At 44.8% G+C, this 144,179-nt stretch overlaps 1 protein-coding gene across 1 annotated transcript; it reads left to right on the top strand.

Annotated features, from left to right (window-relative positions):
• The first annotated feature begins 25,121 nt into the window (after positions 1–25,121).
• On the top strand, positions 25,122–118,250 carry LOC111840254 (NACHT, LRR and PYD domains-containing protein 3-like). The gene is made up of 12 exons (XM_072711727.1): positions 25,122–25,390; positions 25,728–25,788; positions 26,261–26,531; positions 27,173–27,262; positions 28,297–30,004; positions 52,859–53,032; positions 53,404–53,577; positions 56,604–56,777; positions 98,132–98,305; positions 98,420–98,466; positions 117,060–117,251; positions 117,688–118,250. The coding sequence occupies exons 2-12, from the start codon at positions 25,765–25,767 to the stop codon at positions 118,248–118,250; spliced, it is 3,591 nt and encodes a 1,196-aa protein (XP_072567828.1). The 5' UTR covers positions 25,122–25,390; positions 25,728–25,764.
• Positions 118,251–144,179: the final 25,929 nt, after the last annotated feature.

Here is a 144,179-nt window from a genome sequence, read left to right as displayed (position 1 = left end):
ATCTGAATATTATTGATCCTCTTTGGGGTGTTTTGGAGGAGCGAGTCAGGAAACGTCTTCATCCACCAGCATCACGTAGTGACCTGGCCACTGATCTGCAAGACAAATGGCTCAAAATCTCTCTGGCCACTGTGCAGGACTTGTATCTGTCATTCCCAAGACAAACTGATGCTGTACTGGCCGCAGAATGAGGTCCTACACCATACTAATAAATTATTGTGGTCTTAGATTTAGTTATTCAGACAAATGGACAGACACATTGCCTTTGGATTGGAACTGCTCCTGTGTTAGTGCAGTTTAAATAATAAATACATTTAAAAAAAAATCTTTTTTCCCTGCTCTTCCAAAATTGCACCAGACCGTGAACCCAAAACCGAGGTTTGCACTGAAATATAATTCCATTGCACAATTTTTGCTCCACTACTTTCCCCCACACTGCAACTTCAAAGTTATTGCCGGTGCTTGTAGACAAACAATCAGCACGATAATCATCTGGTTCCTGAAAAAAAGTCCTGGTTCTGGAAAAAAGATCCTGTCCTGGGAAAGTTCCTAAAATGTAGAGGTACACAATGTATCGGTTCATGGGTCAATTACAGCTTGGCCCACTGGGTCTGGGCACAGGGGCCCCAGGGCCTTAGGGGGGCCCCGAGCGAAGTCCCCCACCATGTGAAGGCAGTCCATGGGCATTTTTAGATGTAGATGTCCGGCGAAGAGACGGTTTTCCATTGTAAAGTATGTGAGCTGTATCTGACCTATAGCCCTGCTGTCATGGTCCTGCTTACTAGCACAGCCAAAAGACTGACCAAACCTATCTGGGTGTGTCAGCACTATCTGATTGGTGGAAATGCACAGACAAGAAAGATCCAGTGTTCTACATTAACATACATGGATTATCTGAAGGAATAAAGGGTATATTCTATATATATTTCATTATTAGTAGCATTGCACATCACGATGTATGTATACAGTCCCGAAAACTCGGAACTTAAAAATTTCCAACCTCTTACTTATAAAAGTAATATAGAACAACTGAATGAAATGGATTCATGATGGAAATTTATGCAAGCTAATGCAAATTCTGCTAGCATTTGATGCTAACATAACAGCGATTCACACAGGGCGCTTTCATATTGCAGGAACATTTTTTTAGGAACCAGAACTTTTTTCCGGTACCAGAACTGTTGTCATGTTCACAACACAGAAACTCCACCAGATTTTAATTCCTTGGAGTCGGTTCTGGAACCTCTTTTAAGTCTCATACTGGAGTTCCGTGACCCTGAATAGGACAAGCGGTTACAGAAGATGGACGGATGGATGAATATTCTGGAGTAGGCACTTTTCACTGGAACACTGGGGTGGGGCTTATAGCAATAACTTGCTGATTGTTTGACCACAAGCACTGGAACTGACTTGGAAGTTATGTGGAAGTACTGGGAAAAGAGATACAAGCACCGGAGCAAAAACTGAGCAGATGGGATTATTTTTGTACCTCAATTACATTTAATGCATCAGTGAAAACATTTTTGCTTGTGTCTCCATATTTCTGCATTTGAAAAGTGGATCAATAACAAATGTACTTTTCTGAAATAACTCCAGTGGCATTTTTTATTCTGTGGAAAACGAAAGATCAATCTTCTGGCCAGATTCAGTAAAATAACACGGGCCATATAAATAAAAGACTGTATGTATTTTGATTGTGATCATTTCCCCATTAACTAACAAATACCAAGATGTTCATTCTTCATTGTTTTTGGGTGGTGGTGTAGTTTTGTATGAATTTATGAAGTTTAGCCTATAACTTTCTTTGTATCTCCCATTCTTATTTAGCATGATGGTCCCAGTTCCTGTTCTTTGCTGTGAAAGCGGCACATGAAAGTGGCCACGAGCTACAAAAGTCCCTGGTAGAGACAGCCGGGGAACTTGTAACCAGGAACCATGTTGCAGAACTTTGGTGTGAAAGCACCCACAGACAGAGTGCAAATTAGACTCTGAAGCTCTGTTCCCTGTTTGTGAAGGCAGTCAGCAATCATTTTCAGATAAAATTCTCTGGTACTCTGGACAGCCCAGAGGGAAGAAGTGACATAACGTATATGGCAGAGGGGAGGCCTTGAAAGGTTTGTGCCCTGGGGCCCGTGATTTAATCTGCCAATGTACTGGTTAAATTACCAATACTGCTGGCTGATATTAAAGCTTTATCAGTATTCAAAGTTAGCAGCACCAAAGCTAAAGAAACAACTACTAAAATAATGGAGATGATTGCATTGGAGCAATTTTCCATAGTGGAGGACGGAGGACTTTGTCAGCCCATTCAGCAATTAAAAGAGGCACCAACCCATCACATGTTTATAATTCAGTAGTAAATCTGGCCTGTAGGTCGACCTTTCATATTCCACACAATAATAAGTGATGTAACATCATTCCAATAATCTGCACCGACAAGCTCTGCAAGTTTCTCAGACAGCCGACGCCCTGGGCTTGCTGTAACGAACATTCACCATGACGTCAAAGCTGACAGCAAGGAAGTGCTACAAGGGTTTCATACAACTGAGAGTCAGAGATTCAACTACAAGTAGGTACATGCCGGATGGGGGGGTGTCCTGCCATTTAGCCTGAATGACTGAACTGAAAGTGCCTCCCTTTTGAGGTCCTGACTGCTCATTTCCAATCACCAAATTAAAAATCACCCGCACATTGAATTTTGTTGATAGCATTGAAGAAGTGAAGTTAATATTTGATACTTTAACATCAAAGCCATTATTTAATTTCAGATCCATTGTGAGTATTTTTCATGCTGTTTCTATTAATTTAAATACAGGTATAAAAATAAAGGTATGAGACCTGCCATTTCTACTGTATTCTACTGATCTTTTACTCTCACACATAAGCCCACACATTATCAAAATCTGCCTTACAATGAATTGTATTTTTAAATTAGACAAAGACCTCTGGTGAACAAATCTATGTTGCTCTAACTGTCTTGCTGGGGGTAAAAAACACAAAATAATACTTTAGTCTTTGGGGTTGAAGTTCGCTGGTTTTATAGGCCTACCTGAATTGGACATTTTTGTTCAAAATACACTGGGGGCTGCGTGAGCTACAAGTTAGAATTTATTTTTATAATTATATTACACAGCTGATAGGTTTGCATTTTATAGTCAGGCACGTAGCTAAGTAGTCAAAATATGGGCTTGAACGCCGAACCTGCTAAGAAATTTGCCGATCAGACACCAGCTGCAACATTAAATCACCGGCGCCGCCGCTCTATATAAGTGTGTTACACATGCTTATTTTATTAATAATTGTATCTGTTAAATATAATCTTACCTTGCAATCGGTCTTTGACAGTTGACGTCACACTCGCTATAGTCGCAGTGTATTGTGGGTCTAATCGCCATTTTGAAGGTATATAACTCAAGAGCAAGCGTTTGCGTCCGCCATTCTCCTTTGTAAGATGGGATACTCGTGTTGTGTGAAAGGCTGTCATACGAAATCACATGGCAGAAAGGTGGACCACAAGATAAGACTGTTCCGGATTCCCACTTGGAAAAGAGAATATGGACGGCAGGTAGAGGAGGTAACAAAGAGGCGTCGGATGGCCTGGGTCGCAGCGGTGAGACGCAAGGAGATCACGTTCAACAAGATATCTCCGTTCATGCGTGTTTGCTCTCTGCATTTTCATAAAGGCAAGTAAGATGTTTCTTGTTTGAGTTATATTGCTGGATATGCATTTTTTTGTACTCTAAAGTTGCTATTTTCACATTGGTTAACCTACGCTAGCAAGCTAGCCTCACTACGGAGGGTAGCAGAAACGGGTTAATCTGTTCGTGTTAAACTAGTGTTACAGATTGAATGCTTTTTAAAGTAAACGGCAAACTGTGATGTCTATCAATGTATGTATGTGTATATTCGCGTGCATGGATTTTTCCTGTTTTTGGCATATATAGACATACGTTTTATATTTGGGACGTGTTCGTTTAAGAACGTGTTCATTTAAAAACTTACAATTTGCTTGCAGGACAACCAGCTTATGAAATGATGGAGACTGACCCTGACTGGGCACCATCCCTACATCTGGGGCATACATATGTTCCACCCACAGACATTGCACGCTTTGAAAGACAAAGTAGACGTGAGCAGCAACGGAAAGAGATACTGCAAGCAGCAGAGATGGGGGTCGACAAGGATGCAGAACTTGGAGAGCTGCAGAGTGAGGATGGCACACCGGAGCCTGGTGGTGAAAGCAGCCAGCAACAGACTGAGGATGGGACACCTGACACTGGAGAAGATGGTGGTCAGCTCTATGCTGAAGAGTGGACACATGAGGCAGTAGGAGAAAGTGATGAGCTCATCACTGAGGATGAGATACAGAACAGCAGTCATGACGTGGCACAGACTGAATGTGAATTGTGTGTGCTCAGGCGTGCAGAAATAAACCGCCTGTTGGAAGAAAACAGAGAGCTACGACGTGAACTCAATGAGTGCAGGATATCTGATGATTTCTTTGGAGAGGACGATGAAAAAGTAAAGTACTATACAGGTCTGCCAAACCTGGGAACCTTTATGGCATTATTCAGGTTTTTGGTACCTCTCATGCATGGTCAAAGGAAAATTCTCACCCCATTTCAAATGCTCCTGTTAACTTTCATGCGCCTTCGATTGGATCTGCCTCCACAACACCTAGCTCATCTGTTTCGGATTTCCCCAAAGACAGTGTACAGAACATTCAATGAAATGGTGTCATTTTTACATGCAAACTTGAGGCGTTCTATTGTATGGCCAGAGAGAGAGACACTGCGCAAAATTATGCCTCATGAGTTTGTGGAGGCCTTTGGACACAGAGTGGCAGTGATTATTGACTGTTTTGAGATTTTCACTGAGAGACCATCAAATCTGAAAGCATGTGCCCAAATGTTTTCCAGCTATAAGCACCACCACACTATGAAATACCTGATAGGTATTACTCCCAAGGGAGCCATTTGTTTTTTATCAAAAGGCTGGGGAGGTCGTACAAGTGATAAACATATAACGCTGAACAGTGGTTTTCTTGCTAATCTGTTGCCTGGGGACATTGTCTTGGCTGACAGAGGTTTTGACATACAGGAATGTGTGGGCATGTTGTGTGCAGAGTAGGGATGTGCGGATCGATCCTAAAGTATCGATATTTTCGATACTGGCATTGTATCAAACAGATAGATTCTCAAATAGAAATATCGATTCTATCTGTTTTTTTAACGTGTGATTTTAAGACATTTTAATAATGGTAGTACGCCGTATATTGTTTAAATATTTATTTAAATAGGAACGCAATGAGAACTACATTTTCCGCTGTGTCTCCGCTTGTCAATGCAGCGCTCGCTCACTCTGTCAAAGGCGAACACGCGCAGCGCGGGCTTAAAAAGGGAAGCGAGTGCGCGGTCATGACTGAAAGAAAAAGAAGCATGATCTGGAGTTATTTTACTCCAGTTAACAATGATGAAGCTTCATGTGACGTTTGTCAAAAAACAGTACGCCACTGTGGCAATACCACAAATATGATAAAGCATCTAAAAGTAAAACACCCTAAAGAGCACGACGAAGTACACCTGAGGCGAGCAGAGGAGGTAACAGAGACACGACCCCCATCTTCTTCTGGTTTGAGGCAGAGTTCTTTAGCAGAATCCTTTCAGAGAGGTGGACATTATCCAGGTATCAAGTGGTGATTGTTATTTGATTACAAAAAGTCAAGTAACATTTATTTATATACTTTATACAATGCAGATTATTTCATATGAATATATTTTATTTCATGGTAAGCAGAATAGTAAACTGCATATGAGTAACTTGTTAGGCTATAAAAGTGATTTGATTGAAGTGATTGATAAATATTTAAACTGGACATTTTAGTTTAAACTAGGATTTTTATTAAAACATTTAATCCTTTTTTTAGCCTCTCTATTTTTGTTACCTAGTGTCTTGTGGATATTCTCAATTGAGTAGTTTATATATTAATTATAATTTAAAACTTAAATTAGTTTAACTGTCAAGTAATACCTGGGACAGATTTACCAAATTCTTACTGCATGAAACACAGCTTTAAGAACATAATGTGTATATGTTATATTTCATAGATGCCTCTCAGAGAGCATTGGCTATCACAAGAAGCATAGGCGAGATGATTGTGAGAGACCTCCAGCCAATCTCAGTGGTAGAAGACAGAGGATTTATTGCACTTGTTTTATTGCACTTGATCCACGCTACCAAATCCCTAGCCGGAAAAAGCTAATGGAGGGTATAATAAACAACATGTATGAAAGCTGTAAACCAAAGTAATGGCAACATTACAAAATGAAAACAATGTATTACTCACAAAGGATATGTGGACCTCAAGGTCCACAGAGGCATATCTAACTGTGTCCTGTCATTTTATTAACAACTGGCAAATGCAGGAATTTGTGTTAGAAACCTGCCATTTCAGTGCACAGCACACAGCTGACAATATTAGTGCAGAGCTGAAAAGAATAGCTGAAGAATGGGGCATAACTCAAAAGGTGCTTGCAGCTGTCACAGACAATGGTGCGAATATGGTTTCTGCAGTGCACAAGGCTGGGTGGAAGCATTACCCATGTTTTGCCCATACATTAAACTTGGTGGTCAAAGATGCAATAAAAGTATCACCTGAGATCTTTCACCTGCTAGAAAAATGCAGAACCATTGTATCATTTTTCCACCACAGCACAAAAGCCACAGAGAAGCTTAAACAGATCCAAAAGCAACTGAAGGTGACTGAACATAAACTCATTATTTCAGTTGAAACCAGGTGGAATTCAGCTTTCTACATGTTGGAGAGGCTACAGGAACAAATGGATCCAGTTACAACAGCACTCTGTCTACTCGGGAAGAGTGAGCTGTGCTTTACAAATGAAGAGCAGTCTGTTATCCATCTGACCATTGAGGCCTTGAAACCTTTTGAGGAGGCAACATGTGAAGTATCAGCAGAAAAACACGTTTCCATCTCAAAAGTCATTCCACTAGTATCATTGCTTCTTAGAGCAACTGCTGCCAGTGAGCGTCAAGGTTGCTCTTTTGCCGCACAACTGGCACATCAATGTCAGCGCAGATTCCGTGGAGTTGAAGCCATAAACAGCCTCGCTGCCAGCACTTTTCTTGACATGAGGTTTAAGCACCTGGCATTTCGTGACAAAGATCATGTACCTGTAGAAGCCATGAAAAAGCGACTTATCTGAAATGCAGAAAGTCACCTTGCCCATATCTGACTTAGCTCCTGCACCACTAGAAGGTACCTCAAGATCTGTCCTATGCTCTGTGTCAGCACCTACAGCAAGCTGTGCCTCATCAGTGACTCCAATGGCCGCACATACTGCATCGGCTACATCTAAAGGAGGCATATGGGAGGATTTTGACTTCCAGGTTAAATCAGCACAACAACAATCAGGAACCAGTGATTCTATAATTGAAATGCGTCGCTATGCTGAGGAAAAAGTAGTTCCCCGAAACGAAGACCCACTAGCTTGGTGGAGAAATCATGAGCAAACCTTCCCAAATCTCAGCAAACTAGCAAAAAAATATCTTGAGATCTCTGCATCATCTGTTCCGTCTGAGAGAATTTTCTCAAAGGCAGGGGAGTTGATAAGTCAAAGAAGAAATAGGCTAAAGGGGAAAAATGTTAACATTCTCTTGTTCCTTCACAAAACCCTATAAACCAGTTTTTATGTTTTTTTCATGGATTACACAAATATCAGTATGCACAAATTAAGACTGTGACTTAAATGTAAGATTCAACCTGTTCCGCTGATTTGACATTTAAATTATTTGTGTTTGTAGCCTCAAAGACATCCCTGGTTTGATTTTCAGTGCATTCCAGTCCATTGACTGTTATCAGAGTTTTGTTTATTTTTTTATTATTTGTGAGATTTTTATTTTTTATTTGTCAAAAACAAAAGATTTCGATCAGTTAAAGGAAAACTGACTGAAGAGGGAAATGTCAGCATTCACTGTAATGGGAAGAAATGTAGAAACATTATGTAACACTGAAAAAGGTTTGTGTGATGTGTTACATTTTTTGTTATAGCCTACAGTGTCATCTATGTTCAATATCTTTTAATAAATGTAAAAGAAAAAAAACATGGCAACTGCAGTTTATTTTATATTAATGATGGTTATCAAAAAACAATACAATAATAATTACTCACATAAAAATATTCAATTGGAGTATCGGTATCGGTATCTATATCGACAAATGGATCCAGTTACAACAGCACTCTGTCTACTCGGGAAGAGTGAGCTGTGCTTTACAAATGAAGAGCAGTCTGTTATCCATCTGACCATTGAGGCCTTGAAACCTTTTGAGGAGGCAACATGTGAAGTATCAGCAGAAAAACACGTTTCCATCTCAAAAGTCATTCCACTAGTATCATTGCTTCTTAGAGCAACTGCTGCCAGTGAGCGTCAAGGTTGCTCTTTTGCCGCACAACTGGCACATCAATGTCAGCGCAGATTCCGTGGAGTTGAAGCCATAAACAGCCTCGCTGCCAGCACTTTTCTTGACATGAGGTTTAAGCACCTGGCATTTCGTGACAAAGATCATGTACCTGTAGAAGCCATGAAAAAGCGACTTATCTGAAATGCAGAAAGTCACCTTGCCCATATCTGACTTAGCTCCTGCACCACTAGAAGGTACCTCAAGATCTGTCCTATGCTTCCTTCACAAAACCCTATAAACCAGTTTTTATGTTTTTTTCATCTATGTTCAATATCTTTTAATAAATGTAAAAGAAAAAAAACATGGCAACTGCAGTTTATTTTATATTAATGATGGTTATCAAAAAACAATACAATAATAATTACTCACATAAAAATATTCAATTGGAGTATCGGTATCGGTATCTATATCGACTATACTTGTCTTAAAAGTACTTGGTATCGGATCGGAAAGAAAATAATTGGTATCGCCCATCCCTAGTGCAGACACGTGACTGACAAAGACCGATATGAAATGTCTTTATATTATTCCAGAATCTTAACCGTGTTTCTTGACAAAATGGAGACTCCAGCTTTAAAATACTTCCTACTTACAGCAGGAAATAATCACCTTCATACCAAACGCGGAAGCGGTCTAAGCAGAAATGGACACGGGCTCAGTGGCCCGGCGTATTATTTTTGGGGATATTAACCATGGTATGAAGGTAAAACAGTAGCAAAACTCGAGAGCTTGCTAATTTGAATGTGAGAACTTGTAAAATTAATATTTGTATTTGTAAGTTGAAATTTATACTCACAGCTCTGATGTGAAAAGCTGCATCTATCGATTTGCACACACAGACAATACTCAGAACACCTGTGTTTTGAATTCGAAGTTGCAGATTAATTAATAGTTACAAATGTGTAAAGTGTCATTCACATAAACAAAATAACAGGCACAATTGTGTACTACACATTTATCTTTGCGCTTTACTTCAGTTTCGCTGTACAACCACAAGTCGGCACTGACAACCTCTCAGATCTGGCAGTACAAATGTATCAGCTATTTTTTTAAAACGATTGGAAAATATTTTTATGAAATATCATTAGTTTTACTGGTTTTTTATATCAGTAAAAGCGCAGCAATGTCGTCACTACACAGAGCAGCTCGCGCCGTTTCGGTGGTGGTGGTGGTCGTCGTCATTGTCGATCGATCGCGATGGCTGAATCGAACAATCCGGGGGTAAGTTTTTATTTTTTTATATTTTTCTATACATTCAGTATTGTTAGTCAGAGACTTATATATAACTGCAAAGTTAAAATATATAAGTGCCTTCTCATGTATTTTTAGTTAATTAAATTGTTAAATAAATGTACATAGTACAATAATTGCCTAAATGTTTATTATGTTTATGAAAATGACAGTTTTTACAATGCATTAAACATGTTTTTCAAGATAACATGAATTTTGTTATTGCTTCGTGAAGGCTTTTGTAAATGTGAAGAGTAACTATTATGAAATAGTATACCTGAAACAGATTGTTCCTGAGGTAATGTACTCTATGCCTTAAGAGAGACTCCAGCTGGAATGCACTTAATCTAATGAACGCGGCAAAGGTAATATACAATTTCAGGGTAATGTAATACATAGTCTTACTCTCCAAGAACAGTCAGAAGTGAACCAGCAAAGCTTTAAAATAAAACAAGAAAAAGCTGTAAGGTCCTTTTTGGTTAAAGTCTTTCTCATGATGGTGGGTAAATCTAGGCTGGCTCTTCTGATCCTCATGACTTGTGCGCATATTAAAATGGGGCAGATGTTTGGAGGTGGAGACTCAATGACTTGACTTACCCTATGTTGTAAATTAAACACTATTAGAGTTAATAAAGATTAATACTTTAACTCAATTGTTCAAGTTGCTGCCAAAGCAAAACATTTGTGTACAACCACTGTCCACTATTGAATTAAGTAAATCCAACATGTTCTTTTTTTCAGTGTATATGGAGCCCATCAAGGGCTCATCATTAGCCCATGTGGGCTAACCCATGTGGGGTCACCATGGAAACTGCGGACAAAATTGACTGGGCCCCACTTGGGTTGCATCCCATGCGGACCCCACATGGATATGTTGGCTGGGATGTCTTGACTACATTGTGGAACTTCTCATCACATCCAACACTTTCGTCCATCATTTTAAACTAGGGATGCTCCTTTTGACCGTTTAACCGTTAACCGAAATAATTAATTTTGACCGAATATTACTATCAGTTAAACGGTTTAAAATGTTTTTATATATATTTTAATTATTAGTAGTAGTATGAAGTTTTGTGGCATCTCAGCTGAAGATCGCTTTTCACGTTCTAAATACACTGGGTTTGAATCGGCGACTGTGATTACAGGCACACAGGCTTAGCCCACTGAGCCATGAACACAGGTACGAGCTTTGCTGCTGAAAATGGAAACATTGGCGCAAAGCTTCAGCGGCAGAGACGTATCCGTGTGCTATATTGTAGCCAATCGGTGTAAACACTACCCAGACATGTGCTCTTGTTTTATTTCGGTTACAATGGGCGTATTCACATATTTCTTTATCCAATACTAACTGTCGGATTATCATGTTGTTATCATGCGAATAGCGCAATTTGCAAGTGGGAAGGCGATCAGAGCTGCTTCGAGACGCAGACGCTTAAGTCAGTCACTCTTGTTCTTTCTATTCGTATCACGAAGCTATAAAAATATATTTAGTTTCTACCTATATATATATTTGAAAAGTAGACCGTCCAAGGTTTCTGAGGGTGTTTTTTAAATGTGTATATGATAAAACCTCGCAGAGTTATTTAAATGGTTTGCCGAAATTTCTGTCAGATCCTGCCGGCGGGACCGCCGACCCCAGAGGAATTTAATATTCTAATCTAATCAGTTAACGGTTAATGTTCGGTTAACGAACGGCGGTTGTCGGTTGGGAAAATGAATCGAAATGAGCATCCCTATTTTAAACACTTTCACCTGAAAAAAAATCTAAACCGAAATACAAGGAATATGTGCTTTATTTTACATTAAGCCTTTTCCTTATAATGGGCGTCAATGGAGGGGAAAACGCTTAACGTAGTATAAAGTCCATATTCCTTGTATTTCGGTTTAGATTTCTTGTCAGGTGAAAGTGCTTATGACCAGATATATGTGTGAGAAATATAGTGATTTTTGGTGGCTGTCTTGGTACTTTAAGTTACATTAAGCCTTTTCCTTATAATGCGCGTCAATGGAGGGGAAAACGCTTAACGTAGTATAAAGTCCATATTCCTTGTATTTCGGTTTTGATTTTTTGTCAGGTGAAAGTCTTTATGACCAGATGTGTGTGTGTGAAATTTGGAAATTCATAGAAAGAGTCACCAGAGACATAAATGTCACTGCCGAGGTAAATAAGTCTCTTGACAGGGTTGACACACTACTGATGGCTGTGCCTAAGAAGTCATTAAATGCCTGGATCTTGGTCTTTATCCAGGACACCCACAATCCCAGACACTCAGACTCCATTGACTCTTCTAAGATCACAGCATCATCAGCAAAGTCAAGATCAGTAAATCTTTCTTCACCAAGCTGCCCCATGCATGAGCCCCACAGCTGCTGGACCCCACAACCCTGCCCCACACCCAGTCCATACAAGCATTGTACAGAGTAGGAGCAAGAACACACCCCTGGCAAATCCCAGAATCAACTAAGAAGAACGCGGAGGTTCTCCCTCCACTCTGCACAGCACTCACAGTACCAGTGTATAAGCCGGCCATGACGTCCAGCAACTTCAGGGGGATCCCGTGAAGTCTCAGGATGTCCCACAGGGCAACTTGATCAAACAATTCAAACACTTTATGAATATCGACAAAGGTTGCAAAGAACCTCTGGCGATAGTCATGCTTGCACTCAATGAGAACCCTCAGTGCAAGGACTCGGTCGATGGTTGAGTGGTTCATGCATCAGGCGAGGGCATGCACCACTTGGAAATTGAAACAACGTAGACAGTCCATTGAGTAACATAAACATGCCTCGATAGTTCTTTGTCCAGGGAAAAAGAAGCAGAATGTCATATAGGAGACTAGACTGAAGATTGTACATGAACTCCTTTTCTCCCCTTGTTGATAAGACTGAAAAAAAATACGAATGGTTGGTTTGAAGAAAGGTTCGTGGAGGAAAACCAGAAATACCGGCATTTAGCCGATATGATTCCTCGCTGTGACATTATAACGACTCCCAGATAGCTGCAAACTGAAATAAAATACATTTATAACTGCAACGCCAGTTATAAATGTTGCATCAGTGTTATTATAATTATGATTTTTTAATTTAGTTGTTATATTATTTTCAATTTGAAATACAATGTAGTTTTATCTTTAGTGTGGTGTTAGTTTTTATTTTAAACAGACATCTATTTAACGTTTTATATATTTTATTTTCAGTTTATGTTTTAGTCATTTTATTTCAAGGGATAGATGGAGAGTTATATGATTTTGCCAGCTACTACTAAGTGTTGTGCCATTGGCTAATTTTATGGTGATTATAGGCTAATAATACAGTACAAATGCTACTACTGCTAACACTATTACTGCTGCTGCTACTTCCTTTCTTTTTCTCTGCGTTCTGTAGCTCTCGCCCCTCAGTACAGTATTTATCCTCTGTCTCCTGTGGCCGCTTTCAGTTACAGTGGAGAGTGACCCATAGAATGTCCCACTGGAGGATCTGCAGTTGGATGCTATGGCCATCGCTCTGGCCCCTGTTCCAGTTCCTTGCTCATGATTTCCCAGCTGCAGGTTCCAGTTTCAGCCTCACATCTCCCGGACCTGGGGTGGCCACTGACATCATAAACGGTGTTGAAGAAGGTCAGGTAGGCTCTCCATATCCTGAAAGGGATGCCAAAGGCACAGACTGTCTTTATGCCACGCAGATCCCTTCCGGGCCGGCTCAGTGACCCCTGCCGGTTCACCACAGGACCACAAGGTGCCAGTGTTGCCAGATCCTGCTTCCCCAAATCCATCCACAGCGATAGTCTCCCAACTCGACCCAGGTCCAACCAGACCTTCCTCGTGGGCCAGACCCACAGCAGCTAGTGCTCTCCATTTCTTGTCCCAATGCCTGAGGCCCCATGGGCTGCCTGTAGGGCCCGCAGTTTCATATGTTCCTGAGTTTCTGTCCCACTTTCCCTCCAGATCTCAGGCCTTCCCTTTCCTCAGTACTGGTTCCTGTGTCTTTCCCTCAGTGGCATTCCCTTGGCCCGTCCTCCCTGGTGACCTGTCAGTGATCCATACTGCCCTAGTCCCCAAGTCCTTTTCCCAATGGTGTTTCTCATTCTGTTAAACGGTGTTTGGTGTCTTATGCTCCCTCTGTCTGACCTGATTCCCCTTTGGTTCAATGCTCTGTTGCCATCTTCCCTGGTCACTGGGTCTCATTGATATCTGATCTTGTGTGGTTTCTGGTCCCATTGGCTTTTTGTAAATGTCATGTTGCCCAGCACCATTTCTGCCCATTCCACCTGCTTGTCCTAGTCCTCTTGTTGTTTCACAGCCTAGTGCAGTCATCCCTTTCATCTCTTTTTGCTGGCTAATGATATAATCCCCATGGCAACAATAAAGACCTTTGCTAACAAAAACCATGGGTGGATATAACAATCCGTGAGGCAGTGAATGCATATAATGCGGTACTCACCACTGACGATATGAGCGCTTACAAAGCTGCTTCATATGGAGTTCGGAGTGCTGTAAAGGACGTGAAACACTGGTACTGGGAGCGCGCAGAGTCACACTTCCACCAAGGTGACACAGACTAAATGTGGCACAGACTGCACACAATCACAATAAATAACAATAAATGCACTGCGGCTGCAAGCGTTTTCCCACAAACCAAACACATTCTATTCCTGTTTTGAGGCTAATCAACAGCTAGCAACAGCTATTGCCTGTTAATGGAATGCGGTGACATCATCACCATCGCTGAGTCTGACGTGCACAGGACACTGCAGCGGGTCAACATCAAGAAAGCGCCTGGACTGGATCTCTGGGTGCCTGCTGTGCTGTGCTGACCAGCTGACCAGAGTCTTCAACTCTGTCTTCACCGAGTCTCTGGCTCAGTCTGTCCTCACATGCTTTTAAAGATCCACCAGCAGTAGTCCTACATTCCTGTCAACATCAATGGGACTGCAGTGGAGAGGGTGAGCAGCTTCACATATCTGGGGAAGGACTTTACATACAAAAGTCCTGTCTAAAATCCAAGGCAGCATCTTTACCACCTGAGGAATTTTCGGGTCTCTCCCATAGCCCTACGGACTTTTTACTCTGGTGCTGTGGAAAGTGTCTCGACTGAGAACATCACCTCCCGGTTTGGGATCAGATGTGTCCAGGATATTAACCCTCTTATTTTGCTCATTTCATGTTAATCAATTTTGTGTTCCTGGTCAAACATGACCGTTCCATTAAGACTCATCATAAAAACTGTAATAATACATATATTATCACTAATTATTCTGTTAGATTTTTTTTACCAACTTAATTTCTTGTGAACATGACATGTTTTGAACTTCTATTTGTAATTTTTGGCCTTTATGGCTCATTGATCTGACCTTATATATTTTGAATTTGAGTTCTAAAAAACATAATTTCTGGATTATTTTGACTACAAGACATAATCAGATAAAACATAGCATACTGTTTATCACAGACTACTTTGGTCAAAATTACCAAGGACATTTGTTATGAAACCATTTTTAATTTTTAAACAGTCACATAAACTACCACCTGTTGTGTTCCTGGTCAAATGTGACCGGGAATATTTTATTTGCGTACAAAGGAAATTATCCCAAAACTACACTTGACAATATTCCAAGATCAATGTCTTAATATGTTAAAGAACAAATATCAAGAACAATAACATTACAATGTTCATAATTCTATCAGATGTGTTTTTGCCTGATAACAGAAAAAAACTGAAAACTGATAACAAAACCAGGCTTCTAAACTTGGTGGAGTGAGTTAACTCAAATTTCACTGGTGTTTTTTTTCATGCACATGTGGGACAATATGTGCAGGTTGTTGCATGTCTCTTGCAAATATATGCATTGCATTTAAGGCATACAATGCTTGTTTTTACATCTCTTGGTGCACATAGACTGCACCTCTTCCTCTTGTCACCTCTCTTTCTTGCAGCAAGTGAACTTGCTTCTCGGCCTTGTATCTCTGTCACCAATGCTGCAGAGGCTGGTGTTCGAGGAAGGTGTTGGCGTTGTTGAATGTGGGGTGCCAGCATGGCTTTCCCCAACTCCTCCAGGAATAGCCTCCTCTTGAAAAATTTTCCCTGCTTCCATCCTGGATTCACCTCCATCCACACCACAAATGCATTATAAGCTGACACATCTAAGATGTTGAAAAATAACACCATGGGCCATCGTGCTGTCTTCCTCTGACAAGAGTATGTGCCAGTAACCTGCAAAAGTGTGAAAAGTAGATAAAATCTTGAGTACATACAAATAATCTCATGTTTTGTGTGATGCATCAAGGCATCGTTTAAACGGATCACATCTACAACATGTTTGCATCTTCAAATGGATAGAACTGACTCAGTGTTGTTCATAGATTTAATGTGTACTCCACCAAAACCAAGTCTTACTTTTATAGTGCAGTGCAAACAATCTGATGATAGAGATGAAGTACATGATAAATAAAAATCAACATACCTTATCAAGGTTATCCACTCCGCCTTTGTTCCTGTTGTAATCCAGGATGGCATTGGGTTTCTTGTCCTCCCTAGTGCTCACAGCTGCATCCCTGTGCAGAGTTGTCATCAGGAGCACATTTTTCCTTTTCTTTGGACAGTAGGACACAAGAGTGTGAGTGTCGGTGAAGGCAAATCTGGAAGAAAAACGATCCCTGTCCTGGGTAGCAAGTAAGGCGGGAGGCAGCTCAGGCTTGTTTCTTCTGATCGTTCCCAACATGGTCAATTTTTTTTGGAGCAGCTCCTGACCAAGAGCATAGGAGGTGAAGAAATTATCACATGTTATGTTGTGTCCCTTGAGACCTGCAGTCATCTCCAGGACCACACGCTTCCCTTGGTTCTTTTCAGGAACACCACCCGGAGGTTTCCCAGTATAAACCTGCATGTTCCAGGCATAACTTGTCCTGGCATCACATGCTGCCCATATCTTTATGCCATATTTAGACGGCTTGCTTGGCATATACTGTTTAAAAGGGCAGCGTCCCCTAAAAGCAACCAGACGCTCATCCACCGTGACATTTGGACTTGGGTTATAGATGAGTGGCAGGCGCTCCACCCACTTGTCCCAAACCTCTCTGATCGCTGCCAGTTTGTCTTGTTGACGACGGCATGGTCTTGTATCACGGTTGTCAAAGCGAATCACCCGTGACAACATGTGAAATTTCTGGAGTGACATGGTGGCCCGAAAAATTGCCCGACCAGACTCTGCATCCCATAAACTGCTGGTAGATTCATTTCTGGATCTGTACACACCAGTTAAAATCAAAATACCCATGTATGCCTTGATGTCTGTCTGGTTTACCTCCTTCCAATTGTCTTTGAAAATCCGTTTTCCCTCCAAGTTGGTCATGTTTATCACTATGGTTACGATGGACTCAGTCAGGAACAATTCAAAGCAGGATTGGATGTCATCAATTCGGGATATGGCATATCTTGTAGGTCCTGGGGCCATCCTGATGACATTTTCAGCTGAAAGCCTACCTTGATTCTCAGGTGGGGATGAAGACCAGGATAAGTTCCCATTCTTTGACTTCAATGTGGCAGCAGCCTCAGCATGACCATGCTCTTCATCACTGGATTCCTCCTCATCTGTTATTTCTTGGTCTGGGTTATATTCCGTGTCGTCTTCAGCTTCTGACACTACCTCCTCTAATCCATCCTCACTGTCAGTTTCCTGGCCTCTCTCCTCCTCACCAGTGTGGTAATCAAATATGTAATCAAGAGCCTCACTTACGGTATATCGACCTGCCATGGTGCTGCCACACAACGAACTGTGAGCAAGGCCTCAAAAAAGCATTATATACCAAATCTACGGGAAAAGTTCAATGTTATTGAAACACTGTTGCAACTTCCTGCGAGAACTGCTAACACAGGTGTTGTTCCCGTGGGAAAGAGTTTTTTTACTGTTGTCTCCCCCATTCTGCCCGTTTCTGACCGGTACACTAAGAGTATATAAAAGTTGAATAAAACACAAAACAATTTATGTAAAACAATACAATTTATTTTGTGTGTAGAAATCCTCTTCATGGACAAAGTCATGGAATCATAGGTCAGTCTGATCAAGTTAACAACATTTTTCAGAGATAAAACTTTTAAAACGGTCAAGTTTGACCGGAACACAGCAAGAGGGTTAAAGATGCACCAGATCGGATCTACAGTCTCTGCAGGTCATTTACTGTAGATGGAAGACCAGAGCCACCAGGATCCACTGAACTGTTCCACCCTCCTTTCACACTTTCATGTGCTCTGTCCCGCCCCATAACTACAAAAAATGAAGTTGCAACATCTTTAGAACTAACGACTTCTCTCTCCAAAGCCAGTATCACCGGGTTTTGTCTACGTTCCTGTTCAGTTCTCAAGGTAAGATGGACAATATTTTAGCAAAATGATTTTAGTTCCTTTTGTAGCAGTTTATGATTTTTAATTCCAGTGTGACATGCTAAAGACTCTAAAAATAATGTTAAAAAACAGATTCATAATGTTAAATGATTATAATCAGCCACATAAAAATGTCGCTGTCTTTTCGTGGGTATCTCAGTGTTCCTCTGTGAGCTGTTTTTGTTGTGACCAGTGTTACGCAAACAGGCAGGAAGCGAGGATTCAGGATATGAGGGTTTATTATGGGACGAACAAGGCAGACGGCAACGAACATTAATGACAGATCTCGGGAAACTAACTCAGATGCAGACTTAAATACACAGGACAAGCCGAAAATAACAGGCAACAGGTGATCACAATCGGGGATTACCACGAGGTAACGAGGGGGGCATGGCACACAGGAGGATCGGACGAACAGGTCATGACAGTTTTGTGCAGGAATTCTTGCTTATGCAGTACTTTGTTATATTAGTTACTGAATAAACCAATGTGATAATAGTAATAAACACAGGGTTTGTTTTGTTCGTGATGTACGTGTTACACATACTTCCTGCTCCTGTAGAACTTGCAGGACCTGTCTGACCAGCCTCAGCATAGAGTACAAAACAGAAACTTATCAATTTATTTTAAGAGTAATTGACTTCTAAAATAAAATTTTAAATTTAATTTTGCGTCATACATTTTGAATTTCCCTAACACAAACAGCCTCAAGTTTCACTTATACACTATAAATAATTCCACAGGTTAAACTTACAAAAATTAGCTACCTAAATGCCTTCAAAATATGAGTTGTTTCAAACTGATATTCTGAGTATAAAGAACAAAAAGATAAAAATATAAAGCAAATTTTCTCAACGCAGGTGACAACACAGCAATCCCAGGTGCTCAATTCGGATTCTCTGCTCAGATCTGATTTTTTTTGTTAGCCTGATTCACATTCATATTTTTAAAATGTGGCCAGTATCAGATTCCAGTGTGAACTGGTGACAGTCCTGAAGTGACCCACATGTGCAGCAGAACAATAACAGGCCGCGATCCCGTCGTGACAAAACCAAAGTGTTGCTGTATTTTTTTCCCTTTTTTCTTAGTTCATAAGCAGATTGATATTTTTACGTAAAGACAGTATTAATTAGCGCCGGATGGACTAGGACGATGCGTCGTTTTGGATAAAGGCGTCTGCTAAATAAATGATTAAAAATGGTATGAGAAATTGAGATCCAGGCTTTGACTTGACCATTCCAGAACTCTCCATGTCTTTCTTGTAAGCCATACCTTGGCACAAGCAGCCTCTGATATGATGAAGAATTCATAGTGGATTCTATGATGGTGAGCTGGCCAGGTTCTGCTGCAGCAAAGCAGCTCCAAAGCATGACATTTCCACTCTCATGCTTCACAGTTGGTATGAGGTTCTTTTGCGCAAAAGCTGTCTTTGGTTTACGCCAAACATGTCCTCTGTTACTAAGGCCAAATAATTCCATTTCAGATTCATCTGTCCAAAGCACATTATTCCAAAAGTCCCAGTCTTTGTCTAGGTGACAGCAAAGGTCTCCTCCTTGCACATCTCCCATGTAAATCAAACCTGTGCGTCTCTTGCTGATGGTAGATGCATGTACCTTGACATCGACTGTGGCAGGAGCTTCCTGTATGACCCATGATGACCTTTTAGGATTTTTGGAGATGTCTTTCAGCATCTTGCGGTCGGCTCTCCAGCTGAACTTGCTAGGACAGCCTGCCCTGACCATGCTGGTGGTTGTTTTAAATGTGAATTATTGTGTAAATTATTTTCTGGACAGTGGAATGGCTGATTCCAAACTCTGTTGAGATCTTTTTATATCCTTCCCAGACTCATATGCATCTACAAGCTTCTTTCTGAAGGTCTCAGAGAGCTCTATTGATCTCACCATGGTGATACCACTCATTTCAACAATCAAGAGTAAACCAAACTAAATGTCTGTGGTTTAAGTAAGACAGGCTCCAACAAAAAGCTCTCTAACAATGTTCTAATCATCTTCATCTGATTCAAGATTCAAGAACTTTATTGTCATTCCACACGTGTTTGCACATGTCGTGGAGCGAAATTAAGTACTCAGGTTATGGATAAGCCACAGAGCTAGTCACACACCCTTTTATATACACTCACCTAAAGGATTATTAGGAATACCTGTTCAATTTCTCATTAATGCAATTATCTAAAAAACCAATCACATGGCAGTTAATTCAATGCATTTAGGGGTGTGGTCCTGGTCAAGACAATCTCCTGAACTCCACACTGAATGTCAGAATGGGAAAGAAAGGTGATTTAAGCAATTTTGAGCGTGGCATGGTTGTTGGTGCCAGACGGGCCGGTCTGAGTATTTCACAATCTGCTCAGTTACTGGGATTTTCACGCACAACCATTTCTAGGGTTTACAAAGAATGGTGTGCAAAGGGAAAAACATCCAGTATGCGGCAGTCCTGTGGGCGAAAATGCCTTGTTGATGCTAGAGGTCAGAGGAGAATGGGCCGACTGATTCAAGCTGATAGAAGAGCAACTTTGACTGAAATAACCACTCGTTACAACCGAGGTATGCAGCAAAGCATTTGTGAAGCCACAACACGCACAACCTTGAGGCGGATGGGCTACAACAGTCTCTCATCTCCACTACAAATAGGAAAAAGAGGCTACAATTTGCACGAGCTCACCAAAATTGGACAGTTGAAGACTGGAAAAATGTCGCCTGGTTTGATGAGTCTCGATTTCTGTTGAGACATTCAAATGGTAGAGTCAGAATTTGGCGTAAACAGAATGAGAACATGGATCCATCATGCCTTGTTACCACTGTGCAGGCTGGTGGTGGTGGTGTAATGGTGTGGGGGATGTTTTCTTGGCACACTTTAGGCCCCTTAGTGCCAATTGGGCATCGTTTAAATGCCACGGCCTACCTCAGCATTGTTTCTGACCATGTCCATCCCTTTATGACCACCATGAACCCATCCTCTGATGGCTACTACCAGCAGGATAATGCACCATGTCACAAAGCTCGAATCATTTCAAATTGGTTTCTTGAACATGACAATGAGTTCACTGTACTAAAATGGCCCCCACAGTCACCAGATCTCAACCCAATAGAGCATCTTTTGGATGTGGTGGAACGGGAGCTTCGTGCCCTGGATGTGCATCCCACAAATCTCCATCAACTGCAAGATGCTATCCTATCAATATGGGCCAACATTTCTAAAGAATGCTTTCAGCACCTTGTTGAATCAATGCCACGTAGCATTAAGGCAGTTCTGAAGGCGAAAGGGGGTCAAACACCGTATTAGTATGGTGTTCCTAATAATCCTTTAGGTGAGTGTATAAAGATGAAAATTAAATATAAGGGTATTGGAGTATAAATGGATTACAAAATAGTAGTATGTACAGTGTCCAATACGCAGAAGCAGACATGGATGCAACATAAAACAGATCCAGGTAATTTACTATATAATAGTAATAACTTAGTTACTGTGTTATAATGAGCATTGCACATACTGTACGGACTTACTGCATGTGTTAAATATCACTACGGTTGGTGGAGATAATAATTAAAATACTATGTTATGGGGAACATTGCACATACTGTATGAGTGTATTGCACATGTTATATGTCCTTTTGGTCTGCTGGAGGGTTATAGTCTATTAGTCCTTTTTGTGATGGAGATGTGAATCACTGCAGAGACGGCGTCATCAGTGGATCTGTTCCTGCAATAGGCGTACTGATGTAGGTCCGCAACGATATCGATAGAGCTCTTAATGTGGGCCATAACCAGTCTCTCAAGGCACTTCATGACAATCGGAGTGAGAGCCCAGGGATGTTATCTGGACCTGCAGCCTTGCATGGGTTAATCTTCTGCAGGGTCCTACAGACCTCCGCTGTGCTCGTGCTGAGGAGCACTTCTCCAGGTGATGGAGGGAGCCTGGTGCTGGAGGAAGGGATGGTCTTGGGGTCCTCGAAGCGGGTGTAGAAGGTGTTTAGGACATCAGGAGGGAAGGATCTCTGGGGCACTGTGCCTCACTGGGTTTGTAGCCAAGGCACTTGATACCCCTCCACATGCTCCGCGGGTCACTGGAGGAAAAATGACTCTGTATCTTCTGGGCCATGCAGCCTTAATTTGTCCTCTTTATGCCTGCCGTCAGGTCCCTCCTGGCCGCTCTCAGGACATCTGTGTCACCGGACCTGAATGCCACATTCCTGGCTTGCAGCAAAGAACGAACCTCTGTGTTCAGCCCGGGTTTCTGGTTATTATAGATGGTGACCTTCTTTGTGGTGGTGACATCATGAACACAATTAGAGATGTCGCTGAGGACAGTCAGGGTATATTCCTCCAGGTCTACCTCTCCTCCACTTGTAGCTGCTTGTTTGAAGACCTGCCAATCTGTGCACTGGAAGCAGTCTTGCAGCATGGAGTCAGCGTCACACGGCCACACAGTCACAGTTCCCTGTAATGGTTTCCTGTGCTTGACCAGGGAACGATAGGCTGGAACCATCATGATGGAAATATGGTCGGAAAGGCCAAGATGGGGGCGGGGATGGATCTGTATGCACCCCGTTTGTTTGTGTAAACATGGTCCAAGATGTTATTTCCCCGTGTCGGTATGGTGACATGTTGGTAAAAGTTTGGCAGAGTAACTGTCAAATCTACAGGTACATGGTTGAGGTCGCCCGCTACCACATAGAATGCCTTTGGATGCTTGTGTTGGAGTGAGCTGATGATGTCATGAAGCTCGCTCAAAGCCTCGTTAGCGTTAGTGTCCGGCGGGATGCAAACCGCTGTGACGAATACTGCAGCGAGATTGCGAGGTAGACAATGTGGCCGGCATTTCACAGTGAGATGTTCAATCGACTCAGAGCAGTATTTGCTCACCATACTACAGTTAATGCACCAAGCATTGTTTATGTAAACACATAGTTCACCCCCGCGAGTCTTCCTCGACCGGTGAGTGCGATCCGCTCGGAAAAGTTGCAGTCCGTCAATCTGGAAAGCTGAGTCCGGCATGTTGTCTTTTAGCCATGTTTCCGTAAGGCAGATTACCGCACAGTTCCTCATCTCACGGGAAGCTCCCAGCCTCAGATGAATTAGATCCATCTTGTTATCAAGAGAATGGACGTTTGCCAAGAAGAGTGATGGGATCGGTGGTCTGCTAGCCTTTAGCTTAGCTAGCAGGCCACCCCATTTACCCCTCTTTTGTTTCCGAGCACACCGCTTCCGCTTAGCTCCTAGCCACTGCGCTCTGCCTCGCCAGTCCGATGTTCTCAGAAGCCGCAATCTGCCTAACATTTACATGACTACAGGGGGAACAGTCGTGGTATATCCAGCCCTGATATCCATGAGTTCGACTGAACTGTAACTCAGGCGCTTGTTTGCACAAGAAGCAGAAATACCAGTTAAATTGGGCTTAATTCTGAGAGCTGGAGAAGCCGCTGCACCATGATGTGCCGCCATATTGTTTGTACACAATATGGTGAATCTAATTCTAGGAATTTTAAATAGTGATGAATGTGACGGTGTCCTAATAATTTCCTCAATGGAAATTAGCAACTTAGTCAATTTTCTTTTCGTAAATAAGTGAATTTGCTTCTTGTTTTTGTATAGGTGATGCAATTATATCACCTTTATCTACACGTAGCGCCCCCATGCTGCGGTAACGGGCATGACTCCTAAACCCTATCCACTATCCCTTCGGGGCGCCCTGAGATTTTTTATTTTATTTACAGTAATTTACAAGTGGAGGTTTCAGATGTTGTTTTCTCCTCTATTTGGTATAAGCCTCTGCTGCTCTCATCTACCAAAAGTACTCCAAGTTTAAACAATCACCGTCTTCCAGGGTAAAATGGAAATACATACCTTTACTTTTAAACTGAGATTATCTCACAATAGAATAAATAACAATCGGCTAGGGAATCTTTCATTTAGGGCTTTACCAAAAATGTCATGTGATTTATTTTTTTTTTCATTTCTTTCTTGTATATAGAATTGGGTCTCTTTAGGAGAGATGATCAGGTTTTTCATGACAGAATGACATTTAGGGTGTGTTATGGCCCCAGACCAAGCAGACCCCAGTGAACTCATCAAAGTTTCATTTTTTCCAATTGGGGTCCGCACAGCCCCCAAACGGGGGGCTGAGGTGTGTAGTAAACAAGCATTTAAATTTTACCTCTTGTAGTAAACTAGAGCCAAATTGGTGGCTTAGTCTGTGATATCATCGGATTCTGTTCAAATTTAGTATGCTTAAATGGAGCTACAAACCCCTTTTGGGGTATGTGGATACCCTACAGGTGGCTAGGTTCAGGTGGCATGTTGTATGCTAATTATTACCGACAAGTTCCTTATTCATTTGTGTTCTCCTGAACAGATGGTTTTGTGTCTTTCATTGCTGATTGTTCCTCTTTTAGTCTTCTTTTTATGTGCATTGTCACTTTCTACGCCGCATCAAAGACAAACTCACAAGTGTCACACAGGATTCTGTCATGCTTGCATATTATTGATTGCACACATCCAAAGATGGGTGTGGTGAAGCAGTCTGAAGTCTTTGCACACAGTTCTGTTGCCGGGCAGAATTTTGCAGGCCACTGTGGCGTCTGAACATGGATTTTCAAAGGGGCATCAAAGCCAGAAAGAGGGACAATGACGTCCATGGCCATCGGTGAAAATCCTGCCCTGTCACCTGTGATCTATTAGGTTGCTTATGGTACAGGTTTATATTTGACACTGTGGGCACCATCACATGCCAAGTCTTCTGCTGGTTCTTAAGTGTGGCCATGAGTTATTCCAACCTTCGGCAGAAGTCAAAATATGAAATTTAGTAAAATAAATAAATGAACAAACAAACAGTACAACATGACTAGAAACAATGTAATGCTTAATTGGCTCAGATGAATAACTCACAAGAAGTAGAGTAACTGTTCTGCTGAATTTTACCTGTGAAAGTGATTAGAATTGGTTCTCTTGGGAAGTATAAGACTTGGACAAGGATGTTAAAAGAAGTAGTTATTAAAATGAGTTTCTAAACATTTCATAACACATTAAAAAAATATAACAGCATTTTAACCCATTCAGTAAATTACATGTTAAACTGCTCCACCAGAGAAACTAAAGTGTTGACTTATCATGAACAATAACTTCCATGACTTAGTGACGGCTCTGCTGAGTCTCAGTTCCTGTTGTGCGGTGTGACAGTGACAGACAGAAGTGGCCAGGATCTACAAAAGTGCCCGGTCCAGACAGCCCAAGAACCTGTAAACAAGGACCAGGTTCGGGAACTTCGGTGTGAAAGCGCCTAATAAGGTGAGTAATGAAACCAACAGGTGCAAACAATTCAAAGAAGGAGGTAATTCCAAACTGAGAACAGCTATGGGCCGCTGGGCTCTGGTCTGTGACAAATGCAGCTCTCCAGAGTATGTAGATGGAAAAGTGCTTTAAAGTCCTCAATTCAATGGCTACATGCTTTTTTTTTTAACTTAAGCACAGAGTAGAATATGGCCCACAGTTGTTAGTCCAAATGATCAGTGCACATCTTTACCTGTAATTAAAAACTGACTGGTTTCCTTTGGTTGAAAGATATTATAGCCTGTAAACTGAATTTTGAATATAAAGCTAACATTACTTCTGCTTTTGATTACAGAGTCGGTCTATACATGGGAACTATAATCATCTAAGCGATGGCTGACCATTCCAATGAGGAGGTATGGATGTAACATCTTGACATAAGATGCATGTCATTAGGGCTGTACTGTAAATACCAGACACTGAGAGACAGGAAAGCCTTAACATGAATAACTATTTTCAGAAAGCTCATCTCCGCAGTGCTCTTCCTCAGGCTACTTCCTTACCATACCACACTGCACCAAATGTTACAGATGTATTGTAACTGAACAGAATAACTTAGCAGACAAAAAGCTCACTCTCTGCAGTGCTCTTCCTCATGCTACTTCCTTACCTAACTAACCTGGTTAAATAAAGCTTTGATAATAATGCAGAGAGTAAAAACACACATGCTTCTTATAGTAATGAAAAAATCATAGTAGGTTTCTCCAGCAGACATATAAGACTGTGAGCAGGAAAACTGACTTCTGTTAGCGGAAAGTTCAGTGCATGTGTGTGAGTGACCATAAACAGGTCTGTGAGTCTCATGGACTCATCTCTGACATTCTGCAGACCCAGACCTCGCTCCCCGACCTCTTGGAGTACCTGGAGATGCTCAGTGATGAAGAGTTAAAGAAGTTTAAATGGAAACTGAGTCGCACAAAGTATAAAGAGTTAAAGCCCCTTCCCAGGGGTCAGGTGAAGGACTTGGATAGAACAGACCTCGCCGACATGATGATAAGTTCCTACAGTGAACGTGATGCTCTCAATGTCATGCTTGAAATCCTGACGAATATGAACCTGAATGATCTTGCTCAGAGACTGAATGAAGACCTGCAGGAGGGTAATCATATGTTTAACCTTGCTTGTTTTTTGTCTAAATTGTAACCTTTTTAATCTATTTTAAAAATGCAGGAAGTGAGCTAGGTAACATATTGGAGCAGAGTAAGAGTTTTTCTATACTGTTAGTATGGGGGGGGGGGGGGGGGGGGGGGTTAGGCAGCCAGTTGTCCACTGTAATCTGACTTTCTTTCTTTTATTTCTTTGTCTTCTCTTTTCTGTGTTTTTGAATTATTCTGCATAAATGATGCAGGAATGTATCCCAACATGCCCATGTAAAGCACTTTGGACTCGGTAGTGAAAGGCGCTATATAAAATACATTGACTTGAACCCTGTATATCAGGGCGGCCCGTAGCATAGGCAGTACAGGAAAATGCCAGGGGCACCATCCATTCCAAAGGGGTAGAAAGGGAAGGGGGAAAATTAAGATTTTGACTTTTACTATATTGATTTACTACTGTTTTACACTATTATCTCAAAATAGTAAAAAGCTTATTAAATAAGCAAACTTTATTAAATAAGGGATGTTTTTTGCTTTACCCGGAGCCCCCCTCCCCTCCGTATCACACACTGTAGGCGTCTTTATGTGACATTGATACCATTGATAGGTGTGTGACACTATTAATGGTATATAATTCAAACAGACACTATCAGTTCAGAAAGACCAAAGCCCTCCGGTGCCCAGGGAGGAAAAGGAGGGAGAGGAGAGGAGGAAGAACGGAAAAAAGACAGAGGTAATAATCACTAATCACAGTAATTACCGTGTTACTGTCTGTGGTCCGTGGAGCATAGTGTTACTAGCTTACCTTGGATAATTTGGCATTTGCTAATTTAAAAAATAGCTAGAATTAACGCCAGTTCCTCCCAACGTAAATTCATTAGGGAAAGTTGGAAATACTTTTCAGGTGTTTGGGATTGGGAATAACCTACAGCATCATTTTCAGAAATACACTTTATCTTTAAAGTGTCCTGCTGCATCTGCATGAACCGTCCACTGTGTCTGTCTCAGGATAGTAAACTGTAATAGTCAAATAAAATGCTTTTCTGTTCCCATCCCCCTTTTTAATTAATAGCTTAAAACCTTTGCATTTTTATTATTGATTGGTCTTATATGCATAGCAAACAGCATTATCATGTGAGCAACGTGCTCATTGAAGGAGGTTTTGTGCATGAATGCCAGCCAGCTGTAATTTCTCTTGCTGTTTACTTTGTGTTTAGAAAGTTACAATCTGGCTTAGGTGCTGTTATTGGCTGGATTTAATGCCACCCCAGCCAGGGCCGGTCAGTCCTATAGGCGACATAGGCGGCCGCCTAGGGCACCACCTTCATTTTGCCTCAAGCAGGGGGCGCCGTTGGTGATGCTCTCCTAGGGCTCCACATCAGCTAGGACCGGAACTGCTGTACAGATATCTGGGGCTTCAGGATAAATATGTAGGATGTGAAATTTAAAGCTTAATTTTAACACAATGAAATAGTAAAAAGTGTTTGTGTGTGTGTGTCGGGGGGGGATTAGGTATCCCAACAAAAATAACCTGTTATTTTACGGTGCGGGAACAATTTCACAGATTCCCACAAACATCTGTGAATGCAATAAAAAACTAAACATTCCAAATGTCCCATATTTTGTTTGGTAGCTTATGGTGAAGGTTAGGGCTGGGTAGGGGTTAAGGTCGTCATGTTGGGATTAATGTTGTGTGTTTTAATCCTCCTATCACACTGGTCAGGATCATGTTGAGAATTAGTGCATTTTCTTCTCTTATTTTTTCAGAGGAACTCATGCACAGAATCAAATGTACCCTGAAGCAGAACTGTGAGTGTGTATTTGAAGGGAAAGCTAAGGAAGGACAGCCAACACTTCTCAGTGAGATTTACACAGAACTCTATATAACTGAAGGTGGGACTGGAGGAGTCAATGATGAACATGAAGTGAGACAGATTGAAACAGCATCCAAGAAAAGGCGAACAGAAGATACTACAGTCAAGTGCAATGATATATTTAAACCCTTATATGGGCGTAAGACACCTATCAGAACTGTACTCACTAAAGGGGTGGCAGGTATCGGGAAAACAGTCTCTGTGCAGAAATTTATTCTCGACTGGGCAGAAGGAAAAACAAACCAGGACATTCACTTCATATTTGCTCTTCCTTTCCGGGACCTGAATTTGATTAAGGATGAATACAGTCTGATTGATCTGCTTCACCGCTTTGTCCCAGAACTGAAATCACTTGAATACACTGAGCTGTTTAGGTACAAAGTCTTGTTCATCTTTGATGGTCTGGATGAGTGTCGCCTTCCTCTAGATTTTGAGAAGAATGAGAGCTGGTCTGATGTAACAATGAAAATGTCATTGGATGTGCTGTTGACTAACCTCATTAAAGGGAATCTGCTCCCATTCACTCTCCTCTGGATAACCTCCCGGCCAGCAGCAACCAATCAGATACCTCCTAAGTGTGTCCACCGGGTGACAGAGATACAAGGGTTTAATGATGCCCAAAAGGAGGAGTATTTCCGGAGGAGATTTAGTGATGAGAACCTGACCAGCAGGATTATCACACATGTGAAATTATCAAGGAGCCTCTTCATCATGTGCCACATACCTGTGTTCTGCTGGATTTCAGCAACTGTCCTTGAGAAGCTTTTTAGTGAGAATGACAGGGAGGAAATTCCAAGGACTCTGACTGAAATGTACACACATTTCCTGATCTTTCAGACAAGTTTAAAAAAAGACAAGTATATGAAAAACTATGAAATCAAGCTTAATTTATACAGCAAGGAATTCCTTTTAAAACTTGGTAAACTGGCTTTTGACAACCTTGAGAAAGGCAATCTCATATTTTATAAACAAGATCTGACAGAGAATGACATTGATGTCACTGAAGCTTCAGTTTACTCTGGAGTGTGCACAGAAGTCTTTAAAGAGGAATATGGATTGTATCAGGATAAGGTGTACTGTTTTGTACATCTGAGCATCCAGGAATATCTCGCTGCTTTGTATGTGTTTCTGTCAAACTCATCAGCTGACTTGATGAAGACTGCAGTGGATCAGGCATTAAAGAGCAAGAATGGACACTTGGACCTCTACCTCCGCTTCCTCCTGGGCCTCTCAACAGACTCCAGTAAGACTCTGATACAAAGGCTACTGGGACAGACAAGAACCAGCTCACATAACATTGGGGAAACAGCCCAATACATCAAGGGGAAAATACAAGAGAATATATCTACAGAAAGGACCATCAACCTGTTCCACTGTCTGGTTGAACTGGGTGACAATTTTCTAGTAAATGATGTAGAAAGATACCTGAATTCAGGAAACCTTTCAGCAGAACGCCTCTCACCTGCACAGTTCTCATATCTGGCCTTTGTGATGCTGATGTCAGATGAGGAGCTGGATGTGTTTGATCTGAAGAAATACATCAGACGAGATAAAGAGCACTGGAGGCTGCTGCCTGTGGTCAAGAATTCCAGGACGGCTCTGTAAGTGACGGGGGGATGGGAAATCATGTCTGGTCTGGCAGTAATACATTAATATTGTATTAAATATATCTAATTTATTTCTCCTCTTGGATTAATAACTGGGGTGATTGTTTGATAATCTGGCCCACAGACTTTATAATGACTGAAGGTATTGATGTAGTAACAAACAAAAAAGTGACGTTTTCATTCCCCTCCAGTCTGCCTTCTGATCACAGGCACAGCATCCTAACCTGCTATAAAAACAGTGAGGGCTCTTTATCCACAGGGTGTATAAGTGGTATGTGAGTGTTATTGTCAGCAGGTGTGTTCATGTGATGGAGCCCAGAGCTGGGAGCTTCCATATGACAGCTGTCTCTGGCTGCTCACTGGCGGCCTCTGCTGGCCGCAGCTGCTCCTGGCTGAGGATGTGATGACACATCTGGTCTGGCAGTACTAGATTAACATTGTTTAAAAAATAAAATGAATATGTACAGTCAGTTTTATTTGTATAGTGTGTTTTCACAACATTACATTGTCTCAAAGCGCTTTACAGCATCCCTGCCCAAAGCCCCCAGTGAGTAGACAGAGGCAACAGTGGCAAGGAAAAGCTCCCTAGAAGGAAAAAGCTTTTGGAGGAACTCAGAGGGGGAGCCCATCGTCCAGGGGGCAGTAGTGGAAGTCAAATGAGCAAAATGATAAAGTCCTAATTTACATTATCCCAATCTTAACATTTCCGCCACAAAGCGGGGGGCAGGGAGGTGATGACAGGCAGAAGGGCAAGTAGGCTGGAAGGGCATCACAGACAGAAGGGCGAGCAGGCCGGAGGGACGTCACAGGCAGAAGGGTGAGCAGGCCGGAGGGACATCACAGGCAGAAGGGTGAACAGGCCAGAAGAGTGAGCAGGCCAGAAGGGCGAGCAGGCCGGAAGGGCGTCGCAGGCAGAAGGGTGAGCAGGCCGGAGGGACGTCACAGGCAGAAGGGTGAGCAGGCCAGAAGAGTGAGCAGGCCAGAAGGGCGAGCAGGCCGGAAGGGCGTCGCAGGCAGAAGGGCGAGCAGACCGGAAGGGTGTCACAGGTAGTGGAGATGTCGCAGGCAGCAGGGTAGGCAGGATATCTTGAAAATTTGGGGTCTCCAGGCAGCACAGCCCAGGAGGAGTAGGGGAAATAAAATGTGTAATTAGCCAAAGTAGGGGAAACTAGAGACAGTGCAAACAGTTAGGTGAGTGCAGTATGTAAGCTCCAGCAGATATGGCTATGGCAGAATAAGTAGGAGGGAGAGGCAGGTGGGAACGCAGGTATGGGGAGTCCCTGAAATGTCAGCACTCCAATTCCACAAGGGGGTGTGAAGCTAGAGTGACAGACTGACACGTCAGTTCATCCAAAGCCAATGGCACCAATCCCCACCCAGCTCTACACCTCACACTATAGGTCTAACTGGGAGTGAGGAGTTAGCTAGAGCTAGAACTAGAGTCCCTATAGGCTAAACTAAACAGGTGTGTTTTTAGCCTGGACTTGAATATTAAGAGTGAGCCTGAATCCCACACATCCGAAAAAAGACCATTCCACAGCTGAGGAGCTCTATAAGAGAAAGCTCTGCAGCCTGCCGTAGCTCTTTCTATTCTGGGTACTAACAGATATTCTGCTCCTTGAGATCGAAGAAAGTGAGGAAGGTTATTATTTGAAAAAGCTTCATAAAACTGGACAGAAATAATGTGCACATAGTCTTTGTTTCTTATTCAAAGCTTCTCTTTTAATCAGAAATTTGCTCTCCAAGATCAATAAGCAATTTACGCAACCAAACAGCTTCTTAGCTGGCATGGGCAGCAGAGATGTATTCTGCGTCCGTAGATGATAAAGCCACTGAGATTTGCTTCTTGCTGGACCAAGATATAGGACTATTCCCCAATTTGAACAAGTAACCACTTTTTCAAGATTTGCAACAACTGCTCTCTGCATATCAGATAAAATTGAAATCACCAGTTGCTGACAGTTTCAAACTCAAGTCCTTTGTCTGTTTGAGATACTTTATGACTCTCTTAATGGAATTCCAGTCTCTTTGGCGTGGATTACTTACATGTCTGCAAAGAAGCGACATGGCAGCTGCGATGTCTGGTCGTGTTGTGGTCGCAGTATAGAGAAGTGCCCCCACTGCTTGTCTGTACTGTTCATTAGTAGGCAGGAGATCTTCCTTTCCTTCCAACTTCATGTATGCTGTGTCCATAGGAGGACTTGCTCCTTTGGCTTCAGTCATGCCAAAGAAGAATTGTATCAATTTTGGATCTCTGATTCAGTAGGAAGCTACCATCCTCCTCGCGCTGTATTCCTAGGTAGTATGTCACATATCTAAGGACTTTCATCTCAAAGTGTTGGTTTTGTACTGTAGTTAACTTTGCAATCTCTTCATTTCTTTTGTGAGTAATGATTAAGTCATCCAAATAGAGTAATAGATTCATATATTCAGCATCTGTAGAGTACAAACATGGATCAGCTTTGCTTCATGTGATCCCTTCATCCTGCAGAACTTTATTCTTTTTTAAATTCCATGCTTGAACTGACTGCTTAAGTCCATTCAAGGATTTTTGCAGTTTACACACAAGACACTCTTCTCCATTTTTCACATACCCTCAGGCTGTGTCATGTACAGTGGTACCTCAGAACTGGAAAAGCAACTGAGAAAGACGACCAAGTTTCTCTGGAGGAGAGGGAGCGAATGAAACAGTTTGCTTCTCACCATCTCACTTCATCTCCCAACCAAAGTCACCTAACCGCTGACACCATCCAGGCTTTATGTCACTGCCATCTTTTGAGCAAGGTTGATGATGACCTGCCTTGTATTGGTCTTGTAGAATCCCTTTCCCTTTGTGTTGATGCGGTACTGGACATGTATACAGATGAAGGGGTGTTAGGCTGCCTCACCGTACCTACCTACAGCGAGGCAGAGCTACGGTGTCACCAGAAGGCTGATCTGGACATTGGGCAGGTGGTCAACTGGTTAGAGGCTGGGGACGAGGTGGTCCATGACCCCAGTACTGCTTCTTTAGAGCTCAAATTGCTGCTCAAAGAATGGAAACGGTTGGAGATGAGAAATAGTCTTCTTTACAGAACCCGACAATTCGAAAATGACATTTTCCACCAGTTTGTAGTTCCCAGGGGCCTCATGTATAAACGGTGCTTACGCACAAAAATGTTGCGCACACCCGTTTCCACGCTCAGGTCGAGATGTATAAAAACTAAACTTGGCGTACCGCCACGCACATTCTCACGGCAACCCCAGACAAGGCGTACGCAAGTTTCTGCTCGATTTGGCAAAATGGAGGCATCTACTGGCAAAAGAGTGCTACTGCAGTTTCACTGTGTCAGACTCACAATCATGACGCTGACTTTATCAAATACACTGACATTAATTGTATGTTGTTTACAAATGTACGGCAGCTGTTTTTTTTTATCAATTTGTAACAATAAAACGGTGCAGAAAATGACCGAACTATTACAACTACCATGGCAGCTCTTGCGTTATTGGAAGACATAGCTTATAATGATGATGATGACTGGCTTCTAAGTCGATTAAGATTTCCAAGAGCAATCCTTTTGGAGCTGTGTGCTAGACATTACAGTATTACAAAAGCAGACGATGAGGAATTATGCTATAGGCCACCTGTGCCTGTTACAAGTTCTGTCCACTCACGGGTTCTTAGTCACAGGTGCTTTTCAGCGAGAACTTGCGGACCGATCGGGTATTTACCATATTTCTCAGTCAATTCTGAGTCGCGCCATGCCGGCTGTATGGGACGGCATAATTCGCTTGTCACCCAGATATATAAAATTTCCTTACACTGTGGTTGAACAGGCAAATATTAAAGCGCAATTTGCAGCGATGTCCGGTTTTCCCAACGCAGTCGAAGCTATTGACTGCGCGCACATTGCTATAACCTTCAGTGAACGAATTTGCTTATGTAAATGGAAAGCACTTTCACTCTATTAATGTACTCTATTAATGTATTGGGGGCATCTCTTGTACTGTTGTCTGTAAGAATAAACAAACAGAATAAACGAAAGTAACACCGCATCTGCGCCCTACGCGTTATTCATAAACATGCAAGTAATTCAAACAAGTATGGTACGAGAAAAAATCACCCGCGATGACATCGGCGTCCCCCTCACCCGATAAAAGTGTGTCCCCAATCATCGCAGCAACTAGTTGCTCAAAGAGTATGAGACCGGGAATTCCGCTACCTCCACCTGTGCTGTTAAGACTCTTAAGGTGAGCGGCCGCTTGTTTTTCCCGCCGTCAATTTTAATGTCCTACCACTTCTTTTTAATTTCGGCCACCGTGCGAATTTCGGAACCAACACTTTAAGCTGACTCCGCCACGCTGTGCCACTCCGTAAACTTTCGTTTATTGCTGATGCCACTTATACCACCAAATAATATCACTTTTCTTTTCTCGATTTCTGTTAACATGACCTCCACATCGCACTCGCTGAAATACTTCTTTTTCCCTCGTGGTTTATCCATTGTTGTTTAAGAACAACATAGAACAAAGCGGGCGTTTATATAGATTTACATATGCAAATATACATAATTATGGGCGGGTCGGGGGGGGTGGCTGTGGGCTCGTTCACGTACGTAAAATTTCACGCTCATTCGGATTTATAAAGGGAATGTGCGTAAATCTGTGCTTACGCACAGTTTTATGCATCTGGATTTTTTATTGCTTACGCATATTCCTAGTTTTGTCCGTACGCCATGTTTTACTGCGAATTCTACGCACGTCATTATACATGAGGCCCCAGGTCCCTGAGGTTCGCCATTCTCAAATGCCTGCTCGAAGACATTGGGCATATGGGTCTGGAGAGAACTCTTGACTTGGTTAGGCCAAGGTTCTATTAGCCTAAGATGGCTGCAGACGTGGAGAACAAAATTAAGACCTGTGGGCGTTGCGTCCTGAGAAAAACACCACCTGAAAAGTCAGCACCCTTGATGAATATCCAAACACGCCCTATAGAATTAATATGTATGGATTATCTATCCTTAGAGCCTGATAGTATCAATACCAAAAACATCTTGGTTATAACGGATCATTTCTCCAAATATGCCGTTGCCATACCATCAAAGGATCAGAAGGCTGCAACAGTTGCAAAGTGCCTTTGGGAACAGTATTTGGTACATTATGGGTTTCCAGAGAGCTTACTTAGTGATCAGGGGTGGGATTTCGAGTCGCAGCTCATCAAGGAGCTCTGTGCTCTAGCTGATATTGCTAAGGTGCGCACTAGTCCTTACCAACCTAGGGGAAACCTGGTGGAACGGTTGATCCGGACTCTTCTCGGCATGTTAGGGACTTTAACTGATAAAAGGAAAAGCCACTGGCGCGATTATGTAAAGCACCAAACACACGCCTACAACTGCACCAAAAATTAGGTCACTGGATTCAGCCCGTATGAGCTGATGTTTGGGCGTCAGCCTAGACTTCCAGTGCACATTGCATTTGGGTTACCTGTTAGGAACGGCACTCATCATTCTCACTCCCAGTATGTGAGAAGACTGAAAGCACGGCTCGAAGCAAGCTACCAAATACCAAATCTCAGAAGGTTGCTGAGCGGAACAAACGTCGCTATGACAAGGCTGTAAAGGAGTCCACCCTGGAAGAGGGATATCAGGTGCTGGTGCGAAATTTGAGGTTGCAGAATAAACACAAGTTAGCCGATAGGTGGGAATCCTCTGTTTACAAAGTTCTGAAAAGGATGGGAAACCTACCTGTATATATGGTACAACCCATAAATGGGGATGGTCCCGTTCAAACTCTACACAGGGATCTGTTGCTTCCATATGGCAACCTGTGTGAAACTGAGGAAACTGATTTACTGTAGAGAAGCCAAAGACTCACCGACAAAGAACTAGGCGCAGTCAACATCAACGCTCAGAGGAACACTCTGACTCTGAGGACGATTTACCACTTTATGCCCTGTCAGAACACCCTCCAAAGTGGTTGGGGAAATTGGAGCAAGGCTTATGCACGACCAACCCCCTATAGGAGAGGGTGCAACCTCATTAGGTTTGACCACTGAAATTCCGACTGTCGCTGTTGCTAGTGACAGTGTACCTGCTTTAAGTGTTGATAGACCAGAGGATGAAGCTGTGGTTGAAGTCCAGTCAGGCACTAATCTAGATCATGCACCCACTCGCTTGGGGGTCGACAGTGAGAGGGAATCCGGAACGGTTGTGAGCTTGGAACCGGCTGACTCCACGTGTAGGCCTCAGCGATTGCGACGACCGCCAGGTTGTTTTCATTGTCCTGAGTTGGGGAGACCCTTGATCTCCTTTGCACAGTCTTTTAGAAAGGTTCAGTTCAGCCCTTGACACCATCGCTGATTTTGACCATTCCCCTGTCCAAGACGTGTAGGTGGGACTTAGGAAGTGCATGAAGAGACTCATGCGGGATAAAGGGGGGAGGGTGTAACCCCTGTGGGAAAAAAGGGGTACTAGACGGAGGTGTAGTGGTATGCTGGCGCCAACAGAGGGCGGCCAACAATTTATTGGGGTAGAGCGACAGGTACGTAAGTTACCTTCTCGCGCAATTTTCTTTTTCTTTCCTTTCAACGAGAGATGCACGCAGGGAGACATGCTCCTGGAAAGAGGGCCAGGTAACGCTTTACATTAACTGCACCTTCATAATGCTTTTATATTGCACTCATAAAATATTTGGTACACCTTCATAATGTATTAATTAAGTATTCATATAACATTCATAAACATCATGTATGCATACCTTTACATCCTAACATCCCTTAATAGTTGTAATATACATTATTAGCAAACATTATATAATAATAACAAACATTATAATTGTATAATCATGTAATGTTTGTTATTAATGTATATTAAAGCTGTTAAGGGATGTTAGGATGTCAAGGTATACTTGCATGCTGCTTATGAATGTTCTATGATTTCATTTTGAAGGTGCACTGAATGTTCTATGAATGCATTATGCATGCATTATGAAGGTGCACTTAATGTAAAGCGTTACCGAAAGATTTTATTAAAGCTATATACAAGCATAAAAAAACCCGGCAGTCCAGCTGGAATTGGGACAATTAGAGCTCTGGTGAGTAAGACACGTGTCGCTAGGTCACATTAGCCATATTAGGGAAAATAATGTAGATGAATGACGTTAACCTGTGATTCTCCCCATATCAAAAGCCAGTTGGAGTATGGAAACATCTGAAGTTTACGATGTATTTGGATGTAATTGCGTAATGATGATGACAGTTAAAGATGGCTAACCAAGCTGCTTGGCTATCACTGCACGTTAAAAAAAGATATGTTAAGATATTTAAATAAGGATATGTTGCTGAAAAAGGGACTGGAAGGAAACAATTTATATACATGCATGTTTATGAAAATATTAAGCTGTATCTGGATGTAAACTATTAATCTCATTATAATTGAATGCTTCTTTATTTTGGTCATAGAGATTGTAAGATGTGTGGAAATAGATGAGGTCTCATGTTAGAGCAGGAAATGGAATTCTTATTCTTTTACACTATTTGTGTAGACTGGTTTTTATTTTGGAACCACCTGCTGGAAGCTGAAAGAAGTAGATGGCGAGCCAAGCCCAGTGAGATTGAGGACTACCGCAGAATCCATCCTGAAGAGTTTGATCTACTCGATTTTTTCACCTGTCCAGGCTACAGATAAGATTCATTCTCTCCACCATTTCCTACGCATGTAGGAAGGGATAAAATTGTTTACGGCTAGTACACACCCGGACTGGGACAAGGCCCTGCGTTGGCTCACCTGCCTAAGTAAAGGACTGAACCAGGGAAAGGAATATTTTCTTTTAATTTCTTTTATCATTTTTCTAAGAGCTCTTCCTTTTCATATGCACAAAGTTATAAACTGTTGTTAAATACAAGGCAATAATAGTGTCTATTGTTCAACCCGTCAGCTCCCCTTCTTGAGTAGAGTTGTAGCACACCTCTCTTCGAACCTAGGTAGATGTGGTGACGCCTCCATCCATATAAGCGTGGGACCAGAGGTGCTACATGAGTAAAGAAGCTTCTGTCATTGGTCATGTGACTCATAGCTCCTAAGTCACACACCATGCCTGCAAAGATGAGGTGCCATCGTTCAACCAAAAAACATACTCAGTAACTGAAGTGACATCTGATTCTTCTTTCACACTCTTGGCCATGTGTGGTTTACCTTGCTTTGGCATTCGAGCTTTCCAGATTCTGCAATCTGCCTTTAAGTGACCTGGTTTCTTGCACACAAAACATTTACGTGTCTCTAGCTGCACATTGATATTTTTGTTTCTATTTTTCGTTTTTAAAGTAGACTCTGCACTGGAAGCACTTTCATTGTTCATGCTTTCTGTTTTGCGTTTGTACTCGAGTTTGCCTTTAACGTATTCCAGTGTCAGTTCATCATCTGGACGCGCATCAAGTGCCATGACTAGCGCTTCATAACTTTCAGGCAGACCACTAAGCAACAGTGCCGCAACGTGAAAGTCCTTTCTTTCCTCGCCATAACTCTCAGCCGTTCAACCATTTCTAAGGGATGCCTTATATAATCCTGCATATCCTGGTCTTTTATTAGCTTTGCCCTGGTATAGCTTTCTAATCAAGTACAGTTTATTGCAGAGGTTAACTCTTTCATGTACCTTTTGCAGTTCATCCCACATTTCCTTAGCAGTTGTACAGTTGCATATGCTCACAATTTGATCATCGTCAATGCAAAGGGAGATCGTGCTCTGCGCTTTCTGAAAATTTTCTATCCACTCATCTGTGGGTTGTGGGGGTCTGGCTTCATTTATACATTTCCACATACCTTCTCTTATTAGCAGCATCTTCATCTTGAATTTCCAAGACTGGTAATTCTGGTTTGTCAGGTTAGCAATTGCAAATTTTGTTGAAGCTACGTTACCGGCCATTTTACCGTCCTTCTGCCATAGTCCGTATTTGTCGCTGTATCACTTATTTACTGTATCAGATTTTTGCCTGGGCCCATAATCTACTGGAAAAAGCTTCATAAAACCGTACTGAAATAAAGTGGATGCAGTCTTTGCTTCTTATTCAAAGCTTCTCTTTTACTTAATATGGCTGCAACCTGCCATACCTTTTACAGCAATCAGTTTTTTTTTTATTAAACCAAGAGGATATTTGCATAGCACTTAACTTAAACAACCTTCACTACAATTAACATCGCCATCTACAGACGACTCAGTATACATTCAAACTTAATTAAGAATACTATGTACATACATATGTAGTTATTCTGTCCCTCGGGTTATTTCTGAGGTATGTTTCTTTTTTATAAGTTTGTTATAGGACTGGTCATAATCATTCGTTCTGTAATTAATTGTAGCAACGGGTCAGTAAATATGTTTATACCTTATCTTCTCTGGGAAAAGCCTGCCATCTAGTGGTTTAACAAAGAAGCGCCATGTAAGAGCTCAAGCAGGGGGTTTTCTCCCAGCGCTCGACAGGGAAGGTCCATTTCTCCGTATCTCTGTAAATTCCTGCATCTGTTGCTCTTAAAAAGGCATAATCTGTAAGTGTGGCAAAATGATTGATTGTTCTCACTTATTAGTACCTTGTTCAGTAAAGTAATGAGTTTCTTGTGTGTTTAGCGAGTTCTGTTACATTACTAGCATAAGCTAGCCAGTGCTTTATTTAGCTTGCTAGCATGAAACATATCAGCACGTGGTGTTAGCTGCGTTTCTTGACATGCTAGGCGGGTGTTATTGTCGATGCTGAGATTGGGTAGTGACTGTTTATATAAGGCAACAATATTGAATGTAATCTTAGTGTATTTGTATGGAAAGGGGATACACTGTATTCTGTTTCTGTTATTACAGTTTTACAAAAGAAAAAAGGATCAGTAAAGCTCTGAAGAATACGACACAGTCTCCCGAGTGTTCACTGAAGCCATTTAATGTTTAGCTCTCTGCATAAACCGGATAGAGAAATTCAGCTGAGGGCAGAAGAGTAGTTGTTGCGCTAAATACAAACTGTATTCCAACAGTTGTATAAGGCCAGCAGATTACTAAGGTATTCTGGTGCAAGGCCATTCAGTGTTTTTTAAGTTAATAGCAGTACTTATTTTGTAGTCAATCCGAGACTTTACTGGAAGCCAATGAAGGGAGCATAGAACAGGGCTAATTTGATCACATGTTTTAGTGTTTGTAAGAACTGTGGCTGCTGCATTCTGTACTAGCTGAAGTTTATGTAAGGATCCAGATGGGCAACCAGAAAGGAGGGCATTACAGTAGTCCTGTCTGGAAGTTATAAAGGCATGTATTAGTGTCTCTGCATCATGAAAGGAGAGCATCTTCTGAAGCTTGGCTGTGTTCTGTAGATGATAGAATGCAGTTCTAGTAATACTTTTTATGTGAGCATTGAAACAGAAATATGAATCAACCAGAACACCAAGATTTCTGAGCATTGTGTTAGGTTGGGAAGGAAAACCACCAATGTTGAGATGGTCAAACTTATCTCGAGCAGCCTTGGGACCAGTTAACAGTACTTCTGTTTTTTCTGTGTTTAACATGAGGAAATTATTTACCATCCAGCATCAGATATGTAGTAGCCAGTCTTCTAACCGAGAGAGCTGTGATGCATCATCTGGTTTAACAGATATATATAACTGTGTATCATCAGCATAACAATGAAACCCAACACCATGATCTCTAATAATGTTACCAAGAGGTAGCATATATAAACTGAACAGTAGGGAACCCAGCACTGATCCCTGTGGGACACCATACTTGACTTTGGTGATCTTGGAAAATTCATTGTTCAGATTCATTGTCGACAAACTGATAATGATCAGTTAAATAAGAGCTAAACCAAGAGAGAGCTGTCTCCTTAATGCCAACCACAGATTCTAGCCAGTCCCATGAGGATCCACAGGATCAAATGCTGCAGTTAAGTCTAGTAATACCAACAAAGATATACAGCCACAGTCAGAAGCCATAAGCAAATCATTCACTACTTTGACTGAAGCTGTTTCTGTGCTGTGGTTTGGTCTAAAGCCAGACTGATATAATTCATTAGCATTTTTTTTCTGTAGAAAAGAAGACAGCTGGCAAGCAACAGCTTTTTCCACGATCTTTGAAATGAATTGAAGATTTGAGATTGGTCTATAATTTCCCAAAACATTAGGCTCAAGATTTGGTTTCTTTTGGACGGGTCTAATAACAGCCATTTTAAAAGGTTTTGGAACATATCCAAGCTTAAGAAAGGAGTTTAACACATTTAACAGGGTAGTGCTAATCAGGGGTGCAATCTCCTTGAGGAATTTTGTAGAAATTGGGACTACAAAGCTGGCAGAGGATTTACAGGAGGAAGCTAAACTCAAAAGTTATGATTGTTTTATAGGAAGGAAAGATTCAAAGGTCACATTATCAGTATGCATAGGACTAGCAGGAGGCTGGCAGCTGTATGTAGCTACAGACGTGTGTTACATCCCGGTCTAGGGACGGGGCGTAAACAGCGATATGGTTCGGGAAACGGGGAACAGGGAGTCGGGAGGTAGAGGAGAAGGAGGTGAGGGAATAATCAACACCCAAGGCGATGATGATGGTAACACTGTATATTTGGGGAAAAGGTGAGCTTCAGGAGTGACACCGGCCAAAACAATAAACAAAATCCAGTGAATTAACTAACCGCGTACTGACGAACTTCCCTAACCCAAAACAAAAGTGAAACAAAAGACACACGCTATCCTAACCCTCGCTAATCATAAAACAGGGACAAAAACGCCATACACGCAGAAAACAAATGGCAGTCACTCCCTACAACCCTTATCCCCATACACACACACATACAAAAAAAGAACATATATATATATAACCAGGGCTTGTCCTTTAAGGTGCGCAATTGCGCGTGCATGCCATCACGCGCCTAAAATGGTGAAGAGCTGCGCAAAGAAATGCGCGCCTATCAATAAAAAAGAATTAAATTGTACGCGCCTCATAATTTGTCACATGACCAATCGACGCTCCACGGAATTATTCATGACAACAATGGCGTCGAAAAAAAGCATGGATAGCAAGGGTCATCCGTGTCAGAATGCAACGTTTTTGGGGAACGAATTAATTAATTGTAGCCTACCATTTCCACTACCTGACCCGCATGGTCTTTGTTTTACCCATAACCAAACCATAAATAAATAAAGATAAGTTACACACAAATTACCACCTGCCAATCACTTTTTCCGCGGGACTCTGGCATGAATAGGCACAGTGATCTGTGTCGTTATAATGGCGTCGACAAACGGTTGGTAAAAAAGGTGCAAATTCACCTTTCTGGCAATACTTTGGCTTTAGACCGAATGAAACAGGACAGCCACGAGATACGTCTGAAGTGGTGTGTAGGATTTGCGGTCAAGTTATCCGTGCAAAAGATGCGCAGACGTTCTGTTCGTTATGGTAAAACCATGAAAAAGGCATATTTGGTGTAGTTTATTTAATCTAATTTAATTAAAATTATTTTGATTTTTTTTCTGCTGTTTCTGTATGCCTCATTTATTAATGTAAACGAACTAGTTCGTGTAATTCGTTTGGAGTTCACTGTAATTTGTATTGTGATCGCTAACAACTTCCTTGTTATTTCCTCATAATAATAATAATAATAATAATAAAATAAGTAAAGATGCGGAAATTGAAAGCATGCATTTAATTTGGCTATATAGTGTGATTAAGTGTGTGTTTTTCGTGAGCTGGTTGCTGCTGCGGCGGGGGTGGGGCGGAGGATCGCGATGCCGGCTCAGCATCGTGATGTCTATCGGTCATCGGCGATGGACGATGGCATCGTCTATCGACCCAACCCTATTGTCCAACTCTTAATATTGAGCTATCCCCACTCCTAGTCCTAGTCCAACAGCAATATCCTTGGCTACTGTCATTACTCACCCTGTGGTCTAGTTGCAGATTCTATCCTGGAAGGCAACCTACTCAAAACTACTCAAGCACTTAAGAAATGGCATCTTCATAACTAGTTAGTATTAGCTGTATACATGTTAAGGATTGGCTGCTGCTGGGATTGACTGCTGATGTGTTCTTCATCCAAGAATTAAGTTTTCAGAGAAGACACTGGCTAATAAATGCAATTTCAGTGGAGAAACAGAATTTGGCTCATACAAATTATTGGATGCCATATCTAAGTTTTGGCCCATATAATCTTAATATTATGGTGCTCTTCCTCTCTGAGCCTTCTGCAGCAAGTGTTTTGCAAATTGAGGACAATCTCCAAAGTATTGATGCAAAAAAGACTGAATTCTGAATTGCAAATTTTATTCACCAATAAAAAGTGATTCACTTTAAATGGGTTTCTACAAAATATGTTAAAGCATTAAAACTAGGACAAAATTCTCAACTAATACTAGGACTACAAAAAACAGAAATATGTACAAATACAAGTACATTTTGACCCATTGCACCAAAGTCCAACCACATTTTAGGCGCACAAAAAAGGTAAAATTGTGCACCTAGCACTTTTAGGGTGCACAAAAAAAATTGTGCACCTAGCACTTTTTAGGTGCACAAATTTGTGTGCGCCTGCATTTTTCAAAGGACAAGCCCTGTATAACACAAGCAACCAAAACTAATCCGAAATCCTAAGAATAGTCGATAATCAGGCGATAGTCAAAACACGGGTAAATCAATCCAAGCCGAGTAACCAAAACCAAATCGAAAACCAAAAGCGCGAAAGTCATAAGCCAAAACGGGTCGTAACAGTAAATCCAAAAATACGATAGCAAAAGGCAAAGCAAATACAAATCACGAGCAAGGGGGGTGCAGGGGTCTTTTATACTCCGGGGCTGTAGAGGCGGGAAACGGGAACGAGGCAATGATAACCAGTAGATCCAGTTTTGGCACGGCTTGTGTAGCGAGATGGAAAATGCGGAACCGGCATCAGCAGCTTGACGGAATGGGATCTGATGGAGAGATGGACTGGACACACACACATGGACGTAACACGTACACTGAATGGTCTGTCTAATCTTAGTTATTTTACCATTAAAAATGTAATTAAGTCATCGCTCTTAGAAGCTTAAGAGGCTTGTGAGTTTAATGTTGAAGAATTCTGTGATAACCTAGACACAGATTCAAATAGAAATTTAAGATTATTTTTGTTCTCTTCAATGAGTCTGGACAGGTACACAGATCTCAGTCACTAGTGCTTGTTTGCACCTAGAGAGGCTCTTTCCAGGCAGATCTGAAAACATCTTGTTCAGTTGAGTGCCATTTGCACTCTAGCTTGCGTGATGCCTGTTTAAGTTCATGTGTATGATCAGAGTACCAGGGGGCAGGTTTCTTATCTCTATGCTTTATCTTCTTAAGTGGAACTACAAGATCTAGAGTGCTGTGAAGCATTTTCTCCATGTGCACAGTTATCTGTTCAAGTTAGGTGCTTCAGATGTAAGGTTGAAGAACTGTGGAAGTTGGTTGAGAAACGCTGTTGTAGTTAATGAGGCAACGGAACGTCTGATACTGTACTCAGGGGCTGGGGCCAAAGGGAGGCTTTACTGTATATCAAACGTTAACAAGTAATGATCTGGAAGCAGAGGATTCTGAGGTATAATAGATATGTGTTCTACCAGGACACCATGGCTAAGAATCACATGCAGGCTATGGTTACAGGCATGAGTAGGCCGACTACATTCTGACATACACTTACAGAGTCTAGGATAGCAGCAAACATTGTTGTTAAAGGATCACTGTCATTCTCCATGTGAATATTAAAATTGCTAACAATCACAGCTATGTCAGTAGTGACCACCAGCTTTGTTAAAAAAATCTGCAAACTCCTTAAGAAAATTACTGTACGAACCAGGCATTCTATACATAATAACAGTGATGATTGGAGGTTAGGGACCAGGCGGTCTGTACACAATAACAATGGTGATTGGAGGTTAGGGACCAGGCAGTCCATACACAATAACAATGGTGATTGGAGGTTGGGGACCAGGCGGTCTATACACAATAACAATGGTGATTGGTGGTGAAGAACTACAAAGAGATGATCCCGCAAGCCTAAGAAGAAGAATTCCAAATGTGCTAAAGCTATAAGCACTTTGCTCAGGCTCTCCTAGGTTAGACTGAAATATTGCAGCAGCACCAGCACCTTTGCCATCTGGTCGAGGGTTATGCTGTAATCAGCTGGAGTAGATTCATTTAGTGCCATGAATTAATTTGGTCTAAGCCAGGTCTCAGTTAGGCATAAGGACCAAGACTAAAATCAGTAATCATTTCATTTATTAGTAGCCCTTTAGGAGCCAGTGATCTTACATTCAAAAGGCCAAGGGGACTTCCGGTTTTGCAAACTATATAATAGGTCACATTTTTTGGGGCTCCTGCAAAGACTCCTTTAGAATCCTTTTTTAGGCACATTTCTTGTAATTGTCTTATGGATTTTTGATCTGAACGTCAACTTTTACTTCTGAATATCGAAAATGACAACAAAAAATATCGGGTAGTATTGCAAGGATCCAGTCCGAGGAACGCACTCTGCAAAACAGTGTGACTGAAATGGAGACCTCCCTTTCCACATATACCAACGACATGGTCACACTTCAAACCAAAGTGGCACAGTTGTCTGCTGATCTGGTCAGAGTGGACAATAAATGCGAAGATCTCGAGGCAAGATCACGGCGCAGCAATATTAGAATAACAGGAATTCCCGAGGACTCCCCAGACTCCTCCACCGCAGCGGCTATATCCGTTCTGCTAAAAGAGGCCCTCAAACTTGGAAAAAGAACCCCTGCTGCACCGCGCTCACCGCACATTCCAGCCGAAGCCGAAACCTGGTGAGCGCCCTCATCCCATAACCGCACGGCTGCATTATCACACGGACTGTGTGGACATCCTTCTGCGGGCCAGAACCCAGCAGCGGATTGCCTTCGGGGATATGACCATTTCCATCTTTCCTGACCTCACTGCCAAGATCGCCCACTCTCGAGCATCATTCAGTGATATCCATCGCCAGCTACGAGAGATACCGGGGATACGTTATGGACTGATTTACCCGGCGCACCTCCAGATCACATATAACGGAACTCAGATGGAGTTCAGATCTCCAGATGATGCCACCACATTCCTTAAGACACTGGTTAAGTAAACATGAATGGATCAGTAAAATCCGTAGTGTGTTCGTTGAAATGTGTTCTCCTAAATAACTTAGATAACCAGGTTCAGGTATCTTACCTGGTAGCTGTAATACTTCATTATTTATAGTTGGTGGAGTTTACGGATATCTTTCTAGACAGTTACTCATTCAGATTCTGTGTTGTTTTGTTATTCAGTGCCGTGCATTACGATGCTGTTAATCTTGCAGGACACCAAGTCTTTCTTTTTTCTTTTAGCATAATAGCCATAAGGACCCTCAGTTGGGACTTGACTCCTTTTGGAGTCCGCACTGGGCTCTCCATCATTTGGGGATGGGAGCGTTGTACTGTAAGTGCCAAGGTGGGAACGGGGTTGTTCGTCCCAATAGTCCCACCGGTTGGTGGCAGTTTTTGTTTCTTCCAATTGGTCACATTTTTTTTTGTTTTTACTTTCTTCATCCTTTTTACATGGGTGCGGTAGGGTCTGCTATTTCTGATCACATATTCCATGTTACACAACACTACAAACATAGTCATTAATGATAACCACTCAAGGCTGCCCCTTGGTGGCTCCTCACTGAGGCGTGTGAGCTGGAATATTAAAGGCATGGGAAGCCCAACTAAAAGATCCAAGATATTTACTCATTTGAAACAGCTTAAAGCTGATTTGGTATTTTTGCAAGAAACTCATATGCGTACCAGGGACCAGGTGAGATTAAAATGCTCCTGGTTATCTGAGGTGTTTCACTCAGATTTTAATTCTAAGGCGAGATGGGTGGCGATCCTGATTGGTAAATCAATTCAGTTTTCCATTAAAAAAGTTATATCTGATAGGAATGGCAGATATCTGATTGTCTCTGGGACACTGTTTCACAACCCTGTTTTATTAGTCAATATTTATGACCCAAATTTTGACAACCTTCATTTTATGAATACGGTGTTTGAGCTTCTTCCTTCACTGAATAATAACCTGCTTATATTTGGAGGGGACTTTAATTGTGTGATCAACCCTAATTTGGATCGCTCTAACCCGCTTACTCTGACCCCATCACTAATGTCAAGATCAGTTTCTGATTTTATGTCTAATAATGGCTGCATTGATCCCTGGAGATTTTATAACCTGCATGCTACGCAATATTCTTTTTCCTCACACAGGCATCAATCTTTCTCACGTATTGACTATTTCTTTACTGATGCCAAACTTATCTCCAAAGTATTTTCTGTGAATTATCACCCCATCATCATTTCTGATCATGCCCCTCTGTCTCTTGATATCCAATTTTCTTCCCAACCTTGATTCCTGGTTTCATGGAGGTTCAATTTGTTGCTTCAATCCGACAATGATTTCAATAAATTCATAGCTTCTGCAGTCGATGTCTTTATGATCACCAATCAGACTGAGGCAGAGTCGATGTCCCCCTCACTTCTATGGGAGTCTCTTAAAGCGTATTTAAGGGGACAAATAATTTCCTATTCTGCGTATCTCAGTAAAACTCAGAAAGCTAAAATACAAGAGCTTTCTACCAAAACTGGCAATCTGATCCACCAGCTTGCATCTTCCCCATCTCTCTCACCTAAGCTAGTTAAACGCCGTGTTGAGCTACAGACTGAGTTTGATCTCATCACAACCTCTGAGGTAGAGCACCTTCTTTTACGTTCTCCTTCCACGTATTATGAGCATGGCGATAAAGCAAGCCGTCTGTTAGCCCAACGTGCTAACGTGTATTGCAATGCCAACGTGCAGCTTCACGCTCAATCCCTCAGATCAAAGACTCACATGGTATTATGCTTAAGGACCCCCATGACATTAACTCCGCATTTTGTACCTTCTATTCTAATTTATACAAGTCAGAATTTCCGTCTGACACAACTGATATGCACTTTTTTTTGGACAGTCTTAACTTTCCTCTAATAGACCAAGATCTTGTCAGGGAATTGGATGCACCATTGACATTGCAGGAAATTGTACTTGCTATAAATAGCATGCAAAACAATACTGCTCCTGGCCCTGACGGTTTCCCAGTAGAATTTTCTTTTTAAATTTCAGGACAAATTAGCTCCCATATTACATTCAGTATATGAAGAATCACTACAGTGAGGCTCTCTTCCGTCAACTTTGAGACAATAAGTTTACTTCTAAAAAAGGATAAAGATCCAAGTCTTTGCAGTTCATACAGACCTCTCTCACTAATAAGTGTAGATGCTAAGATCCTTGCTAAAGCCTTGGCCCATAGCTTGGAAAAGATCCTTCCGAATGTTATCTCTGATGAGCAAACCGGATTTATTAAAGGACGTCAGCTTTTTTACAACATTCGCACCCTTTTTCATGTAATTTACTCCAAATCCTCATCAACAACCCCTGAAGTAATTATCTCAGTTGATGCTGAAAAAGCATTCAATAGAGTTGAATGGGATTACCTGTTTGCTGTATTGAGTAAATTTGAGCTAGGCAATGTATTTATTTATTGGATACGTCTTCTATATACATCTCCACAAGCTTCTATCTGTACTCTCCCTTATCTCCTTTATTGTTTGCGCTCGCAATAGAGCCCCTGCCTATTTTTTTGAGATCCCCCTCCACCTTTACTGGAATCTCACGCTTCGGCCTGGAGCTTAAGCTTTCCCTATACAGTATGCTGACGACTTATTATTGTACGTTTCAAACCCAAAATACTGCATATCTGCAATTCTGTCTGTCTTTCAAAGATTTGGGTCTTTTTCAGTTTATAAAGTGAATATTTCCAAGAGTGAATGCTTCCCTATCAATGAACCAGCTACACAAATCTCCCAGGCTGGCATCCCTTTCAAATTGAATCCCTCTGGTTTTAGGTATCTGGGGATTAATGTAACCAAAAAACAGACCTCTGTTTACTCTGCTAATTTCTCCCCTTTGGTGCCTAAAAGTCATTCAGATCTTCAGAGATGGGGTAGTCTACCTCTTTCTTTAATCGGTAGAATCAATGCAGTCAAAATGAATATTCTCCCGAAATCTCTCTTTCTGTTCCAATTTCTCCCTTTATTTTTACAAAAATGTTTTTTCAAGACAATAGATCAAACCATTTCCAGTTTCTTGTGGGCTGGCAGGGCACCCAGAATCAGCAGATCTGTTTTACGAGATGCAAATTCAATGGTGGACTTTCTCTGGCAAACCTTCAATTATATTATTGGGCAGCATATATTCATAAAACTTCATTCTGGATCAAGTCTGCCGATTTGCTATGGTGTAAATTAGAGTCAGGCACATTCCTGCACTACCTCATGTTTGATGGCACTCCTTGCTTCTTCTCTTCCAACCAACCCCTCTGGCTTTACAAATAACCTGGTCATATGCTCCTCTCTCAAAATCTGGTATCAGTTCAGGAACCATTTTATATTTACTTCAGCATCTACTGTAGCTCCTTTACTGAGGAATCATTTATTTCAGTCCTCATTCACTGATGCCATTTTTGCCACGTGGCATGATAAAGGTCTGAGATCTTTTAAAGATTTTTTATAAAGATTCCACTTTCCGAAACTTTACAGATTTATCTATTGAATTTGATCTCCCATCCTCTCACTTTTTTGCTACCTTCAGATTAGATCTTTGTTTTCGGCCTTCCTCTCCTCTCTTCCAGCTCAACCTTGGGAGGATTTTTTCAACATAGATCCCCACCAAAAGTCAATTATTTCAAAGGTTTACAATAAACTTATATCACTTGACACCTCTCCAATTATCAGAATCAAATCTGCGTGGGAGGCTGAATTGGACTTGGACCTGGATGATGACTGGTGGGATGCTGCGCTTAGTAAAATTCACACAAGTTCTACCTGTGCTTGTCTCACACTCATACAGTTTAAGGTTCTATTTAGAGTCCACTTCGCTAAAGAACGACTCGCACAAATTTATCTTAATGTAGCGTCCGAGGTTAAGGCGACTGTTGTGCCACTTTTTATATTAAATGATACTCCTGGAACTCTGGTAGCTCGGTCCGAGTGGCTCACCACACATCCTTTTAATAATCAAGAACACGTCCACAACACGTGGCTGCCAGTGGCGGATTGGCCATCTGGCAATTCTGGCAAATGCCAGAAGGGCCGGACCATTTTTTAAATGTGGGCCGGGCAGTTTTTTTTTTTTTTTTTTTTTAATATGTATTGTTTTTACATGCAGGCAGCTTTTATCTCTTGCAAGATGTGAATATTATGATGATGATGATGATGATGATAATAATAATAATAATAAATGTTAAGCATTTGGCCCAATCGGCGACAGCCGGCTGGTTTCGAGATGGGCCGACCCAATCCGACCCAATCAGAGGTTACGCGGACGTAATCAAAATCTGGCAAGAATGTCAAACAGTAAGTGCAACACAAGCTAATTGTCAGAGATGGACCGTAAAAAAAGGAAAGGCGGTGCCGAAAAGCTCAGAGAAAGCAAGAAAAAGGCTCTAAAATCAGACGCTGCCAAATGCATAAAATTAACTGAAATATTCTCCAAAGGTTTAAATTCGGCTGCTGCATCGGAGGACAGTAGCGCGGTAGAGGAGGTAAGAAGAAAACAGAAAATATACTTCTAAGTCATTATACTAAAATATACTAAGTAATTTTCACACCATTCACGCTACTTCTGACAGTTTTTGACAGTAACCTACACTGTGTTTAACAGTTGTAAGCTTAGCGTAGAACTCCCGTACATTTTAAAATGTCATTATCAGCAGATAACGTGGGATTTAGGGTATACAGACTGCTGTATGCTACTAGCAATATAGTCTAACATGCAAAAGAACCTATAGCCATTTGTAGTGAACTCTGAATACATAGCTAGTCTTTAAAGTAAAACATTAAATACATGCATAGGTTACAGTATGTAATTAATCCTTAGGTAGGGTGGAACATAGACTTCTATTACAGGCATTAGTGTAATATATCTATGCAATAGTTAGACAATGTATTAAAATTGCAGAGTTACAGAGTTAAAATGGATGAGAAGATGTAGAATCAGACAGACAATGTGTACAATGTCAACATAGAAACAAGGAGAAGCGAACATATAGACAGTGGCAATAAAGAACAACACTGCAGAGAATGACATATATAGTTATTTGTCAATAAAAGTATGCTGAAGTGTTGCTAGTGCTGCATGTCCATTTGTGTGTAAAGGTGTGTGTGTGTGTGTGTGTGTGATACACATTCACAGGTTTCTCCTATCATAAGTAATAGCAGACAAACAGCATAAACAGACAGCACACGGACTCTACAAGATTCACAGATTGTTTTTTATTTAGTTTTTACTGTATGTATAAATTTGTTATAAACGGGTTATTTTTGTTCCAGTCACATACATTACATGTTTAAATATCTATTACATATGGTACTGCTTATATTATTTCACCATCTATACACCAATATAAGTAGTGAATGTGCGTGTCCGTGGGTGGGGCTGTGTCAGTGTGGTAATGTGGGCTGGTGTGGCTACAGTGCCAGGGCTGAATTTTTGTCCCAGTCCGCCCCTGGTGGCTGCTGCCTTTTTGTTACAAAACTGCTTCCCCTCCTGGGGCAACTACCATCCACATTAGTTCCTACCTGTCACACTAACATCAATGACACCTGTGACAAATGTCATGCCTCTCCCTGCAACCTAACACATTTGTTCTACTCCTGCCCATCGCTGTGTAACCTATGGCAGAACTACTTTAACACCCTGTCTAACATATTTGCTAAGACTACAAATGTCTCCCCCCATATTGCCATATTCGGCTTCTCAGATAATCACTCGCAATATACCTCAAAGCAGTTAGATGTAATAGCTGTCTCTTCCCTGTTGGTGAAATGCCTCATTCTTCTTCATTGGAAGTCTGATAAACCTCCCTCTGCAACTCAGTGGCTCAAGGACACCATGTCCTCTCTAAAGCTAGAGAAGATTAAATATTCGGTCAGAGGTAACCCTGATGACTTCCACGAAAGGTGGCAGCCCTTCCTAATGTATGTCAATTCTGTGTCATTATCTCTTGCTTGAGCTCGCACTCCCCCCCTCCCCCGTTTTTATTTTATTTATTTATTCATGTGTATTTATTTACTTTATTCCCACGGATCTCTTTTTTTTATGCTTATTTACTTAAGTATTGAAACAATAAAAAAACAAAATCATTGTTACTGATATTGATGCTCTGTTTAAATCACTGCTTAATAAACTTAAAATTTTTTTAAAAAGTCCAAGTTTTAGCCTTGCATTACACCTATTATCTAATAACGGATACGGTTTAATTACTGTATTATTAAATTATTATGACATACGCTCTGGTAGAATAGACCTCCACGATTAAAAGTGCGGGGAACAGACACAGTCCCAATAAAATGAACCCTAGGTGCTGCTGCATTAGCTGCTGGGGATGTTCACATCTCCTCCTTTCAGTGATACGTGTCCAGTGTAGGGACACCTGGCAGAAAGGTGGCTAAGGACTGCACTGGAAGCACTGGTCTGACTGTTATGGGAGGTTCATGTCCATCTTCCTGTCCATGTGTTCCTATATATTCTGTGATTTTTGGCTGTAGTTTGTATTTAATGTTTTTACCTGCAGTTATGAGCTAAGATGCACTGACTCACAGTTAGTGATCATATAACTGCAGCAAATTGCCAGGATGCACAGAACACTCTGCAGACTATAATTAATTTTGAAATGTAAGCTGTCCTGCGAATTATATTGAAAATAAATGCCTATTGTAATGTTTTGTATTTAGCTAACGTGTTGGATGTGTATATGTCTGTGCCTTAAAGTGTTTTCTTTTCCAGGCTGAACAGCTGTGATCTCATAGATAAACACTGTGAAGTGTTGACTTCAGCTCTAAGATCAAACTCTTCACCCCTGAGAGTGCTGGACCTGAGTGACAATAACCTGAAGGATTCAGGAGTGAAGCAGCTCTCTGCTGGACTGGGGGATTCACACTGTAAACTGGGGATACTGAGGTCAGTATTACTGGGTATTCCACACTGTGAACTGGAGATACTGAGGTCCGTATTACTGGGTATTCCACACTGTACGCTGGAGATACTGAGCTCAGTATCACTGGGTATTCCACACTGTAAACTGGAGATACTGAGCTCAGTATTAGTGGGTATTCCACACTGTATGCTGGAGATGCTGAGGTCAGTATTACTGGGTATTCCACACTATAAAGAGGAGATAGTGAGCAAGGGAAAGGGAGGAGGGGGCCTGCCTTCTCTTAGACACTAAACTGTAATTCTTGACATATTTATTGGAGCAGTCACATTTATTTAATCCCTGTAATGGTGAGGTGATATTATTTACTGGAGAGTTTCTGTCTCTCTCTCTGCAGGCTGTCATGCTGTAGAGTCACAGAAGAAGGCTGTTCTTCCCTGGCTTCAGCTCTGAGGTCAAACCCCTCACATCTGAGAGAGCTGAATCTGAGCTACAATCACCCAGGAGACTCAGGAGTGAAACTGCTCTCTGCTGTACTGGAGGATCCCAGCTGTAAACTGGAGAAGCTGCAGTGAGTACAGAATATGCATTTTACAAAAAGAAAACCCACAATGCATTTCAGCAGTTACATAATAAACAAACAGAAACAGATTGATTTTTAGTCAATTAATTGTTTTCTAAAAATGCTTTATGTCATGGCCCCTATTCTACGGTGGCCCCTAGAGACAAAACACACACAAAAGAAAAAGCAGAAACAAAATGAAAATGCGCAGCAAATTAAAAAAACACACAAAAGAAAAAGCAGAAACAAAATGAAAATGCGCAGCAAATTAAAAAAACACACGCAAAAGAAAAAGCAGAAACAAAATGAAAATGCGCAGCAAATTAAAAAACACACACAAAAGAAAAAGCAGAAACAAAATGAAAATGCGCAGCAAATTAAAAAACACACGCAAAAGAAAAAGCAGAAACAAAATGAAAATGCGCAGCAAGTTAAAAAAACACACGCAAAAGAAAAAGCAGAAACAAAATGAAAATGCGCTGCAAGTTAAAAAAACACACGCAAAAGAAAAAGCAGAAACAAAATGAAAATGCGCTGCAAATTAAAAAACACACACAAAAGAAAAAGCAGAAACAAAATGAAAATGCGCAGCAAATTAAAAAAACACACGCAAAAGAAAAAGCAGAAACAAAATGAAAATGCGCAGCAAGTTAAAAAAACACACGCAAAAGAAAAAGCAGAAACAAAATGAAAATGCGCAGCAAGTAGACAATCCCAAACCGGAAGTGCTCCACCACGCTAGGGGGCGCGGTGAGCTCATGTGGCACAGTCGCTACACAGTAGTGATGGGAAGTTCGACTGAATTAACTGATTTGATTCTTTCGAGCTGTCCGTTGTAATGAATCGATTCTAAAATCGATTCTGTGATTCACTTTTTTTTCCGTCTTTTTTGCGCCTGACCGTATGAGTCAACGAATCATGGGATCGGATAATAAATCAAACGGTGTCTCAAGGTTACGTTATTTGACTGAAAGATGGGGCTGGTGTTAAACAAAAATGTTCAGCTTGACTATTCACAATAAAAAAAACAATATATAAAAAGCAGAAAGGGTGTCGATGCTGAATAAACACGCGTGTATATATAGTTCTTATTTTCTTGACTTTAGCCAAATTCATGTGCATGAGTATCAAGGACTACATCACAGTTAACAACTGCAATATTACCAATACAATCACACACACATACAATGAGCATGAGTAAACTTGCATACGTTGTTGTGTAAACGTCAAAGTTAATAAATATCTTTGGTTTTTGATGAAAGACATATGGTTTTATTATGCAGAAATGCAATAATTTACTGTTGTGAACGCCGCAATGGCTCTTGGGATCGGCTCGCAAACCATCCGTTTGAGTCGCCGACGGAGTGTCCGAGAGTCCGTTCGATGAACAAATCGAACTTACGGTTTTCGGACACTCGGTCGGTGACTAAAACGAATGGTTTGCGAACCGATCCCAAGAGCCCTCGCCGCCTCGCGGCATTTGCTGCGGAAATGCAGTTACGCTGTTGAAAGGAATAAAATTAACGCAGCTGTTCACAGGGCTGTCAACTTTGGTCAGCCGGTTGGCCAGAGATTTTCCATTTCAGACAAGTCCGCACACGCATTTACACCTTTGTGACAGTTTTATTCCCTTGTAAATGGTCTGTAGGGTTTGCAAACTACCCCAACGCTTTTGCTGCAGCTAATTTTAGGTTTATAATGTAATAATATAAATTTGCAGTAAGATTTCTTGCACGAGCGTGAGAATCCGAAAGCGTGAGTGTCACGCCAGATGCGTGAGAGTTGGCAGCCCTGTGTTCATTTATCACAACAGTAAATTATTGCATTTCTGCATAATAAAACCATATGTCTTTCATCAAAAACCAAAGATATTTATTAACTTTGACGTTTACACAACAACGTATGCAAGTTTACTCATGCTCATTGTATGTGTGTGTGATTGTATTGGTAATATTGCAGTTGTTAACTGTGATGTAGTCCTTGATACTCATGCACATGAATTTGGCTAAAGTCAAGAAAATAAGAACTATATATACACGCGTGTTTATTCAGCATCGACACCCTTTCTGCTTTTTATATATTGTTTTTTTTATTGTGAATAGTCAAGCTGAACATTTTTGTTTAACACCAGCCCCATCTTTCAGTCAAATAACGTAACCTTGAGACACCGTTTGATTTATTATCCGATCCCATGATTCGTTGACTCATACGGTCAGGCGCAAAAAAGACGGAAAAAAAAGTGAATCACAGAATCGATTTTAGAATCGATTTATTACAACGGACAGCTCGAAAGAATCAAATCAGTTAATTCAGTCGAACTTCCCATCACTACTGTGTAGCGACTGTGCCACATGAGCTCACCGCGCCCCCTAGCGTGGTGGAGCACTTCCGGTTTGGGATTGTCTACTTGCTGCGCATTTTCATTTTGTTTCTGCTTTTTCTTTTGCGTGTGTTTTTTTAACTTGCTGCGCATTTTCATTTTGTTTCTGCTTTTTCTTTTGCGTGTGTTTTTTTAACTTGCTGCGCATTTTCATTTTGTTTCTGCTTTTTCTTTTGCGTGTGTTTTTTAATTTGCTGCGCATTTTCATTTTGTTTCTGCTTTTTCTTTTGTGTGTGTTTTTTAATTTGCAGCGCATTTTCATTTTGTTTCTGCTTTTTCTTTTGCGTGTGTTTTTTTAACTTGCTGCGCATTTTCATTTTGTTTCTGCTTTTTCTTTTGCGTGTGTTTTTTTAACTTGCTGCGCATTTTCATTTTGTTTCTGCTTTTTCTTTTGCGTGTGTTTTTAAATTTGCTGCGCATTTTCATTTTGTTTCTGCTTTTTCTTTTGTGTGTGTTTTTTAATTTGCAGCGCATTTTCATTTTGTTTCTGCTTTTTCTTTTGCGTGTGTTTTTTTAATTTGCTGCGCATTTTCATTTTGTTTCTGCTTTTTCTTTTGTGTGTGTTTTGTCTCTAGGGGCCACCGTACTATTCTCCTCATTTGAATACAGTGCTGAAATGTAAAAAGTGAATTTAAATGTTAAAATTTTTTTAAAGGGTGGACCGGTGTGATCTCACAGAGAAATGCTGTGAGTCGCTGGCTTCAATTTTAAGATTGAACTCCTCACCTTTGAGAGAGCTGGACCTGAGTGACAATGACCTACTGGATTCAGGAGTTAAGCTACTCTCTGCTGGACTGAGGGATTCACACTGTAAACTGGAGATACTGAGGTCAGTACTACTGGGTATTCCACACTGTAAACTGGGGATAATGAGGTCAGTTTTACTAGGTATTCCATACTGCAAATTGGGGATTCTGAAATCAGTATTACAGGCTATTAGAGGTCAGTATTAGACCGCTGCCTGACCTCAGATCTGGGCTGAAACCATCAATTTATTTGTACTTTCACTTTCTAGTTGTTTCAGGCAGTGGGCAGTTTTATTGTAGTGTGGTATGAGTTTAAGGACATACAGTCAGCGATGGGTGACTGGACTGAAGCCTCAGTGAGGCAGACTTTATTAAAAATAAAAATAACAGCAGGAAGAGGGAAATTTGGGGGGCTGGTGGCAGTCAGCAGCGTCCTCATTCCGAGTCGGCGTCTCTGGGTGTGAGAGTCGGGAGACGTGAGGGAGACACTGCTGTCTGTTCCCAGGCGAGGTGGGAGGAGAGAAAACAGAGCAAAAAGAGAGGAAGGCAGGGTAAAGTGCAGGGATATCACGATATCAGATTTTCAGTGGCCAAAAGAATTCCCAGTAATGATATTACCATGATATCCATAGAAACTTTGTATAAAATTATTATAATTATGCTAAAACCAGTCAGATTTATATTTAAATTTGTTTATTGTGTGTTTTCTCTCTTTTTTGGCAAATGAGCTACATTCAAAATACAAGTGCAGTGAGGTGGAGAGTCTGTAACCATGACTGTGTAAAAGCACATGTAAAGAACAATTACCCCTCCTAGTGGATGATGGAGGGATAACCAGGGCTAAAGCCCCCTTTTGCTTACTCAGGGTATATACAGAAATCCAGAGGTTAAATTTAACACTTTTTAATACCTTTTTTAATACTTTCTCAATATTTTTTAAAACCCGCACGGCATTGAGTTGCAACCGTTTTTAAACAAGCTTCAAACTGATTTAAAAATGTATAATGTTACACAATTTTGGCCTGTACAACAGAATTTAAATAGGGAACATGGGTCAACAGAATAAATTTACTGACTGTGATTTTGAAAACATCTTGCATTTAACTTCTTCAGTCACAAATCCGTATCTTTATCCACTAGACTATTCATGGCAAGTGCCTTAATTGTTTGGCTTTTTCTTCAATGAGTTTGTCGATTTGCACCAGTTGACCAACTGCTCTCATCCATGCATTCCTGATTTATGAGTTGTGCATCGCATATGCGAAAAGAGAGCGCTGACTGTCATTATCATAAATTTATCACGCTGATTTAAACTCTTGGTGTGTAAACCTTGTAGTTGCCTGCAGGCATCTTACGTTAGCAAGATAATTTTGGTGATAATTAATGCAGCTAGCGAATTACTTACATAAAAACCTACTACTTGGGGTTGCAATAAGTTATCGTATTGACCAGTAAATGACAAGAAACATAAATAACACAATCAACAAAAATCTGCTGCCAAGTCAATCAGTACTTGTACTGATCGCTTGCTCCATTTTGATCGCGTTTCCCGAAGAGAACTCTATCGGCAATCTATGGCTCATCCTGCTAGTCCCGGATGTAGAGGGTTGAATTTCGGATCGTATTTTAAACCACTGAAATTGTGGCAGCGTATTTGAAACAGCGGAAATAACAGGACTGAATATTGTAAAGCAGAAATAAGAGGACTGAATGTTACTGCTTGAATAATAAAGATGCGAATAAAACACATGGAATATTTTCAACTGAATTTGTTGTTTTGAAATTTATTTTGAGGCGAAATTAAATTAACTGAATTCATGTGGTTGAATTATAAACATGCACTTTAAAATACGTATCTTTTGGAACTGAATTTTGGAAGCCGAATATTTTTGTACTGAATATTTAAGCAATGAAATTACGATTGAAATGTTTTCAGTCGAAATGTTCAATGTTTAAATGTATGCACATATTAAATTACAGTCCCCAAAAATTCAAAGCGTCATTAATGCAAAGCGTTTTTATTCGATAAGTGTAATTCAACGTGTTTTTTTCATCAACGACTTTTGTCATTAATTTACTTCCATAGTCCTTAAACGCTGGGTCCTCTAACCACTTACGTGCAAATTTGCACTTACCCATGATGATTATGACTTAGCTTTTCTGAGTGTAAGCAGCCAACATGTACTTCAGCGCGCAAACTGTTTAAGACGTCGCTCGACCACCGAATATGACGTCAGCATCACAGAGATCATCTATGAATGAAGGAATGAGCTAATCCACATTTAAAATAATTTGGGAGAAATTTAGCAGATAAACTTTAAAACACAAATGGACAATTTGTAGTTAAAAAAAAATCTAAAATTTAATAGGCCTAGCTCGTAAATTTGCGTGTAATACCTTTTAATACTTTTTAATGGCTTTAATTTTTGCTTATGTGATTTACTACCTTATAATACTTTTTAAAACCCCGCGGACACCATGTTACTGTTGATCGGCTCGTCCTGCAGACTGGGGTGTGTAACAGCCCAGTCTTTTACACAAAAACCGGTAGTGGCACCATTAATACTTATATTAACGATACCAGGTTCATTTTAAATGTTATTGTCACGCTCGCCGGGGAGGCGAGCAGGGAAGCAGACGAAAGCAGCCGGACTGACGGGCAAACGGGGTTTATTCAAGGCAGACTGACGGACGAAGCACAACACATGACAATACAATGCCGGATCTCGCAGACATGGGGAGACGCGGACTAATATACACAGGACTAGGTAAACGGAACAGGCAACAGGTGAGAACCATCAGGGCTGAACACGAGGTAATGAGGGGGGCGTGGCACACATCGGGATCGTACGGAGCGGGATATGACAGAACCCCCCCCCAAAGGCGCGCACACCGGGCGCGCCAGAGGAGAGGCGACGGACGAGACGAACCGGGAAAACAGGACCTGGAAAACAAAACAGAACATCAACCAAAACCAGGGAACAGAACGGAGACACAGAACAAGAACAGGGACGAGACGAAAGACAAGAGACGACACAGAACAGGGAAGGCGGACAGACAAACCAGGAAGGGAGACACAGAAGGAGAGACAGGCGGAACAAAAGGGCCAGGAGTGAACGGAGGAGACAGAGAGGGACGAGGAGCAGAGACAGGCGGGACCAACGGAAAGGGAGGAGGAACAAGGGGAGCACGAGGGAGCCCAGGCGGGCGACAGGCAGCAGCCGGAGGGGCCGCAGGGGAGAGGGAGGAGGGAGCAGGAGGGGACCACCCAGGGGCCAAGGGAACGGGACGAGGGAGTGACAGAGGGGACACGGAGGGAGCAGGAGGGAACCCCAGTGAAGGCGGGCAGGAGGGGGAAGCCGCGGCAGGCGGAGGCGCAGCCGGAGCCGGCGAAGGCGCCGTCCGACGCACAGCCGGAGCAGGGGGGCCCGGAGGCGACCGACATGGAGCCGGAGGAGGGACCGAGGACCGGCACCGAGGATCCAGGGGAGGACCCGACGGCGACCGCCGACCCCGAGCCGGAGGACCCGCAGGCGGCCCCGGAGCCCCAGCCAAGGCGAGCGAGGGCGAGCCAGGGGGCAGGGCGGGCGGGAACCGGGCCCCACGCCTATGGCCCCGTCCCTTTCGGGACACTGACAGGCGGGGTCCTAAGGGGCGTCGGCTTTGCCGGGGTAAGGGTGAGGGAGTCAAGGCCTTCACAGAGGCAACAGGCAGGGCAGTCAGAGCCGCGGGCGTGGCCGCAGGCGGGACAGTCAGAGCCGTTGGCGTGGCCGCAGGCGGGGCAGCCGGAGCGGCGGCCTCAGGCGGGGCCGCGGGCAGAGCGGCGGCCTCAGGCGGGGCAGCCGGAGCGGCGGCCTCAGGCGGGGCAGCCGGAGCGGCGGCCTCAGGCGGGGCAGCCGGAGCGGCGGCCTCCGGCGGGGCAGCCGGAGCGGCGGCCTCCGGCGGGGCAGCCGGAGCGGCGGCCTCCGGCGGGGCAGCCGGAGCGGCGGCCTCCGGCGGGGCAGCCGGAGCGGCGGCCTCCGGCGGGGCAGCCGGAGCGGCGGCCTCAGGCGGGGCAGCCGGAGCGGCGGCCTCAGGCGGGGCCGCGGGCGGAGCCGGCTGGACAGGCGAGCAGGGCTGGGCCGGCTGGACAGGCGAGCAGGGCTGGCCGGACAGGACAGGCGAGACGGGCAAGTCAGGTACGTGACCCGCAGGGGGTGCTGCAGGCAGAGCAGGGACCGCTGTAGGCTCCTCGGGCATACGGTCAGCAGGGGGCGCCTCAGCGGGCGCCACCAGCACGCGACCAGCAGGAAGTGCCGCAGCGGGCGTACGGTCAGCAGGGGGCGCCTCGGCGGGCGCCGACAGCACGCGACCAGCAGGGGGCGCTGCAGGCAGAGCAGGGGCCACTGCAGGCACCTCGGCGGGCGCCACCAGCACGCGGCCAACAGGGGGCGCCTCGGTGGGCGCCGCCAGCACGTGGCCAGCAGGGGGCGCAACCGCGGCCGCCTCAGGCAGTGTAGGCGCCGGCAGGACAGGCAAGACGGGCAGTTCAGGTGCCGGCTGGACAGGCAGTTCAGGTGCCGGCAGGACAGGCAGTTCAGGTGCCGGCAGGACAGGCAGTTCAGGTGCCGGCAGGACAGGCGAGACAGGCAGTTCCAATGCTGGCAGGACGGGCGCCGCCATCCCGTGGTCAGCAGGGGGCGTCTTGGCGGGCGTCGCCACCCCGCGGCCAGCAGGGGGCGCCTCGGCGGGCGCCGCCAGCACGCGGCCAGCAGGGGGCGCCTCGGCGGGCGCCACCAGCACGCGGCCAGCAGGGGGCGCCTCGGCGGGCGCCACCAGCACGCGGCCAGCAGGGGGCGCCTCGGCGGGCGCAGCCTCCACGCGACCAGCCACCGGGACTGCAGGCAACGCAGGCAGGACAGGCGGGTCAGATGGGACAGGCGGGTCCGGCAGGACAGGCGAGACAGGCGGTGCCGCGGGCAGGTCGGCGGCAGCTGCAGCCGGCATCGCAGCCGCGGGAAAACCGGCTCTAGAGACCCGGGGAATCGCGTCTCTCACCGGGCTTATCCCTTTGCCGTGCAGGCGTTCCGGCCGGTACGGATACGCCTCCCGCGGTGGCGGCAGCTCACCCGGGACGCCGAGCAGGCGGGTAGCGGCGAAGTCATCCCAGGGCAGCGGTGAGCCATCATGCTCCCTGGCTAACTCCCAGACGGGGAGCAGAGTGCAAGCCCCCATGAAGAGCGACGGAGCCTCCTCCTGCTGCACTCTGGTCCGCCGCTTCTTGCCGCTGGCAGGCGAAAGCGGAGCCACCGCGAACGCTTCGTCCTGGCTCCGGGCGACGCGTTCGCCTCTCAGCCGTGCGAGGCGCTTGCTGAGACGGCGTAGGAGCTTGCGTGCCCGCTCGAGCGGGTACTGCTGTCCTGGCGGGCGCTCTTCTGCGAGGAGGTCCGCGCCCCGGGTGGCCAGCTCCAGGGCTACAGGATCCTCCAGTACTTGCGGTTGGGAGCGCCAATACACGAAGTCTTGCAGGAGACCGAGCCGGTGGTGCTCGGTCTCCCGCGTCGTGTTGCTACGGAGATCCGGCATTCTGTCACGCTCGCCGGGGAGGCGAGCAGGGAAGCAGACGAAAGCAGCCGGACTGACGGGCAAACGGGGTTTATTCAAGGCAGACTGACGGACGAAGCACAACACATGACAATACAATGCCGGATCTCGCAGACATGGGGAGACGCGGACTAATATACACAGGACTAGGTAAACGGAACAGGCAACAGGTGAGAACCATCAGGGCTGAACACGAGGTAATGAGGGGGGCGTGGCACACATCGGGATCGTACGGAGCGGGATATGACAGTTATTTACTTTTTCCATTTTTTTATCTGGTCCCGCTAATTTACAGTGAAATTAATATGGCTACAACAAACGTAAAATAGGCCAAACTTCATGTTTCGGTTCAGAGTGAACCAAAGCTACGAGGTGAGGAGCACTGATCACAGCACGTTGCTGTACCCACCACATGACAAACCACCTCAGGGATGAGAACCTGAGTGCAGCCATGTGGCGAGTGAGAGAGAGGAGGCATGCCGCTTCTTTCAAAAAGATTTATGACCTAAAGGTCAAAAGGTTACGGGTCAAAAGTTCACTGGTGGGGCGGGATTGGGGCGTGTTTGGGGTGTAGCCAGGTGACGTCACAACTAGTGACGTTGGGAGAGGTTGTTTGGGAGAGGTTGTTTGGGAGAGGGTGTTTTATTTTATTTATTATTTATTGATTTTTATTATTTTATATATGATTATTATTTTTAAATTATTTATTGATTTTTATTTATTTTAATTATTTATTTTATTTTTACTATTGCAGGGAGTGAAATGAAGTTTCAGTGAATTGTGTGCTTATGAGTGGGATTTGTCGGAATAGCCCCGTGCTATGAGGGTGATGGCTGACGGTGCTCAGCGCAGAGCTGAGCGGGTTGGTTACCTGATGAAGTGTGAGCGTACAGTGGGTCTGCCTGTGGTGCGGTACTGTGGGAAGGTCCCGGTCAGTCCGGCGGAGCATGTAAATGCTGGACTTGGGCATTCTGCAAAGGACTCTGAGATTCAGAGAGTGATGTCGGAGAGCTGAGAGCTGTGTTGAGCGAGTCTGAAAGAAACTCTGGGAGAATGAGACTCTGGGAAAATGGGTCTGACGCTATCCTCCAATAAACGCTTAGCAGCAGCAGTTTGACCGTGTGTCTGTGTGTTTGTGTGTGAAAGCTGACACCCCCTGCAACAGCAGCAGCAGCAGTTTGCCCATGTGAAAGTGGTAGGGTTTTTCTCAAACTTGTTTCAAGTTTTGGTTTTTCTCATGCACCTGTTTACATCCCCGTAGGCCATCCCCGGGTCAACTGTATGGGCCACACATCAAATTGGACATTTTGTCTTCCAGTATATAACACGGTTTGAAGTTTTGGTTTTTCTGATACGGGCCGTTATTTACATCCCAGCTAGGTCATCCCGGGTCGAGAGTATCGTCTGCACACAAGTACAAATATGAGTTAAAAGAAAAACACCGCGACGTACATCAAATAGACATAATTAAGAAAATGAGATAATCCTAAAAAACTTGACAGGCTGTATATTTCTCCTTAAAGAATCCTAAGAAAAACCTAAAAAGTTCCTAAAAGGATCGCAACCAGCTGCAGATACTTGTTACGTACCAGTTTTCCTCCTTTGGTAAAGAAGCACAAGTACCCCCAAGTATCATCTATGGCCTTACCCCACTGGAAAGAGAAAACTACACGGGAATTTCATAGAGTGAGTATATTATTTCTTTTATACATGTTTTATGATAAACGCTATACATTAAAATAACTTTATTATTTTTTATTTTTAGAGATTGTGCTATTCTGTGTTCTATCTACGAGAGAGACGACGCGGATCGGTCAAGAGAAAATCTACAAAAGACCTGAATCAGCAGGTATGGACGGAGCAACACCCCCTCCTATACCCGAAGCCTTATTAGATGAAATAGACAACATCAACAACAACAACGCTAATAATGAAAATGATGTGGTTTACTTTGCTCAACACGACTCGCCACCCGCAGCGTCTGGTGAAGCCAGGGTCCAAGAGCCCTGTTTCCTACCATCCTTAGAGACATTAATAAGCATGTTAAATGAAAGGGGCTCTGATTCAGAAGCGGGATCGGGGCTGCCCGGCGATGAGGCCACATGGTCCCCCGCGGATTCTGAATTGAGGGAAGCCTTGTCAGACACAGAATTTCTTCTCAATGCTGAGGAGATTGAAAATGACTTGGGGCTCGGGTGGGATGATCGTGTATGGGATTTGGGAGAATTTGAAAATGCCGGTGTTGATCAGGAAGGTGCCAGTGTTGGTGACGTGGATCCCCAGCCTGACGGGGTTGTACAATGCCATAGATTCAATAATGTACAGATTAGGCTGATTCTAAATATTCCGCAACCTAGAAACTAAGCCAATTTCTGCGAGTACTACGAAAATGTAATCGGGGGGTTTCAAAATATTGTGAATGAGGCAATACCTTACACCGCATGGGGAGCTTATATACAGGTCACCCTGTGCAGTCACTTTTTAAATGACGAGCTGTTGCAAATTGTACGGTATGCGGAGGGGGAGCTGACAGACTTGCAGCAACTGCTGGATTGCCTGGTTCAGTCTAATAAAGAAATTTTAAACGATTCAAAAGAGATGATCGCTTACTGTAAGAATGATGTGGAGATTCTGAGAGAGGGCTGCTTGCACTTCCTGCGGGAGTTTAAAATGCTCACGGGTTGCGATCCCTTCTCCACGGCCACTATCGCTTCAGCTACATTGCTGGTTTACAGGACAAATTTCCGATCCCCGATGTATGGGATTACAGGAGGCAATACAAAAGTTATTCCAACGTCTCGATCCAGTGGCTAGAATTCATCGGCCACATGCGCGGCCATACAGCATTTCCTGTCAGACTTTCAGCCCCCTGAGCCCCTACGGCCGCAAGAGGCGCTGTTTGACGTTGGCGATTCGCCTGCTTTACGACGTCACGGGGGAAGAGCACGTCCGGTACGTGGATTTCACGTCGCTGTACCCATTCACTCTGGCAAATTTGAATTCCCCGTGGGGCACCTGGTAATCATTCATTCAAATTTTTATTTATTTTTTTTGTTTTTTGAAGGTTTTGAACTAATTTTATTTAGAGACATATCACACCGTAATTGAAGCAGCACCACTTAGTAGCAGCAAAGGAAAGGATGACTGCAGATGACACTTGACATTTTGAACTTTTTGAACTCAAAAAGTATTTAATTGATCTTATTATCACTTCACAGAAACATTATATGGATGGAGATCTATCTGTGATTTTATAATTTTTTTTATTCTACTTTTTATTTGTATTTCCAAACCAACAAAAACAGACACATACTCCACAAAAAACGCACACAAACACAAAAGAGGAGAAAAGAAAAGAAAGGGGGGGACGGGGAAAGGGGGCAGATCAAATAATAAATACAAACCTCAGGTACAATATACTACCAACCCAGAGTATTGTTAATCGACAAACGGAGACCAGTCCATGCACTGATTGAGGAGACGCTAGCTTTGTTCAATCTACCTGTGGTCTCTTCTAAAGTTGCAATGTCGACCAAAGACACAATCCAGTAACTCTTCAAATTAATGTCCGCTTCGAACCACAGTCGAAGAATTGCTTTCTTGGCAGCAGTGAAGCCTGCAAATAACAAGCGCTTTTTGTGTAAAGTAAGCACAACTGCAGAGCTGTCATTTAGTAAACAGAGACAGGGGTCCAGCACCAGAACAACACCAAGGAACTTCGATAACATGTGAAGAACATACTTCCAAAATACATATATGATGGGACACTCCCAAAACATGTGAAGGAAAGTGCCTGTGGCAGTTTGGCAGAGAGTACAATGTGGGCTCTGAGAGAGATTCATTTTAAAGCGGATAAGAGGTGTTGTGTAAGCTTTATGCATCAACTTATAATGAATTAATTAATGTGCTAAGCATTTTGACGTTAACGGCAAATTAGACCAGATCTCATCCCAGTCAGGTTGAGCACCCACTAGTTTCAACTCACTGTCCCATACTGACATAATAGACAGCGGTTTCATGGAGCTTGTCAACAAGCAGTTGTACAATTTTGTGACTAGGCCTCTGGAGCTGCTACCGGGGCTGACATGGGTAGACAGGGGATGTGAATGCCAGGGTACTCCATAAGCCCACATTGCTGATCTCAACTGAAGATAAAGAAAGTGGGAGGTGCCCGGAAGTGAATACTGAAGCTGAAGGTCTTGAAATGTCCGTAGAGTGTTATTTGTCAGGGTCAGCCCCTGTTGTCTCACTCTGTGTCCCTTCCCAGTTTGACCAGCAGGCGTTGCTGGTCATCTCGTCCTTCATGTTAGTCTTTGTGTTTTCCCCCCTGTTCTCTGTTGGCCTCATGGCTCAACATGTTGAGCAGCCAGTTGTCTGTGTACCCTTCTGTCCTGTGTTTGAATCCCACCACCTCTGTTTTTGTATTTTTGATCTCTAGTGTTTCATTTGAGTTTCTCTAGTTCTTGTGTCTGATTTGTAGTTGGGTTTTGTTTTGTTCCTTGTGGCCCTGCTTGTCTTTACCTGTCTGTAATTCCTCAGTGTTGGTTTCTTATTCCTTGGTAAGTTCTTAGTTTCCCTGTTTTTAGTTCCTTTGAGTTTATTAGTTTCACCTGTGCCCTGTTTCCCTGGTCTTTGTTAATTAGCCTCACCTGTCCTGTGTTAGTCTCGTTACCCCTTAGTATTTTCTGTCAAGGATCCGGGCGGCTCGGGCACGGGAACGAGGCATGGTGCAGGAACAAAAAGGGTGGACGACAACTAAATGTTTTTTGCAAGCGGAGCTCAGGGTTTAGCATTGCATCGCTATGCGCCGGTCACGTGATCTCCCATTCATTCAAATTTTAAACCTCTGAATGAATACTTTGGCCTGATCAAAGCCACGGTGTACCCCCCGCGCGAGCTGTTTTTCCCCGTTCTACCCAGCAGGCTGCCAAATGGGAGACTCATGTTTATACTGTGCAGGACGTGCGCGATCGACAACAGGCAGGAGGGGACCTGTGGTAATTCTGATGCAGAGCGCGCGTTGATGGGGGTCTGGGTCTCAGCAGAGCTCACAGCCATAAAGGTGCACGAAGTGTGGCATTTTCCCCAGACCAGCGGCGACCTGTTTAGAGGCTACATTAAAACCTTTCTCAAAGTGAAGCAACAGGCTTCGGCCTACCCCGACGATGCGTCCGATGACGTGGGTCGCAGGGACTACATTAACATGAACACGAGGGGATTGAATTGGAGCCCGATAAGATCGTGTCTAACGGGGGCAAGAGGCAGGTCGCCAAGCTTCTGCTTAAGTCTCTGTGGGGTAAACTCAAGTCTCAAGTCAAGTCTCGTTTATTTATATAGCCCTTTCAACCACAACGTAGACCAAAGGACTGTACATCCGAAAAGAAATGAAAATAGAAGGCATAAAAGCAAACAGACACATAACATGCAATAACAAATTCAAGAATTAAAAGCCACAGAATACAAATACGTTTTCACATGAACTTTAAAAACATCGACTGTTGGAGCAGATCTAATATCAGGGGGAAGCGCATTCCACAGTCTAGGGCCAACTACTGAGAAAGCTTGATCCCCTTTAGTTTTAAGACGTGTTCTTGGAACAAAGAGCAGTAAACAATTAGAAGACCTTTGTGATCTACCAGTGTTCATAAGCACCAAGTCCTTGATATATTCCGGGGCCAAGCCATGAACAGCTTTATAAACATACAACAACACCTTATATTGTATTCGAAATTTTTACGGCAGCCAATGAAGCCGTTCTAAAACTGGTGTAATATGCTCCCTTTTCTTAGTACCAGTAAGTAGTCTCGCGGCAGCATTTTGAACCAGCTGCAATTTTGAAATAAGAGACTGACTAAGTCCTACATAAAGAGCATTACAATAATCCAATCGGGAAGAGATAAAAGCATGAATCACTATTTCAAGATCGGCAACAGACAAAAATGATTTCATTTTCGCAATAATCCTCAACTGATAAAAACAATTTTTAACCACATTTTTAACCTGATGGTCAAACATAAGAGCGGAGTCAAAAATGACACCTAAATTTCTTATTTTAGGACGAACATTTGATTCCCATGTACCTAAGAAATCGGTTAAACCACTGTCATCCTTATTCATCCCAAAAACCATAACTTCAGACTTGCTAGCATTTAACTGCAGGCAAGTTTGCTCTAACCAGGTAGTTACCTCCTTTAACCCCCTGGGGCCTGAGGCCTTTTTTCCACTTTCGAGGTAGTCTGACATGCCTTGACATTTTAAAATATTTCACCTATCTAAAAAACATTTATCCCAAAGTGATACATTTGCTTTTATTCAGCACAAACTCAGCACCAATAATCTGAGACCTCTTAGAATGTTATTATTCTATTTTTTGTTAAAATCAACTTTAAACATATACTTTTCAAAAACCTATTTTCAGACATGCTGAGAAATTGTAAAAAATCACATTATAGACATTTCTAGGTAAGACTTTTGAGCTCTGAAGCTTATAGACACAGGGGTTGGCTACACATAGGTGAAAGTGACATTCAGAAATTTTATATGGTTTGATTACTAAAGTGTTAGAACTTTGGAGTGACACTCTTTTTCTCAAAGTCAGTGGTCTTCACAATGAATATTGATGAGATAGGTGTCCTCACACCTGTAGTAGTTTGCATACTGTCAATGGCCCATCAGTCTGGAATGTCACTGCACCCCACACCCATCACTTTGGAAAGGCAGTTTGAAACGCAAGAAAAGTAGCAACAATAAAATCCCTTTCACAGTTTATTGATAGATGGAATGAAAAATGAAAAACTGTGACTATATAAATATAGAAAGCGATAAATATGATGCAGTGACTATTATTGACGCTCTGAGGACGAGGGCATCATCGACCGCGTATCTTTCTCGTGTATTTCAGTTTATATCTCGCTGAAATCATTATGTAGAATCATGAAAAAAACACTGACTAAATCCGTTATCTGTCTTTTTTTCAAAACTTCCATTGTCAGAAGTATTAAAGTTTTTAAAATTAGGTTAAATAGGCAAAAAAGCAAATCGTGTCACCTTTCTTGGTTTTACTTGCGTCGGGAGCGTTTAGGACCGCTCTCAGCGGAAGATCGCTATTCACGTTCTAAATACGCTGCGTTTGAATCGGCGACCACGTGATTGCAGGCACACAGGCTTAACCCACTGAGCTATGAACACAGGTATGAGCTTCGCTGCTGAAAGTGGCAACACTGGCGCAAAGCTTCAGCGGCAGAGACGTATCCGTGTGCTATATTGTAGCCGATCAGTGTAAACACTACCCAGACATGTGCTCTTGTTTATTTCGGTCACAATGGGCGTATTCACATATTTCTTTACCCAATACTAACTGTCGGATTATCATGTTATTATCATGCGAATAGCGCGATTTGCAAGTGGGTGGGCGATCAGAGCCGCTTCGAGACGCAGACGCTTAAGTCAGTCACTCTTGTTCTTTCAATTCGTATCACGAAGCTGTAAAAATATATTTAGTTTCTACCTATATATATTTGAAAAGTAGACCGTCCAAGGTTTCTGAGAGTATTTTTAAAATGTGTATATGAAAAAAACTCGCAGAGTTATTTAAACGGTTTTGCGAAATTTCTGTCAGATCCCGCCGGCGGGATCGCCGGCCCCAAGGGGTTAAACAAGATACCAGTGATAGATTAGGAATTGATCCTCCAGCTTTGATCGGTAGATAAATCTGAATGTCATCGGCATATAGGTGATAAGATATACCATATTTCTTGAAGATTAGGCCTAAAGGCAGCAAGAACAAAGAAAAAAGAATAGGTCCCAAGATTGAACCTTGCGGTACTCCACAATTCAGAGGAACTGACTTGGATGAATAGTCCCCAACCCTAACTGAAATTGAATTGTTAAATAGGAGGAGAACCATTTTAAAACCGTCCCTCTCAGCCCCACAACATGTTCCAAACGATTAATAAGGATATCATGATTAATTAAATCAAAAGCTGCACTGAGATCCAGCATGATTAGGGCTCCTGTGTTACCTGAGTCTGCAATGAGTAACAAATCATTAGAAACTCGCAATAGAGCTGATTCAGTACTATGTCCCGAAAACCAGATTGAAAAACATCTAACACTTCGTTTTTTGCCAAAAAAGAACTTAACTGAATTAAAACTACCTTTTCCAATATTTTAGAGACTCAAGGCAGTTTCGAAATAGGCCTATAATTTTAAAAATCCAACGGGTCAAGAATAGGCTTTTTAAGTAGGGGCTGAATAACCGCCTGCTTAAAACTTAAATGGAAAATGCCTGTATAAAGACTGCAATTAACAATTGCAGTAATACACGGCCCAGTATAATCTAATGTCGCAGCCAACAAATGAAAAGGCAAAACATCCCAACTAGCAGCTGGGTGTTTCAACTTACCAATAATAAAGCTAATATCCTTAGTTGAAACCAAGTCAAATTTCTCAAACGTGCTAATATTTTTGATAATAACTTCTGTCAAACCGTTCCAATCATGAAAACCTGATTTAATTGTATTAACTTTTTCCAAGAAAACATTTAAAAACTTCTCACAACACTCTATAGATGGTGAAATTGAGGCAGTATTTGAGTTTAAAAACCTGTTAATAGATTTTAATAAAATTTTTGGTGATTTTGAATGCTGTGATATAATTTTTGAAAAAAAGGAAGATTTAGCATCCTTTACAGCCTTCTGATATCCTATACGTAATTCTAGTAGAATCTGTTTAGAGATAATAAGTTTATCCCTTTTCCATGCCCGTTCTGCTCGCCTACACTGCTGTCTAAGAGCGCGAGTTTGTTCATTAAACCAAGGCTGATAATTAACGTTACTGTGCCTAGTCTTATATGGAGCAACAGAGTCTAATACTCCAGAACACACCGAATTAAAAACCTTAAGTAATTTATCTGGATCAGCCATATTACCAACAGACTCCAGCCATGATACAGCCGAAAGATTGCAGAAAATATCGCCAAACGCCTGAGGTGTAGACTGGGAGATAATACGGGAACGTAAGCAAGAAAGCTGATCCTCCACCCTTTCAATTTGCATACTTACATTAAAGGTAATAGGCTTGTGATCTGAAATACAGTCATCATTTACAACAACATCACAGATAGACAGACCTAAGGAAAAAACAACGTCCAACGTACACTCACCTAAAGGATTATTAGGAACACCTGTTCAATTTCTCATTAATGCAATTATCTAATCAACCAATCACATGGCAGTTGCTTCAATGCATTTAGGGGTGTGGTCCTGGTCAAGACAATCTCCTGAACTCCAAACTGAATGTCAGAATGGGAAAGAAAGGTGATTTAAGCAATTCTGAGCATGGCATGGTTGTTGGTGCCAGACGGGCCGGTCTAAGTATTTCTGCTCAGTTACTGGGATTTTCACGCACAACCATTTCTAGGGTTTACAAAGAATGGTGTGCAAAGGGAAAAACATCCAGTATGCGGCAGTCCTGTGGGCGAAAATGCCTTCTTGATGCTAGAGGTCAGAGGAGAATGGGCCGACTGATTCAAGCTGATAGAAGAGCAACTTTGACTGAAATGACCACTTGTTACAACCGAGGTATGCAGCAAAGCATTTGTGAAGCCACAACACGCACAACCTTGAGGCGGATGGGCTACAACAGCAGAAGACCCCACCGGGTACCACTCATCTCCACTACAAATAGGAAAAAGAAGCTACAATTTGCACGAGCTCACCAAAATTGGACAGTTGAAGACTGGAAAAATGTTGCCTGGTCTGATGAGTCTCGATTTCTGTCGAGACATTCAAATGGTAGAGTCAGAATTTGGCGTAAACAGAATGAGAACATGGATCCATCATGCCTTGTTACCACTGTGCAGGCTGGTGGTGGTGGTGTAATGGTGTGGGGGATGTTTTCTTGGCACACTTAAGGCCCCTTAGTGCCAATTGGGCATCGTTTAAATGCCACGGCCTACCTGAGCATTGTTTCTGACCATGTCCATCCCTTTATGACCACCATGTACCCATCCTCTGATGGACTGTGGGAGCTGTTCCAGAAAAGTTGCAGCGGATAATGAGGCTATGGAACGTCTAGTATCGTACCTCTGGTCTGGGGCCTTAGGGGAGTTATGTTGTATTTGAAATGTTAAAAGGTAATGATCTGAAAGTAGAGGATTCTGAGGGATAATTGATATGTGTTCTACCAGGACACCATGACTAAGAATCAGGTCTAGGGTGTGGTTACAGGCATGAGTTGGCCCAGTTACATTCTGATGTACACCGACAGTGTCAAGAATGGCAGTAAATGCTTTTGTTACTGGATCACTTTCATTTTCCATATGAATATTAAAATCACCTACAATCAAGGCCTTGTCGGTCGTAACCACCAAGCTTGTTAAGAATTCTGCAAATTCCTTAAGGAAATTGCTATAGGGGCCTGGCGGTCTATACACAATGGCAATGGTGATTGGAGGTGTAGAACTACACTTAGATGTGCTTGCAAGATTTAGAATAATAAATTCAAACGTACTAAAGCTATAACCAGTATTTTCACGCACTCCTAGGTCAGTCTTAAATATTGCAGCAACTCCGCCACCTTTGCGATCGGGTCGAGGAGTATGCTTATAGCTATACTCAGCTGGAGTGGATTCATTTAGTGCCAAGAACTCATTCGGTTTTAGCCAAGTCTCAGTAAGACATAGGGCACTAAGATTAGAATCAGTAATGATTTCATTTACGAGCAATGTCTTAGGAGCCAGCGATCTAATGTTCAGGAGTCCAAGTTTTAGGTTTGCATTACACCTACTATCCAGAGTTGAAATAGGTCTAATTTCTCTAAGGTTTGCAAGACACGAACTACGATGGAATGACCCCCCACGATTAAAACCGCGGGGAACAGACACAGTCTCAATAATATGAAGCCTGGGTGACGACTCTAAGCGACTAGCAGGAGGTCGGTTAAGCCGTTTTACCTGCCGCCTTCGCTTGGCTCTGGTTAGTCAGCAATCTGCCCTAAGACTGTGAGCTATGCTTTTTGACAGGAGATCGGCACCAGCCCACGTGGGGTGAATACCGTCCCTCTTCAAAAGCCAAGGCCTACCCCAGAATGTCCGCCAATGGTCTATATAACCCACACCATTTATCGGGCACCATTCCGACAGCCAGCGATGATAATCTGCTGTACATTTCGTCGCCACGTCTAGCAGGGATAGGGCCAGAGCATGTTACTGACGCGGACATCTTCCTCGCAAGGCTGCACACCGCTATGAAATTTGCTTTAGTGATCTCCGATTGCCTCAATCGGACATCATTTGTGCCGACGTGGATAACAATATGCGAATACTTACGTTTACTCTTAGCCAGCACTTTTAAGTTTGATAAGATGTCGGTCGCTCTGGCACCAGGGAGACAATTAACTATGGCCGCTGGAGTCGCTACTCTCACGTTTCTTAGCATAGAATCGCCGATTACCAGAGCGCTTTCAACAGGCGGCTCAGTGGGTGTTTCACTGAGTGGGGAGAACCTGTTGGAAACGCGAATGGGTGAATGGTGCCGGTGTGAGTCCTGTTTGGACTTACGGCTATGCCGCCGGGTCGTCACCCACTCGCCTTGCTGCGAAGGCCCTGCTGCCGGAGCGGGGGGAGACTGGCTCACTATGGCGGACATATCCGGAGCCGCTAACACTGCGTCAATAAAACTCTCACTCTCCTGAATCTCCCGTAACGTCCGGATGCGTCCCTCTAAGTCTGCGATCTTCTCCGTCAGCCTGGCAACTAGCTTACACTTATCGCAGACAAACGTACCGCTAATGACGGGAGAAGAATAACTAAACATACTGCACTCGGAGCAAACGACAGGAGCCATAGTGATATACTTACGTTTAGCGGGGAAAAACTCCGGGGGCGGAGGCGATTAATCCGTCGTGGATTTGGAAGATTATCAGGAGACTTATTAAGATTGCCAAGATTTATCCGATTGCTTAATTCTAACTCTAAGTATTATTTGGGTTATAGTTATAGTTGTAGTTTAAAAAGTTTGCGCGGTAGCAACCAGTCTCGCTCACGCAGGAAACAGCAAACAGGAAACACGTCAGTGAGAACAACAACAGTGTGTGTGTGTTAATATCAATATAAGTTGCACATCTGGACACAACATATCTTGGTTGGTGTGGCTTATCCCAATTGATCTTCTCCAGAATGGATAATGCACACCTTAATTCAGTTCTTTTAATATAGCATGGTAGAAACAAAGAAGGCTTGCTAATGGACCAGAAAGATCATATAAGGACTACAAAGGAATGTTGGAAGAAAAGGGGGGGGGTTGTTAAACAAAAAAAGAAGAATCCCTGAAAGTTAGGACACACTGGTTACACTAATTATTCAGGTTCTTCTGGTATACCATGAGAACATATATACAATGGTAGCTATGCCTATTTATTTATTCAAATTTATATGTCTTCAAGTGTAAAGGGGTAAAATAGGTGATACTCCGTGAACATGGTTATAAGGGTGGCACACAAAACACTAAGATTGTCTAAGGACACATACAAACATAACCTATCTGTATATTGAGGCTAGTAGTCAATCAATATACTGTACAGGGTATACAAAAGCCAAACTTAATGAAACTTCCTTTACGGTGTTAGTCTGTTGGGTGAGTGGGGAGGGAGTTGTGTACCAAGTCGAGGGACCCCTGTCCATTAGGTGCACTCTGCTGTCTATAGGTCCCTATATCTTTGGGCAATAAAAGTTGGAGTGCTGGCCTCCCTTGTTATCAGTGTGTGTGTGTGTGCTTAAGTGTGTTTATGTGTGTGGGGTCACTAACCCCCCTTTGGTGACTAGGCCAATGTCTACCTCTCGTACCAGGCTTGGCCTTGTCTCAGGCCACCTGGAATTTAAGCCCTGTGATATATGCATGTGTGATCCTACACCTACGAAGAGGCCACTCGACCCGCGCACGGGTATTTATTGGTCGATTTAAGAGCCACCTGCCCAGAAGAGTTCCGACTCAGGACCGATTTATTACCGGGGTCGCTCCCCGTCCTCTTTCTACCACCGAGCCATTGATTTGATACTAAGCCATGTCGGGGCATCTCAGGAAACACCTGCCGACCCTTAAAGTTTTACAGAGGGCGAGGGGGGTGAAACGTAAAAAGATTCTATCGGTCCCATCTAATGACATAATTTTGGCTCTTTCCGAAATCTGTCTCAATCTTATAAGAGGTCGTATACCTTTAACTGTAGCTCAATTTAACAAGCTTAAGAAGCAGAATAGGGTGATCAAACTTTTCGCCTGTAAGAAAAACAGTGTCGCGAGGAAACGCAAGGCCGTGCTTCAGAAAGGAGGAGTTTTATTACCGCTGCTGTCTGTGGCTCTGCCATTCATCACAAGCCTGTTCGCCGGTAAGACGGCTAACTAGCTTTTTGTTTTTCCACCACCACCATGAGCGAGGTAAAAAAAATGTTCCTGCTGAGCTCCCAACAACTCCGTATACTGACCCAGAGGGCGACCCCCATACCATCGGGGAATCGGCCCTGGGTGAACTTGAAAACCAGATGCACGGTTTATTAAACCAGCTGGGTATTAACTCGCACGAAAAAGTAAAGAGATACAACCAATTGCTACAGAGGTATCTGAATTTAGTCCGAAAAGAGTTGAGTCAGGGGCGAGAAATTATCCTTACCGAGTGGAAAGAAAAAACGGACGAGGATGTGGAGGAGGAGGAGAGACAGCTCGACGGCGCGACTAGGGACAAATCTGTACAGGAAGTTGTCCAGCAAGTGGCGCCCAGAAACTGCTCGATTCCGACGGGGCAGTACGTTGGACCCAGTCGGGTGAACTCATCATCAGAGATAGACCCATTAAAGGTTCCCATATTTTGGATTTGGTGAAAACTTTATCCCAGCCGAAATCCCAGGCCGTCGGATATCCTAAAGGCTGGGAACCCTTTTTAAACATAATATCCGAATTAAACATCCCCATCACGACCGTCGGTAACATTCAAGCTAGGAAAGCCCTCAGCCGTCTTAAAGATTACGGCAGCGGCGGAAACGCCACGGCGGGGGGTCTCCCGGCACCCTCCTCCCCTCCTCTGAAAAAGAAGCGTGAGAGACATGGAAAATTTCATACGGACTCTCCGCTCGTGGGTACCCCTCACACGCCACGTGATTCCTCCCCTGAATATCATTTATGGCCTTTAAAGGGTACTCCTTATGCTCTGTGGATAGATTACCGCAATTAAATGTTTTTTTAAGCGTGTGGAAAAAAAAAACACGGCTGACACACTTTGAATATTTCTTGATAAACTTGGATACTAGAGCGTCGTTTTTCCTCAAGTCATCAGAGTACAGCATCATAGTCTCTTGAAATGAAAGTCCCTTGAAGCATTGGTAGAGGAAAAAGGCGACGTGGGCCCCGCATGTGGAGGAAAAGTCGTGTTGAACTTGATGCGTATTATACCTTATTTCGCTAGCATGCCTCCCTAAGAAGCGCATAAAACTTTTAGGGTAGTAAGGGGAATCGGGGGGATAACTGTAAGAATCAAAGAAGGAGGCTTTCCCCTCTTGGGGCTCCAAAATTATCCAGATCCAGTGTTCACCCTCTCTATTGCGGTCATGTGTGTTTGTGACCGGAAAAGTGGGCCATGTCTCTACGCGGGTGGGTAATAAATCACTATGCCACACACCTCTAAAAGCATCCCCCAGCAGGGGTCGTAAAAGGCATTCCAGCTGGTGAGTGTTCATGATTAAAAGTCCACCAAAACCTGTCTCTTGGAGTTTATTTCAGTCACGCTGTCAAAGCAGGCGTAGACGATGAGACTCATGGTTCGAGGTAGCGGGGCTCTGAACCTTAAATCCAGATGGCATGTGCTGCTGATGACGGGTGACAGGGCACCGCCGTCCAGCTCGTCATCTCGGGAGAGATTGAGAGCAAATAGCGAGTATCCGTTTTCAAAATCCTCGTGGTTAATGCATAGCGCCGAATCCCTTAAATGCCTGTTTGTAGCCAGGAAAAGGTTGTAAAGCTCCCTGACCGACTGCCTCGCGTTAAAATTGGGCTGGAACGGTTTGCTGAGTATATGTCGGCTGTTTACAGAGAGGCTCAGAAATTCCAGGTCACAATGCTGAAACCTTAATGGGTTTCTGTTTCGCGTGCCCACAAACGCGCCGTGGTCCACGATCCCCAAAACGATGTAGCGCGGTAAGTTGCCCAGGAAAAGATTGTCCTGCGGGCAGACCCGCAACTGCGCGGGCAGCATGTAATTTTTAACGACTACCCTGCTTATAGGGTAGAGGGCGTTTGCTTTCATGAGAGCGGCCGAGTGACCCAGTGACACCGCCGGGGAGACGTCCACTTTTTTCACAAACAGGCTGGCCCTCAGTATTTTCAGTTCATAATCGGCGTCATTTCTACAGACTAAAATCGCTTTTAGCCTTTACAAACTTTAAGCGTATATCCACATTGTTTAAAAGCATTCGTTTGCTGAAAAAATCAGAGAGAATTCCCGAGAGTTTCTACAGAAGGCAGCTCGCTTCTGCAACCCCACGTTAGGGCCCTGGGGGGTGATGTCCACGTTATCTAAGTCAGCTCCGACGTCTTTGTACCAGAGCCCTGCCGAAAACTGACTCTCTAGCGTATCTGTAGAAAAATTGAGCAGGGTCTCTATAAATGACCTATAGGGGTGCGTGGCCGATGAAGAACTGATCAGGACATTGTTCAGACTCATATCCAGCTGAGAGAATATACAGTTTAGGGGGTACTGTATAATACCGCAGGGGTCGGCGTCAACCAGGGGGGCTTCCTCCGCCCTAACGATCCTGAGCCTTAGATATAGCAATGTAGAGTTGAGGTCCAGATAGAAATTGCCTGACCCCGGTATTAGGAAATCCAAAACATCCTGATCGTTAATGGAATTTAATGGGTTGATCTCTACATAATTGGTGTGATCTATGGATAATTGCGTCATAGGGGCCGCAAACAGGTCCAGCTCAGATTTGATGCATTCGGCCGAGAGGCGGTGAGCTAGAGCCATTCTTCCTTACGCAGCGTTTTCTCTCTCTCTCTCTTAAAATATGTCCCCGTGGGGTTTCCTGTTTCTCTTAGGAGGTTCAGACTTGGGAATCCTGATGGCTCTGAGAGGTTTTTTATGACCATGCTGCCTGGGTAAAGACACTGGGGCTCTTTTCCTCCTCCTCCCCCTCTAAGAGAGCAGCAGCAGACCTGACCCTTCCTGCTTGGGGTCACTGGTGTTTGTAAAACGGCCGCTGACTAGAACCAGCGAGATCCGAAGCTATTCCTTTGGCCGCCGATTTAAAATGAGGTTTCGCTATATCAACCCCACGCTTAAGAAAAGGTAAAATAAATCTAAAAGCCCTACTGAGCATGGAGCCCAACCCATGCCCGTACATAACGGGGCTCCCCGCAAAACCGGGGAGCCCATGTCCCGCCTGACTGGTGTAATACTGAATAAATCTCTGCAAATTGTGGCACGCCATGCTCCCCCCGTGACCTGTGCTTTCTCTTGTTTTTTAAACGGGGATCTTTGGTACTGGGCGAAAGTGTAGCTTGACGATCGTTTTTCCGTATGAGAAATTAATCAGAGTATTCTGATTGTTCTTTCTCTCAATATGCAAATTCTGGAGGCTCTGCTTGTTCACCGGTACGTAGTGCAGCTTGTGGAACGGCAAAGTGACTACGTCGCCGAACGTACCGTGTATTTTAACGGTTCTGAGGAGCGGCAATACAAATTCCCCCACGTGCTGTGGTTCCACGATGTTACAGTAGACGTACATATTATAGAATCCTGCGTGAATGTCGCCGGGGTAGGGTGAGATCGACCCTGTACCTCCTATGTAATACCACCGACCCGGCTCAAAGCCCAGCATGTAGGCCAGAGTAGGTTTAAATTTGATCCTGTATTTCTGTTGTCCAATTATATTAACCCTTTGCGTAATCTCGCTGTATGACAAGAAAACATCCGTACCTAATTTTTTTAAATGAAGCGTTGATTTCGGACACAATCTGTGAAACAGATTCATAATATCCAACTTTAATTTTCCGAGGGAAAAGGTAAGGCAAATCTACTAAAGGATCGGCCTCTCTTTTTGCCTCCACCAATTCTCCCGCAATTCGAAACTATTTTTGGGGTATGTAATATTTCGCCACGTGTAACAATACATGATTTCAGCCAGTCCTACTTCGTAAGGCCCCCGTAGCTCTATAGGTCGCGAGAGCGTCACGGTGTAATCCGAACTCTGGTTATCGGGGAAGATGGAGAGACAAGAGTTTGACGGTAGCGTGAGGCAAAAAGAGGGGAGATCCTCCATTTTTTCCTTTCTTTTTTAAAAAAAAAAAAAAAAAAATGAAATCTGTATCAAGTCCGACTGCGGTATCCATGAATCAAACCTCGAGGGCCAACCCTGCCAGCTTAGGAGTCGGCGGACCCGCCGGCGGGGACACTTGCATTTTTTTCTGGTAACCGTGAAAAGAACTTAAAATGCGTCAACTTAAAATGCAATCATGTTTGATCATACACGTAAGTGTAGTACATCATTTTAATCTGTAAATGGTCTACTTTTATTCATGTATACTCACAATATCCACAAAACATTGTGCTTTTGTAAAATAAAGAAAATAAACTGGGTGCGCTTTCAGCCGTCTCAGTCTCCGTGAAAATCTTTTTGAAACACGTCACTAAAATGAACTGAAACTCCGCGAATACTGCACAGACAGACATGAGAAATATATCTATAGAAAGCTTAAAGTGTCTACTTTTAAATAAAGCAATTTAAATGAAAAATAAATATTTTTAATTTATGTAATCCATGTGAAACCAAGGAGAGGCACAGAATTTTTGTCGCACTTCATTATCTGCTAATGACCCGAGGCAGGGCACGCCCGCACGCTATTCACACGGAAAACAGTCCGGGCACTCTACGTACAAGGCCACGCCCCCCGGCTTAAAAACACACACACAGCAAGCTGCTATGACAATGGGTAAGTTATTAAATCTTATATAACTCTTATTCTGATAATATTAAACTAATATTAGTAAATATTTTCCTCACTTCAGCTAGCTTTTGTCAGCTTATGTGAAACATTGGCTTTCAATGCCATTTACACAGTTTAGTGTAGCATGTAGATAACTCTGCTAACATGCTGCCTTATGTAGCAAACATGTTATTTCCTGGTGGCTAAGCTAATGCCTTATGGAGTTTACAGATGTTTGTAAATGTTCTAATGTATTTCACCTCGTTTTGGATAGTTTTAGATTATGGTTGCTAATATATATTTGGCTCCGTTTTGGTTAGCCTATAACACTGCTATCGGTAATGTTATTTAGCACAAACATTTCGGGTGTAAATGTTTGAGATGCTAATATTTTTTTAGGCTAACATTTTTTTATTTATTTGTTTTTAGGAATGTGTCTGCATCACCCTTGCCTTCACCAGCACCTCACATCGGGACACGCATGCTAAATAAACCACAAACAAATAAATATGTTTCTGTCCTCAAATTATTTTCGTGTAGCACTTTCCTCTGTCCCATACCTGACTGAAAGGGGTAATTATACAGCTCAATATGCAGGTCTTTGTCTTCTCTGGTGTGAACTACAGCATTATTCATGAGCATTCCCACCTCCTCGCATATGGCCTTTCTAAACAAAAAGTGTCTTAGAAAATTTAAATGAATGTATTGTTTTCTGTAAATGAGTGACTGAGATGATTGTCATATCATTTTGAAGTAAAACCTCTACACTACAAGATCCAGGTCACAAAAGTCTTGCACACAAATGTCATGAATGTGTTTTGTGGTCTAATTTCAGTGACTTATTTTTTTGTTGTTTTCAATAATCACGCATAATTGTTTTTTTCTCCAATATAAAGACTTGTACATACATGCTGCTCATATATTATTGTAGCCCAGTTTCTGCTGAATACAATGTTATCAGACATTTATATGTTTATAAGTAACTGAAAAATACACAAATGTCAGGACATGTCAGAATCTCTTCAGGGCTCCAAAACACCTTCAGACTCCCAGGGGTTAAAATCCACTTTTTCCCCTTTTTGTTGGTCTTAGAGCCTATAACCTTCTCGACCTTGAATGCACGTTTCGGAGATATTTTTACTTTCTGCAGCTCCGCTTCATAGAATGTCCCCTGGAGTATTTCACCGCGCACGTCCCTCAATTTATACACCGGCGGGGATCTGGGTACATGTTCGCATATGACAAAGATCTCATCCGTAAATGTCTGCTCGTATTTTTGTGTCAAATATCTGACTGTGCTTGGAGACTCTCACGGTGTCGCCTATGTTAAACTTAAAACGTGCCCGTCTGCTTTTTTTTCTTCAGAGGACCGTATAGATTATCAAATACTAGATGAGCATTATCGGCCGTGACCCTGGAAGGTTTCATTTTAATAGCGCTGTGAAATGACTGGTTGTACCCCTTTATTAGCTCGTCCAACACATCCACGTATCATCGAGTGTTTTTAGCCGTAAAGTACCTGTAAATCCTCTCTTTTAACGTTCGGTTAAATCTCTCTACGACTGAAGCTTTAAGTTCACTACTCGTGGTGAAATGGGTGATTTTATGACTTTTTAAAAGTTTCTGAAAAGTCCGATTTAAAAACTCCTTACCGGCATCCGTCTGTAACTTGAGGGGTACGCCCCCCTCGGTTAAAATAGAATCAAAGGCCTCCGTTACGGCCACCCCCGTCTTGTTTCTTATCGCACGCGCATAGGCCTTTTTAGAAAAAACATCAATCACCATAAGGAGATATTTTAACCCGTTGTTGTACGTCGCCAGCCCTTGCATGTCACATAAATCGGCCTGCCACTGATACATGGCTCTCGGTACAAGCACTCTGTTCCTGGGGAAATTCTTTTTAACCAGTTTATGTAAAGTATAACTGTCTTGCATAGACAGCCACTCTCTGATGTCATCGGTAGCCACTTTTTTCCCCGTATCATCCTCCATGGCGCTCTGCAGTCTGGAGGCACCCCCGTATGACCCCGGGTGGCTGGGGTCATAGTATATATGGCTCAAGACACGAGCTGTAGTCTTGGCAACAGACATGCTCATCCTCCACAATGAGTGGGGGGTGAGAGCGAGGATGCGGCGTTTTATAGGTGTCTAGGGGGAGGGGGAGTTTATATGTGGGTTGGTTTAGAATTTAGTGATTAAATGTTGACACAACAATGAAATTGTGTTTTCTGCATTTAACCAGTATGTGTAGAGTTTTTACAAAAGAGTTTAACTGGGGTGAATGTTTAAGATCCATTGGATCTTAAGTCCAACGCCTTAACCACTCGGCCACCCTGCTGAACACACATAAACTCACCTAAAGGATTATTAGGAACACCATACTAATACGGTGTTTGACCCCCTTTCGCCTTCAGAACTGCCTTAATTCTACGTGGCATTGATTCAACAAGGTGCTGAAAGCATTCTTTAGAAATGTTGGCCCATATTGATAGGATAGCATCTTGCAGTTGATGGAGATTTGTGGGATGCACATCCAGGGCACGAAGCTCCCATTCCACCACATCCCAAAGATGCTCTATTGGGTTGAGATCTGGTGACTGTGGGGGCCATTTTAGTACAGTGAACTCATTGTCATGTTCAAGAAACCAATTTGAAATGATTCGAGCTTTGTGACATGGTGCATTATCCTGCTGGAAGTAGCCATCAGAGGATGGGTACATGGTGGTCATAAAGGGATGGACATGGTCAGAAACAATGCTCAGGTAGGCCGTGGCATTTAAACGATGCCCAATTGGCACTAAGGGGCCTAAAGTGTGCCAAGAAAACATTCCCCACACCATTACACCACCACCACCAGCCTGCACAGTGGTAACAAGGCATGATGGATCCATGTTCTCATTCTGTTTATGCCAAATTCTGACTCTACCATTTGAATGTCTCAACAGAAATCGAGACTCATCAGACCAGGCAACATTTTTCCAGTCTTCAACTGTCCAATTTTGGTGAGCTCGTGCAAATTGTAGCCTCTTTTTCCAATTTGTAGTGGAGATGAGTGGTACCCGGTGGGGTCTTCTGCTGTTGTAGCCCATCCCCCTCAAGGTTGTGCGTGTTGTGGCTTCACAAATGCTTTGCTGCATACCTCGGTTGTAACGAGTGGTTATTTCAGTCAAAGTTGCTCTTCTATCAGCTAATCAGTCGGCCCATTCTCCTCTGACCTCTAGCATCAACAAGGCATTTTCGCCCACAGGACTACCGCATACTGGATGTTTTTCCCTTTGCACACCATTCTTTGTAAACCCTAGAAATGGTTGTGCGTGAAAATCCCAGTAACTGAGCAGATTGTGAAATACTCAGACCGGCCCGTCTGGCACCAACAACCATGCCACGCTCAAAATTGCTTAAATCACCTTTCTTTCCCATTCTGACATTCAGTTTGGAGTTCAGGAGATTGTCTTGACCAGGACCACACCCCTAAATGCATTGAAGCAACTGCCATGTGATTGGTTGATTAGATAATTGCATTAATGAGAAATTGAACAGGTGTTCCTAATAATCCTTTAGGTGAGTGTATATATACATTTTGTGTTTTTAAAAAATCTATTAGAAGGGTATACATTTAGTCAAAGATATAATTTTAAGAATTGTATTAAAATGGTATACATTTTGAAGTTTAAAAAATTGTATTACAAGGGTACACATTTAAGCAAAGATACAGTTTAAAAAAAATATTAATGAGGTACCATTCAGTTACAGCCCTGACAGTTGTTGAGGTAGATTAGCGATGTCCCATGTAGTAAGGAACATCCCTAGGAACATCCCGACAATCACTTTTTTTTTATCAGTAGCATGCAACAACAAAGGACTAACTTTTTCTAAAAAAACATTTAACATAAACCACCGTAAGGCGCTGCCGATACCATTCCCCATCACAAGTCGCTTTTTTGTTTTAGTCTTGGGCCTCCCAACAAGTCATAAATTCTTCTTCCAGGATCTGCTTAAGTGCGGGGTTCTGTTCAAACAGATCCTGTTCCAGTCGACTGATTTCCAGCATTCCGTCGCGGGCCTCGCGTAGATCATACAGGATAGCTTCCACGGTCCCCTCCAACCTGCCGACGGAAGCTTGGATGCCCAGGGTCGCCAGAACGTGAATCAAGGCGGGTGTCAGCCGGTCGGTCCAGAGGTCACTCAGCACAGAGTGTATGTAAAATTACTTCCTGCCGGGAGGAAACAGGTAAGGGTGCTGTCTTTGACTGGGATGATCCATCTCGCAGCCGTAGCAGTTTTTCTGCTGATGCTTCCTGATGACTGAGGCTAAAAGACCCACTATCATCGCTTTTATGCAGTTGGGCATCCCTCTGCACAAAGCGGGTCTGGAGAGAAGCGTGCAGATCTCAGACGTTGGAGGGACCTCTCCAGGATCAGAGGTCGGTGTTGGTGGAGGGGTTGGAGGGAGCTCTCCAGGATCAGAGGCCTGTGTTGGTGGTGGAGGGTGAAAGGCCTCATTCTCTCCGCTTTCGTCGTCTGCCATGATGATGATGATGATGTTTGTGAAAGGGGTTGTAACGGCGTTCACTTTATATAGTGGCGGCCGAGGGTGAGAGGAGGGGGGTGATCCTTACAGTGTAGGTTTTTTCAACCCTTGCATCTCCTTACGCTCCTGACTGTCCTTGAACAGCGCTTGGAAGTAACCGCTCTTTTCTTTAATCATCCGCATCCAAATCACGTACGGTATTCTCATTCCACAACAGCCGCATGTAGGCAGCTGCCATATATTCAGCATTCTCTTGTCCAGCTCCTCGGTCACGTCCCACTTCTTGAAGGTGCTCCGATGTTTACCATCATCAGTATTTCTATAGTGCATCTCCATTCTACCAATGTCTGGCTGAAAGTCAGGTTCGGTGCTCTCCTTCATCATCGGGATAACGACAGTCTTCAAGTTTCCCCATTCCCCTTCCGGAAAACTCACCAGATGCGGGTCGTCTATCGGGGGGTCTGCGGCGTCTCCAGTGACCTGAAAGATGTGCAGTTCCGCCTCATCATATTCAAAGAGGCAGATCACTTTATCCCTGTTGGGCAGCTCCCTGGTAGCCCTCAGGTCTTGCGACGGTAGCATCATAGGTACCCATCTACGCGTTGCAGGAATCTTCTTCTCCCCTTCCACGGAGGCCGCGTACCACCCTGATGCTCCTGAATCTTAGGCCATGAGGGTGAATCTTTCCTTTCGGTAGTGCCAGACATGTCTGTGTTTTTAAAAATTACTGTTGGGCCTACCACACGAAGCTCATCTATATTCTCCACGGCCTGCTGGTGGGGCGTGGCACGCCCGACACGCATCTTTTTTTTTGGGGGTAGGCAAAAGGCAAGAATGAGAAATAATGAGAAATATTTTTAGGATTATCTCATTTTCTTAATTATGTCTATTTGATGTACGTCGCGGTGTTTTTCTTTTAACTCATATTTGTACTTATGCGCAGACGATACGCTCAACCCGGGATGACCTAGCCGGGATGTAAATAACGGCCCGTATCAGAAAAACCAAAACTTCAAACTGTGTTATATACTGGAAGACAAAATGTCCAATTTGATGTGTGGCCCATAATGTCACGTTCGGGCTCGGGCGAGCAGGGAAATAGGCGATCGGAGCCAGGAAGTCAGGGAAACTGGGTTTAATTGCAGGCGGACGGACAGGTACGGACATCGACGGACAATACAATGACAAGTCTGGGGTACATCGACTGAGACACGGACTAAATGCACAAGACTAGGCAAACGAAACAGGAAACAGCTGGGCACAATCGGGAAAGCACACGTGGATAATGAGGGGGCGTGGCACACATCGGGAGCGGACGGAGCGGGACGTGACATAACCCCCCCCCAAAGGCGCGCACACCGGGCGCGCCCGAGAGGAGGCGATGGACGAGACGAAACCGGGGAACAGGACCTGAAAGACAAAAGGCAAAACATCAACCAAAAACAGGGAACAAGACAGAGACACAAAACAGGAACAGGGACGAGACGAAGGACAGAACCCGACAAAGAACAGGGAAAGCGGACAGACAGACCAGGAAGGGAGACACAGCAGGGGAGACAGGCGGAACAAAAGGGCCAGGAGTGAACGGAGGAGGAACAAAGGGACGAGGAGCAGAGACAGGCGGGACAAACGGAAAGGGAGGAGGAACAAGGGGAGCACGAGGGAGCCCAGGCGGGCGACGGGCAGCGGCCGGAGGGGCCGCAGGCGGGAGGGAGAAGGGAGCTGAAGGGGACCACCCAGGGGCCAAGGGAACGGGACGAGGGAGTGACGGAGGGGACACGGAGGGAGCAGGAGGGAACACCAGTGCAGGCGGGCAGGAGGGGGAAGCCGCGGCAGGCGGAGGCGCCGCCGGAGCCGGCGAAGGCGCCGTCCGACGCCCAGCCGGAGCAGGGGGGCCCGGAGGCGACCGACATGGAGCCGGAGGAGGGACTGAGGACCGGCACCGAGGATCCAGGGGGGGACCCGGCGGCGACCGCCGACCCCGAGCCGGAGGACCCGCAGGCAGCCACCGAGCTACAGCCAGGGGCCGAACGGGCGAGCCAGGGGGCAGGGCGGGCGGGACCCGGGCCCTACGCCTATGTCCCCGTCCCTTGCCGGATACAGAGAGGCGGGGTCCTGGGGGGCGTCGGCTTTGCCGGGGTAAAGGCGAGTGAGTCAGATCCTCCCTGGGGACAACAGGCGAGGCTGTAGGTAGGGCAGCCAAAGCCGCGGGCGTGATGGGAGAGGCGGCCTCGGACAGGGCCGTGGGCGTGTGGCCAGTAGGGGGCGCCACCGCGGCCACCACAGGCAGTTCAGGAGCCGGCAGGACAGGCAAGACAGGCAGTTCAAGAGCCGGCAGGACAGGCAAGACAGGCAGTTCAGGTGCCGGCAGGACAGGCAAGACAGGCAGGTCAAGAGCCGGCAGGACAGGCAAGACGGGCAGGTCAAGAGCCGGCAGGACAGGCGAGACAGGCAGTTCAGGTGCCAGCAGGACAGGCAAAACAGGCAGTTCAAGAGCCGGCAGGACAGGCGCCGCCATCACGTGGCTAGCAAGGGGCACCTCGGCGTGCACCTCCTTCACGCGGCCAGCAGGGGGCGCCTCGGCGGGCGCCGCCATCACGCAGCCAGCAGGGGGCGCCGCCATCACGCAGCCAGCAGGGGGCACCGCGGCGGGTGCCGCCATCACGCGGCCAGCAGGGGGCACCGCGGCGGGTGCCGCCATCACGCGGCCAGCAGGGGGCACCGCGGCGGGTGCCGCAGCCAGAGTGGTGGCAGCTGCAGGAACTGCAGGCAGAGCAGGCAGGACAGGTGGGACAGGCGGTTCCGCTGACAAAGCGGCGGAAGCTGCAGCAGGCGGTGCCGCGGGCAGAGCGGCGGCAGCTGCAGCAGGTAGGACAGGCGGGTCAAGCAGGACAGGCGGGTCCGCTGGCAAAGCGGCGGAAGCTACAGCAGGCGGTGCCGCGGGCAGAGCGGCGGCAGCTGCAGCAGGCAGGACAGGCGGGTCAGGCGGTGCCACGGGCATCGCGGCGGCGGCAGCAGCAGGCGGCGTAGCCGCGGGCAGATCGGCGGCGGCAGCAGCAGACAGCGCAGCCACGGGCAGATCGGCGGCGGCAGCAGCAGACAGCGCAGCCGCGGGCAGATCGGCGGTGGCAGCAGCAGACAGCGCAGCCGCGGGCAGATCGGCGGCGGCAGCAGCAGCGGGCGTTGCCGCGGGCAGATCGGCGGCGGCAGCAGCAGCGGACGTTGCCGCGGGCAGAGCGGCGGCGGCAGCAGGCAGCGCAGCCGGCAGATCCGGAGCAGGTAGGAGGGGTGCTGAGCGCGTAGGCGCCTTCCCTTTAAGGGCTCTCGGGACCCGGGGAATAGCGTCCCTTACGGCGCTGATCCCTCTTCCGGGTAAGCGTTCTGGCCGGTATGTAGAAGCCTCCCAAGGAGGTAACTTCTCCTCGTCACGGGGCTCACTGGTCAGAACTGCGTCTTCCCACGCGGGCAATAGGGAGCAGGCTCCTAGAAAGAGCTCTGTCTCTCCCTCATGCTGCGCTCGGCGCTGCTTTCGCCGCCTCCTTCCGGAGCTGGGGGTAGAGGACGGAGCCGGTTCCGACGCGTAGCCCATACTCAGAGCCACGTTTGCGTCCCGTCGCTCCTGGATCCTCTCTCTCAGGCGCTGCAGAGTAGTCCTTGCCCTCCCGAGAGGGTAGTCCTGACCGGGTGGGCGCTTCTTTTCGAGCAGGTCCGCGCCCCGATCAGCCAGAGCCATGGCTACAGAGTCCTCCCAGACCTCGGGTTGAGACCGCCAGTACACAAACTCGTGCAGCAGACCGAGCCGTTGGTGTTCGGTCTGCCGCTTTGTGCTTTCTTGGAGACTTGTCATTCTGTCACGTTCGGGCTCGGGCGAGCAGGGAAATAGGCGATCGGAGCCAGGAAGTCAGGGAAACTGGGTTTAATTGCAGGCGGACGGACAGGTACGGACATCGACGGACAATACAATGACAAGTCTGGGGTACATCGACTGAGACACGGACTAAATGCACAAGACTAGGCAAACGAAACAGGAAACAGCTGGGCACAATCGGGAAAGCACACGTGGATAATGAGGGGGCGTGGCACACATCGGGAGCGGACGGAGCGGGACGTGACACATAAAGTTGACCCAGGGATGACCTATGGGGATGTAAATAACAGGTGCATGAGAAAAATCAAAACTTGAAACAAGTTTGAGAAAAACCCTACCACTTTCACACGGGCAAACTACTGCCACTGCTGCAGGGGGTGTCAGCTTTCACACACAAACACACAGACACATGGTCAAACTGCTGCTGTTAAGCGTTTATTGGAGGATAGCGTCAGACCCACTTTCCCAGAGTCTCATTCTCCAGAGTTTCTTTCAGACTTGCGCAACACAGCTCTCAGCTCTCCGACATCGCTCTCAGAATCCTTTGCAGAATGCCCAAGTCCAGCATTTACACGCTCCACCGGACCGACTGGGACCTTTCCATAGTACCGCACCACAGGCAGACCTACTGTATGCTCACACTCCATCAGGTAACCACGCTCAGCACCGTCAGCCATCACCCTCATAGCACGGGGCTATTCCGACAAATCCCACTCATAAGTACACAATTCACTGAAACTTCATTTCACTCCCCGCAATAGTCAAAATAAAATAAATAATTAAAATAAACAATAATTAATAAATAATTTTAAAATAATAATAATAAGAAAAATTAATAATTTATTCCAAAAAAAATACCCCCTCTCCCAACGTCACTAGTCGTGATGTCACCTGGCTACACCCCAACAGTGAACTTTTGACCCATAACCTTTTGACCTTTAAATCATAAATCTTTTTTGAAAGAAGCGGCATGCTTCCTCTCTCTCGGGTGATACCTCAGCACCACACCAGTCTGAATGGACCAGTCTGAGTTTTTTCGGTGGCTGGAGTGCTAATCCTGCCACCGACCCCCAAATTTTTCCCTCCAAGTTGGAGGACCTCCTTATGGGACTGGATGTAGATTAACGTCATTGCAATTGCAGATTAAGGGCCTTGCTCAAGGACCCAACAGAGTAGAATCACTCCAGCCATTTACAGGATTTGAAAAATACCACGTCACTGGATTGCAGCAGTGTAACATGATAGAAACATTTAAGCTAATATTTAAGATACAGGATATTTAGGTAATAGTGTTGATACAAAAACTGGAAATAGATGACTGGAGTGAATACTTAAAATAACAAGCAAAGAAAATGTATTTTTAAAAATCATTAATACCAGTTGTCAGTAAACTATAAAGAAACTTTTATACTTTGCTATAAATGTAACCAATATGGTTTACCATAAAATGGCAGGACATTTTTGTATGATGTTTTCCTTATGTAACATTTGATTTATAGAGGAGGTGAGCAGGTATACAGGCCCACAGTCCAAAAATTGCTTATTCTCAATCTTTATGGATTGAGTCTTTGAATGTCATGAAATGACTGTTATTGAAAAGGAGGTGGAGATGTGTAATCCCTTTCTGTTCCCATGAGTGAAAGTTAAGAGAGTAGTTTGGCTGTAGAGGCTGCTGGGATTGCTGTACTGTTCGGGAGTGGTGTAGTCGCTGTGCGCACTTGTGTTGTGTTGTGTGCCTGTTGAAGCGGTTGATTTGATTTGAATTATCTGTAAAGTATATTTGAGCGTTTGTGTGCCAGCACGGTTACGTGGGTGGTTGTTGTTGTTTTCATTTTTTACTCTTATTTTTACGTGTGTACTTGTCTGTCCTTGTGGGTGTTACCGACAGCTGCGGGCGCGAGTGGCGTTTCTGTTTGCGTCCTTCGCATCAAACACCCGCGGGTAATATTATCGAACATTGGTAACATTTACTCTAAAAGGTCAGTTGCTCCGGAGCTTTGCTCGGTCGCCGGTCGGGGCCGGGAGGACATTTTCCACTTTTTTTCCCGCTCCGGCAGTAGCCTGCTTTGAGAGGGTTTTTGTGGTTTTTTGGCCTCCCTAGAGCAACTTCGCTTTAGTTTAGCTAAACGTGGTTCAGCAGGAAGTTAATCTCGGGTAAGTAATTGTAAATTTGGTTATTTTAAAAGTTAAATTTAAAGGTTGTTATTAGGGATGCACCGAAATGAAAATTCTGGGCCGAAAACGAAACCGAAATTTTTGGATGCACTTGGCCGAAAACCGATACCGAAACCGAAAATGGCTTCATTAAAAAACATGTTTAAAATATTTTCTTTTTGTTTGTATTAAAAAAACTACTAATTAATTAAGCAATCAAACTTTTATTGATAATAAATAACAGTAATAAGGCTGTTTAACAATAACAAAACTAAATAAAATTTCTTTCTGTAACAAAATTGTGCAAAAAAAATGCTAGCTGCTTTTTTACTTCAATTTTAAATTACTGTACCAAACAACAGTGCACAAACAGAAGAAAAATAAATAAATCCAACCTCTTACTGTAAACAACATAACTATACACACTAAATTGGTCTGCTTTTAATTTAAGCAAAAGAAGCAGGTTTATCTTTATGAACAAAAGTTTTTCAGTTTTCTGGCTGAAGACACAGTTCCTCTTCTCATGAAGAACATACTGCACTGAATAAAATCACTCAGTCTGTGCTAGCTTTTAGTGCCTTTACGAATTGTGCAAAATATTACCTGCATTAAACGTTTTACTTCAATTTTAAATTACTGTGCAAAACAACATTGCAATAACAGAATAAATAAGTCAAACCTTTAACTGTAAACAACATCAAATTAGGCTGCTTTTATTTTAGCAAAAGTGGCAGATTTCTCTTTTTGAACAAAAGTTGTTCAGCTTTCTGGCTGGAGAGACGATTTCTGTTCTCATCAAGAACATGAGATGCTGCACTGAATAATCTCTCACTGTCTGTGCTGGTGCTTGGGGCAGATAAGTACTTACGCGCAGTCCATGCAAGCAAAGGAAAGCGATCTTTTTTCGGGAGGATGGGAGAGGCGTGGCGACAATTTCGGCTTTTATTTTCGGCGCTTTCTTACCGATAATGCTATTTCGGCCGAAAATTTTCGGCGCCCGAAATTTCGGTGCATCCCTAGTTGTTATCGCTGACGCTGCCGGATAATTTATAATAAAGTACCGATTTAACGCAAGTGTTAATTTAGTGTTTTAGTGTACTTGGCACTTTGTTTTAACTATACGTTAATTAGATCAACTAAAAGTTTAAATATTCTCTATTAATATACTGGGCTGGGAGTAAAGGACGGGGACATAGTGAGTTAGGTAATTATGGGGCCAGCTCAGTGTTGTGTTTGCAAGATGTTTGCCCTTCTGGATGCTTGCGTCCAGTCGGACTTCATCTGCGAGCGATGTGGGTTAGTTGACTCACTCATGGTCCAGGTTCGTGACCTAGAGGAGCGACTGGCTCTCATCCAGCATAGCAATGAGTTAAAGGAGAGAGTTAATACGCCTTCTAGGGAGACTATGTGTACGTCACAAGCGGGGAGGGGGGAGAATGATGAACAGGTAGGTCGAGAGAGCTGGGTGAATGTAGGTCGTAGACATAGAAAAGGGCGTACACAGTTCACAGAGGCGGCATCACCTGAAGTAGCGGTTTCTAACCGCTTTCAGGTGCTTCCAGCTTTAGAGCCGGAAGAGACTGGGGAGGCAGGTGGGCCCTTGGGCACCAAGGAGCCACCTAACCCCAGTAGGAGGGAGGTTGTGGTAGTAGGGGATTCAATTATAAGAGGTGTAGATAGTTATGTGTGCACCCGTGATAGAGGGTCCCGTACGGTGTCTTGCCTGCCTGGTGCCCAGGTAGGGGACCTTCCTGATCGAGTGGACAGGCTTTTGGCCCCAGCCGGGGTGGATCCAGTGGTCGTGGTGCATGTTGGCACCAATGACATAGGAAAGGGCAGAAGGGCTGTTCTGCAAGATAAATTTATAGAAGTCGCGGATAAGCTTAGAAGCAGAACATCCACGGTGGTATTCTCTGGAATACTTCCCGTGCCACGTGCAAGTCAGGCAAAATTAGCTGAGATAAGGGGATTAAATGCGTGGCTAAAATGGTGGTGTAGGAAAGAGGGGTTCAGGTTTATGGGGCACTGGAAGACCTTCTGGAACAGGTGGGACCTGTTCAAGTCGGACAGGTTGCATCTGAACCATAGGGGAACCAGTGTATTGGGGAGGCGTATGTGCAGAATAGTTGAGGAATGTTTAAACTAGGGACTGGGGGGGCAGGGAGGTCAGTTAAGAATTTATGTGGGGAGAGACGGAAAGCCCAAATAAATATTAAAAGTAGACACTGTAAAAGGCCTACCATTAGTGGTCTGTATTTGAATGCTAGGAGTATTAGAAACAAAATTAATGACTTAGAGGCTTTAATTTCTTCAGACAATTACGACATTATAGGAATAACTGAAACATGGATGAGTGACAATGATGGTGATGAATATAATATGGATGGTTATACGTTGTTCCGTAGAGACCGGATAGGCAAGAAGGGAGGTGGTGTTGCAGTATACGTAAAAGAAAACTTGCAGGCAAGGGATCTCACTGATAAAAATAAAAATTCAGAAGCTGTATGGATCAAACTTGATGCTAAAGATTCAAATGGCCTAATTGTCGGGGTTTGTTATAGGGCACCTAATGTAGCTGCCGAGGAAAGCAGATTGTTATACAGTGATATTAGGATTATGAGCAATAAAAATGATGTGGTAGTTATGGGTGATTTGAATCTACGGGGGATGCAGTGGGACATTGTTGCTGGCTCTTCTGAAAATGAACTTGAGATGGTGGAATTAGTACAGGATTGTTTTTTTACTCAGTTTGTTAATACTCCTACCAGGGGAGAAGCCCTTCTTGATCTCGTTTTTTGTAATAACCAGGATAGGATTGGAAAATTAGAGGTTTTAGACCCATTGTACGGCAGTGATCATAACATGGTTAAATTCGAGGTTAATTTTAGTGTCCGAAGAGCAAAGTCTAAATTAAAAGTATACAATGTTAGGAAGGCTAACTTTAATGGTATGAGACGGAAATTAGAAACTGTAAACTGGACAGAGTTAAATAGCAAAACAGTTGAAGAGGCATGGGAATTTTTCAAAAGCACATTGTTGCAAGTGCAGGAGGACTTCATACCTGTTTCCAGCAAAACTAAATCTAGGAAACGACAACCAAGGTGGTTTACTAAGGAAATTAAGAATAAAGTCAGGAGGAAAAGGGCTCTGTTCCACAACTGGAAAATAACTAATGATTTCAAAATCAAGCAGGAGTATCTAAGTCTACAGGCAGAGTTAAAAAATGACATTAGGCTATCAAAGAGGGATGTAGAAAGAAAAATTGCATTGGAGGCTAAGCATGACAGTAAAGGTTTCTTCCAATATTTTAACTCCAAGAGAGCACTAAAAGCTGAAATCACTAATTTGCAGGATAGTAAGGGCCTTATAATTGATAACGAAATTGATATGGTAAACGAGTTTAATGATTATTTTTCAAGGGTGTTCACAATAGAGAACACAAGTAACTTACCACCAATTAATACGAATACAGCATCGTCTATGACCAATATATGTATAACTGAGGTTGATGTGATACTAAGCCTAGCTAAACTCAACATAAATAAATCGCAGGGGCCTGATGGCATCTTACCTTTAGTCTTGAAAGAGATGAGGGATATTATTAGCCAACCTTTGACTTTAATATTCCAGAAATCGTTATCTGCGGGTGTGGTACCATCAGATTGGAAGCATGCTAATATAACACCCATATTCAAAAAAGGGGATAGAAGTAATCCAGCAAACTATAGGCCAATCAGTTTAACTAGCATTACTGGAAAAATAATGGAAGCTATAATTCAAGTGAAAATGGTAGATTACCTAGATGCAAATAACATTATAAAGGATAGCCAACATGGATTTAGGAGAGGTAGATCCTGCTTAACGAATCTGCTTGAGTTCTTTGAGGAAGCTACAAGTGAAATTGATCACAAAAAGGCCTATGATGTGATTTACTTAGATTTCCAGAAAGCCTTTGATGTTGTCCCCCACAAACGGCTCTTGTTAAAGCTTAAAGCTGCAGGAATTTTATGAACTGTGGCAGCTTGGATCAAAAACTGGCTAACTGATAGGAAGCAGCGAGTAGTTATTAGAGGCACTATGTCACAGTGGGCCTCCGTTTATAGTGGGGTACCGCAGGGTTCAATTTTAGGACCACTATTGTTCCTAATTTACATTAATGATATTGATACGAATACATACAGTAAACTGGTTAAATTTGCAGACGACACTAAGGTGGGCGGGGTAGCAGATACTAATCTAGCAGCAGAGAGGCTTCAACGGGATCTGGATTTAATTAGCGAATGGGCTGATACTTGGCAGATGAAATTTAACACAGATAAATGTAAGGTAATCCATGCAGCAATGGCTGTCAGTGTTGTGGAAATGGTAGAAATGTAAAAGCAGTTATGTTTCTTTAATGAATTATTGAGTAATTGTAAGTCTGCACTTCTGAGATTTTTACAGTACAGCTGCTCCTGCTCTAACCATGTAGTGTGACCATTTAGTTAAGTGTTGCAGTTGATTTGCTAAGTAAAAATGAAGAAAAATCTGTGCTTGTAATCTGCCTTGAGATTTATTTTTTCGTAATGTGAAATGTTTGATTTTTGCGTTTTTGTTTTTCCAGTAAAAATGTGACATTAACGAGTTCAGAGTTTGAAAGAATTTTCTGAAGGTATGATAGGAAGCATTGAGAAATAGTAATTAATCTGGAGGAGAATTTTTATTTTGTTTGTTGAAATATTAGAATTAGGTGATCAGTGGTCATTGTTACACCACAGCACACAGTGCGCAACAACAAAATGTGTCCTCTGCATTTAACCCATATGTGACAATGTGACATAGCAGGGGGCAGCTAATTCAGCGCCCAGGGAGCAGTGCTTGGGGGCGGTACCTTGCTCAGGGTACCTCAGTGGTGCTCTGCTGGTCAGTACGGTGGCCGAGAGCTCAACGCGCTGCAACTTCAGAAAACACATGCAAACAGAAAAAAACCATGCTGCAACTTCAGAAAACACATGCAAACATAAAAAAAACACAACAAATTAAGAAAATGTCTCCATCAGTTTGACAACACAGGCGCTGCAAATACAGAAACGTGCTGCAAACACACGAACGCGAAGCAAACACACGAACGCGCTGCAAACACACAAACACGCTGCAAATAGCAGGGACCACAACGGAAATGTTTCAGGGGGACCTCAAAGTGACGAACCCATCTGGGAGCTGATTATTTGTTTATGTGGCTTTTGATCAGAGTAGAGGGTTGTCCGTGAACTAAAAGGTGAGTTTTTTTTTTTGGTTTTTTTTTTACAACCTGATCATACGATTCATTGGTCTTTTGGATATTATTAGACTAATCTGACTTATCACACACATAACTGTGGAACGTTATTAACTTAATTGCCAATAAATATCTAAATAAATATATGCAAATAAATATATATAGTTCAAAGTTCATGACAAAATTCTGCAGTGCTTCATTAATGGTTAAAATCAGGTCAAAATTCATTACAGATTGATAGAAAAAAATATATTTTACAATTTATTCAGACCCTTAATAATAAAGAACAACGGAATACAAATAAAGCATGCTAAAATCGGTAACATTGTTATTTTTCAGATCAAAATGTATTGTCCGTTCTGTGGCTTTCAGTGGCCAACTTAATGTCCAATAGACCAATTAATGGTATGATCAGGTTGTTAAAATAAACAAAAAAAAAAACTCACCTTTTAGTTCACGGACAACACCTCTGCTCTGACCAAAAACCACTGAACAAATAATCAGCTCCCAGATGGGTTCGTCACTTTTTGAGGTCCCCCTGAAACATTCCCGTTGTGGTCCCTGCTATTTGCAGCGCGTTTGTGTGTTTGCAGCGCCTGTGTTGTCAAACTCATGGAGACCTTTTCTTAATTTGTTGTGGTTTTTTTATGTTTGCATGTGTTTTCTGAAGTTGCAGCATGTTTTATTTCTGTTTGCATGTGTTTTCTGAAGTTGCAGCGCGTTGAGCTCTCTCGGCCACCGTAGGTCAGGGATTCAAATCTGCAATCTTTCAATTACAAGTGTGCTTCCCTAACCATCAAGCCACCTATTAGTGAGAGTTGGAGATTCATCTTTTGTTTTGAGTAAGGGGGTGTATTTTAGGGTAAACAAGTCTGGCAGCCTGGGGGAGATGTTGATACCCAAGTACTAGATATTTCCGGTGTGAAATGGACCATCCTGATCAGCAGAATCCCAGGCATCTTCAGACAGTGAGAATATTATGGGTTTATTCCAGTTTATTGTGTAGTTTGATAGTTTTGAAAAGTTATTAATAAAATTTAAATTTCATGTAGTAAGTGTTGAGGGTTTTGTACAAACCGCAAGATATCATCTGCATAGAGAATTTTGTGTTGAGTTATCGGTATGAATTCCATTTATTTCACTGTTCTGTCGTATTGCTGCCACAAATGGTTCTATGAAGATGGCAAACAATGAATGAGAGAGTGGGCAGGCAGGCTGTCTTCCCCGTTGGAGTGTGAATGCAGGTGATGTGATCCCATCTGTGACCACTGTAGCTTTGGGTGAGGTGTACTGTATTTTAACCCAGTGGGTGAACGACTCTCTGAAGCCAAATCTATGTAATGTGTTAAAGACAAATGTCCCACTGACTGTCAGATGCTTTTTCTGCTTCTAATGATGTAATTATGGTTTTAGTATGGGTATGCTGGGCAATATTGACTAAATTAAATAATCTACGGATGTTTTCCGAGGCATGTCTTGTCTTGATGAAGTCTGTTTGATCGGGATGGATTATAGTAGGAATGACTGTCTCTAATCGAGTGGCGAGAGCTTTTGTAATGATTTTCAAGTTTGTATTCATTAGTGAGGATGGCTGGTAACTGGAGGGTTGTGTTGGGTCTTTATCAGGTTTCAATAACACCGTAATGGTCGCTGTGCTCATATGTGATGGGATTTGTGATATATGTTTAATTTCTCTGTCTATTGAAGATTGGAGATAATACATCCCAAAAATGTTAATAGATTTCTGCAGGGAAACCATCCAGTCTGGGCACTTTATTGTTAGGCATTTGGTTGAGGAACTTATGGAGTCCTTCTGATGTTAATGGTGCATCAAGGGCATTTGCTATTTCATTGGTTAACATGAGTAAGTCTAGATTATTTAAAATGATTCTATATCAACTGGATCTGGTTCTTCTTCTGAGGAGTATAGGTTCTTGTAAAATGATCGGAAGGTGTTGTTAATTTCACGAGATTATTGAAATATTTATTAGAGCAGTCACTTTTACTTAAAAGTAATGCTTGTAATGGTGAGGTGATCTTATTTATTGGGGAGTCTTTGTCTGTCTCTGCAGGCTGTCAGGCTGTAGAGTCACAGAAGAAGGCTGTTCTTCCCTGGCTTCTGCTCTGAGGTCAAACCCCTCACACCTGAGAGAGCTGGACCTGAGCTACAATCACCCAGGAGACTCAGGAGTGAAGCTGCTCTCTGCTGTACTGGAGGATCTCAGCTGTAAACTGGACAACCTGAAGTGAGTACAGAGTGTGTGTCTGACACGCTACAGATACTTATGCATGTATGTGAAGAAGAGGCACCAATAAATAAATGGATACAGCAGCACTATGTCATTCTGCTTCTCCTATAGTGTGGATCACAGTGGAAAGTGCAGGACCAGACCAGGCTTACAGAAATGTGAGTGTGTTTGCATGTTTTTTTTTTTTTTAAATACCATTAATACTATGTTATAAGAACATAAGAACTATACAAACGAGAGGAGGCCATTCGGCCCATCGAGCTCGCTTGGGGAGAACTTAACTAATAGCTCATCTAGCTCTGATTTAAAGGAACCCAAGGATTCAGCTTGCACTACATTATCAGGAAGACTATTCCATACTCTGACTACACGCTGTGTAAAGAAGTGCTTCCTTAAATCCAGTTTGAAATGTTCTCCCGCTAATTTCCACCTATGGCCACGAGTTCTTGTATTTGAACTAATGCTGAAGTAACTATTCGGTTGAACAGCATCCAAACCTGTTAGAATCTTATAGACCTGGATCATGTCCCCCCTCAGTCTCCTTTGCTTGAGGCTGAACAGATTTAGTTCAACTAACCTTTCCTCGTATGACATTCCTCTAAGACCAGGAAACATTCTTGTGGCCCTACGCTGCACCTTTTCTAAGGCCGCAATGTCCTTTTTAAGATATGATGACCAAACCTGCACACAATATTCTAGGTGAGGTCTCACCAAGGAATTGTATAATCTTAGCATTACCTCCCTTGACTTAAACTCCACACACCTGGAGATATACCCCAACATCCTATTGGCCTTTTTTATTGCTTCCCCGCACTGGCGAGAATGAGACATGGAAGCATCAACATACACACCAAGGTCATTCTCATAATCAGCTACCTTTATTTCAGTAGGTCCCATAAAATACCTGTACTTTATATTTCTGCTCCCTACATGGAGTACCTTACATTTGTCTATGTTAAATTTAATCTGCCAGGTATCGGCCCAGTCACTAATTAAATCAAGATCCCGCTGTAGCTGCTGAGCCGCTAGTTCAGTATCTGCTACACCACCCACCTTGGTGTCATCTGCATTTTTCACCAGTTTACTGTATATATTGATGTCTATATCATTTATGTAAATTAGGAACAATAGTGGTCCTAAAATTGAACCCTGCGGTACCCCACTATGAACGCAGACCCACTGTGACATTGTGCCTCTTATAACTACTCGCTGCTTCCTATCTGTTAACCAGTTATCAATCCAGGTCGCTACAGTTCCTAAAATACCTGTCGCTTTGAGTTTAAGTAAGAGCCTCTTGTGGGGGACAACATCAAAAGCCTTTTGGAAATCTAAGTAGATGACATCATAGGCCTTCTTATCATCAACTTCCTGAGTAGCTTCCTCAAAAAACTCCAACAGATTTGTTAAACAGGATCTACCTCTCCTAAATCCATGCTGGCTATCCCTCAAAATGTTATTTGATCTACCATTTTCTCTTTGATTATAGCCTCCATAACTTCACCAGTTATACAAGTTAGACTGATTGGCCTGTAGTTTGACAAATTACTTCTATCCCCTTTTTTGAAAATGGGCGTTATGTTGGCATGCTTCCAATCAGAAGGTACCACACCTTCAGATAAGGATCTTTGAAACAGTAAAGTTAAGGGTCGGCAAATAATATCCCATCTCTTTTAACACTATAGCAGGGCTAGACATAAGCCGCGGCACCGCGGCCAATGGCCGTCGTGCCTTTCAAAATTGGCCGCACGCCTCCTCAAAATTGCGCCTCCTCAAAATTGAAGTACCTTACAGCCAAGATTGGCCTGCCTTTAATGTTTGTCTGGCCGTATGCCCCCTTTTTACCGAAAGTAATGTTCATTACACAAAAGACTTGCGCACGACACGGTCCACTTTACCTCGTCAACAATCGATGCATCTGTACTGAACCCGAACCCAACCTTCGATACGAGAAACGAGGTCGACCCGCACATCTCGTAATTCCCAACTACTGAATGGACCGCAATGAATTCTGGACTAATACGATCATGTGTTCGTCGCATGATTGGCTGGTACGGTATGTATCGTCCAGCCTACTATGGAGCCACAGCAATGACAATGGTGCATCATCGGGGGTTACGTTTTTGATTGGAAAAGCCATCCGACGGTTTCCAAATAACAGATAGGTGTCCTCTTCGGTAATCATCGTGTAGTTGTCGTCTGCTGCTTATGCTGTCACCATGCCTCGCAAAGATCGAGAACGTAAAAGAAAGCAAGCTGAACTCGCGGCTACTGCCGCAAAATGTTGCAAATTATCTACTTTGTTCAGGTAAGTGTCAGATGGTGTTGTAAAAAAACATTTGCCGAGGCAGAGCAGATTTGACTCAGAGAAGTACCAAGCTCTGCTGGGAGGATATAGGACTGGTAGCGTGCAGTGTGCAAAAAACGAACGTCAAGTCAATTGTCATGTACACTAAAAGAATACGGGTGTTCTGAGCAAACAAATACAAGAATATTGACGGCTCCTTTATTGTTGGATTTTGTTTTTTGAAAAAAAGCTATATATATCTATATATATATATATATATATATATCTATATATATATATATATATATATATATATATATATATATATATATATATATATATTCTGTCTCAAATCGAAGGTCGTATTGCGTAGGTTGTCTAAACTTGGTAATTACAGTAATTGGTAATTAGTGACTCAGTATTGGCCCAATGCCTTTTTGGAAAGTTTCTGCTTTTTTGAAAATAAAAAAATGCATCCTTTATGGAAATAAAATTCCTCCACAAGGCCCGAGGTGTCCTATGAAATTTAAATAAATGAAAAAAACATTTTTACTCCAGATTTTAGCCTTGTGCCCAGGCTTAATGGCCTTGTGCCCTAAAAAAAATATGAATAGCCAAGGCCAAAGTGGCTGTGCCCTCCTAAATCCTTATGTCTAGCCCTGCTATAGGTAAGATGCCATCAGGGCCCTGTGATTTATTTATTTTGAGCTTAGCTAGGCTTTGCAAAACATCAGCTTCAGTTATATATATTTTAGTTATAGACGATGCCGGACTAGTAATAAGAATTGGAAGTTACTAGTGTCCTCAACAGTGAATACCCGTTCAAAACTATCATTGAACTCATTTACTATATCGATGTCGTTTTCAATTATAAGACCCTTACTATCCTGCAGATTAGTAATTTCAGCTTTTAGAGTTAAAATACTGGAAGAAACTTTTAACGTCATCCTTAGCCTCCAATGCGATCTTCCTTTCGATATTCCTTTTAGCTCGTCTAATGTCATTTTTTAACTCAGCCTGTAGATTTAGATACTCTTGCTTTATTCTGTTATCCTCAGTTATTTTCCATTTCTGGAACAAAACCCTTTTCCTCCATACTTTATACTTTATTTCTCTAGTAAACCACCTAGGTTGCAATTTCCTAAATTTATTCTTGCTGGAAACAGGTATGAAGTCCTCTTGCACTTGCAATAATGTGCTTTTAAAAAATTCCCATGCCTCTTCAACAGTTTTGTTATTTAACTCCATCCAGTTCACAGATTCTAGTTTTAATCTCATACAATTCAAGTTAGCCTTCCTAACATTATATATTTTTGATTTGGACTTTGCTCTTCGGGCACTAAACTTAACCTCAAATTTAACCATGCTATGATCGCTACTGTCAAGTGGTTCTAAAACGTCTAATTTACCAATCCTGTCCTGGTTATTAGAGAAAACCAGATCAAGAATGGCATCTCCCCTGGTAGGGGTGTTAACAAACTGAGTAAAAAAACAATCCTGTACTAATTCCACCATCTCCAGTTCATTTTCAGAAGAGCCAGCAACAATGTCCCACTGCATCCCCCGTAGATTCAAATCACCCATAACTACCACATCATTTTTATTGCTCATAATCCTAATATCACTGTATAACAATCTGCTTTTCTCGGCAGCTACATTAAGTGCTCTGTAACAAACACCGACAATTAGGCTATTTGAGTTTTTAGCATCTAATTTTACCCATATAGTTTCCGTAGTTTTACTTATATCAGTAAGCTCCCTTGCCTGCAAGTTTTCCTTCACATATACTGCAACACCACCTCCCTTCTTACCTATACGGTCTTTACGGAACAACGTGTAACCATCCATATTATATTCTTGTCCATCCTTTTCTCTCAACCACGTTTCAGTTATTGCTATAATATCATAAGAGTCTGATGAGATAAGAGCCTCTAAGTCAGGGGTCTCCAACTCCGGTCCTGGAGAGCTACTATCCAGTAGGTTTTCTATCCTACCCGGCTTCTGATGAGCCACACTAGTTCTCAGGTAAATACCAGGAGCAGGTGTGGCTCATCTGAAGCCAAGTGGGACAGAAAACCTACTGGATAGTAGCTCTCCAGGACCGGAGTTGGAGACCCCTCCTCTAAGTCATAAATTTTATTCCTAATACTCCTGGCGTTTAAATACAGACAACAAAGGGTAGGCCTATTATGGTGCCCACTTATATGATTTTTTGAGGCTTTCCGTTTCCCCCCACTTACATACTTAACTAACCTCCCTGCCCCCCCACTCCCTAGTTTAAACATTCCTCAACTACTCTACAAATATGCCTTCCCAGTACACTGGTTCCCCTCCGGTTCAAATGCAACCCATCCGGCTTGAACAGGTCCCACCTGTTCCAGAAGGTCCTCCAGTGCCCCATAAACCTAAACCCCTCTTTCCTACACCATCCTTTTAGCCACGCATTTAATCTCCTTATCTCAGCTAACTTAGCCTGACTTGTGCATGGCACGGGGAGTATTTCAGAGAATACAACCATGGACATTCTGCTTCTAAGCTTATTGGCGACTTCTATAAATTTATCCTGCAGAACAGCCCTTCTACCCTTGCCTATGTCGTTGGTGCCAACATGCACCACAACAACTGGATCCACCCCAGCTGGGGCCAAAAGCTTGTCCACATGATCTGGAAGGTCTCCTACCTGGGCACCAGGCAGGCAAGACACCGTACAGGACCCTCTATCACACGTGCACACATAACTGTCTACTCCCCTAATAATTGAATCCCCCACTACCACAACCTCCCTCTTCCTGGGGGGAAGGGGCTCCTCAGTGCCCAAGGGCCCACCTGCCTCCCCAGTCCCTTCCGGCTCTAAAGCTGGAAGCACCTGAAACCTGTTAGACACAGACACCTCAGGTGATGCCGCCTCTGTAACGTGTGTGCGCCTTTTCCTGCGTCTACGACCTATGGTCACCCAGCTCTCTCGACCTCTCTGCTCTTCATTCTCCCTCCTCCCCGCTAGTGGCGTACACACCATCTCCCTAAACGGCATATTAACTAGCTAGTTATGGTTGTATTCACACGATTGTTGTGATGAGTGTGGCTTTTTGCACTGTGTGTAGATGGATTTCCATGTTTGTGTTTAGGTGAGTTTCTGTTTGTGTCATTTTAGACAACATCCAAATGAGAAAAATAAAACATCAAAATCATCACCAAAAACACTATCAATTCATTTAATTGTTTTTAAAAATATTTTTTACAAATACTTTATAGCTGCTCATTGTCAAGACTGTGGGGCAGGCGAGCAGGAAAGCAGGCGAGCGGAGCCGTGAAGTCGGACAAACAGGGTTTAATAGCAACAGGATGGCTGACAGGCACGAACATCAAGACAATACTGTACAATGACGGATCTGGGTAGACAGACTGAGACAAGGACTAAATACAAAAGACTAGGCAGAAATAACAGGACACAGGTGATCACAATCGGTAATCACACGAGGTAACGAGGTGGGCGTGGCACACATTGGGATTGAACGGAGCGGATCGTGACAGAACCCCCCCCCAAAGGCGCGCACTCCGGGCGCGCCTCAGGGGAGGCGGCGGACGAGACAAAACCGGGGAAACAGGACCTGGAAAACAAGAGCAAAACATCAACGAGGGACCGGGAACAGGACAGACACAGAACAAGAACAAGGACCAACAGAAAGACAGGATGTGACAAAGAACAGGAAACGTAGACAGGCAGACAGAGAAGGGAGACACAGAGGAAACACCCACAGGTGACACGAAGGGGCCAGGAGTGAACAAAGGAGGAACAGAAGGACGAGGAGCAGAGACAGGCGGAACGAAGGGAGGAGGAGCAGACAAGGGAGACCAGACACGAACGGACGGAGGACAAAGGGGAGCCCAGGGGAACCCAGGTGGGCGAGGGATGGCAGCCGGAGGGGCCGCAGGCGACAGGGAGGCAGGAGCAGGAGGAGACCATACAGGGGGCAAGGAGACAGGCCAAGGGACAGACGAAGGGGACAAGGAGGGAGTCGGAGGGGGCACCAGCGAAGGCAAGGAGGAGGGGGAAGCCGCAGCAGGCAAAGGCGCCGTCCAGCGACGCGCCAGAGCAGGGGGACCCGCAGGCGACCGACGAGGAGTCGGAGGTGGGACGGAGGCCAGGCGACGAGGCATCGGAGGTGGACCCGCAGGCGACGAGGCGTCGGAGGGGGACCCGCAGGCGATGGCCGACCCGGAGCCGCAGGACCAGCAGGCAGCCACCGAGCCACAGCCAGGGCCGAACGGGCGACCCAGGGGGCAGGGCGGGCGGGACCCGGGCCTGACGCTTGTGTCCCCTTCCTTTACGGGACACCGAAAGGCGGGGTCTGGGCTGACGTTGGCCCCCCTGGGGCAATGGCAAGGGAGTCATTAGGGAGGTCGGTGCTGGGCGGACAGAAGTCAGGGCCTCTAAAGAGGCAACAGGCGAGGCAGCCGGAGCCTCGGGCGTGGTCGCAGGCGGGGCAGCCAGAGCCGCGGGCGTGGCCGCAGGCGGGGCAGCCAGAGCCGCGGGCGTGGCCGCAGGCGGGGCAGCCAGAGCCGTGGTCAGGACAGGCAAGCCGGGCTGGACGGGTAGGACAGGCGAGCCAGGCTTGTCAGGCGCCAGCAGGACAGGTGAGACAGGCAGATCAGGAGGGGGCGCCTCAGCAGGCGCCTCGGCCATGCAGCCAGTAGGGGGCGCCACGGGCAGAGCGGCTTCCTCCGCTGCAGGCGGAGGCGAAGCCAGGCCCTTGGGCGGAGCTGCAGCAGGTACCCTCAGTACCCGGCCAGCAGGGGGTGCCCCGGTGGGCACCGCCATCACGCGGCCAGCAGGGGGCGCCGCCATCACGCGGCCAGCAGGGGGCGCCTCAGCGGGCGCCTCGTAAAGAGCGACGGCAGCTGCAGCAGGCGGTGCAGCTGGAGCTGCGGGCAGGACAGGAACAGGCGGGTCAGGAGCAGGCTGGTCCGGAGCAGGCTTGACCGACGAGCAGGGCTGGACGGGCAGAGCGGAGGCCTCAGGCGGGGCCGCGGGCAGGACAGGAACGGCGGCCTCAGGCGGGGCCGCGGGCAGGACAGGAACGGCGGCCTCAGGCAGAGCCGCAGGCAGAGCGGGTGTGCGGCCAACAGGGAGCACCTCGGCGGGCGCCGCCGTCACGTGGCCAGCAGGGTGCACCTCAGTTGGTACCTCAGGTGTGCGGTCAGCAGGGGGCGCCGCCTTCACGTGGCCAGCAGGGGGCGCCGCAGTAGGCACCTCGGGCAGAGCGGCGACGGCAGCTGCAGCAACCGCAGGCCGGACGAGCGGGTCAGGCTGGACAGGCGGTGCTGCTGGCAAAGCGGCGGCAGCAGCAGCAGGCGGTGCCGCGGGCAGAGCGGCGGCAGTAGCAGCTGGTGCTGCAGGCGGTGTCGCGGACAGAGCGGCCTCAGCAGCAGCAGGCGGTGCCGCAGTCAGAGCGGCGGCAGTAGCAGCTGGTGCTGCAGGCGGTGCCGCGGGCAGAGCGGCGGCAGCAGCAGCAGGCGGTGCCACGGGCAGAGCGGCGGCAGTAGCAGCTGGTGCTGCAGGCACGTCCGGAGCAGGCAGGTCCATAACAGGGGCCAGGGTTGGCGCCGGGAGTGCAGGTGCTGCCCCTTTAAGGGCCTTGGGGATCCGGGGAGTGGCGTCCCAAACGGCCCTGGCCCCCCTATTAAACAGGCGTGCTGCCCGAAAGTCATAAGCCGCCAAGGGTGGCGGCATCTTATCGGCGGGGCTGGCGAGGGGTACCTGCAAACTGGAACCGGTGATGACGCCCGGGGTGACGGCAGCGGAGAGAGAGCAAGCCCTCAGAAAGATCGCCGGTTCCTCTTCCTGTCTTTGTTCTCTCCTTTTCTTCTTCCGCCTCCGGCTTGTGGCGGTGGAAGGAAGCGGCTGCGCCGTCTCTGTGGGGACAGAAGGCGGTACAGCAGCCCCAGCACAGCACAACGCGACCAACTGGGCTCTCCAGTCTGTAATCCGCTGCATTAGCAGCCGAAGATTCCCTGCAGGAGGTGCGCGTTTCCAGGTGGGGGTGCCTCCCTCAGGAGGTCTCCGCTCCGGCTGGCCATGTCCCGGGCTACGGGGTCTTCCTGGACCTCGGGTTGGGATAGCCAGTATATCACCTCTTGCAGCAAGCCGATCCGTTGGTTTTCGGCTTGCTGCGGTGAATTGTTGTTGAGATCCGTCATTCTGTCAAGACTGTGGGGCAGGCGAGCAGGAAAGCAGGCGAGCGGAGCCGTGAAGTCGGACAAACAGGGTTTAATAGCAACAGGATGGCTGACAGGCACGAACATCAAGACAATACAATGACGGATCTGGGTAGACAGACTGAGACAAGGACTAAATACAAAAGACTAGGCAGAAATAACAGGACACAGGTGATCACAATCGGTAATCACACGAGGTGGGCGTGGCACACATTGGGATCGAACGGAGCAGATCGTGACACTCATATTGTCTTTGCGTTTGTTTGGGAGTGTAAGATGGTTAAAATATATTCTGATGTAGTTGTACATCTTTAATTTCACAAAAAGAATCCTTTGCATTTGTTCTTTTTGCACATGCCGTGACTGTATGTGTTTTCTGTGCGAGAATAGTTAGTTTTGTCCTAAGACGGCACCCGTAGGCAGTGACACCAGACTCTCCTCAAGTGCGAAATGTGAATTTGCATTTTTACCGGGTGGTTCTGGAACACTCCTTAATATTCATGAGAGAATATTCCTTATTGGCCACTGAATGCCTTAGACCAGGAGTGCCCAAATCCAGTCCTGGAGGGCCAGAGTCCTGCACATTTTGGGTCTCCTCTCATTTAACACACCTGATTCAATTGCTTGTGCTAATTACCACACAGCACTTGAGCTGAATCATTTATGGTGGAACAGAGAAAGAACTAAGCTACACTGGGCTCCAGCCCCCCAGGACAGAATTTGGACACCCCTGCCTTAGGCAGAAAAAGCAGGCAGCGCATGTTGATGTTCACTGGCCAATCAGGTAGTGCCCCTCTCATAAATATTAATGAACCGGTCAATCATGTAGGGCTTCACTTATGAATATTAATAAGATTTCCCGAACGACGGTGCTAAAAGAAATTTGCACGCGGGACACACTGGATGTTAGTGTTGTGCGAGTCGGCTTTTTTTTTAACACTCGCCCCAAACCGACCCGTCAGGAGAGCCAAACCGCCCCGCCCAACCCACAAAAATACGCGTGGATAATGACCCAAAACCCGTTGTTGTCATTAGTCCTCTGTATTTAGCCCGCGTTTCAGTTTGTTTCCCCTGTCCGGTCATTGTAATGTTACTGCGTGTTTTCTTGCCTGCCCTTTTTATTAAACCCCATGTTCCCTGATTTCCTGACTGCCGCTCCTCTGTCTCCGCTCCGTGTCCGGCATACTGCACGACAGTAATACTACAATTTTCGGTACGATAATAGCCAATCTGCTTAACTAATAAACACAGATGTGCACAACTTTCGCCAATGTGCAAATACGTTCAATTATTAAGACAATTTATCCCAATATTAAAATTATACGTACCTTATGATTGGTAGAGGCAAACGGAGTCAAAAACGGGAAACTGTGATTAATAAAATTCAAATACGTGCAAAAAAATAAAAACCATAAAAAGTGGAATAGCAGCGAACTCAAACACACGAAATCTGCGCGGAAACGGACATTTACCAAGGTAGTTAACTATTGACTTCCTCTCGTACATTTCTGTACATTTCCGTTGCAGAACGAAGCGGGAAACAAAAATGAACAAGGCTAGTTTCCAAAACTTTTCCATAACTTTTCCTCTCTATCCAAGAATTCCAAAACTTATCCAGGGCTTGGAAAAATTATTTCAAAATTCCAAAACTTTTCCAGGTTTTCCATGACCACGGGTACCCTGATTGAAGATGATGACACAATTTTATGCAAGATTAACTGTGTACCAAGCAACAACAAAGAAACAGAAAGATCGATTTTTACGTCGTTATTTATTGAAGGGTTCTGGATAATTGCACTTAAGACATCTCTCACACAAACACACACAAGCGCGCATGTATGCAAAACACACTAGTTGTCAAAACTGTAACATCTGATGTAACATCAGATCTGAGAACTCTATCAGATTTGGATGAACTTAGTAGAACTTAGATCTTCTTTTAACTTAATTTTGTCTAAAATGAAGTAGAGCAGAGCATACTTAACCGTGATATTTCACCAAACTAGTAGCTTATCTTACAAACTGAGAACTCCAAAATTGAAAAATATACGCCGAAAATACGTTTTGATCGATAATGAGATGCGTTTTGTAACTTTCTGACCCGCCCGCACCCACGATATTTAAAAAATGTCTGCCCTAAAACCGCTCGCACATGCGGGTCGACCCACGCATCACTACTGCATGTGCGCCGGAAAATATCGAATTTCGTCCGACATCATTGAAAATTATCCACAGCACACAGCGCTGTACACACTGAGCGCGTATATAAAAAAGAAACTCAAATGTCAGACGAAAAACACAGCTGCCACCAGTGTAATACTGGTTTGTGGGTGATTTCGGGGCTTTAAGACTGAGGAAGTTAGAAGATTAATACAGTAAAACCCTCAGATACAGACTAGCTCTTCTTAAAACTCCCGCTCCTTTTTTTAATCCCGTCTCTCTCTCCCCCTCATTCAAAATAAAAGTCTTCACAACAATATCCAACAACACAAAATGGATACTGCTGAATTAACTGAACGAATCACTCCCACGAGATGACTCGTTCTTCCCGAGTCACATTAAAGATTCGTTCAAAATGAACAGATGGATTTCCACCACTAATTCAGAGCGGCTTTGCTGTGACTAAAGACCATGTCAGACAATCGCTGTAAATACTGGATCCTCATGGAGCGCAACTCAGACGCCGGAATCGTCTTCGGAGGCATTTGTATTGGAATCCAGGTCCAAAAAGTATTAAATATCACTTTAAATATTTAATAATATTACTTAAATATTCTGTTATTGATGGCCATTTTCAAGCCGCACGTGCTGGCTTTAGCGGTTAGAAGGAAAGACAGTTATTATTAGTATTAATAATCTCACACGTCCATCCAGGGGCGCCGCCAGAAATCTTGGGCCCCATGAAAGATTAGAATTTTGCCCCCCCCCCCCTTTTTGCGAAAAGGTAAAGCCCCTAACAGGGCCCCATGTCAGTGCTGGGCCCCTAGAATCGTTCTAACCTTTCCCCCCCTGGCGGCGCCCCTGCGTCCATCACTCGTACTCCCGTCTGGATTATTTCCTAGTCAGCAGCTCACTGCTGAGTGACATTTCAGACACTGAGATACACCCTATAGCTGTCAGCGATCATGCTCCTGAATCTTTAACCCTAATAAATAAAAAGGCCATTCCCCCAATTAGAAACTGGAGATTTAATACATCTTTGCTTAAAGATGGAGATTTTACTAACTATTTCAAAAAAGAGTGGGCTTTATATATAAATAAAGAGAAAACAACTATATGTGCTGTTAAAGACTTAACCGGGGATACAGGATATGACCCTGATAGAATAAACAACACTTTCAGGGACTTTTAAAAAATCTTTATACTCACCACAGATAAACCCATCTAAAGACGAAATTGACCAGTTTCTTGATAGTATAACCCTTCCGAAATTATCAGATATTCAAACGATGGCACTGGATTCTCCGCTGACACCAAGTGAACTCCAGGAAGCTTTGAACAGTTGTAGGATCACACATGCACATATCACAGGGCCTAAATTCCAGGTGGCCTGAGACAAGGCCGAGCCTGGTACGAGAGGCACCAAAGGGGGGTTACACACACAAACACACACACACAGATAACCAGGGAGGCTAGCACTCCAACTTTTATTGCCCAAAGATTTAGGGACCTACAGACAAGCAGAGTGGACTTCCCGGACAGGGGTCCCTCGACTTGGCACCCAACCCCCTCCACATACACTCTGCCTTACATTTCACTCACCCAACAGACAAACACCCTAAAGGAAGTTTCATTTAAGTTTGGCTTTTGTATACCCTGTATATTGATTTACTCACGACTACTAGTCTCAATATACAGATACGTTATGTTTGTATGTGTCCTAACTTTTAGAGAGTCTTCTGTGTTAAAACCCCCCCCTTCTCTTCCAACATTCCTTTGTGGTCCTTATCTGATCTTGGTGGACGGTTACCAAGTTTCTTTGTTTCTACCATGCTATGTTGAAAGAACTGAATTAAGGTGTATCTTATCCATTCTGGAGAAGATGAATTGGCACAAGCCACACCAAACAAAATATGTTGTTTCCAGATGTGCAACTTATATTGATATTACCACAAACTAACGGCCACGCCTATCTATGGATAAGATGTGCTGTTTGTAATAGGAATATTCGATGTAATATCCGCACAAAGTGTAACATCTGTTGAGGTGCAACCCAAAACCCCTGTATCCTATACTGATATGAATCAGTCACATAGATACAATAATTAATTGTTTAATCAATTAATGCAGATGGTATGAGGTATGTACCTGTGAAGCTGGTATGGCATGTTTGGTATCAAACTGATTGTTAATCACCCCTGATTCCAAATATGGTCAGTGATTACCATAAAAGTGGATGTATCAAAAGTTATAACAGCTTAATGAAAATCATCAGTAAAGGTAGAATCTGGCGGGCCATAAATCCCCAAAAGGACTGATACAGACCCCCTTCCGAAAGCCCGCCAAATGGATGGCCAGCCATTGGGCCAGGAGTCGAATTCCTGGTCATCCCTATTCATGAACTTTAGACCATAAAAATCCTGGCACCTCAGAACAAAGGCGAGCAGAACAACCGCCAACCAGAGCAGAACAACCGCCAGCCGGCGCAGAGAAAACCATCCGCCCGAAGGAGAACATCAGCCCGGGAGAAGAGAAACCCACAAGAAGCCATCCGGTGAAGGCCCAGCTGAACAGAGAACAGCACCCAAGACAAAGCTTCACCAGGAGAGAGAATCTAAAGGGACTCCACTCCACTGCTCCAAACGCCGCGCCTTCCTGAGTGCCATCAGCTCAGCAGCTCTGCCATCAACTGCCAAGACCCCCCCCCCACTCTTCAACCAAGTAAACCAACTTCCTTTCATTCTAACAACTTAAGCTGTTCTGTTTAACCTGCTATAAGACTTTAGGGTCGTGTTTCCACAAACTATGCTTGCTTTGCAGAACAGTATTTCCCATTTCAGGTTACTCATTTAAATCCGGTCATTGCATTTTCATAATTACATTGTTTGTTGTTTGTGTTAGGTGTAATGTCTGTCTTATGTCAGTTGTAGTGTTAGCTAGGAATAAATGCATGTCTTTTACACAACTTTAGCCTCCGTCATTGTGTGTCTCATAATAAGTTCCTGCCATTGTGCGATCTTGCTACACGCTCTGAACCTCAAACTCACCGGAAACATCGCGAGACTCTCTCTCATCGGCCGTGAGGGGAGCTTCGCTACCAATTGTTTACATTACCTGATGAAGCAGCTCGCTGGACGAGCCTTCTAACCCAGGTTACTAAGCGATACTGGTAATTAGTGAATCCCATTTAAGTGTCACATTAACAGACTCACAGGGATACCCCAATTGAGTTTGGAGGAGCCGACCATTCGGCATAACAATCGATTAATAATCAGCATTAAATAATAATTAATTAAACTTTAATTAATTCAAACATATTGGTGGAGAATATTAAAATTTATTTGAGCTATTAATTCCTACACAGTATACCCAATAACAAGGCTCCAGGCCCAGATGGATTTCCAGTAGAATTCTATAAAGAATTCTGGACAATTCTGTCACCAACATTCTACAGAATGTTGCAGGAAACCAAGGAAAATGGTAGACTACCACCAAATATGAATTCTGCCAACATTAGTCTCTTGTTAAAACCAGGCAAAGACCCTATATTGCCTACCAGCTATCGTCCAATATCCCTTATTAACGTTGACCTTAAAATAATCTGCAAAGTTCTCTCAAAAAGAATAGAGAAGATAACCCCTCACATAATTCATCCTGATCAAACTGGTTTCATAAAAGGGAGACACTCATCAACAAACACACATAGATTACTTAATCTGATAGACTATTCGTGCAATAAAAACCTTCAAATTACAATATTGTCTTTACATGCAGAAAAAGCATTCGATAGAGTTAACTGGAATTTTTTTATTTGCAACATTGCACAAATTTGGTTTTGGAACCTCTTTCATAAACTGGTTAAAAATATTATATAGTTCCCCAACAGCATGTGTTAGGACAAATGACCAAACATCCTCCAGCTTCTGTCTCAAGAGGGGCACCAGGCAGGGATGCCCTCTCTCCCCCTCACTGTTTGCAATTTTTATTGAACCACTAGCAGCAGCAATTAGACAGGCTATAGTGATTAAAGGCATTAAATGCAAGAATGTAGAACATAAGGTCAGTCTTTATGCGGATGATGTGTTACTCTTTCTCCAGCATTCACAATCCACAATCCGCTCTCAGGTAATTACATTAATAAACTCTTTTTCAAGAGTCTCAGATTATTCAATAAACTGGTTAAAATCTACAGTTCTTCCAACTAACTGCTCCTTTCAGAACTCTTCCTCCACTCCACTGCAATCTGGGGATATTAAATATTTAGGTATTAATGTTTCACCTAGGCTGGCAGATTTAACTAAATTAAACATCAATAAAAATGATGGTGTTACCAAGAATTAATTATTTATTTGCAATGATTCAAAGTATACCATCACCTGACTGGTCTGGACTCCGCCATCTCTAAATTCCTTTGAAAAGATAAACCGTATTAGCTTAAAAACGCTGCAAAGGACCAAGGACAAAGGAGGACTAGATCTGCCTAACTTTCACCACTACTTCTTAGCCAACAGGTTAATCTCAGGGTGGCTAAAACATACCCTCTTAGATGAACCTTGGCTAGACGTAGAACAGGCACTATGCAATAACATAGAGATTTCGGATCTACCATTCATTAGCTCAAACATTAAACGACACAAATGCTTCAAAAGCATCAGTATCAGCTCTTCTCTGACAGCATGGTGGGAGTTTCTAAAAACGACTGAGTCTTCATTAATCCCATGCAAATGTACTCCCATCTGGAACAACCCTGACATACTACTAAACAATAATATGATAAATTTCCCGGATTGTAGTTGTAAAGGTATTAAATACTTGGAACATATATTCGAAATAGACTTTATCCCCTTTGACTTATTAGTTAAAAGATATAGGATTAACAAGAATAGATTTTTAGAATATCAACAAGTTAAATCTATAGTAAAAAGGAAATTCAAGTCTAATCAAATCAAATTACAAATACCACCAAGTGTGGCAGAATTCCTTAATCTCAAAACCCCCAAATTACTCTCTAAAATATACAGGACACTTTTGAAAATGGATGAATCAATATCCCTCCCTATTGCAAAATGGGAGGCAGATTTATCAATCAGCTAGGACCACAATTTCTGGTCTAAGACATGTTTAAAAACCTTTGAACTGATTAGAAGTCCCAGTTTACAATTAATACAATACAAAATCCTGCATAGAGTGCACTATACAGGGCATCAGATGTTCAGGATGGGTTTTACGTCTTCTAACAACTGTTTGTCTATATGCATGTTTCAGGTTGGGTCTTAGACTCCACCTGAAATAACATCTCAGGCTCTATTGCCCCCCGCCACACTTCCTGCTGGTGGATGAGGCCCCAGCTGCCGATGCGTTGGTGGTTCTCGATGTCCGGGGCTGGATGCTCTGGTGTGTGCTGGCTCACTATCGGCGGTTGCCTGTTGGGGCCTGGTCCTTCCGGCTCTGTCGGGCCCTGGCTGGGGGGTGGGGAGGCCCTTGGACCTCTGGGCCCGGGGTCCAGTCTGCCCTGGTGTGGCCGGCCGCCGACAGAGCCTGCGTGCTCGCTGCCATGGCCCCCTGGGGCTCCTGCGATGTGGCTGCCGGATGGCCCCCCTCCGGACCGCTCCTCTGGCCTTTTCTGGGTAGGGGCTGCAATTGTCCCTGCGGTGGTCCTCCTGGGGTTCCCGTGCCCTGGGGGGCCTCTGGATGTCTGGGGCCTGGGTCTCCTCCGTGTCGGCGTCATGTCCTGGGTGGGCGGAGCTGTGGCTCCCCACACACACTACTAGACATTTATATGGAGAAACCTTAGGAACACCAGCGCGCTGACACACAAAGGTGTGCACACAGGTGCTCACAGACACGTGCTCACGGACACACACTGACTTGATCAGCTGTTGCTTCTGGGCATGTATTGTAATGCTGGTTGTGTGTGATGTTCAACAACATTTAACGTTTGAGGGTCGATGTTATTAGTACAGATGTTGTATGTTGTCTTTCTCTTTTCAGCAGACATGGAAGCAGATTATCTGTTTTGTTTTTTTTTTTCTCCCTTTTTTTTTTTCCCTCTCTCTCCCTCTCTCTTTCCCCCTTCTTCTCCTTTGTCCCCCCCCCCCTCCTTCTTTTGAGGAAGTAAATAAAAATTAAAAATAAATAAATAATAACATAAATAAATAAATACAAATAAAGTAGTCCTCCGCAGAGGGGGGGTGGAGGAGGGAATATTTAAAAAAATAATAATAAATAAATAAAAAATATCTGGTGCCGTTTTGTGGTAAATATGCTTGTGGTGAATGTGTCTGATGAACGTCCCTGCTTTTTAACTTTATTTACCCGTAATTAAGCTGTTAGTTTAGCTTGCACCGCATTTTGGCGGCTCTTCCCGCCAGCATTGCACGCCGTCCAACATTTCCTGAGCTATTTCATAAACTTCAGTTTCCGTTTCATTCGGGAAAGCTGTGCTGTTTTTAGATCGTACAGAAACATAAAGTACAGGCTGCCTGATGATATTAATAATTCTTCCTCCTGCCTACAGACTCCTGCCAGCTGATGCTGGACCCCAACACAGCAAACAGACACCTGTCTCTGTCAGGGGGGAACAGGAAGGTGACATGGGGGGCAGAGCAGCCATATCCTGATCATCCAGAGAGATTTGACCGTGAGCCCCAAGTTCTGTGCAGAGAGAGTCTGACTGGCCGCTGTTACTGGGAGGCTGAGTGGGATGGACGTGGAGCCCTGATAGGAGTGACTTATAAAGGAATCGGGAGGAAAGGACACAGTGCTGACTGTGGGCTTGGAGCCAATGACAAGTCATGGAGTCTGTGGTGTCGTCCTGACAGTCACTCTGTCCGGCACAATAATAAACATACTCTCATACCCATAGAGCCCTCAGGCTCCCGCAGAGTAGGAGTGTATCTGGACTCGGGGGCTGGTGCTCTGTCCTTCTACAGAGTCTCCTCTGATGGACTGACCCCCCTGTACAGATTCACCTCCTCATTCACTGAGTCCCTCTATCCAGGGTTTCGGGTTGATAGTGACTCCTCAGTGTCACTATGACTTGTTGCTGGTTCTCCTGGCAAAAAGGTAAAATCTCTGCTTTTTAACCTTTATAATCCTTTTTACTCTGAAATGTATGTTTGACAAAAATAAACGCCTGTGTTCAGCGAGCTGTATAAATAAATAAAGTATAATTTAATAGTTTTTCTCTCTGACTAAACTGTAACTTAGGCTACGTTCACACTGCCAGCCACATCGTTCAGTTCCAATTTTTTGCTCAGATCGGATTTGTCTATCTTGACGGTTCACATTCATAACTAGAAGTGACCTGTATCTGACTAATATGAACGCATCGGTCCTCCGAAACGTCATGCATGCACATGATATGTTTTTACACGGGTAAAAAGCTGGTCGTAAAATTGGCACGTTGTGCGGCCATGACCGCTGCACTGATTCGAGTCTTTTGCCTCCTTAAACTTTGACTTCAGGCTCTTTATTTTTCTTTGGCATTGTTGCCACGCTCGTTTGTGTCCACACTGTGCCATTTCTGTGACAATTATTTCAATTACTATTCTATTACGATAGGTTCCTTCCAGTTTAACTTGATTAGATTCATTTCCCCAACTTCTCCATCCTTCCACTGACTGTTATCGCAGCTTTCCCCCATTTTTACCTTCTCGCGCTGCCGGTGCAGGCTAATGATGTTAGCGCATGCGTATAAGCAAAAAGCCACATGAATTCCGATCTGAGCGTTCACATTCAGGTCGCATGGCTGACAAGTGAAATATGAAAGTGGCATAAATCCGATTTGAAAAGATCAGATTTGCGTGTCCCCCTCTCCTGTATATCGTAGGGGCTCCTACCATTTAAACAGAATTCACTCTCTTACCTTTTGTTCATGCGTGCAGGGTGTGGTTGTTGGTGACGTATGCCCAAGCGGGTGCGCGGGTTCTCTCTGGTGTTTAGGCACGTTAAAATAAACTCACTTGTTTTTTGGCGCTCTTCCTGTCTTGACTGCTTCTTTCCTTTTTGCTGCTGCACCGCAGCTCTACAGTGGTGACCCCGATGTTTCGGTGTGTTTGTTTTTCGCTCCGACCATGCTCGCTAATGCAGTTGCGCTCAAGCTCCCGGAGTTCTGGTGCGGCCAGGCGGCGGTCTGGTTTGTGCAGGTGGAGGCTCAGTTCGCCTTGCGCAGGATCACGGAGGACGCAACGAAGTATTACTACGTCGTTGCAGCGCTTAACAGCTCCACGGCGGCTAGAGTGGTGAGTCTGCTGCAGAACCCTCCAGAGGCAGACAAGTATGGTGCCTTAAAGTCTCTGTTGCTGGGCACTTATGAGCTTTCCGAGACAGGGCGCGCGCGCCGCTTGCTCGCGCTGCCCGGGCTGGGTGATTCACGGCCCTCGGAGCTGATGGATCACATGCTAGCTCTCCTAGCTGACCATCAGCCCTGCTTTATTTTCAGAGAGCTTTTCATGCAACAGCTGCCCGCAGACATGCGGGGGGCGTTAGCTAACCTCCCACTTAAAGACGGTAGGGAGCTTGCTAGGGAGGCTGACAAAGTACACACCGCCAGGCTGGCAGCTTGTGCAGCCGTGTGTGCTCAGAGCTCGGATAGCTCCCCGCCTCTCGCCAAAGCTACTGTTTCGGCCGCGCAGCGGAGCGGTATACCAGGTCTCTGTTTCTACCATGCACATTTCGGTGACAAAGCAAAAAATGCACCGCCCCTTGCCGTTTTAAGGGGATGGGAAACGCACGGGCCGGCGCTCGTTAGCGGCAGCGAGCGTCGGCAGTTCCGGCAGCCTGCTCTTCGTCACGGATGCTATGTCTGGCCGCCGTTTCCTCTGCGCCACGGGCGCGCAAGTCAGTGTTTTGCCTGCGTCGGTGGCGGATACGCGCTCTGGGACGAAGGGGCGGACGTTGGAGGCTGCTAATGGCAGCAGTATTTTGACTTATGGCACTAGTGTCGAGGCAGTCTGTTTTGGTGGCCAGTGGTTCCGGTGGCATTTTGTGGTGGCAAAGGTGTCCACCCCGCTGCTGGGCGCCAATTTTTTATGTGCCAACAACCTGCTGGTGGACATAAAACACCAGCACCTGGTTGATGCCAGGACTTTCCATTCGGTGCGGTGCTCGCAAAGCAGGGCTGGTTCGTCTCAGCTGTCTAGCACCTTGGCGGCAAATGACACTTTCGCCCGCCTGCTGGCGGAGTTCCCAGACCTCACCCGGCCCACCTTTACATCAGTCACGGCCAAGCATGGTGTTGAACACCACATTGTTACAACAGGGCCGCCGGTCCATGCCTGAGCCCGACGCCTGGATGCCGGTAAATTGGCCATCGCTAAGGTGGAGTTTGCTGCATTGGAGAGCCTCGGGATTGTTCGCCGTTCCAGCAGCGCCTGGGCCTCCCCTCTACACATGGTACCCAAGCCTGGTGGGGGTTGGCGCCCATGTGGCGATTACCGCCGGCTTAATGACACCACAACCCCGGATCACTACCCGATCCCACACATCCAGGACTTTTCCTCCCGGGTGGCGGGGGCATCCATTTTTTCAAAGGTTGACCTGGTGTGTGGCTACCACCAGGTCCCAGTACATCCAGGGGACATTGCACAGCCTACCATCCGCAGGCCAATGGGTGAGCATTTTCAGCGCTCCCTGAAAGCCGCTCTTTGGGCCAGCCTCAGGGACGGCGGCTGGGTGGACAGGATTCCCTGGGTTTTGTTGGGCCTCCAGACCGCTCTCAAGTCAGACCTGCAATCCTCGTCGGCCGAGTTAGTCTACGGGCAGACTCTGCGTGTGCCAGGGGATTTCCTGCCCACCACCACAGCCCCTTGGTGCGCTGAACTCCAGCGTTCCGCTCTGCGGGACTTGGCTGGGGCTTTCGTTCCAGTACCCACGACTCAACATGGGGTGCCCCAGTCACATGTTCCGGAGGATTTGGCCGGGGCCGCATATGTCTTTGTCCGCCATGATGCTCATCGGGGCCCGCTGCGGCCGCCGTATGATGGGCCTTTCCGTGTCCTACAATCAGGGGACAAGTGTTTCACATTGGACATTAGGGGCAAGCCGGACCGGGTTTCGGTGGACCGTCTGAAACCTGCGCATTTGGACGTGGACACCCCAGCAGCCCCCACCCCTGCTGCTGTGCATGTGCGGGGGCCTGCTCCGGCGACGGCTGGGCACCCAGCCTCCCAGCCTATTGTGACTCGTTCCGGTCGGGTAGCCCGACCTCCCCGCAAGTTGGACTTGTCTGTGTTTGTGAATTCTGGGGGGGCGTGTGTAGGGGCTCCTACCATTTAAACAGAATTCACTCTCTTACCTTTTGCTCATGCATGCAGGGTGTGGTTGCGGTTGTGGTGACGTATGCCCAAGCGGGTGCGCGGGTTCTCTCTGGTGACTTATCTACGTATTTAGGGTATAATATTCCGGCCTCCCCGAGATTATGCTTTCTAGGCGATGTAAGTAATATGGATCTGGAGGGTAGTGCAACACAAATGGTTCTCACCGCCTTGTGCATCGCCAAGAAAACTATTCTTGTGAATTGGAAATCAAAAAACAATCTGAGTATTAATCAGTACAAAGGTCTCTTGCTGGACCACATTAGTATGGAGCGAATGTCTGCTTCCTCCAAGAATCAATTGGCCAATTTCAACTCTGCCTGGTCCCCAATAATTGACTCCATCATTTAGTAGGTGTGTGGCGTCATGGCTTTGTTGTTCCTTGTGTCCCTTGGGTGTTGGGGGGGCTCTGGGGGGCGTGGGTGCCGGTGGCTCCATGGGGCTGGGGGCCTGCGGTTCCTGGGCTGGGGGTTGTGGGTCGCCCCGGGTTTGGCGGGGTGGGGGGGCTGGGGGCGTCTACCCGGTGGGCGCGGGGGGGGCCTGGCGGCCCGGGCGGGGGGCGCCGGCCCTGGCCGGGTGGCTAGGGCCTCGTGGGTGCGGGGCGGGGCTCGGGGCTCCGGGGGGCCCGCTAGTGGGGGGGGGGGGCCTCGTCTGTGCCGGGGGGGCCGGTCTCCCCCTGGGCGCCCCTTCCCATGTGGGACTGACTAGGGTATCGCTCTGGGAGCCTCTGGGCATGCTGGCCTCTGGGGGAAGGGCACCGGGGCAGGGTACAGAGGGTACAGGTCCCAGGTCAGTCTGTCTGGTGAGTGTAGGTGTTTGTGTGAGAGAGGCTCGTCAGTGAGGCCTTCGCAGATGAGGCTCCGGATACCCCCCTCGGGTTGGGTGGGGGTGCTGCGGCGGGGGGGGTGGTGCCCCCGTGGGCATTGGCGCCGCGCATCCGGGCGCGTCGTGCTGGATGCCCGCTGCCCTGCTGCATTACCACCTATTCCCCCACAGCCCCCTACAGCCCACACCCACCAACACCACACTCCATATAGGTACTGGGGGGTGATCAGCTAGTCACCCCTCATCTCTTTTAATTCCACTTTAGACACCACACCCACAACACCACACTGCATCACACAGAGGGAAGGGGGGGGGTGACTAGCCACTCACCCTCCTCTGTATTATTTTAATTGCACTTTAGACATACATTCATGTCACACCACTCTTTCTCATAGGGCACTGGAGGGTGGGGGGAGCTGTGCAGGTCCTGGGTCGGCTGCTTTGGCAGCCCACAGCTGGACAGCGCGACTCCCTTCCCCTCTATTTTAACTTCACTTTAGACATTGAGGGCCTGTGGGGGCTGGGGGGGGGAGGACCGCAGCTCTGGCTGGGGTATCCATTCCCCACTTGAGTCCCCCCACATTTTAACTGCACCGTAGCTCCACACACACGTCCATTCCCACTGATCAAGGGGGGTGGTGGGCGGACCGGGGCGGTTGGGGGATGGGGGGGGCAGCGGGTGTTGGCTGGCGGGCCCGGGTGCGGGGCGGCGGCGTCCGCGGGGGGCTGCCGGCCTTCGGCGGGGTGCCGCTAGCCTGCGACCTGGGGGGTAGGGGAACATCTTCTGGAGCCGACCACTGGACAATTCCAGGGCATCTGCTGTTGGGCCTCGAGATGAGTGTGTGCGTGCGTGTATCTAGTGAGTGTGTGTGTGTGTGGGCGTGCGTGTCTGTGTGTGTATCTGGTGAGTGTGTGCGTGTGGGCGTGCGTGTCTGTATGTGTGTATCCGGTGAGTATGCATGCTCTGTTTGTCTGCATGTATGGCCTGGGACGGGGGAGCACGTCGGTGTTGGGGTGGTGTGGGTGTGGTGGGGTGCGAGTGTTTGGTGAATGTGGGTATCTGGGTATGAACGGCTCGTCGCCGATGCCGGCGCAGATGAGGCCCCAGACACCTCCTTGGGTTGGGGCGGGGGGGCGCTGCGGCGGGGGGCGGTGGTGCCCCCTGGGTGTTGGCGCCGTGCGTCCGGGTGCGCCTTGCCTGGCGCCCGCTACCCTGCGGCACTGTGGACTATCACCGCGCGCCCCCCCTGCCGGCCTGCATCCACCTACACCACACATAGGTAATGGGGGGTGATCAGCTATTCACCCCCCATCTCTTCTAATTACACGTTGGACGCCACACCTAGACATCACACCGCACCACACAGAGGGAAGGGGGGGCGATTCGCCACTCATCCCCCCCTCATTATCTTAACTGCATTTTAGACATACATCCACGTCACACCACTCATCCACATAGGGCATTGGAGGGCGGGGGGAGCTGGGCAGGTCCTGGGTCGGCTGCTTCTGCAGCCCGCAGCTGGACTGGGCAGCTCCCTTCCCCTCCATTTTAACTCCACTTTAGACACTTAGGGCTTGGGGGGGCCGGTGAGCGTCTTTTCCCCATATGCTCCCCCATATCTCAACGACACCTTAGCTCACAATGGTGAAAACCCACCTTGATCAGTGATCAAGGTGGGTGGGGGGCGGTTGGGGGGCGGACGGGGTGAGGGGTCCTGGGTGTGGCGGGGGCGGTGGGTGCCAGCGGGTGGGCTCGGGGGGGGTCGGCTGCATCTGGGGGGTGCTGTCGGTCTCCGGCGGGGTGCCCGCTCGCCTGCGATCTGGGGGGGTGGGAAACATACTCTGGGCCATCCACTGGGCAAGCCCAGGGCATCTGCGGCCGGACCTCAAAGACGGGCAGGTGTGACTGGGAGTGTGTGTCTGAGTGTGTGTATGAGTGCATGCATGGATCTGTGTGTCTGCAGGTTTGTCCTGGTACGGGGAGCACGTGGATGATGGGGCGGTGTGGGGGCAGCAGTGAGGGGACTTGGGGGAGGGAGGGAGGGTGCGGGGGGTGGGGAGGGAGGGTTGGGATCTGGGCTTGGGGGAGGGGGGGTCGGGGTAGCCAGGGGCGGGTGTGCTTGGTGTGCTCGGGGTGTGCTCGGGGTGTCCCCCTGGTCCCCCGGGTGGGGGTCTTGGGGGGGGGACGGGTCTCCCCGGGGCTGGCGGGGCCCCCGCGGGGTGTGCGGGTGGTCCGGGGTCCGGGCTCTGTCCGTGCCTGCGTGGCCGGCCTCCCGGGGGGGGCCGGCGCGCTGCTGCCTGTGGCCGTGGGGTTCCTGCCTTGAGCTCGCCGGTGGGGGGCGCCCGGTGACTCCCCCCCTGCCTTCCTTGGGTGGGCGCGCAGCCGTCCGGTGGCGGGGGCCCGGGTACCTGGCCGCTATGGGGCGGCTGGGTCCGTGACCCGTCGGGACTCTCCCGGCTGTCTGGGGGCCCCGGGGCGGCGTTGTTGTGGCCTCGCACACACACTGGGAATCATTCCATGTTAACCTGCACACTCATACACTCACAACACACAAACATACACACATACACATATGCGTACACACACACATACACGTATGCGTACACACTCACATACACGTACATATGCACACGCACACACATACACACACTTTCATATCAACACACATACACTTAGAATGCACACACACATAGACATGCACGCACACACACACACACACACACACACAAGAGAGCCTAGGGCTCTCTTCCCCTATTTTATCCCTCTTTCTCCTTGTCTGGGTGTGTGTGTGTGTGAGAGTATGTGTGAAAGTTGGTGTGTGGCTTCAACTCCCTCCTCTCAGATGCAGATACGGGTACGACGATATTTAGACAGTGTTCCTGGTGGTCTGCTTATGCATATATATTTATTTTCTTTCGTTGGTATTAACGTATTTAATTCCAGAAGCAGATACTGGCACAAGCACATTCCCATGTCATAATGGTACCACTGGTTTCTTTGTGTGTATACTGTTTGTGTGTGTCCCTGGATCTTATCTTTCAGATACAGCAGCTGGTGTGGTGATACGGTGTAAAGCAGCAAGATGCAGAAGCTGTCCTCTTATTACTCTTTCCTTTTTGTTCTACTGTTTGTTATGTATTATTTCTCTTCCCTGTCTCTCTCTCTCTCTGACCCCCCTCCTTATTTTATTTTTATTTTTATTATGTATTTATTTATTTTTCTACTTCCTCTGTCTCTCACCCCTTTCTCTCCTTTCTCACTTTCTCTATCTCTTTCCCCCTAACCCCCCCTGTCAGCTCCGGCTTTGTGGCGCATTGACATAAAAATGATTAATAAAGAGTATACCTCAAGTAACAAGAGGAGCTTAAATCCATTTGTGTTACCGGGTGGAGTATATGCTGGACAAAAACAAATGAGTGTTCGAGGAGCTCAGCAAGGCGCAGCAGCTGCGCGTTCAGCCAGTGCAATTTTGTCATCCATATTACAGAGTACAATACGATTGTCCGAAATCCTTATTGTTGTTAATGTTTAAAAATAATTTTATTGTTGGTTTTTTTGAAAAAAAAAAAATTGAAAATGTTCTATATATCATTTGTTGAGCGTTCTCTAGTCGCGTATAATTTGCATTTGGACGTCCAGCTACCATGAACGTCACAGTTTGTGGGTGCCTGTTCTGGATGAGTAAAATAAATTGTAATAAATCAATAAATAAAAATGTTTCTTTCACCAAAAAAGTGTATTCTTAAGTATTTTTGTAGATCTCATATCGAAACACTATCGAACTATATCTTCGTGTTGTCTGGTTTCATTTTCTCATATAAGTAAGGCTACTGTACACCTTGCAAACACTCATGTGAAATATCTACACAATTATAGAAACGTCACATTGGTTGGCACTGTACAAGTCATTATATCAGAATTAATACAAGAAAGAAAAAGGAAATTGCAAAGCAGATCTGTTACATTTAAACATGGAAGTAGCATGTAGAAATAAGTCCCCCAGGCTTGGCATATAGTAGTGGAAAAGGCTAAATTTGTATTTTACGAAAACATTTAAAAGTGTTTGTGGCAGGATTTGTAATTATCCATTTTGTCCTATACACTGTAACAATAGGGAAGCTGCCCTGCATAATCTAAAAGTCCACAGAAGTGGCATGTAGAAATGAGGCCCCAGAACATGTGATATATTGCCAGGAAGGTCGGAATTTGTACTTTACAAAAATTTAAGATTGAAGATTCAAAAGGTTTATTCGTCATGTACACAGTTGTACACACACAACGTGCAGTGGAATGTAACCCTGGTCACTCTGAGCAGCTGTGCATGATAAGAGAGTAACAAAATATAGAAAAAATAAGAAAAATAATAAGATAAAAAATATATGAAATGTTCAGCTGTACATAATCTATACATAAGTTATAGGTAAGAGGTATATAAGTGCAATGTGGAAGAGGCCTGAGGTATGTGCCAATGATTTGGACAGGGTGAAGCAGTACCTAGAGGCATTGAGTATTGTCCTGATTTAGGAGCATTATGACCTGGGGGAAAAAGCTCCTCTTTAACCTTTCCGTTCTGTGATGCATTTCCCAAGACCATAGTGGAGCAACACTGTTGTAAAGTTGCGTAGTTTGAACTACAGTTTTTGAGCTGTAGTTAGAAGCTTAGTCCCGGGTAAATACATCAGCGATGGTGGAAAATGCAGTCTAATAAGGGTATAGTCACCGTGTAAGTAAGAAATTTAATAATCTTTCATAACTAATAAGGAATAATTTAGCTCTACGATCACATATAATGTGAAGTTGTCTGAAAATGTAGTTTGAAACGTAATTGTTGTGTGGGTCTCTGGTCGGTACGGTAACTGTCGGTAGTGAGCAATAGGGACACCTTGCTGGGTGATGCGGGAAGAATCCTCTGTGTGACCCATCTGTACGTTGACGTCGAAATTCAACTCACCAGTGGCACTTGCACTCTCATCTAGCACATATTGTATGTTCTAGTCACTCTTTGGCTTCTTCTCATGTTTAGAAACATGTGTGAACAGTTTTGAGTCATTGTGTTTAAATGATGACTACTGTATGGTGGCTGTGCTGAACTTCTGCAGCCTGTGTTTTCTATTTTGCATCAAAGTTCACCACAGTGCAAAATGTGTTTTGATGAATGGGAATGTGTTTAGAGGGGCGCCGGTGGTGGCGGGGGCTGGCCCTGGGATGGGTGGTTGGCCTCTTCGGTGCGGGCTTGGGTGGGGGAGTCTGGGGCTCTGGTGCCCGGGGCCTGGCCGTTTCCTCGGTGGGTGCCTTCCTGCGCGGGGGTGGCCTGTGCTCCCTCCGGGGCACTGCCGGGGGGGGGTCGGTCGGTCCATGTCTGGGGGGCCAGCCTGCGCTATTTGGGGGGTGGCATGTCTCGAGCTCGGGCTGGTCTGCCACTTTTTTGTCGTCGAATGAGTGGGTGACTGAGTGCGGGCTGCCCTTCGGGGTGGGGGGGGAGGGGGGGTAGCTCTTGGCCTCGGCACTGCTCCGGGGTGTTGTCGACGGGGGCCCCGGGTCCACTCCATCCCATGCCGCGGTGGGGGGCTGGGGTGCCTAATGAGCCAGCTGCTTAGCTGGCTCTCTTCTGCCAGGGGGTAGTGATCTCCCCCCTGGTATCATGAATCCCAGCCCCTCTCCCCCCTCACTCACATAACATGCCACGCACACATGTAGGATCTCGCGGTGGGAATGTGCCGCGCACGCTGCGGTGAGGGGGCCATCCACATGGCCTTACTCGCTGTGCTGCGCGGCCCTCTGCCTCCCCTTGTTTTAATTGCACTTTAGTCATCACATATCACTATATACACAGGGCCTTGGTGGGTGGGGGCACTACTCAAAGGTTGGTGGGTGGGGCCGCTGAGGTGGTCTCACTCACCTCTTCACTGCTGCCTGCCCCTCAATTTTACTTACACCATATACATTGAGGGTCTTGGCGGGGGGGGGGGGGGGTGATGGGGAGGAGAGCTGTTTGCAAGCAGCGCTCCTCCTCGCTTCCCCCGTCAATTTTAAATCCATCTTAAGTTTCTCAACAGTCATACTCATCCCTTACACCACATACACTCACAATCACCAACACATGCATCAAACACTCCACCTCTCACACAGGTGCGTGGGGGAGGAGAGTGGGAGGGTCTTCCTACACCCCTGCTCCCTGCCCGCGGTGGTGGAGGGCGGTCCGGAGTGGATGGGCTTATGTCTTTTTGTCTCTGTGTATGTGTCTGTGTATGTTGTGTGAGTGGGTGTATGGTCTATGTGTATGGCTGAGAGGTGTGTCTGTGTGGGTGGTGTGGGCCTGGGTCCGGGGTTAGCTGCTCCTTCCTGGGCGCGGCTGCCTCCTTGGCATGGTTGCTGTCGCTCCTCCCCGGGTGGTGGCCTGGGGGGGGCTCGGGCCTCTCTGGCGCGGGTGGGGCTCTCTGCCGGGGGCCGGTCGGCTCCCAGCCACCCCTGGGGTCCTGGGGCCCTGGCCCGTGCGGGAGCGGCCGTCACCCTCGCGGGGTCGGCTGCCTGTTGCCTCTGGTTCTCTGGGGCTCGTGCCCTTTTGGCTGCGGGGGCTGCGCATGGGACCTCCCTCCTCCTCCTGCTGGGGTGGGGACCCGGCTGTCGTGGGGACGTGGGGCCTTGGCTCTTCCGTGCTCGTGGGGGGCTGCGGACGCCTTGGGTCTCCTGGGCCTGTCTCCGCCGGCCTCTGGTTCTTGTGGGGTGTGGTTGCGGCCCCCCACCCTCGCTATCAAGTGCATTCCATGGAGAAATTCACATGCACCCAACACACGCATACGTGTTCAAACACCTCCCCCAAACAGATGAACACACATGCAAATACACCTCCACGCTCCCTTCCAAGCACATGCTACAATTTTGTTTGTCTGTATATCTGTTTTATTTTCTTTATTTCTGGTTGTGTCTTTGCATTTATGCTTTTTTGGTTGTATTTCAAATGCGTTTTTTTTTTCTTTTTTTCCTTTTCTTGCCTTATGTGCTTTTTACGTTACTCCTGTCTTTCTTAGCCTCTCTGTCCCACTGTTGTCTCCGCCTTTGTTCGTGTTTTTTTTTTTTTTTCTCTCTCTCTCTCTCTCTTTCCTTCTTTCTCTTTAATCTCTCTCCCTACCCCTTTTCTTCACTCATTTTCCTAATCTATCACTCCCTTCCGGGCAGCACGGCAACTGGAATATTGTACATGTATTACAGTTTTTGCCTATTGCTTACACACTTTTTGCTAAATTTGGCACATTGTACGGTGGCCGAGAGAGCTCAATGCGCTGCAACTTCAAGAAAACACATGCAAACATAAAAAAAAAACACAACAAATTAAGAAAACGTCTCCATCAGTTTGACAACACAGGCGCTGCAAATACGGAAACGCGCTGCAAACACACGAACGCGCAGCAAACACAAAAAATGCGCTGCAAACACAAACGCGCTGCAAACACAAAAAACGTGCTGCAAACACAAAAAACGCGCTGCAAATAGCAGACCACAACGGAAATGTTTCAGGGGGACCTCAAAAAGTGACGAACCCATCTGGGAGCTGATTATTTGTTCATATTACCTCTGGGCACAGCCTGGCATGACACCTGGTCCTCACCTGCAGGTTTAGGGGCATTCTCCACGACAAAACTAACATTTCGCCCACATGAGCTACAAAATTTGTGCAAAGTTGGCCGCTGAAAGCCACAGAACGGACAATACATTTTGATCTGAAAAAACAAACAAACAAAAAAAACAAAAAATAACAATGTTACCGATTTTAGCATGCTTTATTTGTATTCCGTTGTTCATTATTATTAAGGGGTCTGAATAAATTGTAAAATATATATTTTTTCCATCAATTTATAATGAATTTTGACCTGATTTTAACCATTAATGAAGCACTGCAGAATTTTGTAATTTATTTGCATATATTTATTTAGATATTTATTGGCAATTAAATTAATAACGTTCCACAGTTAAGTGTGTGATTCGTCAGATTAGTCTAATAATATCCAAAAGACCAATGAATCGTATGATAAGGTTGTTAAAAAAAAAAAAACTTTTAGTTCACGCACAACACCTCTGCTCTGACCAAAAGCCACTGAACAAATAATCAGCTCCCAGATGGGTTCGTCACTTTTTGAGGTCCCCCTGAAACATTTCCGTTGTGGTCCCTGCTATTTGCAGCGCTTTTTTTGTGCTTGCAGCACGTTTTTTGTATTTGCACCGCGCTTTTTGTGTTTGCAGCACGTTTTTTGTGTTTGCAGCGCGTTTTTTGTGTTTGCAGCGTGTTTTTTGTATTTGCAGCGCGTTTCCGTATTTGCAGCGCCTCTGTTGTCAAACTGATGGAGACGTTTTCTTAATTTGTTGTGTTTTTTTATGTTTGCATGTGTTTTCTTGAAGTTGCAGCGTGTTGAGCTCTCTCGGCCACCGTAACATTGTGTCAAAACTCTACACACAAACCCATCAGACATAGCACTTGGAGATTAACAACTCACATCTATGCCAAAATGAAACACTGCAATCAAAACTTTACACTCCTTTCTAAAAATCAAATTCTTGCAACAAAACCATACACACAAGCACCATTTGAATTACTCTTTCATATCAGCAGCAACACACTGATGGGCTTTATATAAAACACTGCAGTCTTTGTGTTTCTAGTTTGCTCAGACTCAGTTTTCTGTAAAACTCAAAAGTAGAATTTCTGCAGTAATCAAACAAGAGTTTTTACAAAAAAACAAACATTCTTACAGAAATAAAAAAAATTGAATCACAAAACAAAAGTAAAAAAAAAAAAAACACTGAAGAAATTGCTCTTGGGGGAAAACATATGCTTTATTTGTGTGTGTGTGTGTGTGTTTGTGGTGGGGGAGTGGGCTTATGGATCCCGCCTTCTGTTTGGATCTGGCCACAAGACCTCGTCAACATCACAGGCGATGTCCTCACGGGCTAGGCATCGGGGAAAATATCGCCTTGTGTGCCGAATCCACCCTTGGATTGATCCTATCTCAATGTCTCCACATGCCTCTTCCATTGCTTGCAGAAGAGTCATTCGGGCATGTGGTTGCCGATCATATACTTTCCACCGCCATGCTGAAAAGAATTCCTCGATTGCATTTAGAAAGGGGCTGTAAGGGGGCAGGTATAAAACTGTGAAATGATTATGGTTGTTGAACCAATCTCGGACCAGAGCTGCCCGGTGGAAACTAACATTATCCCAGATGACAACAAACCTGGACTGCTCTAGTCTGTCCTGCACAACTGCATGTAGTGCATCTAGAAATGCAACGATCTGTCCTGTATTGTAGGGACCTAGAGTGGCATGGTGATGCAGGACTCCTTGGACACTAATTGCAGCACACATGGTGATATTTCCCCCACGCTGCCCAGGGACATTTACAACAGCCCTTTGTCCAACTATGTTACGGCCCCGACGCCTGGTTTTGGCTAGATTGAAGCCTGCCTCATTCACGTAGATGAACTCATGTGGCAGTTCGGCGGCATCAAAATCCAGAACTGTCTGTAACAGAAAATATGGAATAGTGTTACTGAAAACACATATTGTATATATTTTCACACAAGTAGGGGCTGGGTTGGGTCACTATAGACAAAAACTACAAGCTGCAGGCAGGGCAGGAGGCAGCATAAACCCTCATTCCCACATCACAACATATAGTATGTAAAGTAAAGTGACACATACCTGCACATAATCATGGCGCAGATCCTTGACCCTGACACTGTTTCTCTCAAATGGCACCCTATACAGCTGCTTCATTCTGAAGTTATGTTTCTGTAGGATGCGACTTAGTGTAGAAGTGCTGACCCTGTTGATATTGCTGAATACATTTCTATCAGCAATTATGTGTTGTTGCAACTCACGAAGTCGGATTGCATTATTTTCTCGCACCATTTCAATGATGGCAAGCTCTTGTTGTTCAGTGAAGAGCCGCTTCCTTCCACCTTGAGGCGGTCGTCTAACCATTCTGTTGAAAATGCCACCACAAGATGTCATTGGTTAGGTTCTTTTTCACATACTGTACTTTCTGTACTTTTTTTCACAACTGTACACAGTACTGTAACATCACAATGTTATTCCTACCCATTTAGTACATTTAGTACAGTTAGTACAGTAATACTGTAATATGATACAGAATCATGTGACACATACTGTACAGTAGGTACAGTCTGGTGTAGAAACTTGAAGATATACCTTTTCTCCAGTCGGAATGTCTTTATTATCGATGCTACTGTGTAGCGACTGAGATTAGGGTGGACTCTTTGCCCAGCCTCCCTCATGGACAGGCCATGATTGATCACGTGGTCCACCAGAGTAGCCCTGATGTCATCTGACACACGTCTCCGCACTGGTCCTTGTCTTTGTCCTCTTCCACGTCCGACTCCTCTCTGTCTTTGTCCTCCTCTTCCTCTCACTCTCATTGCCTCCATGCTTGCAAAGTTCTCAAAATGTCTCACCTGAGGTCTAATTGTAGTGCTAAGGCTCAGAAAGATTGGTGTTCTGTTTTCTGTGAAAGTGATTTCAGGTGTGTATGTAAGTGTGTACAATTGCCAGATGAGTTGTGCTTTTTGAACAGAGTGTTTCCTCAATGATAACCGGTGATTTCATTTTTGAACAAAGTGTCTAATGTAAGAAAACGTGTTTAGTGTAGGATCACGCAGGCCCCACAGCCAGTATTTTATGGCCGCTGAAGGAGTGAGTCGGCCATGCCAAGATCTCCCTCCGTACCTCTTTGACCCAGGGCCCCTCTCCAGGAAGCCGAAGCCCGCATTCCAATGTTTATGGCCCTCAAACGGAGGACCCAGATAGTGGAAAGGGGGGGAGATCCTGCATCTCTCTGGAGTGGGACAAAGCTAAAATCATATGCCATCTATTGTGTATTTGATTGTGTGTTATCCTCACTATTAGTTGGCATCATTACTGTAAACTTGGTGGATGTGTATGTGTCAGTCACAATTGTCTTTTATTTTTCTTATGAATGTCCCATTGTATCTTTGCCACTTGGACAATTATATACATATATATATATATATATTAATAGGCACAGATAGGTAAACACTGGGGTTATCCAACCACGTGCTCACACCTCTCTCAGAGAATAGGGGAAATGAGTTTAAGTGGTGTAACCAAGTAGGTAGAAATGTTTGAGCACATAGTTATTTAGTTAATAGAACTAAGGAAGGCCCCCACCCCTCACCAAAAGGGGGGGGGAAGGGGTAGAAATGCGGTTGCTTATCTATGCCTTACAGTCGTAAATCAGAGATTCGCGCTCTTTTCCTGCCTCCCTTTGTCTGAAAGAGACTATGCAATGTATGTTAAAACTTGTGTACTGAACCCCTTTTAATAGCCCAATTTGCTACATTTTATAATTTTGCAATGTATAATCAACACTGTTCTTTTACTGAAGTAAAGAAAGTTACCCAAGCCATCCTTAATTAGGACACACTGTATGCAATGGGGTACAGCTTCAGTAAAATATACCTGAACTTGTCACAGCTGTGAGATATGCCACCTAGCCATGTATTCTGCACATTGATGGCAATAATAAGCATGCACCTCATAAGAGGAATTATAAATTAATCAATGAAAATTAGCAAAGGTTTGGATCAAAGGTGGAATATCATGTTTGGTATCAGTGTCATCCTAAATTATGTCCGAATGTGAATCCGGGGACGGATTATTACACAATTGAACCTATCCAAAGCTAAATTACTTAATTAAAATCAGCACAAAAGTTGGCCAAAGACCACCATAAATTTATGGGGACATTCGGGGAGCCTGCAACCGGCCCCTCGGATCCAGGTACCAATTCTCATTGGGTATGAGTTGGACCCTGGGTCATGAATATTCATGGAGCCCACGGGGCATAAAAACCTCACACCCGGAGGAGGAAAAAAAGTCATCGAAAAATGTCATCGAAAAAGGAGAAGAAAACGTAAAGCCTCCAATCCAAGACTGCGGGAGAAACTACGCGCGGAGAAGATAAATCTACCATCGAAACTACGAAGCCTCTTCGCCGCGAGTTTCAACAAAAGACAAAGCTGATCCCCGCTGCAATCACGTAAACTCACTGTCAACTCTTTCATATTCTTTCATATTGAACTGGTACTGATCTATACTGAAATCTGGGTTGCCTGTTTAGATCCTAGGCTTGCCGTTGCAGAACAGTACTTAATCAAAGCTTATCACTGTTTCCTACCGTAAATCCATTTTCCGTAATTTCGTTATTGTGTTTGTATGTATTAGGTTATGTGTAATGTTTGTCCTGTTTTAGTGTAGTATTAGAATAAACGCATGCTGTTCACATTTTAAATCTCCCTCTCTGTGCTTACAATAAGTCACTTTATTGGTCTGAATCCCGTTACTGAGCTTTGAAGTCCCACTCGCGTCCTCAAGTATCGCGAGACTCTCTCTTTGGCCAAGAACTGAGTCGCTAGGTTACAGAAAGAAGCTAACCCGGTGGACGGGCAGCTATCTTTAGACTGAGTAGTGATACCAACGAATGAATTCCATTCACATTCTGGATTTAAATCATCCAGCTCTTTACCAAGTGGGACTAATATAAAAACTGTGATATCGGAACAACAACTCAAACCTAATATTCCCTATTTAATTGTGTATGAATTAATCATTAATTAATTCATAATCAATTCCCCTGAACATTGGTGGGAAACCATCCCCATTTGAGCTGTTCAATTCCTACATTAGTGTTTTGCAATAAGTGTGTTACAGAATTGTAAACATAGTGCAAAGTTGAAAATGTGTTTAAGCTATGGTTACATTGTGTTTAAGATAAGATACAAGAAGTTTAGGTATTGAGGCTTTGGTGTAAGCATTCAGATTTAGTGTGTAAGCAATAGGCAAAAACTGTAAAGAGTGGTTACTGTTGGTGGTGAACCACTCTCTGATTTGGTTTGTTCTGTGGAAGCGGACATTGTCCCAAATGATCACATAAATGTGATCTGCGGGCCCAGGATGGTGTTGTTGGCGGTCCAGGAGTCTTTTAGCTCCTCTAGGAAGGTGAGGAGACGTTGGGTGTTGTAAGACCCAAGGACAGCATGCCGGTGGACAAGCCCCTCCGAACCCATGGCCACACAAAGAGTAATATTACGCCCCCGTTGGCCAGGAACCTCAGTGATGGCTCTTTGGCCAATGATGTTACGGCCTCTTTGCCTTCGTTTCTGCAGGTTGAAGCCAGCCTCATCCAGGAAGAGGTACTCATGAGGTCTGGCCATCACGTCCAACTGTAATATCCTCAATGAAAAAGTGAAAGTGCACAGGTGTTCAGAACAACAGTCAATCAGGTAGCACAGTATTGTCCAGAAGTAATGTAGGCCACTGAGCAACACAGTATGTCCACTAACTGTACTGTGAACATGGATGTATACTTACTTGCACATACTCGTAATGTAGGTCTTTGTGTCGCGCAGAGTTGCGCTCAAAGGGAACCCTATACTGTAGACCTGTTTCATCCGCATCTTTTGGCGCCGGAGAACTCGGTGTATTGTGGCCAAGCTGACATCATCAATGCTCTCAAAGTTGACATTATCGGCAATGACTTTGTCTCTGATCTCCCGGAGTCTGATGAGGTTGTTCTCACGAACCATATCCACAATGAGGGTTTCTTGTGCCGCTGTAAATATGGCAACCCTCCCACCTCTATGTGGTATTCTTTCAACTCTAAAGAAAGAAACATGTGTTGTCAATTGACATGTTACATTATTATTTGGTGGTGATTGTTATGGCTGGACTCACTCCATACCACTGGAATTTTTCATCCTCTTTAGGTCGCTTTAAATAGAAAGACACACCATTCGGTTTCTTTGCGGAGTCAAAATAAATAAATAAATAAAAAAATTGACATGTTTTGCAATAACAACTGATTTGAAACCAATAGACTACTTTCACGGGCTTGTAAAACTGTATTGTGACAAAGACAGCAATAGAGTACAATACCTGTTGTGTTGTCTGAATGCCCTGTTAATGGTGGCCACGGTGAACCTACTCAGGTTTGGACGGACTCTTAGTCCTGCTTCAGCCATTGTCATGCCATGGACAATGACATGGTCAATGACTGTTGCTCGCATCTCGTCCGTAATGATGGTGCGAGGTTGTCTTGCTCTCCCTCCTGGACCTTCTCCTCTCCCTTGTTGGCCTCCTCCTCTTCCTCGTTGGCCTGCTCCTCTTCTTCCATGGCCAGCTCTTCTCCCTCCTCTGACTCGAATTCCTCTTCCCCTGACTCTGCCGTCATCCATTGTGTTTGTTTGGAGTCTTCAGCAAACTGTGCACTCTGAACTTGCTTTTATACATGTGGTCACAGCATTAGCAACAAGTGTCTTCAATTTTGAGTCGTTGTGTGTAATGAATGACGCCAGGTGTGTTCATTGTGTTCAAGTATTGCTGACTGTGGCAAGCATTTTGCATCACATGAGCTTTCATTTGAGAATATGAGCAGAGTTCTTTTGCAACTTGTGTTTTAGCAAGGAAAAATGTGTTTAGATTTATGAGAACGGAGGATTGTGTTTTGTGAATTGTCTTCATGTGAAATGTGTTTATGATATTGGAAAATGATGGCTAGATTTAGTAAATGTGTTTATACAACTGGTCATTTGGTTTAGAGGATTGGCTTTTGTGTTTTAGCATTTGAGAAAAACTGTAAGATAAACTTGGGGCGTCTGCATTAACATAATGTCACAATAAATATAGTAAAAATGTATTTGTGGTTCTTTCGTTGGACACATTTACCTATAGAAGTACATTTGTATTTCTATATGATAACGCCCACATTCCACCCTCCATGCCCCCCTCCCAAAATATCTTGCCACCCCATGTAAAATTGTCTAGATTCACCACTGCTAAGCAGTGTGACATAATTATGAGCCTTGTCTCATAGCGTCTGCCCACTTTAGAATTTGGTGATCAGTGGTCATTGTTGACACAGCACGGCACAACAACGAAATGTGTCCTCTGCATTTAACCCATATGTGACATCATGACATAGCAGGGGGCAGCTAATTCATCACCCGGGGAGCAGTGCTTGGGGGCGGTACCTTGCTCAGGGTACCTCAGTGGTACTGTACAGTACCTTGCTGGTTGGGCATTCGATCCATCTTTCAATTACACATGCACTTCCCTAACCATTAGAGGATCACTGCCACTCCCTGATCACAGGGATAAACACGCAAACAGCATAGGCAGGAATCAGCGGCACAGCGCAGGAGGTGCAAGGATACAATACCAGCCAGGGAGCCCCCATGTGACACCCCATCGCTAGGTCACCAGGGACAGTTAATGTACAGAACGCCAGAAGGGTCATAAGTGTCTCAGCTCTGGCTTTGTCTGAAGCGCACAAGCAAAAACACCTCAAGCACATGTATTTTACGCTTTAAACACGTGGGAATTACGTGACATCAAGGCGCTTTTAGCGTGTCAAAAATGACAGGCGTAAAAAACACATCAATACGGCATCGATTACGTGTCGACATAAAAGCACCAACAATGCTGGAGCGTAAATTTACGGTGTTTAACCCGAGTCTGCATTTCTGAGCTTCCACAGTGCTCAGTCTCATCTGCCTTTTCAGGAACCAAATTTACCGTAAGCTGCAGACTGTCACCAGTCTAAGAAACTCCTCCCTCACATGTGATGCACTGGAAAGGCTCAGGATAAAAATAGGCCAGGATTTACTTTTTGTTGTCGAGACCTTAATACACTTAATACACTAATACACTGTTTCATCTGAGTCCTACAGACAGTCGCACGTATTTTGGCCACAAAAAGATACAGTAAAGTGAGGTTATCAAAATTAACACATTAAATGTGTTTTTATTCCATTTTGATAACATTCATCTTTTTATGAAATTGGTTTTGGGGTTGAATGGTCCAGTCAGTCTGGTTGGGGATCATGCACTGATGCAGCACATTGCACCCACTACATGGCGAAACTCCTCAGGATCCCGGCCAGCGACCCCCCAGGGAGACGGTGCAGTCCCACCCTCTGGAAATGGCCATCTGCCACAGCCGGTGTTACGTGGGCGTCCCCTCTGCCTGGTTCAGCCGCTTGGGACTTCTTCAATGAGGATCCTGTGAGCCGGATCACCCTCAGGGAAAAGCGCCACATGGCCATAGTGCCGTAACTGACGCTCCCTCACAATGCAGGTAATGTGCCTCATTCGGGACTCCTCTAGCAACCGCTCATTCGACACAAAGTCAAACCAGCGATACCCAAGGATTATCCGAACACAGACGCACAACTGATGCCTGTGCCTAAGAAGTCATTAAAGGCCTGGATCTTGGTTTTTATCCAGGACACCCGCAATCCCAGACACTCAGACTCCTCGCTCAGCCTCTCAAGAGCCCTGATCAGAGCATCCACTGACTCCGCAAAGAAACCGAATGGTGTGTCTTTCTATTTAAAGCGACCTAAAGAGGATGAAAAATTCCAGTGGTATGGAGTGAGTCCAGCCATAACAATCACGACCAAAAAATAATGTAAATATTTAAAGCAGTGGCTGGTTAAATACAGGGCATACAGCACGTAGAATAGTGTCACAGTGCATCAGGTCACTGAAATGCATTTTGAGCAAAATGAGTCAAAGACCAAACCAAAAAGCAGCAGTGTCCATATATGTGCAATAAAAATATTGTATGGGAACTATCACCAAACACACCATATTAAGATAGAACTGAATGCCCGGCCGGCCAGATATAATGCTTTTTGGTTTTTGCTTGGATATGCTGATAAACATTTCTATTATAATTCAACATAAGAAAACCAAGAGCACTATTTTATGTGCATGTTGTGTGATGTTTTGGACAGAAGTGTCTGCTAAAAAGGTTCTGTAGAGCAGGAGTACTGAGCAGGGATGGGGCCATTCCGGAATGCATTGATCAATTCCAGTCCAAATTAGGAAATGGAACTGGAGCTGGGATTGGAAAAAAAACTATGCGGAACAGAATTGGAGTTGAATTTGAATTTCAGGGAGATTTAAGTTCCAACTCCAGTTCCATTTCCTGATTTGGACTGGAATTGATCAATGCATTCCAGAATGGCCCCAACCCTGGTACTGAGAATTCATATATATTCATACCTCTTTGGTGCTAACATTGGCCGTGGTCTGTCAGGCTGCTCGTTACTGTCAGAGCTGCAAACTTTAGCATCTGGAGGGAATTAAAGCCAAATGTCTCAGAAACGTCTCCCTCTGAGTAATGAAGCCAAATGCAGCAAACTTCATAGGCAAACCTGTCTGCAAAGCTGACATTTATTCATAATGAGAACGGCAAGAAATCAGACAGGCTGTAAATACACAAGTGTTCATCAGTTTTATTACTTGAACATGTTTAAAATGATCTTGTAATTCAGTAAATTGTACAGTTATTTACTTGATTAATATCAAAAAACATATATATAAATCAAAACATACACACAACACAAAGATTAGACTGGAAATCACAAAATTCACAGAAAATGTGTACAATACAGTTACATAATGCATATAACGATAAAAACCCAAAATGAAGAGGAATTAGACACAGTGCAAATATCTTTGGAGCTTCAGATGACTTTGTGGTAATAAAAGGACACAGAGAAAAGGCAGAGTATCGGGTTCAAGTAGGAGGTGCCGGGCAGCGTGGGATCGGTGACGGCACATTCCGGTCACTTCTTCCTCTGGAACACGTTGGCCAGCATGGCACCCGAAGTGGTCAGCTGACCCACCTTGCTGAGGAACCTGGTCTTTGCGTCTTCGCTCACGAGGCTGGCAGCTGTCGATATGGACCTGGATACAACAGCCAAGGGGGACGGTTTGGTGGGCGCAGAGCGAGTGCTGACCAAAGTGACCACATAATAATCAAGCGGGGAGCCAGTCGGTGTTTTATTTGTTATGTGGTTCTTAAACAACCACAACTTGGAATTAATTGAAGAGAGTGATATTTATCCGTCAGTTTCAAGTAGAGCAAACTTACATGAAGAACACAGTATTTTCACCGAGCTCTATGTGTCTCGCTCCCAGTCACGTAGCTCCACACAGAACAACCAAGTTATTATTTGTTCACATCATTACATCTCCCTTTTCTTGAAGTATATTTATTATACCTTAATAAAGAACTCATCCACATCTGTAACTCAAACTAAATAATTAAACTTAATTACTTTTATCTTAAGACAGTCAATTCCAGCATTGAACTATAACACAGCCAGAAAGCTTATCAGCTGAAAATTAACATTATTTAGAACTAAATTATTGTTCTAAATATGTTCAATGAGTCTCTCTGATGGTTTCACATTCCTTGGTGATCATCTGAGGGGTTGTTCTTGCACCGGAGATGGTGCCTCAGATAATGGATTCTCTGAGTATGGAGGTTGTCCAGCAGCATCATCAGTCGTCTGTTCCACTTTTACTGGTCCCATGATGTCACACCAATTCCATCTCAGCACTGCTCCATCTTCAGTCTGAGCGTTGTATGACCTTGGCTGACCTTCATTGAGAATGGTTGCTTTCTGTGCCCATGTATTCGTTTTGTCATTGAGCTTCACCTGGTTGTCAGTGTGCAGTTCAGGTAAGCTCCTTGTTCCTCTGTCGTAGTAGAACTTCTGCTTTAATTTTTGCTGTTCCTTGAACCTCATTATCTTCTTCCCATCCTGAGTTGTCAGCAGTCTCTCCTGAATGGGTAGGTTTCTCAGGCGACGTCCCATGAGTCTAGCTGGCAACATGCCACACTCCAGCGGTGTTGTGCGGTACACAAGCAGGCTCTGCTACAGTCGTTTGCTTTGCACAGTCCTTTGCTTTGCACAGCAGCCTCTTCACCATCTGATTTTCCTACTAACCCATTTGACTGTGTGTAATGAGGACTTGATGTTGTATGCAGAGAGCTCCATTCTTCAGCAAAGCATCTAAAGCTTTCATTGGAGAACTGCGGTCCATTATCTGTAAAGACCTCACCTGGCACCCCATGTCTGGCGAAAATGGCTTTCATGGATGTTATCACAGCCTATGCTGTTGTCGTGGGCAGTCTACAAACCTCTGGATAAAGAAAGTAGTAGTCTGTTACTACTACATAATCTTTCCCTGCACAGACAAACAGGTCAGCACTAGGGATGTGCACGAGTACTCGATTAATCGATTACTCGAACCCATCAGCGACGATCGAGCATGAAAATGACGATCGATTGGCTCTAAAAATGCATTTTTTTAAATTAAACTACTTTCATTCTTCCTGATTGGTTATGCTGGTATTTGGGCGGTAGTCTGATATTTTATTGGTTAAAGCTGTGAGAAGTTGTGGTCTAGACAAGACCGGAGCACAGAGCGAAAATGGTTTCTAAAGCGCGCAGCGATGTCTGGCAACACTTTGAAAAACTTGACGAAAAAACAGTCAAGTGTAAGATGTGCAGCGCCACAGTCGTCTACAACACCACAACGAGTTCGATGCGTTATCATCTTGCACATAAACACAAAAAAGCAGATGATGCCGATGCCACTACCAGCAGTCAGACGAGCATAAGAGATTTCACCATCAGACAGAAATGCGACAAAGGCAGGGCAGAGAAGATGACGCAGTTAATAGCAGAAATGACAGCAGAAGACTTGCTGCCTATTAGTTTTGTTGAAGGTGAAGGTTTTAAACGTTTAATGAATTACGTTGAGCCCCACTATACTGTCCCATCGCGCAAAACGGTCACTGCAAGGATTGCGGGGCTTCAGTTGCCGTTGTTTTAAAGTAACGGGAGAAGCGCATCCACTACTTTATGATTGGCACGTAGTTCAAGCTCACATGCATTTTGTGTAGATAAATACAATTTGTAATGTAATATTTACATATTTATGTATCTAGGCTATGTGATTAATTTTATATACAATGCGTCATGTAGAAAAAGCGCTTCAGCTTCACCTCATGCTGTTAGTTCTTTTAAATGTTTACTGTATACTGTGACGCAAACGCCCCGCCCCTTGCTTAAACTCCACCCCCGATTAATCGAGTACTCGTTTCTCAAACCTGTGGATTACTCGAAATGAAATATGATCAAAAATGCCCATCCCTAGTCAGCACCTACTTTCTGATATGGTCTGTCGGACCCCAGGTGTGGCTTAAGTGGCTCAGCAGGTTTGATTGATATCTTAGACATGTTGGGTAGTTCGACACCTCATTTGCTACATCTTGATTAATCCGTGGCCAATACATCACCTCACATGCTCTTTTCCTACACTTTTCAATCCCGAGATGCCCTGCATGTATCTCCTTCAGCATTTATTTTCGCAAGCTTTTTGGGCTGACTATCTTGCTACCTTTGTAGACAATGTCTCCCACCACTGACAGTTCTGCCCTACAGTTCCAGTATTCTGTAATTGCAGGTGGACAATCCGGCTTAGTACTGGGCCATCCATCCATGATAATTTGATAGAGTCTTTTTAATGTTTCATCTTGACTTGTCTCTATTTTTATGAGCTCCATCTTCACGCCACAGGCAGCGCCCTTGTGATCATGTCCACACAGACATCCACGTCCTCATTTATATTGGTTATCCTCGGCTGCTTCGCGTCCGCCACAGGCAGCGCCCTTGTGATCATGTCCACACAGACATCCACGTCCTCATTTATATTGGTTATCCTCGGCTGCTTCGCGTCCGCCACAGGCAGCGCCCTTGTGATCATGTCCACACAGACATCCACGTCCTCATTTATATTGGTTATCCTCGGCTCCTTCGCGTCCGCCACAGGCAGCGCCCTTGTGATCATGTCCACACAGACATCCACGTCCTCATTTATATTGGTTATCCTCGGCTGCTTCGCGTCCGCCACAGGCAGCGCCCTTGTTATCATGTCCACATAGACATCCACGTCCTCATTTATATTGGTTATCCTCGGCTCCTTCGCGTCCGCCACAGGCAGCGCCCTTGTGATCATGTCCACACAGACATCCACGTCCTCATTAATATTGGTTATCCTCGGCTCCTTCGCGTCCGCCACAGGCAGCGCCCTTGTGATCATGTCCACACAGACATCCACGTCCTCATTTATATTGGTTATCCTCGGCTCCTTCGCGTCCGCCACAGGCAGCGCCCTTGTGATCATGTCCACACAGACATCCACGTCCTCATTTATATAACCAACCACTCACTTTCACTTTTGTTGCATGTAATTTCAGTCTGGGTCTAATTTTGTTGAACACCGCCTCTGAGATCACATTTGCCTGGTCTCCAATATCTGATTTAATTGCAACGTGTGTATCATTCACTTTCAGTGTCAGCATCCAGTCTTTTTTTCTGTATTCTTCTCCATTATCACATCCACATTGAATTCCACGGAGTCACTCTCATTTACTGCATGAACTGCATGCTCCATCGTGCTTGATTCTTACACTGCCGTGCATAATGGTTATTTTTGTTGCGATTGTGACATACCTTGCCGTACGCAGGACATTTTCTCTCAAAATTCACATTTCTTTTTGGGATACAGTAGACTTGAAGTCAAGACCGCCTAAACCAAGACCAAGACAAGACCAAGACAAGACCAAGACCAAAAAAAAAAAACTCCCTTAACTTTTGTGTGCTGTTGAGGACTGACATGACGGGTACTGACTGGTCCCAAAGTCATCTGACAAAACTGCTAACACCCCCAACAACTGTCTAAAGAATGGGAAATATGTAACCGATTTCAATTATACTTAATTTGTAGATGAAATTGTAACATCAAATTGAAGATACACAGTTATAAACTTGAAATTGCATCATGTCCTATTGTAGTAGTACTAGCCAAATTACACTGTATGATATCAACTTCCCTGAAATGGATTAGGCCTGTTAAGTCAACACAACGTGATATGCAGATGTTATTTAAAAGTTAATGGTCAAATTTATTTAGTCAAACAACACCAATTTAAGTAAAATACTGTAATCAAACAATATAAAGACATGCGCACATTCACATGAATCAAATGCAAACTACAAATACAGTGGTACCTCAGAACTCGAACTTAATCCGTTCAGAACTCCGGATCGAATCCTAAAAAGTTTGAGTTCTGATGGAATTTTCCCCATAACAAATAATGGAAAACCAATTAATTGCAATATGGTTCCCGCCCCCAAAAAATTACATCTAAATTTGTTTTTTTTTTTAGCATTTAAACAGAAAATGAACTGGATAAAACAAGAAGAGCATATACTGTACTAAACACATCTAAGCACATTTATCAAAACTGTAATCTGTAAAGTAAGAAAATAAATGTATCCATACAATGTGTAAAGTTAAAAAAAACCATGTGTCCTGCCCCGATCGTCCGCTCCTTCTGTGTGCCACGCCCCCTCCTTAACCCTGTGTGGAATCCCCGTGTGATCAGCTGTTTCTGGCTGTTGTCATTAGTCCTCTGTATTTAATCCACGTTTCAGTTTGTTTCCCCAGTCCGGTCATTGTATTGTCCGTCTGCATTTTACCTGCCTTACTGTTGTGTTTGGCGTGCGAGGCGAGCGGGGAATCAGAGGAGAGCGCCGGGGATACTCTAAAAAACGGGGTTTATTCAGGGCAGACAGCAGACGGCAACAAACATTAATGACGGATCTGGGAAACACTAAGTCAGACACGGACTAAATACACAGGATACGCAGAAAATAACAGGCAACAGGTGATCACAATCGGGGTAGCACACGTAGGTAATGAGAGGGCGTGGCACACACGAGGATCGGATGAGCCGGGCGTGACAGAACCCCCTCCCCCCCAAAGGCGCGCACTCCGGGTGCGCCTCAGGGGAGGCAACGGACGAGACGAGGGACACGGGACCTGAAAAACAAGACCAAAAACATCAACGAGGGACCAGGAACAGGATGGAAACACAGAACTGGCACAGGGGCAACAGCCAAGACGACAACCGACACAGAACAGGGAACGCAGACAGGCAAACAAGGAAAGGAGACACAGAAGGAACAGAGGAACAGAAGGACGAGGAGTGAACAGAGGAGACATAGAGGGACGAGGAGCAGAAACAGGAGGGACGAAGGAAGGAGGCGGAACAAAGTCAGTAGAACAACGGGGAGCCCGAGGGAACCCAGACGGGCGAGGGAATGCAGCCGCAGGGGCCACAAGCGGACAGGAGGCCGGAGCCAGAGGGGACCACACAGGGGACAAGGAGACAAACGGAGGGACCGACAGAGGAGACGAGGAGGGAGCAGGAGGGAACACCGACGCAGGCAAGCAGGAGGGGAAAGCCGAAGCCAGGGAAGGCGCTGTCCGACGCCAAGCCGAAGTAGGGGGACCCGGAGGCGGCCGACGAGGCAACAACGAAGGGTCCGCAGGCGGGCAATGAGGCACCGGAGGGGGACCCAGAGGCGACAGCCGAGCCGGAGCCGCAGGACCAGCAGGCAGCCACCGAGCCACGGCCAGGTGACGCACGGGCAAGCCAGGGGGCAGGGCGGGAGGGACCCGGTCCCTGCGACTATGTCCTCTCCCTCTCCGGGACACAGACAGTCGGGGACCTGGTCTGGCTCCACCACGCTGGGGTGATGGCGGAGGAGTTCTTCTAGCCCCAGAGTTTTTGGGGCCCAGGAGGTAGATCCCCGAGGGGTCCTATTCCAACTCCTACTCCGATTCCACTATAGAGGGAGGAGCAGGAGGCAGAGGCCTGGGAGCTTTGGGTGGAGCAGAGATGGGCGGAGCAGCCAGAACCTCAAATGCGGTGGGCAGAGCCGGGACAGCTGGCATCGGGACCTCAGGTGAGACCACTGCAGGCAGGCGGGCTGCGGGTCGAAACAGGAACCTCAGGCACACCCAGAGGTGGTGCGGCAGACTCTCGACCAGCAGGAGGCGCTGACGAGATGGACAGGGCAGGCAGGACGGGCAAGACCTCTGGCATAGCAGCTGCAGGCGGAGGCGGCGCCGAGACCTCATGCGGAGCTGTAGGCGGAAGCGGCGCCAAGACCTCAGGCAGAGCTGCAGGCACCGCTGATACTTGGTCAGCAGGGGGCGCCGCAATGGGCAGCACCACCTCATGGCCAGCAGGGGGCACCGTAGCAGCCACCGCGGGCATGAAGACAGCAGGGAGCGCCATAGCAGGCACCTCAGGCATGTGGCCA

This window comes from Paramormyrops kingsleyae, chromosome 4 (genome assembly GCF_048594095.1).
Source record: "Paramormyrops kingsleyae isolate MSU_618 chromosome 4, PKINGS_0.4, whole genome shotgun sequence".
Classification (NCBI taxonomy): domain Eukaryota; kingdom Metazoa; phylum Chordata; class Actinopteri; order Osteoglossiformes; family Mormyridae; genus Paramormyrops; species Paramormyrops kingsleyae.
Note: the sequence above shows the minus strand (reverse complement) of the source record. Positions and strands in the feature narration are given on the sequence as shown.

What these genes read in the sequence shown, in the direction of transcription:
- LOC111840254 (XM_072711727.1), top strand. Translation starts at nt 25,765, where the DNA reads ATGGCTGACCATTCCAATGAGGAG. An exon ending in TGTAAACTGGACAACCTGAA is followed by an intron (nt 98,306 to 98,419) that starts GTGAGTACAGAG and finishes CTTCTCCTATAG; the next exon opens with TGTGGATCACAGTGGAAAGT. An exon ending in TCCAGAGGCAGACAAGTATG is followed by an intron (nt 117,252 to 117,687) that starts GTGCCTTAAAGT and finishes TGCCGTTTTAAG; the next exon opens with GGGATGGGAAACGCACGGGC.